This window comes from Chenopodium album, chromosome 19 (genome assembly GCF_948465745.1).
Source record: "Chenopodium album chromosome 19, dcCheAlbu1.1, whole genome shotgun sequence".
NCBI classification, from domain to species: domain Eukaryota; kingdom Viridiplantae; phylum Streptophyta; class Magnoliopsida; order Caryophyllales; family Amaranthaceae; genus Chenopodium; species Chenopodium album.
Genome location: NC_137852.1, coordinates 37,172,489 through 37,316,667, shown reverse-complemented (window position 1 = coordinate 37,316,667; position 144,179 = coordinate 37,172,489). Strand labels below are relative to the sequence as shown.

Genomic DNA, 144,179 nt, shown 5'->3' with positions numbered 1-144,179 from the left:
TCGAGTCAGCTCACGAACAATTCGAATTCGATTGGACTCGAGATGTTAACAAGCACAAGTTGAACAAGCTCTAATTCGACTCGATAAGCCTGTGAGCAACTCCATAATGTATTTTAATATAAAGCAAAAGCTAGCGAGTGCCCCAGGGGCATTGGATAAGCTAGCTAAAAGTAAAATGATTAAACTAAAATTAACATTAATTACACCAATCAACGCGTAATTTTGTCATGCTTTTCCAAATTAATATCATTTTAGCAAGATCCTTTTATTAATATAGAAGTTACAAACAAAGTTACCATGTTTAAACATATTTGACAAATATTAAAGTGTTAATTTATATTATAAAAAAGAAAGAGTAAATCTTTAATAATATATAAGTATATACTTCCACCATTCTATTAATATTGCAACAAGGAGGAAATTACGCATCCGAAAGCATATTTTATATGCTAAATATCTATAATTGTGTAAGAGTAAAAAATATAAAAAGTTGATAATGTGAAAGTATTTTATGAGACGAATCCAACAAGATTTCACATGACTATTTTTTGCTTAACGTATAAATCATATTATATAGTCAAACAAGAGTGGTGAATAGTGCAAAAAGTCCATTGTTGCAAAATTAATAGAACGGAGGAAGTGTAAAAAAGAAAACAATATAAGTGAACAAAAAAAATAATGATATAATTGTAGAAGGGCTAAAACATTAACGAGGATTGTGGGTTACTCGACTCGATTCGAAACTTTAACGAGCACGAATCAAGCAGATTTTATATGCTCGAAACTTTAGCGAGCACGAGTTGAGCACATGCAAAAAGTTTGTTAGTCGACTCGAGCACTCCTAACTCGTGATCGACTCGCTTGATAAGCACCCTAGTTACTCATGCATATCTGCATGATAGTATTTATTTATTTATTTAATTTTTATGACACATCCGCATGATAGTAAAAATTTAGAGACTTCAACTATTCGTTGATGTCACGTATAATTATATATTTATATGTCTACAAACTAAGTGACTGGATAATTTGGTCACAAAGTAGGTGATTTATCTTAAACATCGACCTCCAAATAAGAGCATACATATTACCTTTTTTTTTTAAATGCAATTAGGTGTAAGAATTTTTTAATTTATTATTATTTCTATTATAATAACTATTAGCTTTAAAAGTTCAATCAATTATACTTTGTATATAACACACTACATTAGCCATAATTTCAAGCTACGCCACTACAAGGAATCTCTATGCTCAACTACCCAAATTTACATAACAAACCAAATCAAAACGAAACTAAGCTAATTGCAATTATAGCATTTAATCTAGCAACTAGGACCATGCTACATGTACCGTACCATAGCAATCAATACGTCGTAGGCATCTCTATCTCAAGGATAAATGATTATACACATAAACTTGTTACGAAATACTCCGTACTACATAAGCACTTTAATACGATAAATAAATCATCATAAAGATGAGAATAAAGGTGCATAATTATAATAAAGATGAGTACAATAGTGATGTATCATGGAAATTATGGGCATTTTGGACCTCCTCTTTTGGTCTTCCAATTGTTGTAACAAGGGCATACACTTTTATTCCCATAATACCCCGGAGGCACACACAAGCATTTCCTGCAACACTTCTGACAAAAGAACATGCATGGCTTGTGATATTGAGTCTTGCTACACCTCCTTGTGCAATGTGAAGGGCATTCTGGTCATTTCACATCATTCAAATTAAATGATAAGTCAGTTTGTAGGTTTCTGTTTTTCTCCGTCACACGGAATAGTATTTAACAGTCAACGAAGCTAGTTTGACTCAAAACAGACAACTAATAACTGAAATAAGGTGTACAAACAAATTAAAGAGTACGTACTCTATGAAATTTCAACATTCTCACACTTAATTTTCAACACTTTCTTCACGAGATTTATGGTTTAATTCTCATGCCCCCATCACAATAAATGACTAGAAAATGAAATTTATATTCACCTACATAAAAGTATGAATTTGCTTACTTAATAATGTAGTTCACATAAATCACATTTCCTATGTTATGTAGTCTCTAAACTCAAAATTGGTTAGCATTCGAGAAAAAATCAACAAGGTTGAAGGTCTAATATTTTAACTCGAGTACACATCTATTGTATCTATCCTATAGAAAAACTTTATGAGACGAAAGAAGTATAATAAAAAAGTGTCCTCTTTACTAATTAAAAATTATATGGTACGTATATTTAAACACCATATGTGTATTTGATTGAGGTCAAGTATATTTTTCACGGTTAAGTCTTAAGGGCAATAGCAATGGTGGGGTTTGTGTGAGGTTTGTTGGAATTTTTTAGAGGTTTGTCAACAAACCTCTTGTTGTGGGTAAAGGTTTGTATTTTAGAGGTTTGTAAATACAAACCGGTTTGATCATGTGAGTTGGCAAAATTTTGAGGCTTTTTCCTTTTTTTTTTTAAGAAAAGAAATGTTGTGGGGCCCACTTTTTTGTTTATTAACATTGAAGATAGTATTGATATGGGTCCCTACATAAACCTGTAAATAGGTTCATCTATTGTTGGTGAGAGGTTTATTAGGGGAGAGGTTTATGTAATGATGATGTGGCAGGTGAACAAACCTCTAAGAGGTTTGTTCTATTGCTATTGCCCTAAGACCTTCAACATTTTGGTCGTATTTTTCACAAAATAAAAAAAATAAAAGCAGTAAATTTCCTAAAATAATTGCTCAATTTAAGATACTTTGGGAATTTGAAACTGACATTTTACTCCTTTCAAGAATACATATAAGAAAAAAACTTAGATGAAATAAATGTTTAAGAAAGAAAAAGAATGTTTTAATTAAAAAAAAAACACAAAAAAAAAAGAAGAAGAAAATGAACACATGATTTTCATGCGAAGTACAAACAAGTTTTCAAAAATGGCCAAATTCATACTTTAAGTTTGTAATTTATCATAAGCTTTCAAAAAACTTATCTCAAGTTTGTAATTTAGAATAATAAAAACACATGTTGTCACTAATAAAGTAATGAGCGAGCATTCATACTCCTAATTAGGTTACGAGATTTAATGAGATAAGTAATGAACTTACGAGTGCTTTTCACACTCCCCGGGCCATATGAACCCTGAAATCAAACAAATTGTACAATGTACATGTTATAGCAATATAGCACAATCTAATTTCTTGCTTAACGTCTCAAATTAAGAAACTCGAAAAGTATTGTGTGAGTCGGACTTACCTTATTGTTGACGTGGTTCTTCCCATTAGTAGCCAAGACCTGTTATGCAAATTTAGATCAAGAGTAAGTTAGTGATAAGGAATGATATTGCAAGAAATAGTGCTACATTGTGATTTATGACCAAATAAAATCTAAAAGATTCGAACTAAAACGAAATTAAGGTGGGATTTACCGAATTTTGCAACAAGGCAAAGGAGATGAGAGCCAAAAGAAAAACAGCAAGAATTGATTTGGTCATTGTTGAGAGAAAAACAAAAGTGTAGATATTGGTGGAATGTGTAAAGCACTAAAGCGTGAGGTTAGTGTAGCCCATAAATAGAAGCAATTACAAAAGAGAACAAAACCCATTTACTTTGGCATGTGCTTTTCAATCATTACGTGCCACTTAGACATTAGTCCATTGCTAGTAAGGGTGTTTTTTTAAATCAAATACTCCCTCCGTGTTTTAATGCTCGCGTAAAATTGTAAAAATTTTATACTTTGACCAAATAATGAGACATAACCTTGACCACAAATTTATATAATTAGAAAAATTGATATTATGAAAATATTTATTATAATGAATTCAACGTATCATACAATAAAATTTTTTTTATATAAAATAATAAATCAAAACCATTATTATGTGAATAGTGAAAAAAGTCAAAGTGTAACGCTTATTACAACACGGACTGAGTATTTTCTTAAAACAGTAGTGATTTTAAAAGGAAGAACTGAAAAAATTAATCTTATTTTTGTTACTTCAGCTCAAAACTATCTCACCTCTGTGTAATCCGTAAACATTTATACCTTTGAGTAATCTGTAAACAATTCCACCTTTGCCCTCCATATGCTAAAAGCAGTCCCTTGAACGATTTATTATGGATATCTATAAACACCTGTGTGTCTCCCCAAAAACAAAACCTAGTGATGAGTACCTTTTATGTCTTTAATTATTGAGTTAGGCGAAGAGTTGAAGAGTTTCGTGAATTTCCCTTTAGCCTTGACCGTTCCTTAACCTTTCCTTAAATGTTTTAAGCCAAAATCATTCATTCTGTGCCTTTAAACCCAAAATGATTCATTTCGTATCTTTTAATTAAAATCATTCATTTCGTGTCCAATTCATAAATATTTCCAAACCTGATTATTTTGGCCCATAATCTCGGTCCAACTATTGTTTAGGACTTATTCTCTTCACCTTAAACAAGAAGATCTGGTCTGAATTTTTGAAGATCTGATCTGAATTTTTTTGATCTGGTCTGGTCTGATTTAACAATTTAACTAAACTTTGACCGCATTTTAATACTAATCTACAAAGAAAAATATTATCAAAATGGATCTTGTTAGATTCGTCTCATTATGAACTTTTTAAATATGTCATTTTTATAAAAAAAAATGTAATACACAATTAACGATATTTAGGAATAAGTAAATGATAATCAAAAGTTCTGATCTAGTCTGATTTGAATCTTTCTGATTTGAATTTATTAAGGAATAAGTAATAAGTATATGAAATAAGTTGAAGAGAACAAGTCCATAATTAGATGGGGCTTGAAAATATCTTTCCAACGATATATTATAAGCGCAAATCCGACTTATAACAAAGAAGTTATGGCCAGAATGCTAACTCGAGCCCGGACCAAGCCTTACCTATGACCCAATGACTATGTGGAGGGTCCATTAACCTTAACCTCAATCCTAAACCAATTAGGACTTGTCACAAGCTTTTATAAACCTCTAAAAGGTTGTTTTCATTCTTAAATCCATCAGGATTTGTTGTGGGCTTCTAGAATTCTCTAGAAAGTTCTAATTTATCCTATTTTCCTAAAGATAGAGTTTTAAGAGTTTTACTTTGGATAAAACATCTTTTTTTTTTTACTGACCCTAATCTCAGTCAAATTAGAATACGTACGGAAATTTGATTAACCCAAATTTATTGTAAATCGGACTCTGTACGCATTCTATCTTTCCCAAATCATCGCTGAGCGACAGCATCATCGCACCGCGGGAAGCCAGTCGCACCACGATAAGCCTGTCGCGCTCGCTGCGATTAAGCTGTCGTGCCGCGATGGAACCTGTTTTACTCCAAGTCGGATTGTGACTCTTTTCTGATCATTCGACCCTCTTTTTTCCTTATAAATAGAGGTCATATCACCCCATTTTCATTCACCTACAATCATCATATAATCCTCTCTCTAAGCTAAAAATTTATTCTCTTTTTCTTACCCTTAGCCTTAGCCTAGCCTAAACACTACTTCCCATACACACATCCTTGATATTTTTCCCAATCAAACATTGTACGTCATTTGTGAGATTCCAATACTCCAAGCCCTTCTCGAAGTTGCCTTCAAATGCTGTTAGCAGCGCCCTATTAGCAACTGGCATTAAATACGTTAGTTAATAAAACACTAATTGCAACTGACTAAAATAATGTCAGTTACAAATACTATGTCATTAGCAACTGGCGTAGTAATGAGCAATGCTAATAGCCGAGGATTCCATGTTAAAATTTATATTAGCAACTGACTTATTTAATGCCAGTTGCAAATATTATGGGATTTGCAGCTGGCATAAATATGTTCGTTGCTAATATTATTGTATGGGAGGACCTCAGTCAGACGACCTATTGAGTAATTACCGATAAAGTTACAACCTCAAAAGAGCTGGCATGAGTAACCTCATACCACCACTTGGGGGGCTAGTTGTACGGGATAGCTCCTGTTGAGCTATTCCTTCGCTTCCGGCCTCACTCAAGGGGCGAAGGAAGACCAAGAGAGTTGGCATGAGTCACCGCATACCATCTCTAGGGTGCTAGTTGTATAGGGTAGTTCGTGCTGAACTATCTCCCGCTCTCAGCCCCTCTAGGCATGGCGCACCTCAAGTACCATTTTGAGCCCGTTGAGTCGGCTCTAGGCTCCCGGCTACCAGCTTGACCAAGGTAAGTCAGCTCCAAGCTCCCGGTTGCCAGCCCGACCAGGGTGAGTCGGCTCCAGGCTCCCGGCTGCCATCCCGACCAGAGTAAGGCCCTGTTATTTTGAGCTTCTGGGCAGAGCAGAGTAGAGCAGGGGTCAGCAGAGCAGAGCAGATTAAATTTCAGCAGAGTAGAGTAGAGCAGATTTCAGAATAGCAGAGCAGAGCAGAGCCGAGCAGAGCAGATTTCAACATATTAATACTATTATTAATGTTATTATTATTAATGATGTTGTTGTTATTATTATTACTATTATTATTATTATTATCATCATTATTATCATTATTGTTATTATTGTTATTATTATTATTATTATTATTAAGAAGTGCATATAGATTTAGGTGAGTGAAAACATAATATATGTGTACCATATTCAATATATGTTAATAGTAGAAAGATAAAAGACAACGGTTTACTTATATTTATTTCCCAAAAATTTTAAAATAAAATGATCTAATGAGTAATAATGATTTTACTTATAAATTTGTTTTAATCATATATTTTTAAACCTAAAATAATAATAATATACAAAGTACTACTTGAAAACAACCTCTTTTTTTTTTTTTTTTCTAATTCTTAATTTGTGTGGAAAGATTTGAAAATTAAATTTAACTCTATGAATTAACAATCAATACCCACATACAATGTTTCTACATATTGTGATTCTAAAATTAAATTTTTATAAAAGAAATTGTTATTAATTGTTATTATTATTATTATTACTATTTATCTTTTTGAAAGAATTGTTATAATTATTAGAGATTATTAATTAATAATATTATTAAATATTAATTCTTAATAGTATGAATTATTAAATATTATTATTGATAATTATTGTTAATTATTATTATGATTAATAAATATTAATTATTATTAATATTAATAATTATTAAAATTAATTTTAAATTTTATAATTAATATAATTATTCAAAATAATAAATTATTATCATCAATACAATATTAATTATTATTATTGAATATTAATTATTATTGTTGTTATTATTAATTATTATTTGAAAATAGAGCAGAGCAGAGCAGAGCAGAGCTGAGCAGATTTCTTTAGAACAGAGCAGAGCAGAGCAGCTCTAAAAAACGGGACCTAAGTCGGTCATAGGCTCCCGGCTGCCAGCCCGACAGAGTAAGTCGGCCAATCTCTCTCTCTCTCTCTCTCTCTCTCTCTCTCTCTCTCTCTCTCTCTAAGCATATTAAGCTCTATACTCTCCCAAAAGGCAGACACTTACTTAGCCATTGGAGGGGGGTTCCTCGAAACCACCCCCGAGGGCAGTTTACGTTCTCTCTCTTGTAGGTCCTCCAGTAGTGCTGACGGAGCTTCCCGAGGTTCATCCCGAGGTCCCAGCAGGCAGCCCGAGGACTCCAACAGTGCAGTCAGTGGTTCGGATATTCCCATCAAAGTACACCCAAAACAATTATATAATTTAAATTTAAACTTCCTACTAGTAACGGGCCTATTAAACACCAGATACAAATACATGATCAAATAAAAGTTGACCAAAATAACTGTATCTACTACATCAAGTGCCCGCTACTAAACCATTATCCCTTTTTTTTTTATAATTAGGTTTCTTTATACTTTTAATTTCGCTGGATCCTTCATAGCTTGTAGAAAAAATCAAAAGTTTGTTGATGATATACGCTTGAACGTGTGCTAAGTTAATGATAAATGAGCCATTGAAGAAAATTGCGTTACGATTTATGGTTATAGGCTAGGAAATTCGGCCTATTGGGGCTATAAGGGTTTGGAAAAGGCCTTTGAAATGGATTTGAACTATTAAGGCTCGATATGAAAGGTTCATTAACATTTCTTTGATTCATCTTCACATTTGAATCAAATCAGGCGAGTCGTAAGTATTAATCATTGAGTAGGTACGGAAAGATACAATTTGATGTCTACACCTTCAATCTTATTGTTTGCACCATTTACTTTTTCATAACATTTAAAAATATTTTAACCATGAATTCCTTAATTTTGAATTAATAAAAATTATTAAAACTTAATAATTTCAATCATCTATTTAAATTAAAAAGAGAAGATATCATTTTTTTTCTTTTCCTAATTTATCATCGAAAATTTGCGGTATAAATTGATTAACTTTGACTTCTAAAGATCTAGATTAATTTGTCACAATCTATGTTTCCTAATCAATATTTCTTTTTTGTGATTTATTCTTATTGCCAATAAAAGATATTATTGGTTAATATTTTGCTTTGAAATATGTGTCAATAAATCTGGGACACTTAAAGAAATCATATGAAATAGTTTCTCCATCTGTTTTTCGGATTTTTCATGAGGTACCCTTGAGGTTTAACAAAATTTATAATAAGGTAAACTTTCATTTTCAAAATTCACTAGGAACCCTTGTAGTTTGTGTATAGTGTATCAAACATTCCTAATAAATAACCGACATCGGATATCTTAATTAAAATGACTCAAAATCAACTGACCTACTCCCTCTGTCCCCAAAAGTTCGACTTTTTTGGCCTAATTTTAGTCCCAAAATGATCGACCCATTTGCATTAAAATGCCCACCAATTTGCAACCGTATTTGTGCATAATTAGTTTCCCCATATAAAATTTTGTTTTTCCATACACTTTATTACTTTCTCTCTCTACTTTTTTTTTTTACAAACCCCATGTAAATTTATCTTTCCAATATACTTTTACTTCTGTTTATTCAACTTTCTTAAGACCTGTGAAATAAGCCCAAAAGGGTCGTTTTTTCAAGGTCGAAGGGAGTACAATATAAGTCCTCCAGCATTATTACATACTAAAGTCATAAGAAGCCTTATAAAAGCAAACAAAATTGTTCAAAAGACACATTGAGCACTATTAAATTTTCTTTGACCATTGATTCAAGGCATCTCCTATTGCTGTAAGAGGACATTTTTAACAAATTATAGGTTAATTAGTGAATTAAGCTAACTGTTAACTAATTTTAGATTATTTAAATTAGAGAAATTAAGACATGTGAATTATTAAGGATATTTGATACATTATACGATTATACCTAAAGCTCAAGGATAGCCCGTGAACTTTGAATAAAAAGGAGTATTTCGTAAATTTTGTTAAACCTCAAGGGCACTGTAGACACCTGATTATGTCTCCCTAAAAACCAAACTCAGTGATGAGTACCTTTCACGTCTTTGGTTATCAAGTAAAGTGAAATGTTGAAGAGTCTCGTGAATTTCCCCTTTTCTCACAATTTCAAATATGTTATAAGCCAAAATCATCCATTTCGTGTCTTTAAACCCAAAATATTCTTTTCGTGTCCTTAAAATAATTCATTTCGTGTCCATTTTATAAAATCGTCCAAACCAGATTATTTTGGTTCTAATTTGGGTCCAATAATTATGTAGTTGGATGAGGCTTGAAAAGAGCCTTTCAACAATATATTATAAGCCCAAATCCGACTTATAATGATTTAGTTATGGCCAAAATACTAAACTGAATCCAAACCAAGCCTTACCTACGACCCAATGATCATGTGGAGGTAAGGGTGTTCAGATCCGGGTACCTAAGTTTTCGAGTATCCGAAAAAGCGAATACCCGGATTTTCGGGTAGTTCAAAACTCGGCCCATGATTTCCCGGGTCGGGTCATAGGGTACTCGGATTTCTTAACTTGCCTTTTTTTTTTAATAAAAAAAATCAATTAAAACAAAATAATTAACAAAAAAAAAAAAAAAACAAGCAGAATTTACAATTTACAATCTTTCATTTTAAAACGCAATTGTCAAGTATCACATTACGTTATAATCCAAAATTGAAGGATGTTTGCAATATTTTCTCAAACTTTTATATCGGCAAAACACCATTAATAATTATAAATGAACATTTTCTTTCAAATTCAATTCTAAACTCGAACCCATCAGTGACTAGAGGTGTCAAACCCGAACCGAGCCGAAAAAAATTATCCGTTTCGAACTGTAACCGATCCGATTTGATCCGAGAAATTCAAGACCCAAACCCGAACTGTAACCGAACTGAACTCAACCTGAATCCGAACTTGACCCGATCTGAACCTAACCCGCCACCGATTTGATCCGACCTGAACTCAACCCGAACCGATTTGACCCGACCTGAGCTCATCCCGATCCGAAATTGACCCGACAAATAACCGATCAGATCCGATCTGTTTTGACCCGAACTGATATTAACCCAACCCGATTTTAACTCGATTTGATTTTTACCCGATCCGAATTTAACCCGACCATAATTGATTATTGACCTTTTTATTCAAGTTCTTATGCTATATATTTACTAATTATTAATAAGTTAACCTTTTTACTACAAAGAAATAGTCTGGAGTCTTAAGTTTACTACAAACCCATCACGTGAGACAATCTGACCAAAAAGTAGGTGGGGTCCATATAAAGAGCTCTCTCTTCCTATCTCTCTCCTTTTTTCTCTCTCTACCATGTGTTTTTAGAACATTTTAATCATTGTTATGTATTTACAAATACATAACATTCCTTCATTACTACTTCCTCTACAATTGTGCATTATCCTAGAATTATAGGCATTATACATCGTACGGTTATATACACACTACATACATATGCAATAATTTATGCTCAAATAAAAAGAATGTACATTGTAACAATTAACTATCAATATGTATAATGTCAAGTTTTTAATATAAAAATTGAATTAGTAATAAAGTAATTCTAACAACTCTAACAAATATCTTATACAAATTGAATTAGTAATAAACTAAACTAATAGTACAGAACTCATAACCTCGTAAGATTGTACAATTGATGAAGAGTTGTCACCCTGTAATAACCTTAAAAAATTGATATTCTTTTTTTGTATATATCACCATATGTAACTATTACTCGTCAATATATCACTAGCTCGGTCTCACTTATATAGGTATGATAAGTTATCGATAATTTTTCAATCTCAATTTCCTTTAAGATAAAAATTATACATAACTTGATCAAATGAGAAAACTAAAACTTCGTGCTTCGTAATTAATAATCATATTGAACCAATAATAAGGTAAAAACTCAATAATATCTCTAGATTAAAAATAACCTTATTTGGATATGAATTTGGTCAGCTCGACCAAAATCCAGCCAAACACAAAAAGGCATTGAATTGAAACTGACCATATAATGAATCAACGGATCAACCTTATCTTAATCAAACCGAACTTGACCGAACTGAAATCATCGAAACCGTAATCAACCCGACCCAAATTCATCCGACCCGAAGTTATCCGGTTAAACCCGTTTTAAACCCGATCCAAATTTATCCGAACCGGAAGTGAACCGATCTGGAGTTGACCCGACCCATATCCGACCCGGATTCGATAGACCATGACCTGAATTTGACCCGACCCAAATTTGACCCGATCCGGGTTAAAAGGATAATTTTGATCCGAACATATCCGACCCGAACAGACCCGACCCAAACTCCATCCGGTTATCCAAATTGACATCTACCCATCACTGACAACATGCAAAATGGTGGGAGTTGCTCAAGTTGGATATTCTCTTGATATTGGGTGTGAATTGCTATCTTATTTGGTTGGTATCACTTATGACCATGTGAGAAAAGAGGAGAGAGAAAGGGGGAGGGGGAAGAGGAGGAGGAGGAAGAGAGAGAGAGAGAGAGAGAGAGAGAGAATGGTGGCTGCCAAGTTGTGGAACATAAAACCCTAGTACCACTACTAAAATTCAGTCAAATTGCAACTGTTTTTTATGACCGTCACAAAAACGGTCGTAAAATATTAAATTTGCGATCGATTATTATACAACCGCAATTTTGTGACCGTTTCCAAAGCGGTCGCAGATTTGCAATCGTTTTTGGGCTATAAAACGATCGCAAAAGTGTTTAAACATTTATTCAAATAAAATACAAATGAAAAATAATTCAAAATTTAATTAATTGCGAAAGTTTTTTTAACAGTCGCAATTTGCGAAAGTGTAATTATTTTTATTAAAAAATTAAAGGTATATAAGATGTGCACCCTAATCCTAATCCGGTGAAGAGCCGCCCTTTCTCACTCTTTTCTCTCTCTCTTCTTTTCTTTCTCTCTCCTCTCTTTCCTTTCTCTCTATTCTTTTCTATAAACTAAAAGCTTGATCAATCATCAACAAGCTTGATCACCAACATTCACCAATAATCGTCTAATCTTTTCTATAAACTAAAAGCTTCTTTTCCCTCTTTTCTAAACCTTTTCCTAAACACACATCATACGTCATTTGTGAGACACTAACACACCTAGTCAAGCTCGAAATTGCCTTAGATCTCAGCGTGAAACGTTGATAGTTCTGAGGGTTTGGTCCCAAATCTAAATTTCAATTAATATTATTTAAATAGTTAGATTTAATATTTTTATTAAAGTTTACTAACGTGTGTATTATTTTGATAGAAAGAGGTACGAGGCTTCAAAGTGAGTAATTCAATTTCTCTACTTCCTTAGGAATCGTGTTTAAAGTATTTTGTTAATTCCTCCTATCATGTTAGGATGTCTTTATGATTTCTAGTATCAAGTTTAGGGTATTAACTAATATTTCTAATATTGTGTATGTTCCTAGTATCATGTTTAGGGTGGTTTCCATATTTAATATCATGTCAATATCATGTTAGGGCTAAAGTTTTAATCTTTTATTATTTAGTGACATGCTAGATATTGTTATTTATCATGTTAGTATCATGTCTAGGATCTTGCTGATATTATTATTATGCTTTGATGATGATTGTTGTGTCAATATAATAATTATGTTGCTTGCTTATTCATGATATTTCTGTTATTGCTTGATACCACCTTTTCTGCAGGTTTAATGGGAATTTGTACTTGAAATCACGCCTAATAAGATAATTAATAATTTGATTTAGCTTAATACGATTTTAATTTAAGTGATCGTCAATAATAAATTTGTTTGTGCATTAATAATCAAGCAACATAGATTAAACAGGTTTGTATGTTGATTGGAAAATGCACATGAATATTATAAGAATAAAGTAGAGGCCTATTTAGGGCAGGTTTAATCTCTTTTAGATTGGATTCGCACTATCATCCCTGAATATCCAGTCATGGTTCTGAACCACTATGGAGTTAGCGATCTTAGCGATCGTGAATGGGGTGTAACCTTCACACCCGTGAACAGTTTACAAGTTCCTAAATCTTGTTGGCAACTCTTTTTCTCTAGCCTCATTCCTTCCCTTTGGACGTCACCATGCCTGAGTACATGATCACAGTGGGGCTCAAAGTTAGGTGTTTGAAATATTCCCTACAGGTACGTGGTGTAAAATCCGGTTTTTTTTTTTTTTTTTTTTTTTTTTTTTTTTTTTTTTTAATTTTGCACTACTTGTATTCACATCTACTTGTATTTTGTTTAATGGTACGAAGGGGGCTCATTTGAGGGGGGGGGGGTATTAAGGAAATCCCTCAATAAGTCCCATGAGGCTTGATTCATAGGCCTGGCCTTAGGGATACGAGGTAGGAGCGATGTGTAATCCCCCGTACTTTTAAATATATTATTAATGAAATTATATTTTATTCATAATATTTATTTGTATTTTTTCGGATTTAATTTCAAAAGTTTCAAATTTTTTTTGGGTTCGATGAACGATTTTATTACAAAGAACTTTTTATGAACCTTTCTTCAATAATTTATGTCCAACAAACAACCAAACCCACTTTACTTTCTTAATTGACCCATTAATTTTATGAGGCCCAATCTTAAAACTAACCCTATACCACTCTCTCTCCTATAAATACCCCATACATCCCCAAAATTTCCCACACAAAAGGTTAGTCTTATTTTCTTTCTCTTTTGTTTTATTAATTTGTGTAATTATAATTATTGATTATGGGTTTTGATTTTATTGTTTGAAATTAATTTAATTAGTATCAAATTGTATTTTGATGATTAAACTTTATAATTTCAGATTTTATAAATATTATAATTTTCAGGTTTTGTAAATTTAATAACCTAGGGTTTTTAATTATTGAAAATCATGATTTTAGGGTTTTTATGAACAATTGATTTAGGGCTTTTATAGTAATGATGTTTTGAAATTTTGGTGATTATAACTACTAATTATTTTGAACACGTAAATTTGTGTTTAATATTTAGATTTCGGTTCGTTAATATTAATCCCGTTTTAATCCCGATCAGGTTCTGAACTCATCCGATTTTGACAAAAAAAGTAGTGTTTTCCATGTGGAAACAATGTTTTAAGAAAGACTCACTACTTTTGGTAGTGAGCACCAGCCTTTCGTGGCCAAATTCTGCCTCTAAATATGATTTTCGGGCAGTTTTTCATTTTTAACGAAGTTTTTTATGCTTAAAATTTTATCCTTGAGTTTGATTAATAAAATTAATTATGTTTAAAGTTAATTAAACATATAAATACGTTTTTTTTTTTTTTTTTAATAAGTTTTTCATCATATTATATTGTTGGAAATTACTTGGGTTAGTAAAATTAATTGTTGGTTGTTTTCTAGGAAGTGATTATTCCCTAGGAGAATTTTAAGTGATTAAAAGTGGCTCAAAGGATTGTTTGTACGAGGTACGTACATGTCTACTTCGTTATACGTAGTATCATGTTTAGGTACCAAAAGGAAAGAACTTAGTTTCATGATTAAGGAACACTTGGATGGAAATTATTTGGTTACACATTGATTTAATTCACGTGCTTATGTTTATGAGATATGTTTTGGTGAATTGATTATGTTTGTATGGAATTATGGATGCAAACATGTTGAATTATATTGGATTAATTGTTTGTATGGAATGTCGATACAAGCATATTTTTATTAGATTGGTTTATTAACCATGTTTGGATTATTAAAGGATTGGAATTGAATGGTTTACGTGGAATGAATTTATTAATTACTCCACAAGGTTATTATTTATTTATTACTCAATCATGACTTGTTAGTATGTTGAGTAAAGGTGGATTAAACCGAAATGGCTAGGTGAGTTGACTATGTTCAACAATTTTGGATAATTTAGAAGTTTAATGGAATTAAAGGTCAATTTGTGATGTGATCACCATTGTCCTAAATAAGATTAAAAATGAATTGATGTATGATTGTTATGTATGGTCTTCTTGATTGAGTCGGCTATTAATTAAAATTGTAATCGCGTAAAGTGAAACAGGATGAGCAATAAAACTCTGGAAAGCGTGCACTTCTAGAGTATTGACAATTATGGGTTGGGGTACGCGGTGGTAGCCCGTGGCTTTTCGAGGCTTGTTTGATCAACATGTCCTCTTCTCTTTTGGTATTTACATTTTATTTTATTATGAAAGTTAGATGGGATCCTAGACTAACTTTGTGAGAATGGAGTCGCGCCCATTCTTGCATCGCGCTAAACTTTATTTTAAATGGTCATTTGGGACCAAAATGATTTGGTGGATTGGACAACCTCGTCTATTGCTTACTCCAAATTTAATTAATTGGATTAAATATATAGAGTCAAGTGTTTGGATTTGTTTAGTGAGTATGTTGAGTCAATTGAATTGTCTAAGTGTGGAGTCTTGATTAATGAATTCGTGTTGTATGTTTATTTATGTTAATTAATTGAGCATGCTAGGTTTGGTACGTTGTAGCTTGTATGTACTCAGCTTTGCTGATGCGTGCTTTTGTGTGTGTTTTCTTTTGGTCATGGCCTTCGCCTTTCAATGACCCTGTGATGATCCAATTATTACACTTGTATTATTGGGGAGCAGTATGCACAGGTTAGCTTGATGATGTGAAGTTCAGGGATTTGACAAACACATTGTCAAGGGATTGGTGTGATTGAGAGTATTCGATTCTTGTGTTGAACTTATTTATGCTTTGCTATTTCATTTATGTTTTGGACTTTGATTATTGGTATGGTTTTAAATAAGGGCCTTATATGGTTCCAATTTGTAAGCTTTGACTTATTCGTTTTCTAAACTATGTTATTTTAAAGACTTAAGTTTGTTTTCCCGCTGCGATACTTTGATAAAGCCTTAACGTTTTAACACGTGGCGGTAGCACGTCAATGGTTCTCTACTATTTTATTTAAAGCAAGTGGTTTGGAAAAGGGAGAATTATTGGGGTGTTACACGATGTCGCTGCTCTATCACCTCATGGTCAACGCTTGAGAGTAGAGGGAGAAGGTAAGCTAGAGAATCCCCTACTCCCAAACATATGTAGTTGATGGGGTTTGAACTTGTAATCTCCATATCATAAGATGAATTCCCCAGCAACTCCACCAAGCATGCTACTTTGCCAACTTGTATAGTTGTAAGAATACCATTTTTTGCCTACTTTATTGGTTTAAACATAATAATTTGTACTTCGTATTAGATCTTGTATATGTATCTCAATGTATCTTTTAACAAAGTGTTAGCTCAATTAGTAAGACTCTTACCTTAGTTTCTAGAGATATAGGGTTCGTATCCTACATAGTGAAGGTATTTGGGGGTAGGGATCCTTAGGACATGCTCTCTTCAACTTATTTCAGGAACTTATTACTTATTTCTTAATAAATTCAGATTTAGATTAGACCAGACCACCAGAGACATTCTGATCAAACCAGATTAGAATTTTTAATTATCATTTACTTATTGCTAAATATCGTGAATTGTATATTTGAAAAATTTATGAAAATTACATATTTGAAAAGTTCATAATGAGACGAATCTTACAAGATCCATTCCGATGATGTTTTTCATTATAGATTAGTATTAAATGTGGTCAAAATGTAGTCAAATTATTAAATCAGATCAAATCAGACTTGATAATAAAAATTCATATCAGACTTTATGAAAATCAGACCAGATCTCCTTGTATCAAGTGAAGACAACAATTCCTACCCTCCCTCTATTCCCTAGTACTTGGCTCGCAGATGGTAGACCTAAAAAACTGTGAGAGTTAAAGTCTGATCTGGGTCTTTTTTATCAATAAAAAAATAATGTAAAAATCTTAACGGAACATTTTAATAAAAAGGAGTATTAGAAAAAGTATTTGTTAATTAAAATGGAACATTTAAAAAAAAACCAAAAGGAGTAATTTGAGTAGTAGTATGAACTATCTTGCTAAAATGCTAATTCACTTGACTTTAAACACAACACATTATTAAAGAATAAAGACTATTTTTACTCCGTATATTAATAAATGACGTTGAATTTCAATTAAATTTTAAAAAAAACTGTTAAAATTTGTTTCAAGTATGGTCCCACTGCAACATTGACAAATTAAGATGCGAAACAGTAAATAACTCAGACTGCCAATACCACCTGCCATACTCTGTTTTTACCTCTTCTTTAAGCAATTTAACTGACAAAAGCAATTACATAACTCCCCCGAGTTAACTCACGAGTCAAATCCCTTTTTTGCCCTTAACTCAACCGAGTCAAAAAATAATGCATTTTCTTTTTTTAGGTCTATTACATTTATTGGAGGAGACAACCAAAAGTATGCGTAATAAATCTTAACCCAAGTTAAAGCTTCTTTCATCATAATTTTATTAATTTTACATAACAATCTAAACTATGGTTAAATTTTAATCATATTATGTGGTTAGTAAGGACAACCACATAGTCGACATAAAACCAATAAGATTTTTTGTAAAAAATTATTATTATCAATTTATCATTATACTCATTTTCATACTCAAAATACTCACTTCTTTTATCACTCTTTTCTTTTTCTACTTACCTCTTCATCCACCCATCATCATTATCTTCTTTCATCATTACATCAAAGAAATAGGCATTTATTAACTATTTTATAACCAAAATTTTTGTAGTTTTCTACCTTAAGCACTAATTTTTTAGCTTAAACATATCTTTCATGGATTAAAATACTAATAAAGTTAGCACCAACCTTGTGTTTTTGTGGGCTAATCATTTTCCATATTTTTGAAGGAGTTGAAATTCTTGGGATTAAAGCAAAGGTGTTTAGAGTAAAGTGAGTGTAGCAAAAAAACAAAAAAAAAAAAATGTTTGGGTTTTTTTGAAGAAGAATTGATAATTTGAGGGAAAATAATGGATATGACTACTGCAAGAGCTACAATTGCGGCGGCGACGACGGCGGCGGCAGCGGTGATGGGTGGTGGTGGTGGTATTGGCGGTTTGAGTATAGTTCCGCCATCGAAAAGCCCGGAAGCCGAAAGCGAAACACCGCCTCGGATCCAATCTTCTAAGCCTTTATCATTCAGTAACGGAGTGTTGAAGCGTCACGCGCCGGCTATTGTTATGTACAAAGAGTGTTTGAAGAATCATGCGGCGAGTTTGGGTGGTCACGCGCTGGATGGGTGCGGGGAGTTTATGCCAGCTCCGAGTGCGACTGCTTCGGACCCGACATCGTTGAAGTGCGCGGCGTGTGGGTGTCACCGTAATTTCCACAGGCGGGAGCCAGAGGAGACGGTGAATGCAACCACGCCGCTGACTCATGTGATTGAGTATCACCCACACCACCGGCACCATCCGTTGCCACCGCCGGCCTCAATTCCCCAGACAGCACCGGCGGTGGCAACCCGTGGTGTGCGGAGCCCGGGGTCTCAGTCTCCTCCTCCGATCTCGTCATCTTACTACCCGGGCTCCGCACCCCACATGCTGCTGGCTCTCAGCAGTGGTGGTGTGGGTGCTACTACTAATGTAATTCCAGATAACAACACTCAATCAAACAACAACGGTCCGCATCACCCACACCACCACCACCCTCACCAGCAGCACCACAACCACAACCACAACCAAAATCAGCATCTGATGAACTCATCCTCATCGCAACCGGCAAGCCGAAAGCGGTTCCGAACCAAGTTCAGCCAAGATCAAAAAGACAGAATGCACGAATTCGCCGAAAAAGTTGGGTGGAAAATGCAGAAAACAAACGAAGATTTAGTAAATGGGTTTTGCAACGAAATTGGAGTTGAAAGAGGGGTTTTCAAAGTTTGGATGCACAATAACAAAAACACTTTTGCTAAGCGTTCTACTACTGCTACTACCACTTCTGCAATTGCTGCTACTAATCCAACTGACGATCTGATTAACAATCGGGATGACGATGACGAGATAAACGGTAATTTGAATGGTAACGGAAACAGTAATAGCAGCATTAGTATCAACGATCAGTCTCACCATCATCACAAACATCAATATAATGGTGGGAAGAGCAATGAGAGTAATGCTCCTACTAATGGTTCTTCATCTTCTTCTTAATTATAATTATATCTTTCTTTTATCTTAATAAACATGTTTTTGTTTAGTTAGTCCTTAATTAGTTTTTGATTAGATTCTTCAAGAAGAAGAGTAAGAGAGAAGAGAAGATTTCCCCTATCTCACCCTTACCCACTTTTTTTTTTTTTTTTTTTTCTTTTCTATTTTTAGTATTTTTTTTTTTAATTTTTTATTTTACTAGATTTTTTTGTTGATTAAAAGTGGTAAGTGGGTGACTTTGTTGTTAATGAGTTGAATTAAGAGGGAATTTAATTCTAATTAGTTTACTAATTAATTAAGCATTTTCAATTGTTTTATTACTTTAATCATTGGTTTGGTAGATGTTTTACATGATTATTGACAACATGATTGGATAATCCCTTGTTCTTAGATATTTGTTCTCAAGAGAGTGATTAATTAATAATTCTAATTAAATTAATTAATAATACTAATCTCATTTGATTAGGTGTTAATTGTTAATTGTGGGAAGAGAGAGAAAATGGTGAGAATTTGATGTTTAAAGTTTCAACTTTCAAGTGTGTCTGGTCGGAGGAAACAGAAAGCGGATATTAAACAAAGATTAAGGTGGATTCGGATTGCTTATTTTATAATGTATCTATATATAATTATATTTTATTACTCACTTTATAAACAAATTTTCAATTTGCTCATTCAAATCAACCACCGCCTAATAATAGGTATCAACTTTTTGAGGTGATGGATAGAATTTGATACAGAATTTTTTTGTTACTCCCAATCAACCTTAAAGTCAATTTTTTCTTTGTTGATTGCTAATCTAGTAATCTTAAATTAAGAATAGTTAAAGAGAGACGTTGTTAATTTTAATTAAATTGAGTCAAATCACTCAAATAGTCAAATGTGAAGTTGTACTTCTGTCCCATGATATTGAAACTATTTTTTGGGAAGGAATGTAATTTTAACCATGATATCATAATTAAATATTAAATAAAAAGAAAAACTACCGGGATAATACAATCTTTGGACGGTCTTGTAAGAAAACCATAATAATCTTCTGATTGTAAAAATTAAAACAAAAAAAATAAAAAATAATCAATCACATTATAACACGTGTAAATGTAATTTAATTAACTTGTTACAACAAGTTATCAACCGATAATGTCTATTTAAAGTGTGGGATAATCAAAAGATCGTTTTATTTTTAGAAGACCAGCCAAAGGTATTTTTAATTTTAACCATTTAGCAAAATCCAAATTACTCCAAAATAAAAATGTGCTCTATATATTATGGGACGATATTTTGATCAATAACTAGAGTAGAATTTTATTTGAATGTTTTCCATCATGGTTTAAGTGATTGTGTGCAACTTAGACTCTGTTTGTTTTGATTAGAAAACATTTTCCATAAAATGAGTTTTTTAATCTTCCATTGTTTGATTAGTAAGGGTTGAAAAAAAATTCAAATTTTTTCAGAGGGAAATAGTTCTCTCGAGAGTACAAAATGTTTTCCTTTTAAAAGGAAGGTAGTCATATTTTCCTCTCATCCACCTTTTTCCTTCTGCTTTGTTTATATTGCTTCTTATATATTATTTCTTGTAAGACAAACTTTTTTTTTACAATATTTCATATAAAATCATTTTCCAAAAAAGTTATTTTCCATTAAACAAACGAAATCTTAGTTACTTTTTTAATCAAATATTGTCAATTATTTGAAATTTTCGATTCCACCTTAAAGAAGCCGCTTAAAATTCTAAATTATGTCATGGTAGAGTGGTAGAATCGAAAATTTCAAGTAGTTCGACGACATATGATTTTTTTTCCTAAGAGGCTACAATGGTTGTGTCAAGGACTCACAAGATATGAACGGCGTTGTTCGTCGTTCGTGTGTTGATTTTTTTTTTTTTTTTTTTTTTTTTTTTTTTTATTTTTAAATAAACAAGTCTTCGGTGGGAAAGAAGTAAATTTAGGGTGGTGGTGGTAGTTCAATGATTCCCTTATCGGCTAAGTTCGCTTGGTGTAAATGTCTTAATGGTGAGGTGGTGATGATAGCCTTGGTGACTGGTGAGAGATTGTGAGAAGGTCGAAATTGGGGTTTAAGTAAGGTTACTAGGGTATGAAGATCATTTTCCTCTATGTTTATCATTTGCTTTTTTCTATTAGTAACTTACTTTTTACTTTTTTCTAACATTAAATCTTTTAATAACGCGATCTCTACTTTCACATTAAAGGCTAATGTTTTTGTATGGTGCACAATTGTACATTGACACATTGTACTACATATTATTTCTATTCTTACAAGCTTTGCTTCTTTCAAAAATTGACAAAATCTACTCGGAATATCTTTCTTGTAAATTCGAACAAAGGGAACAGCAATTGATAATTTGATAGGATTTGTATGGATAAGTTCGGATTAAAAAGGTGATAATTACATTAAGAATAAAAGAAAGCTATAAATAAATGTTTATGTGACCATAATACAAGAGGCGGTGCACATTGTACTTGGGTTAATGTGAAGTGGGACCATGAATAATCCAACATTATCTTCGATTAGAAGTGTAGCCTGGCCTGCTAAGTTCCAATGTAAAGGAACAAATCCTAATCTTAAAACAATATAATATTATTTTAATAATTTTCAATATCTATCTAATTTTCTTTTATGTTTACCAAGAGATAATCTATCTAATTTTCTTTTATGTTTACCAAGAGATAATCTATCTAATTATATTGTATTTTATTTAGCTTTCCTTTTAAGGGAAGTTGCTGATGTTATTTACATTAATCCGTTTGATAAAAAATGGAGTGGAAGCACAAATAAAGTAAGGAGCTGACTCAAGGCTGACGATAATAGTAACTGGATCGTTTGACTTTATTGTCAACTTTTTTCTTCACACTTCCTCTTTGTATTTATTTGTTTATTTATATTTTGTTATTTATTTATTTATTTATTTTGTGTGTGCGTGTGTCCTATTTACTTATCATATTTTTTACCATTACATTGCTTTGATTTAATTATATATTAAATTTTTTTTCTACATTCAGTAACCAGATTATGGGCCTTCCTAACAAATTCCCAAATTCCCTACTAGCTTTCACACACACCACAAAGTCTCTCTTTTCTACTTCTTTCTTAATGTCTCGAATGATGTTCTTCAATTCGTCCAAACTTTGATTAGGATCCTTCAGTCCTTGGAGGAGCTGTAGTGAGTCTGACTTGATGATCAGGTTTCCAATGTTCAGGTCCACATCTTGTAAGGCCTTCAGGACTGCTAATCCTTCCGCTTGAGCAGGCGTTGAAGCAAAGACTCTGGTTGCATTCTATGCTTCTGGGATGCCAAACCCTTCAGATATCCATGCTATTGTTGCTTGCCTTGTCATGTCTTTTACCTTTCTTCCAGGCTGCGTCCTCACAGACTGACATAGATATAATTGGTGATGATTTTCCAGGTACCTTATCGCTGGTAGTGGCATCCTTTGCTTTAAGTGTTGGTGTGGCTGGTTATGTGATTCCACGAGCAAGATAGCACTCCTCTGTCCTGTAACGTGTAACTATGCTACCTCTAGTATACTACTAGGATTAGCACTCACGCCTCTGAAAATAATAATAATTTCGATGACACCAAATGGCTCTATAGAACTGCTACAAACTCAAATAACAACTCTTGATTTGTGTTAGTCAGAAAGTAGTTTAAAAAGTTCAAAATCCATTTCCTGTAAGAAAGAAATTGGGGATTAGTTGAAATGATACCAAGTTTAGAGCACTTCAATTCCATACTCTTTCTGAAATGTCACACATTTTGAATAGGTGATTCATATTTTCTCTCTCACGGTTGCATAAAGGGCAAACTTCGTCCACATGGATTCCCCTCTTCACAATGTTGTCCTTAGTTGGAAGGATGTTCTGAGAGATTTTCCATATGATCGAATAGCTTCCACTTGGGCATAAGGTTTGTCTTCCAAAACTTTTTCCAGAAGTTATGTGCAGTGTCAGAAGTGAGATCTGTCTTGGCGTTGTTAAGGAGAAACGAATACCCACTCTTGAAAGAGAGTGATCTTTTCTTGTCTGGGATCCATCTGTTTAGCCTATGAACAACTCAACCCACCTGGCATACAATCCGATTGACCACAACATAATAACCTTATACAACATTCTACTACCCTGGCCTATTCGCACTCGCACTTGTCTTGTTTATGCCTTTTCAAGTTGAATCCAAGATGAATCTGATTGATGGTCATTTGTACTTGCAACACACTCTCTTTTGACTTGTAACTTAATCAAGGAAAATAGAGAAGATATATAAACTAGTTTATTTTTTTTTTTTTTAAAAAAAAGAGACTAGTTTATTAAATTTTGTACTCGTATAATTTAGACACTGGCGACATAGAAAAACTCAGCTAATAATGTTTTTTTAGTTAAATTGATCGTTTACTCTTTATTTTCTTCTAATAAATTATGCGCAAAGGGAATATATTATAAGTAAAAATACATGAATTGGAAGAGTACTTCGGATTAATATTATTGGAAAAAAACTAAAAATACTTCATATATATTTTGGAGATTATTTCGAGTATCTTAATTTTGAGTTACTCATAATTAAGTTTCTAAAATTACTTTAGAGTACCATAAATCCTTAAAATCATCTGGAAGTATAAATATAATAAAAAATAACTTTTTTTTAATTTTTTTTATATTTAATGAAATTCCAAACTAAATTAGGGGGAATAGAGCATATACTTATTTGTTTTTTTGGTGTTCAGAGAGCCACAAGGGTGGGGGCGAGAATCGATCTTTAGATCTTTTGAAATCGGGATGGAAGCTCTAACCACTTGAGCTATCTCTCACTCTCAACAAATTTACAAAGTAATATCGTGAAAAAAAATACTTCTAATTTGCATACATTTCTAGCCATAGTCCTTATTAACATAATTTAAATTTTGTGACAAATATAGGATTTTATTTAAGGAAATTTTGCATTTGAATTGATTTTAGAAACACTCAAGCTTTGCGGTTGCCATGTAGATTTCCTTATTACGGAGTAATGTTATACATAGTTATTTACCTCGGTTGATCATCAAGTGGTAAAATGTGTGTTTACTACTAGTACCGTATTATATACTTTCTCCGTTTTCTTTTACTTGCAACACACCTTTTAGGCACGCAGTTTTAAGAGATGGTTAATGAGGGTAAATGAGCGATTTTATCAATATAATTTTTACACGAAGATTAGAATAGGGTTAAGTATCATTTGTAAAAAACTATAATGAATAATTTATCCGTTTACATTACATAAAATCGACCTCAAAACACGTGCCATAAAGCTGTGTTGCAAGTAAAAAGAAACGGAGGAAGTATATATTATGTAGCTTGGAATTATCAGTCATAAATTTAATTTCTTACAAATGATTTAGAATGATGAATACTCCGTATTTAAGTACCCTACCCTGTAGTACTCTCAAGAGTCCAGAAGATCCTTATGTAAAATTTTCCATTCAACGACTTAATTGTGAGGGGTTCAGATTGTAGGGTCATCAATCTAACCATCCTTAAAAATATAAATGAACGAAAAAGAAGGATTTGTTATAAATTAAATGTACCAAAATTCTCAAAATCTATGAGGGTGGGTGGTATCTTATGATCTTTTGGGATCTGTAATAAGTACATCATCTTTATTAATTTATTACTTTTTGTTTCTTATTTTCATGTAGTCAATTTTCATTTTGATGTGTTACTAAATTAGTAATCAACGTATAATGTATTCACATTTACATTATTTTATGTGCAAAATTAGTTTTGAACGAGTTTATGAGTTACTTCCTCCATTCTGGAATATAACTGAGGCGTTGGACTTTTATATGTTGTTAAAGCACATACATAACTGAGACTTTGGACTTTTATATAACCTATCTATGTATAATTTTTATTATACGTTGAATTTTTATATTAACTTCAACTATAATTTTTTACTAAGATAATCAAAACATATTTTGTCAAAAAATATGTTGTTAGATAGGTATTAGTATAAAGTTTCATAATATAACTTCTATTATAGTTTCTATTAATATCTAATTATATAAAAATAAAGCAAAAGCTATTCCCGTAATAACGGCGAGTGAAATGGGAGCAGCTATACCTATTGTCAAAGCTCAAAGCAGAGAATTATGTGTTGTGTTGCATTCAAGGGAAGTTCAAGTTGCATTATTTGAACTGTTTGTGCATCATGTCTAGACAAATAGAAGCAGGGCGGTGAGCCAAACTAATGCATCGACATATGTGCAAAGGTTGACTGTGTCACTTATTCAGGAACAGATGGAGTAGTGCCTTATTGGATTTGTTTTGTCAATGCTTTGAATTTAACAAAATATCAAAATAACACCTTAACTCTTTTTTTATAGCAAAAAAGCCACAATATTTTCACAACAGCGCGTCTTGTGTGTCGCCACTTATAAATTAACAAAGTAAAATAACATTAGTCAAGTAACCCCTATAATACTGACTAAGCAACCCCTATAACACTGAATGAGCAACCCTATAACATTAATGAAGTAACCCCTTTAACACTCACCAAGTAACCCTTATTACATTAACGAAGTAACCCCTATTATGGTTGGCCACACGGTGTGGCCAACCACATATAAAAATTTGTGTTTTTCCAATTCATCATCTCCGTGTGGCCAACCACATATAAGAATTTGTGTTTTCCTGATTCATCATCTCTGTACAATACACCAATGCCAAACTTTATCCGTACAATACACCAATGGGAAACTTTAAAAACTGATATATTGTATCATAATAACTGTAGATCAACCAAGCAAAGTTTGGTATAGTGGGAAAATTTGTATCTCACAATTCAACCAAGACAATGTGGGATCAAATTCCACTAAAGGCACTTTGGGGTGGGATTTTCTTACCCTTCCTCCTTACTCCTAAAGTGCCTAGCTTGCTAACCCGAGCCGAGAGGGCCTGTGAGAGGTTCCGATCCAATAGGGTCGTTCTCCTTACCAATTAAAAAAATAATAAAATTTATGATATATTATAAAAAGTTGATATTTGAGAATTATACATCAAGGCGATTATAATAAATACTCTCATTATTACATTTTTGTTTCTTCTAATATATACGTAAGTCACTAAAATTGTTTAAGTGATTTATGTAAATAGTGCAAAAAGCCTAAAAGCCAAAGTTGGTGATTTATTTTAAAACGGAGAAAGTAACACATGTATTGCAATTTTGCATATACATACATGCATGCATGTACAAATACCGATCCATAGTAATTAAGGGCTTGTTCACATTTACTGAATCGAGCTGAACTGAACTGAACTGATTGGAGCTAAACTGAAATGAACTGAACTGGTTGGAGCTGAACTGAACTGAATTGAGCTGAAATGAATATTTTATGAGAGAAGGAAATTAGGAGCTGAACTAAACTGAACTGAACTGATAGGAGCTGAACCGAACTGAACTGAACTGATTGAAGCTATTGAATTGAAATTATGTAAATATGAACAGGCCTTAAGTACTAGAGTGAATAGAGTAGCAACTTGTAAAGTGAAAACATATTGGTTGTTGCTTGTTACCCAATTTTTTTATAAGGGGAAAAAAAAAAAAAAAAAACCTTAAGGTTGTTGATGTTGACCTATAATAAAATGGAGTGGAAGATCAATTTGTTGGTTGGCATATGTCATAGGTGAAATCATTAATTAGATTTTCAAATAATATTACTCGTAAATTACAAGATACAATAATTTCAATTTAGCAATTAAAAAAAAAAAGAGATATTTGTAGGGTAGCGTAGGATATGTCCTAACAGAGAAAGGGAGGACCCAATCAAGAGAGATTAGGCATGGGAGGGTAGAAGGCTAAGTGTGTCAGTCCATGCCTCAATATCAGAAAGTGGGTGTAACCGTGCATGTGCTATTTACACACTTGTTCTTCTCTTGCTAATCTTCCTAAAACAAACACCCTTTTATTATTACTATTATTATTATTATTCATTATTGCAGGGACTAATCAGTCATTTCGTCAGATTTTTGGGGCACAAACCCTTTAATTTAAGGATATTTTATTTATTTGGGTCATCAATGAGGTCATTGAATTTTTAAGGGAATTGTTACTTCTTCCCCCCCCCCCCCCCCCTCTATTCTTTATCCCTTTTTTTTTTCTTTCTCTGTGGTCTTAATTCTAAAAAAAATTAAACAATTTCACTCGGCTTCCATTTTGAATAGTTTTAAAAATTCAAAATTCTTTTTACTCTTATTTTATGCTTTATTTTCAAAAAATCCCTTTTATCTTATACTTACTCCGTTTTTTAATAGTTGCAACACACACTTTTTCACGGTAATTTAAGAAATGTGGGGTTCATATGATTTAATACACTTTAAAATGAAATGAATAGTTGTTAAGAATGTATTTTAGTGGGCGATGTGTTTTAAATGAGGGGAATAATACATCTCTTCCCTAAAATAACTTTCAATTTATAGTGTTGTGCAAATATTATGACATTCTATTTTAAGGAAGTGTTGCAAGTATTAAAAAATGGAGGAAGTTATGTAGTGTTATTCACATTTTTTAACACATTTTTCTTATTTCATCCAATTCTTTCTTACACTCACCCATTTTTTTTTAACTTCACCTTTCTTACTCTATTCACTTTTTTTGTGTTGCATAACCTTTTCTTTTTTTGTGCATTTATAAAAACAATTGTCTACATCAATACATCATGTAAGTCGAATTTTCATAAACTTAGTGACCGAGTATCTAAAGTTACTTATTTGTTCTTTGTATGGATGTTTTTTCTGCCATGATTCGAAGAGTAGATAGAAACAGTCTTTTCAGAGGAATTAGTATTTCTCGTCATGCTCTTCCTATCTCCCATCTGTTTTTTGCTGATGATTCTCTCTTGTTCTTCCAACCTTCTCCCCAGTCCTGCTCCCATGTTCTTCAGGTAGTGCAGCAATTTTGCGATCTTTTAGGTCAGATGATTAATTTACAAAAGTCCTTTGTTCGTTTTAGCCCTAATGTACCTGATGATTATTACTGGGATTATTTAGCCTCCTCTTTACATCTAAAGGCCCTTCCATATTTGGGCTCGTATTTGGGTCTACCTGTTGACGTTGGGAGAAGTAATTGTAAGGTTTTCCAACCTCTTGTTGACAAGATTTCCAGTACATTAACAGCTTTTGCCCCTTTGCATTATTTGTCTGCATCAGCAAAGTTAGTGGTCATTAATTCTGTGTTGGTAGCCTCTCTTAAACATGTCCTATCGGTGTATAAGATCCCTTCCTCCATTACAGACAAGATAAATAATCTGTTAGTTCGTTTCTGGTGGAAGACAAACTTACACCCTAAAGGATTAGCTCTGGCTCTGTCTTCCCTCCTTTTCACACCTAAAGGAATGGGTGGCTTGGGCATTCGACATTTGGGTATTTTTAATGCAGAATTCGCAACTTCTGGTTACTCGGGGTTCTTCGTGCTAAGTATCCCTCGCTCTTACATCTTCACTCCAACACCCATATCGCTAGACCATCTTGGGGATGTAGAAGTGTTTCGGAGGGTCTCCAGACCTTAAAACTTGGTCTCAGTTGGAAGATTGGAAATGGTTCTCATGTTCATATTCTTCAGTATTCTTGGGTGGCAGGTACTCCTATGCTGTTTAAGGGTTCTCTTGCTGGATCGGTTCTGCCGACTCTAGTATCTTCTCTCCTTGATCCCAGCACTAACACTTGGGATTCTACCTTGGCTCATGTTTTATTTCCTCCTTCCACAACTACTAAAATTCTTAGTCTTCAGCGCCCTCCCCGGCTTATGGATGACTATGTCTATTGGAAATTTACTCGGGATGGTATCTTCTCGTCCAAAACTGCTTATGCGCACTTGGTTCGAGTTTCAGAGTGGTTCCCTCAGATGGTGCCTTCTCCTGATCCCCTAAATTGGAACAAGTTGTGGGCTTTACCTATCCTCCCTAAATGGAAGCTTTTTGTTTGGAAGATTATACATGATGCTCTTCTAGTGGCGCTAAAGTTATGTAATTTAGGTCTTCCTATCGATCCTACCTGTTCTTTCTACCACTTGGTTCTTGAAACAACGAAGCATCTTTTTCTTTCCTGTTCGTTTACTCATCGACTTTGGGTTTGCGGTCCTTTGGGTATTTGTCCTCCCGCCCCTAATCAATCGATTCTGCAGTGGTTCATTTCTTTGATTTCTTCTATTATTAAGATTAAGGACTGGTCCGCTCTAGACTCCATCTTATCTTTTGCCTGGGCTATCTGGGTTCTTAGGAACAATATTCGTCTTCATCAGGCGATTTGTTCCCCTTCTGCTGTCTTTCAGATTGCTCAAGATTGGATTCTTCGTAGTTCTGCTGCAAGAAATTAAACTTCTCTCCTGTTGTGGTCGCTTCGCCTCCAGGTTTTAGTTATTATCCGCTTTCTTTCTACCTTCGGGCTAATGGGAATGATTCTCCAACAGTGTTTGTCATTGTTGATGGTGCTTGGGATTCCAAGGATTATAGGGCAGGTATCGGTTGGTGCTTCTATTCTTTGGATACGGGCTTTAGTTTGGGTGGTGCTGCTCGGGCTTGTTTTGCTTTGTCAGCTTCTCAAGTGGAGTTGCTTGCTTGCCTCTTTGCTCTTCGGATGGCTATTCAACGCGGTTTCTCCCAGGTTCTTATCTAGACTGATTGCATGACTTCTCTTTCATTCTACTCTGCGGAACGAAGTCTCCAAGGATATATCCACTGTTTAGATTCATCGGCAACTTCAGGGTATCCTTTCTTCCTTTCAAGTGTGTCACATACAGAAGGTTTCTCGAGACGTGGTTTTTCCAGCTCACTGCCTAGCTACTTCATCTAGGGCTCGTCAGCTTCTTCATTACTTTTTCTATTTTAGTTAGTTTTTTTTTTTTTTCCTTTCCATGTTGTCCTTTGTAAAAAAAAAAAAACTTTTCTCTTCATGAAATATCAACAACTTGCATAAGGGAGTGGGACCAAAGTTTAGCCTTGTAGTTATGGATATATAGAGTTATTAAAGTTCACCACATTTAACATAATTAATATTAATTTTCTAATCCATAAATTACTAACATCGATCAAAATGGATTGTGTATGTAAATCATGTAAAGTCAAATTGAGGCACATAAAAAATAATAAAAAAAGAAAAAACAGAGAGTACTTGTTAAACTTCTCTCTTCCTAAAGTATTTACTTTATTTATGTTTATTTGGCTCACTATTTTAAAGTATATTTGGTTTCTAGGGTTATTGCGGATTTATTAAATTTGGATACTGATGGTTCTAAGTTGTAATAAAGTTATAGCTAAGTTTTGGAATTTAACTTAGTTTTAAATAGTAGTTTTACCGTTATGAAGAAAACATATAAGGAGTTTACTAGAATTGTGAAAATCAAAGGGAAGGTAAGAGAAGGAGAAGGCACTTTTGCATATTGAACACTATTAAGGGAGTCAAGGGAAAAGGGAAGGGACAAGGTAAGGTTGTTGGAAGAAGTCGGAAGAGGAAGCTTAATAATTTAAGTTAGTTATTTTTGTGTTAACTGATTTGAGTGATTTGGAGATATAGATTGGGTAGTTGGAGAAAAGGAGGAGTTGAATAATGATGAAGCTTTGCTTAACGGGAACAAGTAGATTTCTTTGAAAGTGTGAACAATTCTATAGAGGATACTGTAGGCGTCATTCAAAGCGCACCTACGTTAATGCATGTTGTGAATATGCTTGACACTCATAGGAAGTGAGAATTGGCATTATACGATTAGAGACAAGGAAATTAGGGAGCTGCCAACAAGTTTTTAAGGAACTTGTAAACCGTTCACGGATCATTTAGGCAACCACGAATAAGGGACAACGAAAGGCAACAACGATTGACCCATGAAGGGTACACCCTATTCATAATCCATGAGATCACTAACTCCATATGGTTCGGAACCACAAAAGGAGGATCAGGGATGATGGTACAAAGTGAATCACGGAGTCACATTCGTCCGTATTGACCTCTACTCGATTCTTATAGTGAAAAGTACTTCATGTGATCTCAAAGGCATGCAAACAAAGATTCAATTTGCTCCAAACTAACATTTAGCTAAATTGGATGAATATTAATGCAACATATTATTCTAATTATCAGCAATCACTTCAATTTACAACAAGATTAAAAGGAACCTAAACCGGCCATCCAAATTATCTTATTAGGTGTGATATTCAAATATATATTCCCTTTAAACATGCAATATGGTGATCAACAATAAACAATAGAATAAACATTAATATTGGAAGCAATTTAACTATAATATCATTAGTCAAATCAAATAATAATAACCCTAATCATGATACTAGAAACAAGAATAAAATAAGAGTAATTAAGTGATTAATTACTCACTTTTCGCGTTCCTTGAATTGCTACATCATGAATAAATTACTAGTAACTTTGATAAAAATATAAATCAAATTGAAATTAAATTAAATAAAAGGTAGATATTGTCCAAATCCTTAGTCAATTCTATCTTTTATGCCTTGGTTTAAGGACGGAACCTCGAGTTAAGTATGGACTCCTTGGAGTGCTTAGGGGATGTATGATGAGAGAATAGAGAGGCTAGTATTAGGATAAAGAGGGAGAAGAGAATGATTTTGCTGTGCAAGAGAAAGATAATGATTTTTGGTGCATAAGAGAGGATGAGAGAATGAATTCTGGTGCCCCGAAGGCCGAAACTGAGGAAATAAGCCTCGTAATAATAGAGAAACTACGTAGGGTAAAGCACGAAACCCTAGAAATACCGTGTCATGGCATATGTGTTGTGCCACGCTGGGATTTGCCGTGACACGACACAATATGCCGCGTCACGGTATTCATGTCATGCTGCGGTATTTTCCTATTTTCACGCGTTTTAAAACTATGATAACTTTTGATCCGTAACTCAAAATAAAATATATAATATATCGTTGGATATCTTATCAAGTCTACTTCCAACCCAATTAAAATTAGGTCAAAATATTTTGTAGATTTAAAGATATGGCTGTTTTAATGAAAGGGTGTCGGTTTTGGGCCGAGTTTTAGTGTTTTGCTCATATTGTATCTTCTTCGTTTTAAATCGGAATTGGGCTTATGATATACTATTGGAAATCTTATTTCAAGGCCTATCCAAACAAATAATTTTTGGATCAAAATTATAGGGCCACAAAATCAGATTAGCTCGGTTATATGATGTGGACAAGAAAAGAGGAAAATAAGTTATGGTTTAGCAAAATGGGCTAAGACTTGGGTTGGTTTATGAAAGTATTGAATGAAACATGGATCTAAGCACTCCAAATATTATATACTTGACCCGAGAAATAGTGGCGGTGAAAGATTGTTTATTATCGGGTTTGGTTTTGGGGAGACATTTATAGGTGTCTATAGATACAAACCAAAATGAGATTTCTAAAAAGAGTTTGGCTAAGTGGTCACAACTTACTGAATAACTTGTAGATACTGAAATTAGGCTAAACGAAGAGGATGATGATGATGATGATGATGATGATGATGATTTTGATGATATGAGGAGCTTACATGGTTCAGATGAAGATGCAAACAGTTATCCTTGGTTTATTGCTCTCATTGTCTTCAAGAAGCCTGTATATTCTACTTGTAAATGGGCAAAAATTCATCAACAACACTGTGCTTAGTAAGGCTTTAAGGGTTCATGTAGTTGAGAATATGTATGCATTTTATTTTTTGCACAATGATAGTAAGAAGGTATGAGTAGATTGCATATGTGTAAGTGTGTTAGTGGTATAAAATAATGTATGTTTAAGGTTAATGCTAGGAGGTTCTCTAATGAAGAAGGTTGGCAAATTAAGAGCCTAGTTTTAAAGCATTGAAGTAAAGGGTGAGGAAAAATGCTATGTTGACTATCGAATACTTGCCTGAGAAGTATTTAGAAGAATTAAGGATTTATCCTTCATGGAGATTTAGAGTTTTAAAGCATAGATGTATAAGAGTGTTGGCAGATTTTGGGATAATTGTTAGTTATTTTAAGGCTTGGATGGCTAGAGATAGGGCAAAGATTGAGATTTATGGTTTTGCAGTTGAGTAGTATGAAGAGTGGGAATATGGGAATGCCATTATAGAGTACAACTTTGGATCAGGCTACTATGTGGTTGTAGATGGAATCGAGCAACCTAAACCCCCTAGGTTCACAAGGATGTACATACATGCATGTGCCTTGATGTTTTGAGGGGTTTTGTTTTTGGGTGCAGACTAATTATTGGTGTAGATATGTGCCATTTGAAAAGGGCATATCTAGGGAAGATCCTTGCAGTTGGTAAAGATGGTAACAATTGCATTTATCCAATTTCATAGGAAATAGTAGAGATTGAGAATAAGGATTCTTGGGTGTTTTTTCTGAAGATATTGATGAGGGATCTTGGCCGGTGATACAGACCAGAGATATGGCTGGACATTATGTATAACAGGTAGAAGGTCAGTGTGTTATTTGATAAATTTTATGTAATTTCCTTCATATATCTAATAGTTTATGTCATTCAATGCTTATTGTTGTCTTATGCATAGTAGGGTTTGGTAGAGGCTTTCAACCTTGTAGTACCAAAAGCTAAAATAAGGTTTTGTATGAGACACATATGGGCAAATTTTAATTAAGTGGAATTAATTTCATGGAGCTATTTGTCATGGTTATTACAGTGTTCAAGTAAGGCAAGTGATATGTGTTCTCTATAAGTAGCCATGTTCATTGTTTTGTACAAGTTAGGATCATGATAGGCATATGTTGTTTTAGTGTTCAGAATACACTAGTGTTATGTGTTTTGATCTTGATATGGTGTCACTTTTCTTGTAATAGTATGAGTTTGAGGTAGCAATGGATTCTATCAAGTTTTTTTCCAGAATAATTTTATGAGTACCTAGAGACATCCCTCCTCATCATTTGTCAAGTCATTCCATTACAACAAATTGCAAGTCTAATATGTTGCTTAAATTAAGAACATGTGTGAGACATTCAATGCAATTATTAAAGAGACCAGAGACAAACCAATTTTAATTCAGATGGAGTGGATCAGGAGACACATGATGAAAAGAAATGCTGAGAAGTAGGAAGCAATTCAAAAATGTAGGGGAAAATGAAGCCTTATGTCAACAAGGTATTTGAGGGGTTTGAAAGGGTGGCTAGGCATTGCATTGTTCAAGTGTCAAGGGATGATACTAACAAAGTGCAACTGGGGATTAAGTTTATGTTGATTGGCTAGCAAAGACATACACTTGCTATCAATGGGAGTTGACTGGAATCCCATGTGTGCATGCCTTTGCTTACTTGCTTGACAAAAGTGTTGATCATACTGACTATGTGGATGATGCATATTTGATATCCATTTACTTTCTTGCCTACATACTGTTCCTGGTCTACCACCTGAAATCAAGATCTAACCTGGTAGGCTAAAGTTTAAGAAGAAGGAGAAGGTGAGAGGAAAGGGAACTTCAAAAGAGAGAGGAAGCTTCCAAAGCCCCCAAAAACCAGCAACTTGCAAGCCCTAAAAGGAAGAAGCATCGCAAGAAATGTGGCCATCCATGGCACTATGAAAAGACATGTATGTGGTAATCCTCCTATGACTGCTATAAAGAATAATGTAGGCGGAAGACCACCTATGTAGAATCTTTGGGTAAATGACCAAAGAAAAAAAAAGGGTAAGTAAGAGCTCTTAGAAAGTTATGCATGTTTGTGTGTTGAATGATCATTTTATCTAGGGAAATTCTCTTTGGTAGACCTTTATTTATTAAAATTCTCAGTGATAAAATGCAAAAAAAGTTAATATCCTTGGTAAACTATGTTTTAAAAAGTTAAGTCAATGGTAACCTTAATAAATGTAATTAGTCATTTTAAGCTTAAATGTGGTTAACTAAGCATCTAATGACTAACTTAACCCTAATGGCAGACCTGATTTCCCTCCAAATCGATTTCCCCCTTTTTATATAAATCAAAATCGATTTCCCCCCTTTTTGTAAGAACCCTAAAAATCGATTTCCCCAAATTCTCTCTAAGAGGCAATGAAGAACAGTCGTTCATCTTCCTCGTTGAAGCCAATCACCATGGACGATAGGATTTCTTGGGTTAAGCATATGCGCTGCGACTGTTCTCCCCCCAAGTGGCTGCTGTGAGGATTTCAGAAACCACGAAGAACCCTAGAAGACTCTTTTTCAAGTGCAGAGGATGCGATTATTTTGCGTGGTTGAAGGAGGAGGATATAATAAGGGTTAGTGATGAATTGGAAGTTGAACAAGGTGGTGTTGCCGGTGTTACTTCAAGGCTGGATGATTTGATGAATTTCATCAAACTAATCGTGAAGATGGCTTTGATAATGTATTTTATTATGTTATTTGTTGCTTATAAGTGATGACTTTGGTGTATTAGTATGAAGTAGAATGTTGATGTTGGATGTTATGTATAAGGTATGGAACTGATGTAATTTGGTTTGCTAAATGAATGATGAATGAATGAAATATGCACATTTCTGACCAACTACTCCTAAGACAAACATCATGCAGGCTGTGAAGCTGAGATCCCTGCTTTAGCTCTCTTTGACCTTGGTGAGACTCTTAATGGATGTGATGCTGAGATAGGTCCCTTTGCTCTCTATTTCCTTGTTGAAACTCTTAATGGTTGTGATGCCACTGTTGCTGGTTTAGGTTGGCTCATAGATGCCCCTTTTCCCTTCTTGGCTGTTTGTTTTTTGTTGGTCTGACCTGCAGAGCTTTCACCTAGGGCCACCTTTTGTTTACCAGTCAAGCCACCTTGGCAGGTTTGTGCCTTATGCCCAAACTGTTGGCATTTGATGCACTTGACAGTTCTGGACCTCTTCCCTTTGGCTTGCTCACCCTCTTCCCTCATTATATTTCTTGCAGGTCTCCCTATTCCTCTTTTCATAGTTGGTGTGGCAATCTCTGGATAAGGACTGTCAGGCCATTGCTTCACATCTGGTATGGCCTTGATAGAGTTGCCATAAGTCAATTTATACCTTGTGACAGAATACCACTCACTGATGTAGAACCTAGGGTCTTCATTTGAGTGCAAAATGGCTCTCATGGCATGTTTGCAAGGCAATCCAATAAGTTGCCAAGCATTACATACACATGTTTTCTCTCTTAGGTTCATTGGAAGCACAAATCTTCCATCAAATATTTCAAATTCACCATCTCCAGACTTCAAACTCTTGCATGTCCTTGATTCATGGCTAATAACTTGCATCCTTTTCATGATATTAGGACACACATCATCTCTTCAATTCTCACATGCCTTCCTTCTGGTGGCTATTCTCACCATTGTCACTCTTCTAATACCTGAAACATCAACAAGGGTGAATAGATAAGCAATTACTGCTATTGAATTCACTATACATCAAATAAATAAGGTAAGGTGAGAATACCTTCTAGCAGAGTCAAGACTGGTCTGCATCTATCAATGCCTAGGGTAGAATTAAAGCTTTCTACAAAGTTTGACTTGTTTGTATGACACTTGACTTCTGGATTGAAAGCATGCTTTGACCGTCTTGATTGTGGTCCAAGCTCTGCCAGCCAAACAAGAGCTAATGGATTGGCCTTCTACAATGCTTCCATTGCCTTCCAAACTCACCAATGTTTTGCAAAGGAGGTATTAGGGACCGTGTAGATGGTTGGGCTTGGGTATTTTGTGTGATGATATCATGAGGCACTTGGTATTGATCTTCATTTGGTTCATCAGTTTGGTCATTTTGTTAGGGTTCAATTTCTTGCTCAGTTGGCCATGGTGTAGGGGAAATGTTGAACCAATTCTCCAAGGCATTCCCTCTCCCTCTCCCTCTGCCTCTCCCTCTACTCCTACCTCTGCCTCTCCCTCTCTCAGATGCTCTTCCTCTCCCTCTGTCATTCCCTCTCCCCATCCCTCTACCCTTAGGTATAGGGTTTGCTTCCAATTCAGCTTCTAACTCAGCGCCCATGTTTGATCTGGGTCATAATTTAAAATCACTGGTTCACTCACCTTCTTTGACTGTTAGACTCTTCACATGTCTATCAAAGTCAGCTTTGCTTACTACTAAAGCTTCCACATTCCCAGGTTTCTTATTCTTCCTAGGTGTGAGTTTTTTTCTAGGATCAGCTACTACTTTAGCTAGTAGATCAACTACTAGGTTAGCTTTAGGCTCAACTACTGGATTAGCAACAGGTTCACTCACTTTTTGCTTTCCACTCATTAAAGCTCTTGCAGCTGCAACAACTTTACTGTCTTTAGCACCACACCTAACCCATATGTATATCTCAGTTTTTTCGGGCAAATTCCTAAACGTCTTCATCAAATCAGCATCACTAAGAAGAGATACATGCTTCATTTTGAACACATATTGAAAGGTGGGGTGTTCTGGTGTTTCTATATTTTTCTCCTTAGCAATTTCCCAGTACTCTACAATGAGGTATATCAAATTAACCTTATTAACATCATCAACCACAACAGACACATCAATACCATTGTACTGAAATTGTAGTACAATTTTATCAACCATTCTGCATCATCAAACCAAACAACATCCAAAAAACAATTGTATAAGAATCTGACCTAAATCACATACCAATACAACATATTACCACATAATCTAACCCTAAACAAACAAAAAAGTTCACTTTAACCCTAAGCAAACAAATTAAACCAATAACATCAACCACATTTCATATATAACCCCATTAACAAAAAAAAACAGAGCATACATAAACCTTATATGCAAAAAAAAACACATACCTTGTTTCAATTAAGGACAAACGGTGAGATTCTCTGAAAAAATTCGAACTTTTATGCAGATCGTCTTGCACAAACCAAATTCCACTCCACGCAATTCACGAACAAAACCCCTCAAACCTTCCTTAATTTTCCCTCAAAATGTGTTTAATCCCCACTACTAATTACAAATATATAACCAGAACAATTGTTTTATGAAGCCTAAAATTTTAAAGCTTGAAAAAATTGAGACTGAACCTTCGATTTTCTTTAGGTCATCAATGTCGCGCAAGTAATGAAGAAGGAAGGTTGAGCGTTTGAAGTCAAGGAAACCAAATGATTTGACATTTGTGGTTGGGGGTAATTAAATGGGGGTATTTTAGGAACTTCCAGCTTTTTTATTATAATGATTAACCATGGTTAACCAAAGCCTAATTACATTGATTAAGGTCACCATTGACTTAACTTTTTAAAACATAGTTTACCAAAGATATTAACTTTTTTCCATTTTACCACTGAGAATTTAATTAATAGAGGTCTACCAAAGAAAATTTCCCTTTTATCTATTATAGGGAACTAACTTAGCTTATTGGTTTTCATAGTCTGCAGATAGTAGTGTTGGACCCTCAAGTATTGCAAACATGACTTTCCCTCAGGAGCAGCATTAGTCCTAGCCACAAAAAATCACCCAAGCTTCAACAACTACTGTTTAAGGGCCAACAGTTGGGTCATCCTATCAGTCATGGAAGAAGTTGAAGCCACTTAGCTAGGGACATTATTTAAGATGTACGTCATTAGTATGTCATTAGGTTTCTGATTAGGGCATAATTCATTTGTGAAGACAAGAATTGTTAAGTTGTAGTGTTGTAATGCCTTAGTTAATTTGTTTTTGGAAACAACAACATCTCTTTGATGTATATTTTGTGCATTATGTGCACTTGGACTAGCATTTTCAATGCAATATGAAACAACATTTTAATTTGCAAATACATGTTTAAATTTCCATTCAATTTGCAAATTACATATGGTACGATAAATCTCAAACCCTTACACATTACAAACTATTACTACAAGAACACAACAAAAATGTAGTAAGAATGACAACCACCGCTATCACTAAAAAAAGACAACACTGGACAAAGCATACGTACAAAGTTGTAGTTCCTCTCTGAATTACTCCTTATGTTCTGACAATTGATGCTCATTTTTTTCCTATCATCTTTGAGGACCTTGCATTGCATTTCACCTTTAAAGTTTCAATTTCATTCAATAAACATCTTTTTTGCCTAGTCATATCATCCACTTCTCTTTGCAATGAATTTAATTCAGATTTCATGCGTGAGCTTCTTGTTCAACAGCGGTTGGTTGATCACATCCCTCTATCACCATGTTCCATCTTTGTTCCATTTTTTTTTCATCAACCCACTCAAAGTATTTACACCCTATGGTTTCAATTGTTGGGTCATAAAACTTGTATGCTCTAAACTTGTGTAGGGAATATTTCAAGCATCCCAAAATTAAACCCCACTGTGATCATACACTTAAGCATGGTGGCGTCCAAAGGGCAAGAAGCTAGAGCAAAAGAGTCGCGAACAAGTTTTAGGAACTTATAAACCGTTCACAGGGTGAAGTTTACACCCCTTCACGATCCATGAGATCGCTAACTCCAAAGTGGTTTTGAACCATGACTGGATATCCGGGGATGAAGGTACGAATCCAACCTAAAAGAGATTGAACCCGCCCTAATATAGGCCTCTACTTTATTCATTCTTCTCATATTCATGTGCGCTTTCTGACTAACATGCAATCATTAGGTTAACTCTAAACCTGTTTAATCTATGTTGGTTTAATATTAATGCACAAACAAAACTATTATTGGCGATCACTTGAATTAAAAACACATTAGCCTAAACCAAATCATTAATTATCTAATTAGGCGTGATTTCAAGTACAAATTCCCTTTAAACCTGCATAAAAGGCGTGATCAAGCAATAACAATAATATAATATATATCAAGCAACATGATAACATTTATAACAAATCATCATCATAACAATCCCAATAAAGCATAATAATATTAGCAAGATCCTAGGCATGATACTAACGAGATTAATAGAAAATCCTAGCGTGTCTAAACAATAAAGATCAAAGCTTACTTTATCCCTAACGTGACACTAACATGATATTAGAAATAGGAGGCATCCTAAATATAATATTAGGAACATAAATGATATTAGAAATATTAGTTAATTAATACCCTAAACATGAATCTTGGGATTAATATAAAATTATACACATGATTTCTATATTAAAGGAATAGTAAATAATCGAATTACTTACTTTGATGCCTCGTAACTCTTTCTATCAAAACAATACACACGTTAGTAACTTCAAGGAAAATATTAAACAGTAAATCTAATCAAAGAATTGAAATAAGATTTGGGATTGTAGGGAATATTTCAAGCATCCCAAACTTAAATCCCACTGTGATCATACACTTAAGCATGGTGGCATACAAAGGGAAGGAAGCTAGAGCAAAAAAGTCGCCAACAAGTTTTAGGAACTTGTAAACCGTTCATAGGGTGAAGGTTACACCCCTTCACGTCACGATCCATGAGATCACTAACTCCATAGTGGTTTGGAACCTTGATTGGATATTAAGGGATAAAGGTACAAATCCAATCTAAAAGAGAAAGAACCCGCCCTAAAATAGGCTTCTACTTTATTCTTCTCATATTCATGTGCACTTTCTAACTAACATGCAATCATTAGTTCAATCCTAAACCTGTTTAATCTATGCTGGTTGATAATTAATGCACAAGTAAATCTATTATAGGCGCTCACTTGAATTAAAATCATATTAGCCTAAACCAAATTATTAAGTATCTTATTAGGCGTTATTTCAAGTACAAATTCCCTTTAAACCTGCATAAAAGGTGTGATCAAGAAATAACAATAATATATTATCAAGCAACATAATTGATATTATGGATACAACAACTCATCATCATAATAATCTCAATCATAAAGCTTAATAATAGCAAGATCCTAGGCATGATACTAACAAGATCAATAACAAATCCTAGCATGTCACTAAACAATAAAGATCAAAGCTTTATCCCGAACATGATACTAATATGATATTAGAAAAAATAAGAAGCAACCTAAACATGATACTAGAAAGCAATAAAAACATCTTAACATGACACCAGGAATTAATAAAAACTAAGCATGCTTTCTAAAGAATATAGTAATAAAATTACTCACTTTGGTGCCTCGTACCTCTTTCTACTAACAAAATACACGGGTTAATAAACTTAATAAAAATATAAAACAAACAATTAAATTAAATAATTGAAATAGGGATTTGGGACCAAACCCTTAGATAGTATCAACCTTTCACGTCGAGGGCGAAGGCAACTTCGAACTTGGCTAGGTGTGTCTAGAACTTGTGTATGCGGTATGGTGTTTGTAAAAAACTAATTTAGAAAGCAAAAGAGAGAAAGAATAAGCTAATGCTTAAGAGAGAGAATATAGAGAATTGTGATGATTGTGGATGGTTGTCGGTGATTTGAAAACAGGGATTGAGGACCATATTTATAAGAAAAATAGTCCGGAAATGATTGAAAAGAGATCGAATTCGAGTCGGAATAAAATTAGTTACTGTCGCGAACTACAGCAACCAGCGCTAAACGACAGGATTCACGCATAGCAACAGGCTCTGTCGCATTGCGACAAACTTGTCGTTTGGCGCTGATTAAAAGATAAAATGCGCTTTTCTATGTTTCCCTAATATAACTAAGTAATTAAACTCTGCGTTTATCAGTTTTAAATTAAATTTATCATAAAACACTTTTTTTTTTTAATTCCAAATCAAATTCCTTATTTTATATAATTATTAATCCTAATTCATTTAGAATTTAAAAGAACCTTCTACATTATTCTAAAAGATTAAAGTCAATCTTAATAATTCTAGGAATAATAATTAATAGGCCCTCCACTAGATCATTGGGCCGCATATAAAATTCATTTCGGGCCCAACTTAGAATCTTGACCATAACTTTCTCATTATTCATCGGAATTGGGCTTATAATATATCGTTGGAAAACTCTTTTCGAGCCTAATCCAACTACACTATTATTGGACCCTTATCATGGACCAAACTAAATTGCACAGGCTACTTTCATAAATAGATTAGATTTTCAAAAACAGAAAGAAGGATGCTTTATTAAAACAGACCGCATCACAAGACTTTTCACACTTTCACTTCATTCGATTACTATTGATGTGAAAGGTATTCATCACTGGGTTTGGTTTTTGGGGAGACACATTTAGGTGTCTACAGGGACCAAATGGTCAGAAATTATCATCCTTTCACATTGAGGGTGAAGGCAACTTCGAACTTGGCTAGGTGTGTCTAAGTCATGTGAATGCGGTATGATGTATTTTGAAAAGGGCTAGACTTAGAAAAAGAATAGAGATAGAATAAGCTTTAGATTAGAGAGAGAAGATAGATGATTATGATCAAATTTGTTGATGATCTTGAAAGCGAGGAATATCGACCCTATTTATAGAGAAAATAGTCTGGAAACGATAGCAAAGATTTAGAATTCGAATCGCAATAAAAATAGTTATGTCATAGTGATGTCGCGTGCGAACGGGTCTGTCGCGGAACGACAGAGATCACTTGGCGCGACATAGCTGTCGCGGCGCGATGAGACAATTTTTGAAAATTTTGTTTTTATCATATCTTTTGATCCAGAAGTACAAATATTCATATAATTAATATGTTGTTGGAAAGCTCTTGAAGTCTACTTTCCAACCTAATTAGAATCAGATTAAAATATTTTGTAGATAAAAAGATATGGCCGAAATAGTGGAAGGGTGTCAGTGTTAGATAGAGTTTCGTATTTCTTTCATATCTTTTCCGTTATAACTCGAAACTAATATTATAATATATCATTGGAAAGAAAATTTCAAGATATATCCAAACATATAAGATTTGGATAAAGATTATGAGGCACAAAAATAATATTTGACTGTTTTTGAACATACACCTTTAAATTCGAATAGAATTGGGACTTAAAAAAGGAAAGTTTTTATTCAATTTCAAATTCTTTAATCTTATCTTTTCAAGAAAGGACGATTAAGATCTTTTAGAAACATATAGAAGCTTCTAATTAATCCTAATTGGTTTAGGAATGGGATTAAACCTTTGGACCCTTCACATGACTATTGGGTCGTAGGTAAAATCCGGTTTGGGCCTAGGTTAGTATTTTGGCTATAACTTCCTCATTACTCATCAGAATTGGGCTTATAATTATCATTGGAAAGGTCTTTTCAAATATCATCTATCTACATAATTATTGGACCCATATCATGGACTAAACTAAACTGGATTGGACATTTTTCATAAACAGGGTACGAAAAGGAATATTTTCGAAAATAGATAGAATTTTTTTTTTATTAAAACGACCGCATCACAAGACTTTTTCATAGTTTACTTCATTTGATAATCAATTACGTGAAAGATATTCATCACTGGGTTTGGTTTTTAGGGAGACACTATCAGGTTTCTACAACTTGCATCAAGGATTCTCAGTCAGCCTAGCAAGTGGTGCTCCACAATTACATCTCTTATGTTTGGAGGGTGATGAGATTATGAAAGACATTATTTCCCCAACAATTAAAGTCAAAATCGTCAATTTAACCAACATAAAAAATATAATAAAGCAACTGATATGATTAATTCCCAAAAATATGACAAATTCAAGAAACCCCCAAATTAATTTGTAAGAACCCTAATTTCCAATTCCAAGTCAATTTGATTGATTCACAAACAATTAAAGCATAATAATAGCAATTCAACACATATTCAATAACAATTAACCAAATAATTGAATTGCCTTACATTAAATAGGATATTTGATTTTCACAATGCATAAGTTGTTCTTTAGTTACCTTTTTTTCACTTTAACTTTTACAACTCTTCAATTTATATTGATTAACAAGATTTCTCTAGCAATTTACTTTAATTGGAGTTAAAAATTGGTTGTAAATTTTAATTTTAGGTGAATTTGGGTAAATTTAAGGAGTTCAAATGAAGGGAGGAAATAAATTGGGGTAACGAGTTTTAAAGAAGCATAAACTAGGCGTTATGTGCCCCCCCAAGCCGGAAAAATGATTGGAGTCAGACTTTGGGTGTTGATTTCTAACTTTAATTAATTTACGGGGTGGCATTTTATAATATCGTAATAAAGGGGTGGTTAGTTCGAAATAGTGTGTTTTGAATGGTGGTTATTTACAAAATTTAATTTCCTTAAATTAATTATATTAAAACTTTGATTAATTAACTTAAAACCAACCAAAACACGTGTCTAATTAACTATTTTAACCGGTTACATGCTTCTCAACAGACCATTGACCAAAATGAGTAGATCTTGTCAAAGTTGGGATTTTTTTTGGAATATCAATATTTAGGATTATTAGTTTGAGAAGAGTGATCAAAGTTGGGATTCCCATCAATTTTTTCTTTTCCATCTTATCTCTCTTTTATTTGTGATTCACTTCAAGAATTTCCAATATAATTTATATGGCTTGGTCTACCGGGCTCTCTAAATATAAGATCAATCTCACTCATGGGCAAAAATAATGTCATTCTCTCTCGACCCCCTTTCGCACTCCTCATACACCCACTCATGGGTTAAGTATTGGAGCATATCGCCTATATGCTTTAGAACAAATAGGATGACAAAATGTACCACTACAACATAATAAGTGACTGGTGGTAGGTACTTTAGGAGAAAATAATCAACGACATTGCATAGGATGTGAAAAAGTACCACTACATGCGTAATAGTACACAAAAAATACTATTAAAACAATTTATACTTTAGTGGTACATTATACATGCATAATAGTACTAAAAAATGTACCACTGTAGAAAAGTATCAAATGAAAAATAAAATAAAAACCCCATAATGCCTTCCTATATGCATGCCTAACAAATAGGTACTATGCGCCTATATGCACTCCACATTCATGTGCTAAAAAAATGATTTCATTTCAAAATTAAGCTATCTAATAAAACTCAAGTATTGTGAGAAACTACCTAACAAAGAAATATTTAAGAAATTACCTATTGAAATGAAAGATATTGCAAAGACTACCATTGTTAGAATCCCAGCATTGACTTTTTTTTTTCGGCGCTGACCACCCTTAAGTGACCCTCACCTGACTTTTTTTTAACCCCTTTCCCAACCATATTTCCCCTAGTTTTTCAGATTTTTCCACCCTGACGTGACTTACAATCTTGAAAACCAATCTTCATGATGGTTTTGGGGGGGTGTTTTGATGTGGATCAACGCTGGAAAATAAGGTCAACAATTAAATCCTAGCCAATGGTATTATTTTATAACATTTTATCTTTTTTTTAAGGTTTGTTTATAACATATTTTTACTAGGTAGTTTAAAACAATATTTGGATTTTGTTAAATAGTCTTTGATAAAAAAAATCTTTTAAAAAAACTCACATTATTATCTCTTCTACATTTTCTCTCTCATACTATGATTATTTGGTGATTTAAAGAGCTAGGGCCCACGAGTACTGTAGCAATTGGGCTGCATTTGACAATCTCCTCACGGGCTATTTTTTTTTTTTTCCATTGGTTTGATGCCATTTTTACCATGTCACCATGATATTCTACTCATGGACATTTTTATTTCCCACCAGTGAGAGTGCTAAGTTCTGAGCACAATCTTGTTATTGTTATGTCAAATTTTTTCATCAAAGGCAATCGACAAAAAGTGATGAAAGTTGCTCCAGTCTTCTCCAATGCCAGAAACTTGAGTAGTATTAGGGGATAGATTGTCGAAGCTAAATCATTTTGATCAATTGTTAATTATTTATCTATATATAAAGATTTCACATTATAATTAGTTGAATACAACACTTCAAATTTAGCAAATGAACTTATAATAACAGTTAGAAGTGCATTTCAATTATTTAGATGTGCATAATGATCAGTTATGGAGTGCAATAATCATCTTATAACCTAAAAAAAATATTTGGGATAAATATGTCTGATCTTAGTATAAAACTTTGTACAGATTTGCAGTCATAAGAGCTTTTAAATGAAGCGGGATTTATTTTGTTACATTCAAATTATTACCAAAAGCATTTGAAGTTTCTGGTATTTCATACAAGTACATCTGTAGCATAACAGTTTTATGCATTTGCGGTAAGTCTCCTTACTCTTAACTCTCTTTGGCTCTTTGCTATAATTTCCGTTTAATTTTCTTATACTGAGTATTCATGTATTGCTTCTTGCAGCTCTTAGTTACAACTTACTAGCATTTGTCAGAAATATAGACAGTCCGAACAAGATTAGCATTATATTCACCATATAATCGATAGTAATATGCCCCTGCATGCGAAACAAACTTAATAAAACTTACTCAACATACACTATGGAAAATTAGAGAATATTTGTGGGTTTACTTGGGTTTTGAAGTGATGACAATCAAACAACTTAACGGTTCCATTGCTGGTTCTTTTGGTATTATCAATTGCTTCCGTAATAGCTAATCTAGGTATTTGAAAAATGTTAGAACAATGTCTGGAGGAACGAATAAGAGGGACCGGATATTTCTTCTAGGCACGTATCATAGCCGATTTCCTAATAGTTTATTATCGACCCTCTACGAAACAACAGGGTTAACACGATATAACTATTGGGATACAAAGAAGAGACAATTGATTTTGGTTGTTTATCAAAATCAATCTACAAGAAGTTTGTGAACAAGTGTTTGTAAAACCAATTAAGAGAAATTACTATAGATAAATCAAAAGAAACAAGTTAAATGATAATCTCTTTTCTCATCCTTTTTCCCTACTTATATGTCATACAAACCCCTATTTATAGAGTTTATATGAAGAGTAGTTAACATCCAACGGATATATCCGTTCACAAAGCAATACGCTCAAAACTGGCAAAAACCGTCAGTTTTGAACTCCGCCCGGTCAGACCGGGCAATTGAGCCCTACTGGGCACGAGCAACACTTTTGTAAAACATGTAAAAACTGACAAACCCCCTTCGCCCTGACAGACCGGGCAAAGGAGCCCTACCGGGCGCGAGCAACATCTCAATGAAATTGAGATAATTGACAATTTTCACTCGTGCTCGCCCTACAGGGCAAGATTGCCCTGACAGCCAGGGCGAAGCACAAATATGTCAATTTTGCCTTGTTTTGTCACTTTTATACATCTTGCTTTGTTATACCTCTAAGTATAATCATTATACTAATCATCCTCAACACCTAGCATAATATAAACTTCATATATGAACTCATAAGCACATTTATCTATAAATGTTCCAACAAAAAATGTTAACCTTATTTAAATCAAAATGAGTTGATCAAATTATGAAACTACAAGACCTCAAGATCACAACATATTTTCTCAGTAGAGAAAATTGTAAAAAAGGACCTTTTAAGTGGTCGACTTTTTGAAAAATGACCTTTTAAGTGAAAACATGTGAAAAAGGACCTTTTAAGTTGTATTTTGTTTGTATGGGGTACTAGAGTGAACTTGCATGGTGGTCAACGCCGGATCTTCGGGGTCGACTATCACGTATTAGTCACGTGTCTTTTTTAAAAATAAAAAAATAAAAAATTTCCCCAAATTTCCCTCATTTCTCAACCTAATCCTTTCGTATAGCATTCGGGAAAGGGGGGAAATTTGGGGAATTTTCTTAATTTTTTTTTAATAAAATAAGTCACGTGATAGTTAACACCGGAGCTCCGGCATTGACCACCTCGCAAGCTCACCCAAGTACCCCGTACAAACAAAATACAACTTAAAAGGTCCTTTTTCACAAGTTTTCACTTAAAAGGTCCTTTTTCAAAAAGACGACTATTTAAAAAGTCCTTTTTCACAATTTTCTCAATATATATCATTAGAATTTTTATATAGAACCTTATATTAGTTAGTCTTCTTGTTGTAAATGTCCATGAGTTGTTGTTTAAATAGGCGAAATGTTTTATACTAGCTGTTGTGAGTTGTGAGTACCATGATTAGTTGAACTACTACTTGGGAGATTGACAATTCTAGAAACAGAAAAGTTTGCTTACTATAAAACTTGGTCCATTAGTTGGCGAATGTTCAGTATTTTCAACAGTTGAAGCTTATGTCCTTAACATATTTTTAGTATGGATATTTGTCAACTACGAGAAATGAGTGATTGTGATATTTAGCGAGATAAATAATTCATATATATCCTAGGATATTATTTTGATTCTATTTATGGAAGCAGAATATTATTATAGAAGATGTTTTTCATTATGCGAGTAATGCATTATGGGAGTTATACCTAAGATATGATCTTTTAGATCATAAAAATATTTCACTTTGTATCTCTCAAGAACTATTTACCACAATGACATTTTCAGATTCGAGTTTGAAGCTTTTCACGCATATTTTTGAGTGATTATTCGAAAAGCTCAAACACTATAGGAAAACAACTCGCCAGTTTTTTTTTAACTATTGTGGACACATTTAGGCCCTGTTCTTTTCACCTTGCAAAAATAATATTAAGTAAAAATAATTTCAATTTACTAAAAATAAGTTCAGTTCAGTAAAATTAATTTCAGTTCAGTAAAATAAGTCCAGTTCAGTAAAATTCAGTTTTCTTAAAGAAGAATTATAATAGAAAATCAGTAAAAATAATTTCAGTTCAGTAAAAATAATTTCAGTTCAGTAAAAATAATTTAATTTCAGTAAAAATAATTTCAGTTCAGTAAAATTAAGTTCAGTTCAGTAAAAATAAGTTCAGTTTAGTAAAAATAATTTCAGTTCAGCAAAATTAAGGTGAATCAAACAGGGCCTTAGTTACGATTTTCATTGTCTCCTACCATAGCTTTGTGAGAAACATTATTTAGGGAACCTAAGTGTTCGTAATTGAAATATTAAGTGGCTAGTTATTGGGTCACATTTGTAAAGTCAAGTGCGAGTGCTTGTAAGGTCAAGTGCGATTTGGCACCTTAAATTATGTGCGAGGATTGTTTAGGCCAAGTGGATAAACAATCAATTGTAATTGCTTTTGATTTTCTTAATAGATTAATAAGAATGATTAGGATAGGTTGGACAAAGAATCTTTGTTAGAACCATCTTGTTTTTTAGTTTTTAGATATTTAATTCATATATTTTGTATTACATATATTAAGATCCAAATCACCCACAATTGATCCCTAAATTCGGATTAGCCCAAAGGTGAACCGGGTGAAACACCAAAACCAAAAAAAAAAAAAAAAAAAAGAAGAAGAAGAAGAAGATATGTGATTACATTGTATTGCATTGAATATTGTGCAAAAGCCAAATAAAACAACAAAAGATATCGAGGAATTGAAGTATTAATTCAAGAGTCATTTGTCTAACTTTTCATCATAATACTCCATATATTACATATTTTAACAAAAATTAACAATTTCTCTAATAACTTCCACTAATAGTCTAATACATTTCATCAATAATCAATCAATAACTATATACTAAGGGCCTGTTCACATTTACTTAATTTCAGTTCAGTTCAATTCAGTTCAGCTTTAATCAGTTCAATTCAGTTCAGCTTTAATCAGTTCAATTCAGTTCAGTCCAGCTCCAATTAGTTCAGTTCAGCTCCTAATTTTCCTCTCTCATAAAATATTCATTTCAACTCAGCTCAGTTCAGTTCAGTTCAGTTCCAATCAGGTTCAATTCAGTTCAATTCAGTTCAGTTCAGTTCCAATCAGGTTCAATTCAGTTCAGTTCATCTCATTTAGTAATGTGAACAAGCCCTAAAAGACACACCAGCAATGACACGTGTCATTTTCTGGTGTGTCCTTAATTTTTTTTATATTTTAGAAAGAAATCTTTCTACATATAAGTAATAACTAGGTTAGATCCCGTACCATGCACGGTAATTTCAATATTTATCATTAGTTTAATACAATTATTTTACTATAAAAAATAATATCAAATTGCAAAATAGGATGAAAGTTCTATAATTACAATTTTTTTGAATCTTTAAAGAAAACAGAGGAAGAAATGCATGCACGACTAATAAAAATAACCATGGATTACATTACAAAGTTACAGATAATATTACATTATTGTATTATATGACTTTGTTCCCGTCATAAAATAAATAAATATATAAATCTTTGTTGAATGTGTAAAAAAGAATATACTTGCCAAACAGAAAAGAAATATTATTGTAAAGTAAGTATTAAACTAAATACTTCTCTAAGAAGCTTTGAAAAAAAAAAAAAAAAAACCTTTTGGAGGGAAAATTTTTAACCAGGTTATGACAATTGTCATTTCTGGTTTCGCCTTTAGTATAGGTATATTGATAACATATGAAATATAATAGCATATTTGATTAAGCTTTCCAAAAAAAGCATATTGACAACTATTAAGTTAAGCAAACATCAATAACTATATACTAAAAGACACATCGACACGTGTTATCTCCTGGTGTGCCCCCTTTTTTTTTTTTTGAAAAAAAGAGAAGAAATCTTTCTACATATAAGTAATAATTAATACATATGAAATATAATACTCCCTCTGTCCCCTTTTGATAGTCCCTTATGGGCATTTTTCACCGGAGTTAATAAACACAATTAAGAATAGTTAAATTACATTGAAAAAATAAATTGACATTGGGTATGCAAAAAAGTAGTGAGAAAGTAATAAAAGTACATGGGAAAACAAAATTTACATGGGAAATTAAAATTTGCACAAGTATTGTTACAAATTGGAGGGAATTTCGGTAAAAAATTAAGGGGCCGTTTGGTGGGGGGTAATCGGGAAAGGGAATGGGAATCAACTGGCTCGATTCCCTTTGTTGATGTTTGTTTAACATTTTTAATCATTCCCTTTACCCTCCTCATTACCCCAATCCTTCCAACTCCATTCCCCACCCCCCCTAGACTTTCTCATTCCCTTTCCCTACCTACCTTCACACCACCACATCACCACCTTCACACCTAACAACACCACCGGAAAACTAGCCTAGACCACCGCCTCCCATCCTCTGACCACCGTTGAGCCGCCCTTGACCACCTCTGCACCTCCCCCGACCACTACTGCACCTCCCTCCCCCGCTGAGCCCATCTTTTTTACCCAGAATTTCGTGGTTAACCCCCAAAATTCCCTCAAAAATTCGCCCAAAAATTCACTCAATAATTGCTTCCTCAATAAACAGCAGCAGTAACAATCAATTATGACTTATGACTATCTGGAATTTTGTTTAGGCATGCAATTGTTGAATAATTGGTGGGTTTTGGAGCAATTGGTGGGTCTCTTCATGTCGATGCTCACGCTACTAGCGGCGGCAAAGCGAGGGGAAGGGCGGCGAGGGGAGGGGGATAGCCGACAAGGGGCGGGGGAGGGCCGATGAGGGGGTTTGGTGGCTGAGAAAGATGATAAATTGATGAAATGTGTGGTGGTTGTAGTGGTGGTGGTGTGGTGGGGGAATGATTCCCTTTGTTTTAAAAACAATCAACAAAGCAAAAATAAGGTATTTTCATTCCATTCTTCCCCTTTCCCTTTGTTCATTCCATTCCGATTCGCTCGTGCGAACCAAACGACCCCTAATATTAATGGTTGTTGGAAAAAGCAAATGGGGTGAACATTTTGGGACTAAAATTTGCCATAAGGGACTATCAAAAGGGGACGGAGGGAGTAGAAGATTTGATTATTTAGCTTTACAAAAAAAAAAAAAAAACATTTTGACAACTACTCGTATTAAGTTAAGCAAAAAAAAAATAAAATAAAATTAACATAATTTGTGATGTGGACTATTTTTTAGGAAAGACATACTACTACATATATTAATTTTAAAAAGATTATACATTATTTTCTTCATTTTTTTAATTATGTAATAGAAGCTAAAGGTTTAAATAATGAAATGTGAATATTAAATCAACAATTAATATTTTTGTCATTTCTTGATTTTTTCATGTTTTTAAAATCAATTATTGAAAACTTTTTGAAATTTATTTCCCAAAAAAAAAAAAAAAAATTTATTTACCAAAAAAAAAAAAAAAAAAAAAAAATTAAGAAAATTAAGTTCTAGTAACAAGTTTCAATATCAATAAACATACAATATTCTGTGCATTTACGAGTACACTCTAGTCTAAATTATAAATGCCAGTTTGAACTTTTCACCACTATCCTCCAAAGTCAAATCCAAGCAGTTCTAGACACTCATAAAGTTTAAAATTTTAATATTCACAAAATAATAATATCTCATATTATTTACACTCCCTAAATAAGGTATTGGTATGTATTAGCATTTTCACCAAGGGAAAATAGAATTATCTCGTACATTAGCAGAAGTACGTTTGATATTAATAAATTAAAGTTAGACTTCAAGAATCAAGCGGATTAGTGGCACCACCTCTTGATATATCAATTTTACATTTGCCCCAAAATTACAGTCCCCGCAGATGAGGGCAATTTCGAATTTTAGAATGTATAATCTTTTTTTTTTTTAAGGTATGTAACAAGCATTGTATTGTTTCCATTTTAGGTATTGAATTTGTAGCAATTATGTGAAATATAGAAATCTTACTTCGCATATATATCACTTATTACAATAGTGGCCATTGTCAAATTACCATTCAACATTATATATGAAGAGAATAAAATAAATATAAAGTAAATAATTTTTTGAATAAATGCTACAAAAGAGTTTTATGAAATGAGTTTATGCTTTGCTTATGTTGGAATTGCGTACATATATCTTCCATTTAGAATGGCTAGGAGAAGTGGGCTGGAGTACAATGTCATAGGGCCGACCCAGCCCAACTACAAACTAACAATGAGATGATCACAATTTCAGGTAATAAATTATGGACATTTTAAATAAATATAAGCTTTAGCAAAAGTACATCTTAAAAATAGCTTATACCAAACAAAAGAACTAGTAAGGCATACTTCATGTACTTAACTTCATTCACGAGTTGAAGACGTGTATGAAGACTCGGAAACAACCTCAGAGTAGTCCTCCTTCCGATGGAAATTGCGGTGGCAGCCGCATGCAGCGCAAACGAGGGCACGACTGGTGCTTTCGCCACCACTCGATATGAACTCACGGCATCCATCTACGGCATACCCACCAATGTTAGCCGCATGGTTCTTTTGGCACTCTCTATAATTTGTACTTCTAGTTTGAAATGTGTTATCAGCTGACCTCCTCATCAAAACAACCTTCTTACTTCTCATTTATAAATTTAAAAAGTGAGGAAACCGTACAAATAAATTGTTCTAATGAATTGTCAATACAGTTGTTGGAAATGCATGTATCAAAGTTTTATGTTTTGACAAAAGGTGTAAACCAAACTTCCTTATTTATAGTGTGCATGTAGTCCCATTTTGGAGTATGAATAGTATTTATTAAGAGAATCACATGGCCAATTTTCACCTACCCCTACATTTTATTCTCGTACATCACTTTCGTTTTAAATTGATACTCTTTTCCATCTCATAATTAATTTTACACTTCTGTATTTCTGCATAATATTATTTTGAAGCATCTGTCTAAAATTATTTTTACTCATTTTAGTTATGAAATATGAATGACATTAATAATTATTGTCGATTTGTCCCCCCTAGCCCTACTAAAGGGTTAGGGTACCATCTTTATCTACCTTAATAATAAAAATTAAAAAACTAATTACTCTCAATATGATAAATTTAATAATTTTCATCCAAAAAAAAAAAAATCGATATTTAATGCGCTATGCTCACTTAAACTATAACAAGTGACAATAATTAAAAAGAACCGTATGAGATGGTAAAAGTGTCTCACAAATTATTTTGTTGTTTCTTCTTTTATACAAAGTAAAAATTATTGCAATTAATTTTATTGTGATGCCCTTTGTAATATAATATATCAATTGCATGGCAATAAAACTAATTTAGAAATGATATTTGCATTTTTTGAGTCAAAACAAACTTATATAATCTAATGGTTTAACATTAACCAAAATAGACTGTTTAAAGCAATTGTCGGCCATTAATTTAAAGTACAGGTAATATATTTCTGTTTGATTGTAATTGTGATGGAATGGTACAACAAATTGAACGTTCAACCACCGATTATTATTTAGTGTCTAGTAATGTTAGTATATTAGTAAATAAAGGAAACCATAAAAAGTTAAAAGAACTTATTTTTGCTGGCCTAAAATGGGGATTGCCTTAATTTTTTGGGAATCACCAACTAAGAACAATTGGCCCATGTAAAACTTACATTCTCAAATTGACAAATTGTTATTACGTACTACCTTTGTTCCATCAATTTGCTCATCGCACTTTTTTCATAAGTTTGTTCTTTTTTTTTTTTTTCGGTTATACTTTTTATGCATCTGGTCGTTTGATCAACTATTATAAAAGTTATTTCGTTAATGCTAATAAGAATTATTTCGCTAGTATATTCATCACTGTTAAAGAGATTACTCGGTTAAAATTATAGAGTTACTTAATTAGTTAGTATTACAGAGTTACTTTGTATTTTTGTTTTCTTACAAATAATCACAAGGTGTAGTTAACCACACATAAAATACGTTGATACGAGATATATTATTTAATACTCATTAAACGATACGAACCAGAAAGTGGGAAGAAGTATATACTCATTAAACGATATGAAATGGCACGGGGTTTTTTTAGGGCGTTCATAACACGAAAGTAAGTTTAAAAGGGTTGTAAATGTAAAATGTGATTCAAGTCTTTATTTAGGACTGGTTAAATGGATACACTAAAAAAAGCAAAGCCAAGAATAAAATTGGCGAAAACTGAGTGCTGGAAGAATCTACCTATGACAGACCAACAAACGTAGGATATAGTGGACACTGACTAAATGCAAAAGACTTAATTAGGAAGGGTAGGATCGATCTATAGAATTCATTGGCTGCTTAAATGGCCTACATAAATTCACTTAGCACGTGCTCTTTTGTGGCTTGTAATACTTCTTCAATCTTCATACAAGTTTCTAATGTTGCCACCGTTATTCGCCCTAATTAAGGAAACCCAACTCTTTTCAGTTTGCTCTACTTAAATTGTTTAAATTTAAGTCCAATAATTAATTGGAGATTGAAAATATTAGACTTTAATTTACAACTTGGTTGTTAATGCAATGGTAATTGGGCCAGAGCTGCATTTAATAAGCAGGATCGTTTGTATGTTCAATTACCCGCAACAATAGGAGAGGACCGGAATCTAATTATCTAGAATTGAGTCCCGAATTCGGATTATCCCGTAGGGTTCCAGGTGGGAACACCCAAAAAAAAAAAACAACTAGGGCTTGTTTGGTATCGTTTTTTGTTTTTAGTTTTCAGTTTTTTTTTTAAATCAATAACCCAAAAACAGTAAACAAGAAAAATGTGTTTCCACTTTTTTGTTGTCTGTTTTCAAAATCATCAAGATTTTAATAAGTTTTACTACTTTTTGATTCATTATATGACATATATTATATGATTTTAAAAAACAAAAAACAGAAAATCACAGCGATGCTAAACGAACCCTAACGTATAAGGTAAGCCAAATTAGGACCTTAAACCAGTTAAATTCCAAACATATCCTTATTTATTAATGAATGCAAAGTGTATGTATAAATTGGTAAAACTCTAAAACTTTAAATTTGAGGGGTAACTAAGTAAGTTGACAAGTAGATATATTAAATATGAGATTAAATCACGTTTTAATTGATGTTATTTGTAGCTCCCTATACACAAATACACATAAGATATCACAATATTTGACTTGAACGCTAAACAACCCAAAAAATTTGTAACTTGGAATCTATGGCAATGGAATCATAACAAAAATAAAAATAAAAATTGAAGTTAATGTTTCAATTGGCCGAGCATAAGCCAACACCGAAGTAGAGAATGACCACACATATAAGCTTTAATTTCTCCGGACATTGAACACGAGTTCAATTACTATTTACAGGTATCAAATTATGTTGGATTACTTGCTCAACTCTAATTAAATCTCCAAATCGTTTCCATCTTAATAACATTTTTCAAATCCTTGAATTTTCACTTATTATTGGTGCTACAAATGAGTTTTTACGGTAGCATGATAAATGTCAGTACTTGATGAACCGAACTCAAATCCACGATGTAGAAGATTATGACCACTAAGGGCCTGTTCTGACTTACTGAACTGAGCTGAACTAAACTAAACTGAACAGATTGGAGCTGAACTGAACTGAATAGAGCTGAAATGAATTGTTTATGAGAGAAAAAAATTAAGATCTGAACTGAACTGAACTGATTGGAGCTAAACTGAACTGAAATTAAGCTGAAGAGAATAGGTCCTCCTAATTCTATTTAGGATTCATTATAAAATCAATCGTACTAATGATGAATATATGTTAGTCCCATTTTAGGGTTTTCAATATGGAACAACTAGTACCAACACAGATATAGGTCACTGTAGGAGTTTATAGGTACTACGCAGCGGAAATAACATGAATCATATTCATAAAGCACCTAAACCAAGGATCATTGCATAACACATAAAGAACACATAATTATACCTTTGAAGCGTGATTCCACGTGCGATCGAGCAAGAACAAGGGGAGATAAAGAACCTCAAGTGTGATTCCTCTACTTGGTCCACGGGCATGGATTAAGACCTCCACTAATGATAGTTAGTTGCAATTGAAACCTTCAATTGACCTTCTATGGAGAAGAGCGAGCAACGAACCACCATGAACCACCGCGAACACAACACGCGCCACCTAGGGTGGCCGACCGTACGGACTAGGGGAGGAGAAAGGAAAGCCGTGAGTTAGAGAGAGGAATTAGGGTTTTTGGGATTGGTTGCCTTGATGTCAAAATTCACTGTGTGTGAATTATGACTTCTTGCCTCCAACCCTAGGCATGGATCTTATTTATAGATCTCATCTCTAAATAAGAGCCCATGTCAAAAGCCCAAAACCTAATTCCAATCTAACTATGCTAGCCCAATCCAATTCATGATTAGTTAATTGCTCATGAGGCCCATTAATGGGCCTCTTACTTGCTTAACCCAATACCCTTGTGTGTGACCTCATAGGATCTATTCTAGAGGGCTTTGGACTATTTGACTGGTCCAAAGATCATCTCTCATAGTCTAGCAACAGATGATGACGCCCCAAAAGAACGAACTTATTATCCCATAATAGTGATCCTTGATATATCTAGCACTTATCGAAGACATAACTCAGTCACTCCATGTGATCAACCCATTTGGCTATTTGATTGTAAGCTTATGTTCATTTTAAAATAAAGGAAAAATAGATCAATCGGATTGGGCCAACCTAATTAAAAAAAAAAAGAAGTGTCATTTCATGACAACCAAGAGCCAAGAGCATTTCTTCAAACAATCCAAAAGAAGGCTACGTAAAAAAAAGCTTGTATTTTATGCAATTATGCATTATAGTTTAAATGGCAAACCTTATAACAAAAACTGTGGCATAATTCTGAGTCTGACATCAACCAGAATTTCGCCACCTTATCTAATTAATACCTAATTTAGCTTAGAGATTACATCCATGCATAATGTTTGAGTTTTGAGGATGAAATAATGTGCTAATAATCAGCCGTCCAAATGATAATATATGATGATTTGCCATATATATAAGCGCATGCAATGCCTACTTATGCATGTGCTAATTGTACTTCAATTCTTATTGATCAATAAAATCATTCATGCTCTCTTAGTTTGTTTCTTCTTTACAAAAGAGTAATGTTTTTCTTCATGTGAGTAGGTCAACAATACGTACCTTCACTATGAAATTAGGTTTAAGAAAAACATTAGAGTTTGCCACATCAATTTCTATTTTTAGGAATAAAGTATATTCTAATGTTGTTTCTAAGTGTTCTTTAGCATCTTCTTCTTTAAAATGTAAGTAAATAAGTTATGAAACAACAATCTTGATAATCTGTCGTGCCGTCCAATGAACGATATTGATAGTTGTAATAAGTACCTTACATTGCAACACACAATACTAATTATTTACAATCGATTCGTGATATAGTTAGAACAGCATGCATATGAAATCAAAAGTGTAGGTTTGATATATAATACTTCAAGAATGAGATCCATATATATGGGATCAAATGTATATATATTTTGAATTTTTGATATAATAATAGTCCAAGATGTTATGTACAAGTGTCTTGTCAAAAAAAAAAAAAAAAAAAAGAAGAAAAGATGTTAAGTACAAGTGTGAGTGTATTCTCATACATTGAAAAATAATGTCAAAAACTAACCTTTGGTGCATTATATTATTGTCATTATTAAGTGGATTTACTTTGAGGCAGTCCCCATTGATATCAGATATCAATAAACCATGTTGATATCATGACAATCTTGTAAATAATAGGTTTGCTTTTTGGAAAGTATTCATAAAATATTAGAAAGCTGAGTTGGACTCCGTTTTTTTTCATTTCTTGTACAAAACGTGTTACGGATCTTTAATTGACGATAGGGTAACGACGTCTACTCTTTTACTTTACTCGAATCTGGGTTGGAGGAGAGAGAAAATCAAATCAAAAAACTTAATGAGAGAGAAAACGGAGATGATTATCAGGAATAATATTCAACAATCCGATAAATTGTTTCACTTCAATTTCTATGATTATCAGTAATAATAAAACTTAAAATCCTAAATGCATCCACACTTACATTCCAATATTCTAGTACAAATCGATAATCATCAAATCAAATTATAGAACAATATCCAAGTTCAATAATTTCAATTACCTAATTTTACGAAATCAAACTAACCGAGGTAGCCAAGTCGTCGCCCGCAAAATCCATCATCAATTATTCCGACGATTCGGTTTAGGGCTCCGCTTCAGAATCTGGTTCGGCAGGAGAATGGTCTAGTTCGTTTGTTTGGGCCGGTATCCGGTTCTAGTTTGGGTAATTGGTTCGGATGAAGGTGGTGAAGAGGGAGGAGGAAATTAAACCATCGGAGAAAAACTCATCAGTTGATAAAAAGAGTAGTACGTGCTTTGTGGGTCGAACTCGTATTCGTGAACTCGAATTCCGAGGAGTTTACTTCCTACGGCGACACGGCGGAGAGAATGAGGGGGAGGAGAGAGTGAGAGTTCTTGAAGGTCTGCGTTGGGTATCAAATGAGTGAAAATAACCTAACGATCGTTAACGTCAAATTTGGAGAAAACGGGAACTCATTACGGGAAGAGCCATGTAAACTGCAGAAATACCAATTTGACCATCATTTAAATGGAAATTAGACTGAAATGCCCTTGATATTAACAATACAAGTTGATATCAGATATCAACTTGTATTTGCGCATTAATTTTACATACATGCACTACTACAAAAAACCCCTAATAAGTCGGACTTTTAGAGTCACATGTACATAAGGTGCAACTTATAAACCTATCGAGTCGCCTCATACTTATTAGGCGACTCTTTAAGTTGGGGTTAAAATCAACAAAGCACCTAACGAGTCGCCTAATATATATGAGGTGACTTGATAAGTTAACAAGTCGCCTCATATATGCATGCGACTCTATAGTCCGACTTATTTGGTGGTTTAAATTAGATTTTCAATGTCACCTGTACATAAGGTGCGACTCGAATACCTGTCGAGTCGCCTTCTACATATTAGGCGACTCAATAGGTGAGTTTTGTTATCTATGACTCTCACCTAATGAGTCGCCTAATATGTATAAGGCGACTCAATAGGTTAATGAGTCGCACCTTATATACAAGTGACTTTGAAAATCTAATTTAAGCCACCGAATAAGTCGGGTTATAGAGTCGCATGCATATATGGTGCGACTTGTAAATCTATCAAGTCACCTCATGTATATTAGGTGACTCATTAGGTGCTTTGTTGATTTTAACAAGTCGCCTAATAAGTATGAGGCGACTCAATATGTTTACAAGTCGCACCTTATATACAGGCAACTTTAAATGTCCGACTTGTTAGGTGCTTTATTATATGACCACTACCTAATAAGTCGCCTAATACGTAAGACGCGACTCGATAGGTTAATTCTAAGAGTGTATTTAAAATAGTTACAATATATTATATATATGAAAAGTAACTTTGGCATAATGGCAAGAACTTCAACCTTCCAGGCAAAGAACCAGAGATCAAGCATGCTGAGTGTCATAAACATTGACATTATATGAGCTAATAAAAATAATTGGAAAAAATGTTGATTTTTTACGTGTCGCCTCTTTCAACACAAGCGACACAATAGATAAATCCATGGAGTCGCCTGTTTCAACACAAGCGACACAATAGCTTAACAAATAGAGTCGCCTAATAACTAATAGGCGACTTACATAAAAGCTATCGAGTCGCCTCAGAGGCGACTCCTAAAGTTTGAAGCTATTGTGTCGGTGGCTATAGAGTCGCCTTTAAAGCGACTCGTTAGGTCATTTATAGGCGACTCGATAGGGGTTTTTTGTAGTAGTGATGATATATCATATTTAGTCGTAAGTCAAGTTTTTTGTCTCCTCATAATTATATCAGCTCTTTTTTTTTAAATATATAGTTGATATCAAAGCGCGATTAAGTAAATTTAGATTAAATCTTACAAAAAGATGATAATTTATGTTTAATATTTAGGCCTAAAAAACTAAAAGAGATAAATCGTTTTGTGTAACATATAGGAGTGTAAAGCTTATTAACAACACCCTCTACGTACGTACCCTATCAATTTTGGCTCTGATTGCTGGGAAAATACTTGTTCATCTTTATGATGAACAACATTTGTTCATCTTAAGGGTATAAGTGCCATTTCCACGATTGTCACATGCCATGTGTACACATTAGTATCCCCACGTCCCATGTCCAGGTAGCACGACCGTGTACCGCCGTGTATTATTTTCATATTAACGTCGTTTTCATCAAATTGTAATCGTTAGGGTCTGCTTCATTTGGATCTGTTGTCTTAGATGGGGCGAATTAATCAATGAGGGTTTGGATCTGGTGCCGAATTAATCGATTGTCGGATCTGGTGCCGAATATTCCATCCAAATTACCAAGTTATCGGTGGGAATCGCAATATTGGTGGAATAGTCTCATCGGCTGGTTGCAGAGTGATCGATTGCAGCACCCTTCTGCCCACTTAGTAAGTTTTGTCTTCCACTTCGCAATTCCTAAATGAAATATTCCATTTTTGGAGATCAATGTTTGTAATGTAGTGTCTGGTTCCAATTTACTGATTTTACAATTGCTTGTCTCCTAGAAAACCTATTGTGAATGATATTGATATTTATCAAATAACCGTGTGGTGGTCGTTGTCAACTTGATTTTTAATTATTTAATTTGTGTTCTTGTTGAATTGGTAAAGGCGAAGTGACGAGGGATGGAATTCTTCCTGGATGAGGTATGAATCTGAATAAATTAAGATATGAATGATGAAAAATAATTTGTTGCTGATGATTGGAGTGCATTTGAACCCTTCTTTGCAAACCACAGGTATCATCAGGAATTCATGCTAAAAAATTAGTAGACTTACATCCTGGATTGTTTAAGGTAAATAACACGTTAATGTAGTTGTGGCTTAATGAAATTGCTGTTATATAAGTAATCATCCAGTTGGCTAAGGCTCTGTTGTGTGGTAATGCATAGGATGATAGGTTGAGAGTTGGTGGCTCGGTGAAGGCAAAGGGCCATGTTGTGAAGACACATGGTGTTGCCGTAGGCAGGGTAAGAATTTGGCCTAGTTTATAAGAATTATTAATGTTCTATGATACTTAGTTGTGAAGTGGTTGAATTCCCTAATTGTTTATGTGTTGTGATGATTACAGCCACCAAATATTAGTTGCCGTATTCATTCATTTGGGCAGATATGCAAAAAATTTGACGAAAAATGGATTCGATGGGTGACAGAGATGGGCTTTGGGGGTCTCCTTCATTTTGTATTCACAATGCAGGTTCCTAGACAATTAACATATTGGGTAATGACTAGGATAGATCCTCTAAGTAGAACCATGGTTGCTCCTGATGGACGTGTATTCAGTTTTTCTAAGAACCAAGTAAGGTGGTTATTAGGAATCCCGAACGGGAGTAAGGTAGTGCCTAGTGCAAACTTAATGTCTGGGGAACTTCGTGCAAAGGTACAACAGCTGCTGTTGAAGTTTGGGAGTTCATGGAAAACAAAATCGAGTAGAGGTTGTGGTAGTGTCTACATTTCTATCGGAATATCGTTACTCGTAAAATGACAGCTCGATTGGAGGATGAGTTTTCTGATGAAGAAGAAGAAGAGTTTAAGTCAATTTTCCTTATTGTGGCTTTGCACATGGTCTTATGCCCTACTCAATCCCCACGACTAGGGACCGACTTATTACCAGCGCTTAGTTGTGTGATGAACTGCATTGATTATGATTGGTGTGAGTTGGTGTTAGACAAATTAATGGAAAGTGTAGCAAGCTTTTCTCGGCGATTTTATGCTAATGGATATGCTGCTGGTTGTGGTGGTTGTGCGATGTTTGCTGTTGTAAGATGCTATTTCACTCTGTTTTTTATGATACTATAGGAGTTGTTGATCAGGATTTTGTATGTCTCTGAAAATAATTTTATGCTCTTCACTTATTGTACAGATTTTCTACCTCGATCGTCTTGATAGGAATCCTGTTCAATGGGATGTTTTCCCGAGAATTAAAGTGTGGAGCACGAAGCAAATTGGTTTCGCATCTAAGGATGATCGAAGTAGTTCAGGTGACTTTGGGAAGCTTGGTATATGTATTTGTGCTTATCAATACTGTATTTATTAATGCGTTAGTAGTCGATGCCCATTTGTATGTCATGTCCTGATATATCGAACGTAATTTATATAGATGGTAGATGTTGCATATGGCGAAAGACATTGTAGGACAGCAAGGGATACAGAAGCTCCCAAAGGTAATATCGTTGTAAAGGTATGTGTGTTCTTAATATTTTGAGTGACATTGTTAACACGTGAGTGTGTTGTTAATCACAGCCTTTTATAATGTGTTGTAGGATGTGGCAAAATTGATCATGGCTTCCCGTTTGCGGGACAGAAACCCTTTGGATGGGGAGTCAAGGAAGAGGAGACGATTAGATTTGGAACACTGAGTTGAAATGATAGACCTTTCGATCGGTAACATTCTGTACGAAATATTGGTGTACATGATGAGAACATGGTTTCATGATAAACTTGTAACATGATTGTAATGAATTATTTCTGTCATTATTTCTTTGTGATGTATTGTGACTCATTTGTGTAAATTACATAGTTGAGGCTATTACAAGCCAATCTGGGTACCAATATTTCTGTAAATCTTGACAATATATCATACAACCTAGTCATAAGTAATAAGTCCATATGAACGTTCGGATCTTGGACATTATACTGGGCCCCATTTCCAAATTTTTGTAGGTAATAAGTCCATGTGGGAATTTTGCAGACTCATACACAGCCCAATTGCCCAAAACAGAGCGTGAAATGGTCATAGGCTAAATCTACACTATCGAAGCAGGATGAGTTATCCCAAAAAATGATAATGTTTTGATCTCATATCAATAATACAATGTCCTTATGCTGGTTGTTAACTTTCTGTTTTCACATTATATTGTTATTATTAACAAAAAAACTTTGACATTGGAAAGAGTTCGTCTATTTCTTTCTCTATCTCTATGTCTCTCTAAGCCCTGGTGTAAACATCCTTAAGTACCTATCAAAAGCCTGAATAAGTCTTCTATTGGTTAGTCAATGAGTAATGGTCATGTGCGGGTGACGGGAAGTAACAACGATAATTAAAAAGGGTACTATTTTTTAGTTTTTTGCATTTAAAATTAACCCCCAAACAACAGCAGCTACAACCCAAAAATATTTTGAAGAAGCCCGTTTAGTTGCAGACTAGCCCAAATTTAAAAATTGGGCTGAAATTGATTTGTAGGCCCAAACAAGAGGTGGCCCCTCCCACAATAATCGTGGTATAATTGTATAGCCGTCCTATAATTTTCTATAACATTAAAAATTAATCTTGATTATTGGTTAGAGTGTAGTATTTCCATAAAGTAACTTTCCTTATATAGTGTGTTGCACCTAATCCGACATTTCCTTTATGGAAGCGTTGAAAGTAGAAGACAACGGAGTAAGTACATTTTAGAGGAATCCAATTTCAACATCTACAACTCGTTACATGCATCCTCACACTTTTGCTTTACTTTAACCTAACAAAAGCCGAAGAGAATCTAGTGTTTGGCCAATTAAGTGCATCCACATAACTCAGTTGGTTATACATTTACAACACATTTACAAATATACTGATTGGTTATAAGGGATATAGTATAGTATTTCCATAAAGTAACTTTCCACATATAGTGTGTTGCACCTAATCCGACATTTTGTTGAAGCGTTGAAAGTAAAAGACAACGGAGTCAGTACATTTTAGAGGAATCCAATTTCACCATCTACAACTCGTTACATGCATCCTCACACTTTTGCTTTACTTTAACCTAACAAAAGTTAAAAAGAAAATCTAGTGTTTGGCCAATTAAGGGCATCCACATAACTCAGTTGGTTATACATTTACAACACATTCACAAATATACTGATTGGTTATAAGGGATATAGTATAGTATTTCAATAAAGTAACTTTCCATATATAGTGTGTTGCACCTAATCCGACATTCATAAAGTAACTTTCCATAAATAGTGTGTTGCACCTAATCCGACATTTCCTTTATGGAAGCGTTGAAAGTAAAAGACAACGGAGTCATTACATTTTAGAGGAATCCAATTTCACCATCTACAACTCGTTACATGCATCCTCACACTTTTGCTTTACTTTAACCTAACAAAAGTCGAAGACAACCTAGTGTTTTGCCAATTAAGGGCACCCACATTAGATCAAAACTATCAGAGGTTTGTTCAATTGACAAGTCATGATTACACAAACCTATTGGCGAAGTAACCTTTTAATAAAAATAGATAAACCAATTAGTGCTCAGTGTACACAAACCTCTCCATAAAAAACCTCAACCCAACAACACGAGGTTTGTTCACGAATCCTCTAAATTGTGCCCACAAAACTCTCAACAAACCTGTGATTGCTATTGTCCCTAACTTAGCATTCATTAAATTTGGGTCAATCCGACACGATAAATGAACTCATTTCCATAATATAACCATATACAATTGTAAATGAATTGAGATATACTATCCCTACCAAGCACTATATACAATAAATAAAAGTGCACCAAGTATTTAGGTAAAAGCGCACCAAGTATTTAGGTAAATGAAAGGTGGTTTCACATTTTCATCATTTTAAATGTAAAACTCAAATGTTTTTAGACTATAGATACATCAAACGGTTCCTTAAGCTAATTTGCAACTCCAATGGTAGTAGCTATAGAATTTGCTTGCACTTTATAGAATTCACAATCTATTAGCTTTACAAATCGAGCTACAAAAATAATTTAGCTAATCTAATTTGCCTAAAAACCTACTTGCTCACCGGCGGATGGAACACATATGTTGTACAAAGGAGAGTAGGATATATTCTAATGTGGCCTCTATGTAATGAATAACACTCACAAGTATTGTTAATCGGATGTAAGGTTCAATGACATTGAATTTTAAAAAATCAAGTTGTAATACATTAATTTGCAGAAGGTGGATGTATTTTAATTTTTTCTGTTTTATATTTAATTTAGTAATTAAATAGTATTTTTAAAATAAGCCAAAATATCCTAGATTTACCCTTACTATTAGTATATAAGGAGGATTTCGTGACACATTTTTCCTTTCCCCCATCCCTTCTCGCTTATATCTCAATTCTTCACCTCCACATTCCTTTGCTCCTACCATACTATCTTAAACGACACAGGCCATGCCTAGGCTTGCCATTACCAAGTGCCACACTCCCGCTCTTCTATTCTTTGATCCACCGTCGAGACTCGAGCCCGAGTTAGATTTTTCGCAGTTTGAATACTTGTTTGTTAATGATGAAGGTGAAATCTTGGCTGAGGCCTCTATTGAAACCATTTGTGCACTAATTTTAAATCCAAAGACCAACCATTATGATCTGTTAAATTACTTATCACTTAGCACTTACAGGTCGTACCGACGTAATGTTAGTAAAATAATGTATATTTTTCATTTTTTTGTACAAGGCAGAAACAAGACCCTTTATTAGTTACTTTAGGATGATCTTGATCTTTGTTTTATTTAAGCAAATTTGTTTCAATTTTTCCTTGTCCAACATTATTTACTATCACACGAACTTACCTCATGTTACTGACTTTGTTACATTACAATCATTTTTCTAATTTATTCATTGATTATAATAAAGTATATGTAGTATATTTTCGTGGGTAAAATTATATAATATGTAACACAACGTATTTAGCCACACGATCTACTTTTCCAACAAAAATTGTAATAAGTAGGCGGGAATTCTTAAATGTTTGGAATAACACAATAGTGGTGTTGTTTAAATTAGCACCAAAAAATGAACAAGATATTATTATGGAGCTGATAAGTGAACGACTCAAACGTCTTTATTGATTTATTAAAAATAACTTGCTTTCTTCTCCTAACAAATACAATCGAGCTGTTCTTACACAAAAGATATATGCATATGGTAAATAATAAATTTAAACCAATAAAAAGCTTCCTTGTATCTCCATAAAACTAGTGTTGGATGTACTATTTGTATGTACTAGCCTTAGATGTAGATTAATTGCTCCTCTTGGATTGTGCACTGGGAGGGACTGCAATTCTTCAAGCGGCTAGTTACCCATCTTGTCAATCGTCCTCTTTTTTTAATTGCAAAGTGGTTGGGAGTTATTAATAAAATTGTATTGAGACGGTGTAACTTGTAGAGATCGATGGATTAGCGACGATTGTTTTAACAATTTCTTTATATTTCTTATTTTTATTATGTCACTTTTTAACTTAATGTTAAAGGATTTCGCATGCACTAGGCAGATGAAATATTTAAGTTGAACCTTGTTTTATTTCACGTATGTTTTAATAATACTGATATGCATTAGTAATGTATTATTAACGTATTTATCCGTTAGCAAAATATGGAACTTGGGTTGTTATAAATGTCAAACATAAAATATTTTTGTTATGTAATCATATGACCTAGGCTCAAAAATTGTACATGGTAAGTAATTGTACATGAGTAGTTTTCTTGTAAATGCTCGATCCAAATTGTCACAAAATCACTGAAAATCTGGAGAAAATCTTAGGTGGTATTATTGCTATATGTAGAAGTATGGAAAGGGCATAACAATGCTTTGGTACTTGTTGGATTGTGATTTGTTAAGATAAAAGAAGAACAACAAACAGTAACTTGCCACTTAATACATTTACCTTTCCTCTCTACTCCCCAAAGACTGACATTGATGTGAAGCTTGTGCCAAACTCCATAGCTAAGGCTGAGGATTAATATTTATTACTGGTAGTTGGGCTTAGTTGGCCAGAAAGTCTACAAATGTTATAACTTGTATTTACATCTTTACCCCCATCTTTAGAAATAAAATACTCCATATTTCCATAAGTTATATGACATACTTAACATTGGCCATAAGCACTTTTGTTGTATCCGATTACATATACGAAAGATGTACGATAGATCGCACGAAGATTAATGACGATTACAAATACGTGTTTAACTACATATTAATAATGGTTTTTGAGATCACAACTTTGGAGCATTTCGGTACGTTAGATCCATACAATGTACGTTGTTATTTGTGTTCGGGTCTTTACAACCGTACAAGTATAAAGGGCATGACACGAGCACTCTTAACTAATGTTTTAAAAACAAAATTGTAATGCTACCGGAAATTGTGGAGGACGAAATACATACACAAAATTAACGGCGACACATTAGAATATATCGTTGTAATATATATATATATATATATATATATATATATATATATATATATATATATATATATATATATATATATATATATATATATATATATATATATATATATATATATTGACCATATTATCCCGAACTTAGTGGCGATGAATAGAAAATTATACCTATTAAAAATTATTGATTATTGCCTAAGTATTAGGAATAATTTTTACTTTTTGCATTTGATATAATTAAGTGTGACTACTAGTATAAGTGCAGATGAAAAAAAAAATAAAAAAAGTAATGCACACCTGGCTTAATGTGATGTCAAACAGGGGTAGGGTTTTACTTTTCCATTATAAATTGACACATTAAGCTACTCATTTTTCATCAACTCATCTTCCAAACACACAAAATCACACACTCCTTCTTTAATCCAAAAAAATGAGTCCTACGAAAAAATCTGAAGCTGGTCCTTCCTTCTCCAAGCGGAGGGGCCGCAAGACTAGTGGTCCAACACCCCGTCGAACCATAAGAGCTCTGGCAATGCTTGCGAATGCAGCAGCTGCACAGGCTCAAGGCAATATTCCAGCCCCCGACCCACTCCCTGTTGGCAACCAATTTCCCCCGGGGATTGGTGTGAACAACCTGGGTCAAACAGACCTTAACATTCCCCCGGCTGAACCACTGGAAGCTCCTCAACAAGGGCCACCCATACTTCCTGCCATTGAACCTGCACTCCAGCCAATCGCGCAACATCTTCCTCTGGGTGGCATTGGAATACCCTTTTTCTATGCCATGCAACAAGCTCAAGGTGGTGTCGGATCCCCCACAACTACAACGGAGGTGTTCTGTCCTACAATATAAGGGTGAGGAGCACCAACTTGCACGACCACGGTGTTCCGTACGTGGTGGGAGCTGCTGAAACCATGTATCGCGTTTACAGCGATTATGCAACAAGGGTGGATCTTTTGGCCCAACACATCATCATTAAGCGTTTTGATGTGATAGTTCCATCCATGTCGACTGCTATTGCTGCTGGAATCCAAGATGGAGACGTGTCACGGTGGTTCCTCAAGTATACTTTTATTACTATATTTTTACTCTATAAAATTTGCATTTCATACGTATTATGTCGCTAGTAGTAGCTAATACATGCTAACACGTTTATTAACGGGCATCAGTTAAATTTTAATGTTCATTGTAGATTATTAATGGTTAGCTTATGTATACGTATTTATTAATAAGTTGCTTGACAACACAAGTTCTCTTACTTGTGTAGTAAATTTAACACATTTTTGTACGTAGATCGTGTTATAATGAAACCTTATTATGCTTGTAAGGGTTTTGTGGATGATTAGTTTAAAAAAATGCCGTAGAATTTTTGTTTATTGAGTAATTTTAATCTTGTTAATTCACATTAATTTCAACCAATGTAATAAGTAGAACAAAAACTACTAAAGAGGTGCATATTTATTCATGTACATATTGTTTAACTCTGTCATTATTGTAGAAGTTCATTAAATGAGGAATAAAATATATTTTTATTAATATTATCTTGTTTCGAATAATCATGTATAAAGTTATGGTTTAAGGTAGATATAAGTAACACATTTACAAGTTGCATGACTACACAAGATCTATGTCTTTATTGTTTATGTAACACAGTATCCTAAGTGTGCACTTGATGTTTTAGGTAGTGAGTAATTTTATTCTGTCCATGTAATATTAATTTCAGACATATTAAAAATTACATCAAAATATGCAATAGAAGAACATATTAATCATGGTTGAATTGTTTAATTATGGTTGAATTTTCTCGATCGGATGTATTTAAATTGTTGTAATTCGTGTCACTTGGTGTTATGCGTTAATATGTTGGTAGTTATTAAGTTAATTTAGGTTAGGGTACTCATTAAGGTCCCGTTGGAGTAGTTTAGGCAAGTATGTGATCCTTGGCTAGGTGGGTAGGTTGATGTAGTAGTGGTGTAGCTTTGGCTCTCTAGTGTTAACAACTTATGGTATTTGTAATGTACTGCAAAAACTTGCTTGTTTTATTAACTAATGTGATATATAATTAGTATTATGTTTGCTAGTATGTGCAGTAGGTGAAAGATGATTTGTTAGTGAGTGTTACATATTGGTTGTTTACAATCTATCTCGTTGACCTCTTCATATGCATTTAGTTGAGTAAAATAGTTTATTCACTCGACGTACATGGGATCATATTAGGATAGGATTTAATGTGATTGCAAACTTGTTTTTATTTAAAAAAAAAGAATTATAACGAAAGGGATTGTACTTGTCAAATATATCTTGTTTGGACTTATAGAAGCAAAATTCAATAAATCTGAATTTGAATGTGCACTGTCGAGTTTTTGTAGCGCACTAATATAGAGTTTGTAAATATGGTTGGTTGAATATAGAACCAACAACATAACTAAGAAGGGAAATTAAATAATATGTTATTACCTAATGGATGAACACAACATCACCAATAAAAGTACAATATTGTTGTGGATGAAGTATTTAGTGTTGCTTCTTTACCTACAACAGGCCAGAATGACATCACAAGTATCTTCAAATAAGATTTCCTAAGCATCTTGTCATGTACTCGAGTTTGACAAACTACTTCGAAGTCTACTGCAAGACAGGGTTTGGACTATGGAAGCCCCCTCAAACGGCTCCATTAATGCTACTCAACCACCTCAACTCGTGCTATATAACAGTACAAGACCATAATATAGTGTAGTTGAACCTCTTGGTCAAGTATACTAAATATAACAAATACATCATAAACTTAGAAAGGGTAGTCATGGAAGCCAACGATGTACGGACTATATATGTTAAGTCCACAATTTTTGGTGGGCCTAGGGATCGCCTCATGGTTCCTATTAGTATGGTAGAAAATGATCCGTTCTACACATCTTGTCCGTCTGGTAATCTCATTGGTTCACATACTTCGTCAATTGATTTTGACGAGGTGCTAAGTGCACACCTTGACTCTGAATCTTCTGATGATGAGTTGGATGTGGAAGACAATGAACTGTCCGCAAGGAACATGTTGCTGTTACATCCGTATATGTCTCCTAGGCATTCATTCCTGGAAGACCACGTAGGTAGCAAGCAAAGTATTTCAACGATGGGCGTTGCTGGTGGATCAAACAACTCACTTCCATTGTTAGGTAACAGGAAGTGGACTTGAACATGCAACCTTCGTCACCCGAAACTTCAATGGAAAAAAAAAAGGTTTTTCGGTTTGGGAAAGCTGTTTAGGAAGCGCAAAGAAGTGAAAAAAATGGGTCTGGTCAAAGGACCATGAAGGTCAATCCTTGGATTATGGAGATACTGTGTAGCTGCAAGGGTAGTAGAGTTAAGGAGGGGAAAGACATACAGCTCGACCTTAATGTTTTACCTGCAAAGGATACGTTCAACATGTCAAATGCAACATTATAAGTCCAGGTAAGCGTTTTGTATTCAAGAATGTCAAACAGTTGGGCTTGTTATGTACTTCAGAATTGTAATTCGGATATTAATGTTAATTAATTAGTAGTAACTAGTTATTCGTATTTTGTGTTGAAGGGGTCTCGTCTTAATTAAGAATTGTTATTTGGGAGAATGTGTAATAGTCCCTCAAATGGATCGAACTAGAGTTCTTGAAACTTTTTGTATCGTATTGGATATTAATGGATAGTTGAACTAATTGTTTAATTGTGTCCTGGTTAGCCCATTTCAAAATATACATGTGAGACCAGAAAAATATTGTTTGTTTGGGCCGGCCCAATATTTATAATTGTTACCGCAGAACATTTTTCAATTGGCCATTTTGGCCTAGATACAAAATTAGGTGAATCATGGCCCGTGAACAGTGTTGGATTCAAAGATGTGAATTTTACGGTTTGGCCCAATTTGTCGTATAATTTTTTAGAATTGAGGCCCCAGTGGCACAATTATGTTTATCGTTTAAACTTCCATATAATTTTTGTAACGGGATCGCGTTAAGAGTAGTCATTTCTTGCTAATCAACCCAAAAAACAAGTTGTTTATGTAAAGCGGATTAAACTGTTTTCCAGTTTGTATTACTCAGAAGGAATTAAAGTATGTTATACATTTGTTGTTAGGCAGAGGATTCAGAAATATGAAACACTTAAGGAATGGCTTATCCCATGACCAATAATGTAATTGTACATCATTACTTTAGAAAAGCACAACCTTAATCTAGTGATGAAATTATTTTAAACAACAGGAACGTTTGACGATTTCTTAAAAAGGGTAACACAACTACTTATCCCATACTGTTCCCAAAGTACAAGTAGGGGGATGAAATTTTGTTATAATGTCTCGGACAATCCAATAGAGCAATCAACGAGCAGGCTATCGTCCTCATCCGTCCACACTAGGGTTGCAGACGATGGTGTGCTCCGGGCCTGATACATCATTAACGTAACTCATAATTAGTAATGTTAAGTAGCGTGAACTATTGTTTTCGTCAAAAGGTAACCCTAGAGGTTGAGTATTTCACATTACCTTCTTATTGAGATGTGTAGTGACATGTGGGGGGCTGCCTGGCTCTGTATCCGTATCCGTCTCGCCCAAAGTAATCGAGCGATCCTCGAGGAGACTACCTACGTCGTTCAGCCAATCCAAATTCGTTGAAGAAGGAGTACCTACAGTCTGATCATCAATCAACAGTGTCAGCAGTGACAAAGAAAATATACATGAGGGTGATGTAATTAAGGCTGTGTAGATGTAATGTTTTCACCTTCCTCTTGGGTGTTTTGGAGGCATTGGCAGACAGGCTAATTGAGCAGTCCACGAGTTCAGTATCGTCCTCAATTAGCCAATCCAAGTTGCTTGGTGACAGGGTATTCATAGCCTAGTCCAAAAACAACAGTCTGTAATAATGCACCTAAACTGACACATAAGGTTTTTTGTGTGGCAAATGTACCTTCCTCTTGCGTGTATTCTTGGCCATGGGGGGCTGTTTGCAGATCCAACTAGCGTCTCGGACAAACCTTTAGAGCACCCAGTGAGTAGACTGTCTTCTTCATTCAACCAATCCAAGTTGGTTGATGATGGTGTTCTCAGCACTTGGCAAGTAAAATTATATCAAATATCATGCCGATAAATTAAAAGAGGCGAACATGAGATATGACTATATGAATTTATTACCGGACGATGCACGGGTACTTTAACCTTCACTCCAACCTTCTTTTGCTGTGTACTCGTCCACAAAATATATTTAACATTAGATCACAAAAAAAATTGGATTCTTAAATCCAGCAACATGTTTAACTAACCTTTTTTGGCAAATTCTTTTGACATTTCGAAGTGATGGGGTTACCTACACTGTCCAATCCGCTATGTTGCTGTGAACAAGTGACAGCGTAAGGAACTACTAATATTTATATTAGGTAATAACAATAAGTTTGCTTCAAGGTTGGTGGCAGGAACATATACCTTCTTATGAGTAGGTTTCTTAAATGGCTTCTTCTTAGGGGCTTGGTCCTTACTTCGCTTGTTCTTAGGAGCGGATTGCTTACACGGCTTTTTCAGAGGGGCTTTGTCCTGACTTTGGTTGTGATTAGGAGCTGTTCTTGTACCCTATTTCAGAGAGTCCCTTGTACCGTGTTGCTTTTAGCCTTCCCCGTCCTCTTTTTTTTGTGACTGGGTCTCTCACTATAGTGTTAGGGCAGACAGTTTCATCAAGCGTATCATCTGAATCCACAGCTGGTTGCTGCGCTTCTGCAGTAGAGCAATTGACTTCAGGGCTGTGATGTACAGCATGTGACCCATCATCTGGGTATACAATGGGGACTGTTTGAGCTAGTTTCTTCCTTCTACATTCGGTGACTTGAGATTTAAGTTTCTCCAAATTCTTAATCACCAATTGGACAGTCACATCATCAACCATAGCCGCCTCATCACAAATTGGCTCAAAAGCGTTCAACAAAGCTGTATACCTTTTCACCTCGGCTATCTTTTCGGTATCATGATAAGAGACTGTTACGCGGGTGTGCTTACGTAGTATGTCCTTTCGCCATCGACTAAGAATGTAACGATCGGGAATGTCTTTAACATGATTCAAATCCAGAATTCGATTTGTATGTCTACACATTATCCCATCAGTTTCAAATTTTCTACAATCACAGCAGACCACCTTTGTTTCAGTGTCAAAAGTAGCAGCGTAAAATCTACGTTTTTCAGTTAAAACGTCCTCACTTTTTCCGTCCGGAACAATCCAAACCCGATCTTCAATGACATACTGAATTAGAATATCAGAAACCTTATTCTCTTGCCTTGGAACACAGTACATCATTCGTATGCATTCATTTTGGACCTCCTGAAATTTGGTGTCGGTGTATATTTTTTAGAAAAGCTTCTCAACATTGAACCCTGTAACATTTCTTCTAATGTACTTGGAACATTTTGCATCCGCATCGGTTTCATCACCAACTCGCTTCTTCATTGCACTATCATATTTCACCGGGAATTCAAAAAGTTGGGTGTTCCTGTGAAGAAAACCATCAAAGAAACTATTTATACTCTCAACTCGTTGAGTGGTCTTCATGCCCGCCCAAAAATATTCCTTCATGAACGCGGGAACCCACATATGCCGTTCTGTATACAAAGTGTTCAGCCACTCGTTGCTCTCCAACTCGAAGTTCTCCACTAATTCCGACCATCCATTCTCAAACTCTTGAATTGTAAAGCTTTCATATACAACAGACTTCAACTGTCTCTTGATTTGTTTATACCTGCAAGAAAATATGTATCATCCATGCAAATTAACTTTGTCTCCCAATAACGACATCAAAACATTGCACGTTACTAACCTGGCACATTTACCAAGCTTATCTGGAATCTTTCTCATTATGTGCCAAATACACCAACGATGTCGTGTACCTGGCATGATCTCCTCCAGGGGCTTCCGCATTGCGGCTGCTTGATCAGTTTGTATTGCTAACGGGGGTTTATCATTCATACACTCCAACCACTGCTTAAACAGCCAACGAAATGTGTCACAATCTTTCCGGGACACCAGTGCGCATCCGAGTAAAATGGTTTGTCCATGATGGTTAACACCAACAAAATTCACAAACGGAAGGGCATACTTGTTGGTTAGGTAAGTTGCGTCAAAACAAACCACGTCCCCGAACTCCTCATACGCTGCACGGCTACGGGGATCAACCCACAACACGTCCTTCAACCTTCCTTCGTCGTCAAGCCTCTGTGTGTGATAAAAATTCTGATTCCTTGACTGCATTTGTCGAAAAAAAGTCATCATCGCAACTGAGTCTCCGCCTTCCATTTGCAACCTCCTCTTTTTATAGACCTCATGCTGTAGGTCTTTAACGGTCAAAGCTAGATTTTCGCTCCCTCCCACCTCTGTCGCCATGCAACCATGGATTTGGGACACTGTTACCCCTTGATCGAAAAAGTTAAATAGGTTCTTTCGAGCCCTAGATGTGTATTTCTTCATTCTGTACTCTTTAACAAGCTTTGCCATGGTAGGATTAGGAGTGTGGTTTGTATGCTCCAGGTTCACTTTCTTTATTACCCATTGACCATCCCGATTTACACTTGCATAAACCATAGCTCCGCACTCACATTTCTTAGACCTTCTTTTAGAGCGACTCAAATCATCCTCCACCACGACCCCTCCAACTACACCGCCCGAACCACTAAACCCCATAGCCTTAGCCCTCTTCTTTGCTTCCCGTTGCGTCCTCATGTCCGGTTTGCCATAACACTCACATCTCCACGTCGTAGATATTCGATGTCTCTGCTCCCCTTTTGAATACGCTCCCTGAACCCTACTCACTCCAAAGCCAATTTGCTCAGCATATTCTTTATAATATACTTCAACATCTTGCCATGAACTAAACAGCATTCCAAGCTTGGGTTCTTCCACGTAACTAACCACACTAATGTGATTACTCGCTACAACGGTTTCAATTGTCTCAACCGTTTTGATTGGTGTTGTGTACTCCCTCCCATGCATATTTCGAGGGCTAGATCGACTGACCATCCACAAAAGGAACAATTACACCGTTATTATCAACATTCCTCGAGTCATCGATAAAGTTACCCCTTTCAGAACTCAATTCCCTACCCCTAACACCGCTCCCCTTGTCTCCCGCATAAACACCATTACCAGCAGCACCCGGTGTACCAACAAAATTATCCATTGCCAACCACAGTATATAACCGACACCAAGTCAAATCTAAACACAGGCAACAACAAGCAGATTTATACAGTTCAAGTTTCCATGGAATCACGTGATATACATATCAACTAAACTGAAATTGATCCAAAACACATATGACTCCTTCCATGAATTCTTTGCAATTGCACTAAATTACTACACCTCTTTGAATTGAGTCCTTATATATTGCCAGTACTTGTGAATTGAATCCTAATATACGTCCATCACACACATTCACTCAAATCTTTAAAATATTTCAAAAAAAATTCCTTCTACACATCTGATCTACACATCTCCAATCCTAATTTGATTACATAAGGTACTAATGCCCTGCATTATGAATTTTATTATCCTACTTTGTAATTAAACTAACACTTACCAAATGTTCTATAAGTCGTGCAAATAACTACGTAATAATTATATGAATTTTCTAATTATTAATAAACCATCACAATAATATTAATTTTCAAGCCAATTTTTCACATTATACCACGAAAACACATTACTCAACAAAATTATCACAAAACCTACCACTTTATATGAACTAATCATCAAGCTTTTAAATACTTACCAGATCTAACGACTATTATCGACCGACAACCACCAAGGCTGCCCCATCATCAGCTGAACTCCTTTTAGCATGCTCCCTGGTCCCAATTGCACTGCGGCAAACTATTTGTAATATATCGTAATTGATCTAAAATAGTAACGGCAGTTAGATGAGAATCGTCATTAGCTTATTAACGGAGTTCATTCACTACTCCTTGAAGTTGAAGTTTTCTATTACTCAGCATAAAATGCCAACTCATTTTAATAAGTGCCTAGTCATTGCGCAAGGTGGACTAAACACTGTTACACTTATTTACAAATTGCCCCTGAGATAAACATATTTTGTTCATCTTCAAGATGAATGGGGGCCTGCTCCCTGATTGCTTGGCATGGGTTGGCCTTCATAAGGTTGATTCACTTTACTCTTACATTAATTATATTTGTTTACACCAAAATTCTCTATAATCAATTTCATCCAACCAAAAATTAAATGTGAAGCAACTACATTGATTATTTTTTTTTTTTTTTCTTTTTCTAATTTTCTTTAAATGTAAACTATAAGAATTTCTATAACCTTGATTATTACAACATATACATTAACCCGTTTTCTTTTTTTTTTTTTTAGGCTCATTTCTTCAATTATTAATCACATATATAGGCATAAATGAATTGATCTTGACAACTTTGGTTATCATATGAAATACCACCGACCAATTAAAGTTCTAAATCCAAATGCAAATAAATTTTTGCTTAGATTTACAAACAAAAAAAATATGATGATTTTTCACGGATTCTTCACCGTGAGTAAAGTACAATAATAATTCTTAAAAGTACAATAAAAACTAACTTTTAACGAACAAACCCTATCAGATAATTCAGATTTAGACATCAACCAAAATAATTGCCAAATCTAAAGCCTAACTTCAGATTAATTAGGAATAGGAATTTAATTTTAGTTTTAAACTACATGTGCAAATTAAATAATGTAAAGATCATTGAAATGACCCCCTTCTTGTATATAATTAAAAACTAAAATTGTGGTCGACAAATTGAGTTAGAAACTTTAACGATCAATCAAAGCAACCTAAATAGTATCCACATGCCAATTGCCAATCAATCAATTGTATATATAATAATGTGTGATTGAAAATGATTGAAGAATTCCCACGTAAGAATATTGCATGCAATGTACTTTAATTAATTGTAGCATTTTATTGCATTCTTTTTCTAAAATAATATTGTCTTACTATGGACAATTCACGTTTTATTGCGTTCAAGTAAATCGCAAAACATAATATTTTAATAATGTAAATATATCATTTATTGTATTATCAATTTATAGTATTATTAATTAGTATTTGAAGTATTAATAAATGTTGCCCTAGCTTCACTTGATGATAAGCTATATTATGTATCAATATTGATGCATACTGTAATACATTAAAAAAAAAAAAAAGAAATTTTGACAATTACCACATTCTGTTATGTCCATTTTAGTTATTACCACCTATTTTTTTTTTTTGAAAATTACCATCTTCTATTTTCAAAAACATCAAAAGTTACCACCCTTCTTGCCCCCCAACTACCACGTGACGTCATTTTGGGCCCATTCTTTCCCTTCCCTCCCTATTTCCCTCACATTTCCCATTCCTATTTGGATTCTCATCTCCCCTTTCACTTTTTTCCCCAAACCACCAATAATTGTTCGTTAATTTTGATTTGGAGGAGTGAATTGAAGAGTTTCTGAATTTTTGGGGGAAAATAAGTGAATGAGAAGGTAAGAATCGAGTTATGGAAGAGAAATGGGAGAGAAATAGGGAGGAAAGGGAAAGAATGGGCCTAAAATGACGTCACGTGGTAGTTGAGAGGCAAGAAGGTGGTAACTTTTGATTTTTGAAAATAGAAGGTGGTAATTTTCAAAAAGAAAAATAGAAGGTGGTAATTGCTAAAATGGACATAATAGAAGGTGGTAATTGTCAAATTTTCCAAAAAAAAAAAAAAAAAAAATAAGAAAAAAAAAAGCATGAAAACTATGAGGCAGTCAAGTGAGAATTATATCATTCCAAGAGAATGGCAATATACTAATATCCAATATAGCAATCTACATCCCCTCACTATCCTAATTAGAGTTTTAATTAGATTTATCAATCTACCCCGTATTGTTAGAGTTTTCACTCAATGGCACACGTACTACATTCATATGATAAACATTCACGACGAATAATAGTAATACATTAAAAAGAAGAAGCTTGAAATCTTTAAGGGCTCAAGAAAGAATGATATATTCCAAGAGAATAGTAATATCTCAACAGCATTATGCATTCATCATTACCCTACTCAGATTTATCAATCTACTCCTGATAACAAAAGGTTTTCACTTAACTGTATAATTCTATGATAGGGCACACAACCAATCCTAAGCTTCAACCATCGAATTAAACTTTTGATTACATTAGTTCTTGATATAGTATTAAGAGTTAGCATGATGTACAAGAACATCCTTCGATTAAGATTAAGCTTTTGGTTTAAATCCTGTATTAAAAAAAAAAAAAAAAAAAAAAAAAAAAAAAAAAAAAAAAAACTAAAACTTTGGTTGAATTAACCCTTTGATATTGTATCAAGAGTTAACATGACAGATATTGTTCTAATTATGATGGATATTGTTTAGAAGAGTTAACAGTCATGGATTCAAATTAGTATATGATGGTTCTAATTATGACAGATATTGTTTAAGTTTTATGAAAGAGGGAGTGCATGTCATCATTCATGAGATCATGACTAATTTAAATGATTGGTTGAGAAGGAACATGGCATAGTTCTATTTTCCAAATAGTCCAATAAATTTGTGGCCAAACTCTATTATTTTGTTGATGCGATCAAACTTTTTTAGTGTCACTTCATATGATTATATAATACCCAAAGTGCATGTGAGCAATTATTGGCTTTTGTTGATAAGATATTTCCTATAATAAATAAAAAACGAAGTATAGGCACTAAAACAAGGTGAATGAAATGGAGCAGTTCATGTATTATTGTTTGCTAGTCAACCATAATTTCACAAAAAGACGAGGGAGATTTGGGTCACACAATGATCTTATGATATTTGGATGGTGCTTGAATCTAATTCCGAACATGTTTGAGCCATTATAAAGTTTTATACCTTATCTAATTGTACACTATGTATTATACTATTTATACAAAATCCAATATGCTTTCCTATCCTATTACATGTGAAGTGTCTTTTTGATCATTTTATAATGATATTATTATTTTTTTTTCATAGATTTTTAAGAAAATAATGTGGTTACTATGGATTAAAATTTTCTTTAAACACATGAGATAATGATACGTAATTGGTCTCAAATGAACAAGGTTTTCTTATGAAATGAAAATTATACAAAAATTAGGTCATTCTTTTCTCTATATTAAAAAATCATACTTATCAATATAAATAAATATTAATATTTACTATATAAAAGAATAATATATGTACGACCTGTATTTGCACATAGAGATCGACCTGGCCTAATCAAACTGCTAACAAGTACGATATATGATGATCGGGTGCATTTGCACCAAGTGACTTAAAATCATAACATAATTACTATGACGATAACTAAAAGATACATACAATGACCAAATTTGAAGTAATCCTTTATGAAGACTCATAACTTCCCCAATTAAAGGTGTAGCAAAACCAAGATTGTAGGAACAACTAGCACCATTTATAATTGCCAAGGTGATTCATGTTAACCCCTACCTTATTACTTTTATCCTACGCATAAAATATTGTGCAAGTTTGTTACAAAGTTCACTTAAGCTTTCTTCTCCAAACAAATGAAAATCTTATACAAAATGTCCAAAAGCGCGCTTATATTTCAATGGTTTCTTGAACTGAGATGTTCAAGAACATTAATAATGAATTCAATATCTTGTATATCCTTCTCTTTAATACGTCCAAGAGCAACAAAATATTAAGTAAAAGAGATAATATTAAAGTCAAAATAAGTGTCACTTTAAGAAAAAACTTAAATGAGAAACAAAAATGATAAAGAATGAGTGAAAAGAAATGATTCGTATTAAACGTTGATTCAATAAAATTATAAAAGTCAAATAAACAAGCTAAGAAGTAAAAAAGAGAACATTCAAATGTTAGATATTTTCATTTAAAAAAAAAAAAAAAAAAAGGTAACGTGACGTATCCGCCATTGATCTTCTTCAATTCATGCTCAATCTATATCCGAATATTCTTGCATGCATCATTAATTTCAAAAGATAAACACTATTCTTAAATATAAATTAGTACATAAGATCACTACAATTAGTACTTGCGTCTTTTGCACAAACAAGTACGGTATCATATACTTTATCCTTAAACATTGTTATGAAAAGTCATCGTATAAAATTGACATGCTTAAGGCCCGGTTGATGAATTTGCCGAGGAGGACTCGGAATCAGCCTTGGAATCGACTTCCCGACGATGGAAGTTCCGGTGACAACCACATGCAGCACACACAAGAGCGCGATTAGTACCTTCATTTCCACTAGGCATGAACTCTCTACATCCATCTATTGCATAACCTCCGGCGTAAGCAGCATGATTTCGTTGACACTCCCTATAGTTTACGCCGGTCTTGACTTGAAAGGCGGTCGAGTAATCCATTGAGCCCCTCCTAGGTTCTGACCTTGACACCGCGGTTGCTCGAGTTTTACCCATTTTCTATGTGAATGAAAAGGAGTCCAAGACACACTAACAATGCAAATGAATAGAGGAAATGGAACGAAAGTGTCGGAGAAATATAAAGAATTTTGATGTTAGGTACTTTAAACCTAACCTGGATTTTTGTGGACTAGGAAGCTTTGACATTATTACATTGTAAGAGTTCAAAATTAAAGTTTTTAAGAAAAGAAGTTTTAAAGTGTAAAATTCCAAATTTGATAGGGATATAAAAGAAGGAAAAAAAAATGTTTGAAACGTAATCTTGTAGCTAGCTAGGTTTCATCGGTTGACTGCTTGAGTAATTTTTCACTTACCATGTTTGAATTTGCTAAAGTACAATTGAATAATTATTCTCATTAATCAACATCAGCCTCATACAATATATATAATTAAGTATACTCAGGGCCGTCCTAAACATTTTGGGGGCCCTGTGCTAATTATAGTATAATAAAACAGACTTTGTCCATAATGTTAAATACACCTTTTAACATACACTTTAAAATAAGGTTGAAGAATAAATTACTAACGAAAATCCATTAAAAGGTGGGTGAAAAATAAGTGAGTAGTGAAACCTTTAAGGAAATGAAACAAATGCTACGAACTAAGACAACAAAAAAGGGAAAAAAGGGTCGACACCTACGAAATGAGAAGATGCAAAAATGCAAAATATGGAGGGGGGAAAACGCTTTACTAGGATTCGAACCCCTAACCAAGTGGAAGTTATAACAATAGACTTACCATCTTTACTATGTATTCTTATTGTAATCCTAAGCACTACTATAATATATAACACTTTTAACTGATTGGGGGCCCTTAGAATAATTGGGCCCTGTGCTGTGGGTCTGTTTGCACAGCCCACTAACCGGCCCTGAGTATACTTAGAGGGCCAATAACCTAAGATAAGTCACAATATCACAATATATTCTAAGATATCTTTTCATAATATTCACAATATTGTCATCACCTAAAATATATCACAATAAAATTATTTAGCACATTGAACTTTTGATACTATCCACTAAATTTATTTTGACTAATTTAATTTTATTATTATGTTTATTTTTATTGTGAATTATAGATAAGAGAAAAAATAAATGTTTTTCTTGATGCGTTTTTTTTATATACATAATTAGAGATATTTGTGATTGAAATTTGACACTTTTAAGAAAGGAAACTAGTTTTTAGGCCCGTATAATGCCTCAGGTCATTACATAAGGTTGATCATTAATATACGTTTGGAAAAATTAGAAAAAATAATTCCAACTTTCGTCAATTTTGGTAGAATAATCCCAACTTTCATTTATTCTGGAATAATCCGAACATAGGGGGTATACTTTTTCTTCAATCCCAAATACCGGTTACCGTTTAAATGGGTTTTTTTCTTTTTTTTTTTTTTTTTTTGTTAAAGTGACACGTGCCAAAAATTAATTGGTTAAAAAATATAAAAAAAAATATATAAAAAAAAAATTAAAAAAGAAAAAACCACCCAGCCAAAACCCCAACCACCCTAAAAATCCGGCAACTTGCCATCCCAGCCACCTCACTCGTCGGCTGGCCGTCTCTCCCCCACCACTAGAGTCGCCGCTTTGACCCAAACCACCATCCCCTCCCCAAAACTCCCACGCCACCAGCCAAACCCTAAAAACCACTAACCCTACTCCCGAAAACCCCAAAAACCAGCAGCCCTACTCTCGAAAAATCCCTCTAAACCACCTTCCCCACCACCGAAAACCACCAAAAACCCCTTCCCCACCGTCGAAAACACTAGCCGCTAGGGTTTCGAAGTGGGGGAGGAGTAAACGGGGTTTTTCGGGAGTGGGAAAGGGCTTGCTTTGGTGGTTGTGTGGGGGGGTTGAACGGGATTTCGGGAAAGGGGGAAAACGGCGAGGGAAGAACGCGGTCCACTAGGAAAGAACGACGGCTTTTCGGTGATGGTGAGGCGGCGGGTTTCTGTGGTGGTGGAGGTCTGTTATGGTGGAACGGTGGGGAGGGGAGTTTGTTGGCTAAGTTTTTCTTTTTTTTTTCAATTTTTTTTGTTTTTTTGGACCAACCAGCAGGACTTGACACGTGTCAAGTGACCTGATGTAATAGGTCATTGACTTTGGTTGACCGGTTAGGGATTGAAGAAAAAGAATGACCCATAAAGTTCGGATTATTCCAGAATAATCAAAAGTTGGGATTATTCTAGCAAAATTGATGAAAGTTAGGATTATTATTTCTAATTTTTCCTACACGTTTTAGTTTATATATAACTCATTATTCTTGTAATTAAATTTGTTAATCACATTGTCATTCACTAAATATTCATATTCTGTTTTCAAATAATAACACAAAATATCAAATAGCTTGGTGGTAAGACATTTACTTAAGAATTAGAAGTTGCATGTTCAAATCTGGTGAAGAACTTTTTTTTTTTTTTATTAAGAGTGCATGACCTCACTAGTTTTTTTTAATATATAACTAGTTAGGGTTGGCGTGTCCCGAGTTATTGCATTATTCATGGTTGAAATCCTTATTTGCATTTAATTTTGGTAGAATGACATTTGATATGGTGATAGTTTAGTGGCTAACACTTCAGGCTTCGTTTGGTATCGCTGTAGTTTCCATTTTTTTGGTTTTTTGTTTATCAAAATCTCATGATGTATGCCATATAATAAATAAAAAAATTAGTCAAATCCCTTACTTAACCCACCACCCCATAACCCCCCTCCTTTCCGGTCGTCGTTGTCGCCCAATTTTCCCGCAAGCACTAATGAATAAAATACAGTTACTATTCTCCCTTTAACCTAGACATGGACATTCGGGTCAAGTACATTCGGGTCGCCCGATCGGACCCGTCTTTTTTCTTCACCCCTGATTCCGGGCAGCCGCCCGATCGAACCAAAGGTTGCCTGATCGGGCCTAACTTGCCTTGGCCATGGCTTGATCTTATGTTCTATGTTCCTTGGGCTTCAACCGACGAGGCACAATATCTCTTCTTGCTCCAATGCTCGAACTAATTTCACAAACTGAGCCCTTAGTCACCGATACGATCGGTCTTGGGCTACGATCAACGGTCATGATGTGCTTCAAGCTCCAATATCTCATAGTGGCCGAAAAACCATAGAAAATTTTGGCAAAGCAGTCAAAAATCCTACAAAACAAATGCCAACTTTACAAAACACTAGAAACCACACATTAGTACCAAAAACAGCTCCGAAGAGCTCAAATATGCATGTAAATGACAATGGGATGGGGGATAAAATAACATATAAAACATGAATATCAATTTCGAATCAAGTATCTGTCAAGTTCGCACCGAATCAAATTTGGGTCAGGTATGTTCCGCTTAGGTCAATTTCAAGTCAAGTATGTACGGGTCATGTTCCGGTCGAGTATGTTTAGGTCATTCTATTTTGTGTCATTACAGTGGATCAAACTTAAATCAATAATTGTATATATAATTGTTATTGAATTGTTATAATAAGCACTGCCAATGCAGTTTGTGAGTTCGATTATGGTCAAGGATGCATGAAACAATTTGTGTCATTTTTGGCACCAAGCATTTTTAGTTTGGGTATAAGATAAATTTAGTTCATCAGGACATTTTGGGTCTGTCAGCTAAATTAGATCGAATCAACATCGCGTTAGACCATATATAGTATCGAGTCAACTTCTGATCAAGTCACTTCAAGTATCAGGTCAAGATCCACTTTTGGATAAGGTAGATTTAGTGTTTCAGGTCAATTTGTCGTTATTTTCGGGTCAAATTCGATTCACGGGTCAAGTCATTCGGGTGAAGTCAAGATTGCCAAGTCTATGCAGGGTTTGTTTAGCTAACCTTATTTTTGCTAATCTGAATTGATTTGGTCTGATCTGATTGTCTGATTTGACCAAAGTTTAACCATAAGTGTACAATAATCTATAAGGAAAAAAATATATCAAGAGGGGTCATTTTAGATTCGTAATAATGTGTATTTTATTAATTTCCATAACTTTTTTCATCACGAAATTAAAGATATTTAGCGATAAAAAATTGCACATAAAACGATGATCTGATCAAAACTTTTTATTTATTTAGAACTTATTTTCCGAAATATGTAAAAATAAGTTGAACTTTACAAGGCCTTAAAAACCTCACTATACCTCCTCTTCGAACCCACCAAAGGCCCCAATCATGTCCACTTACTCAGCACCATGACAACAACAATAAACACCTTGCCTCACCTTCCACCTCACCTCACCTAGCAACAATTGCAATAACAACCACACTACATGCACCTTGCTTCACCTCTAGCTACTTGCGTTGACAAGAACATCACCTCGCCACCAGCAAAAAAGTAGACAATGAATCAACGCCCTTATCTATCCGTCTCTTGCCTACCACCAGGGGTTCTAGCTGCTAGTCGGCAAGGGAAACAGTGAAGGGGGAGGTGGATGAAGAGGTGGAGGGAGGCTAACAGGTTGGAGGCGAATTTCTTATAAAAAGGAAATTCCAAATTATATTGATTAAAATTAGAAATTCTAACAAATTAAATTGCGACATGTATCACATTTGACCAGTTATATAGATTACCATTTTAATTTTATTCTATTTTGGGTGGATCGACTCAAAAGTCATGTTAATCGAGGTCGTTTTATTTATTTTTTGAACTGGCCAAAGATCGTATAATTCATAATAATTTTTTCATTTATTAATCAAAATTATGTATTTTTATGAGTGATAATTGTTTAGGCCAAAATTTGATTGCCATATTCGACCAGGCTCAATAGGACAATAGCTAGATTAATTAATATGCAAATGATAATGTAGGTTCAATAAATGAGGATGAATAACCTACGAAAGATGAACAAAGGGGAAAGGGAAGAAGAGACACATGCAAGATGATGACACGAAAACCCCCGGGAATAAGGGTAATAACTGCGAGTGGTGTTGAGTCCACCAATCTACTAGTTTGAGAATTAAGTACAGGTACAATGCAGGTTGTTTTTTAATCAAGAATGAATCAGTAATTTAGTTGCTAATTGCAAATGGTTGTAGAATATAATGCTTAGGGCTCATATCTTGTGTATTAACAATGGTTTTTCATCCTATTTATAATAAGAGAGCCTTTTGAAGTCTTGTAACAACTTCTTTGATGATTCCTTGACAATCGGAGATAGTTGCCAAGTTCAGCTTCGAGATTCATGCCACATTCTTCATGCTCTTATCCATTATCCTTTGATTTGTTTTTTGCCAATAGTTAGTTGGAGATTATGTTCCTATTTTTATGGAACTTCTCTTGACTTATTCAAACTTGGATTCTCTTAGAATTTTCTTTGGAAATATCTTCATTTAACTTCCCATGACTTCCGATAACCTAGTCGTTGACCTCGAAGCAACCTATAACCTGTAATAACTAACAACCTGCAGACATCTGAAAATTTAGGCATAAAATAACCTACTACCTTCGGAACATATTTTATGCAACTTTGGAGCTCTCACGGAACGCAAGACAATGTTTCATAATAGTGATTTAATGTATTAAAGAGTATGTAATTAAGGGTAGGAGAGAGAATGGAGATAATTAACCCCCCCCCCCCCCACCAACCACTGTCACCCCACTAGGCTACCACCATCGCCTAACCGCAGCCTCATCGGCACCACCTCCACTCACCCTGAACCACTGCAAAACCAACCCATCGGCACCACTACTCACCCTAACCACTACAAACCACCCGACTCACTCTAACCCATATCTTAACCAGCCCGAAACCAATAAAAAATCACCCCGATCTACTCAAACTAGCCCTGAACCACCCCGATCTACTTGAACCACCCCTAAACCAGCTTGAACCCACCCCGAAAACCCCCCAAACCAGTCAAAACCTTCCACCACCTCACCCTGATCTACTCGAACCTACCCCAAAAATAAACCTCGTAAACCACCCAATACAAGCCCAGCCACCCCTAAACCATCAGATTTAAAGATTTGATTAAGAAAGAAGAGAGAGAAGATATGATAAAGAGAAAGAGAGAGAGAGAGAGAGAAAGAGATATTGATAGAGAGAGTGAGAGAGAGTAATGCGTGCGACGTTGAAGGTGGTGGTGGCCGGTGACGTTAAAGGTGGCAGTGGCTGGTGACGTAGACGGTGGTGGTCGGAGAAGTTATGGAAGATGAACATGGATGCATGGAATTTTTTAGTTTAGGTTGATTATAGATTGAATTTTGTTTTGGGTGAATTATATTTGGTGAAAAAAAAATTATGTTAATTAAGTTAAAATATTATTCTAATGAATTCTAATTTAGTTGTTTAATTGTGGCTATGATATCTTGAGTAAGGGTATTCGAGTAATTTCATTTACAAAAATTTACTAGAAAGGAAAATATGGGATAGTTGCATCTTATGTGAAATTTCCATTTTTGGTAAAATTTGCATATAATATGTTTTGGAGATAGTATAATTTTGTAGTCGCCTTACAAAACAATCCCCCGTCCAAAACACTCCACTGTTTGTATATATAGTATTCAATTGTTCTATACGTAGTATTTGTTTTTGAAAAGATAATACATTCTTATCTACTCAAGGATAGAGAACTAACTATAGAAAATGCTTCTTTTGTTGAGCTCTTTCTACAAGTTCAGGTAACTCATTTAGTTAGAAGTTTCTCTGATCATAATCCAATCCTTGTCTCTTTAGCTCCTGAAAATTTGATGGGTCCTTTTCCCTTAAGGTGTAAAGTTGTAACATTCACACTTTAAGTCTTACTTTGTGTCTAATTGGAATTCCAGCTCAACTCTCTTACCTTTCTTAGAAGAAAGATATATCTTCCTGGACAATATTCATGATTGGAATTCCAATGTATTTGGAAATTTGAGTAAGAATAATTTTGCTTGCTAGAATTAGTGGCATTCAGCTTGTCCTTGCAAAGCAATTTTCCTACTTCCTGGTCAATCTAGAAAAATCTGTGTTGCATGAGATAAGTGTTGTGTACATAATGGAAAGCGTGATTTGGGCTCAAAAAGCAGGCTAAACTGGAAAGAGTATGGTGATTACAACACCAAATATTTCCATATTCTTGCTAAAGTTAAAAGAAGTAGAGGAAAAAAATTCTTTCTTTAACTGATTCTAATGGACTCCTTATTGAGGATCAATTTGATCTTAAAACTTTAGCTAGAAATCATTTCATCAATCTTTCACTAGTGTTGTTTCATCCAATGATCATTCCTTTCCAATTTTGCTATTCACAAACTTAACTCTGGTGATGAGAGCTCTTTTATGTGAGCTTTTCCTGATTCTGATGAAGTAAGAACCAATTTGCTTAGGATGGACCCCACTAAAAGCCCTTGTCCTGATGGAATCCAATCACTTTTTTATCAAAAGTTCTGGGATGACTTGGACCCCTCTATTAGTACTTTTATTACTAATATCTTCAGGGATGGAGTACTTCCTTCTGATATCAACAATTTTTTCATTTACCTAATCCCTAAAAAGGATCACCCTAGCATAATGTCTGAATTTAGGCACATTGGTTTATGCAATACCATCTACAAGCTTCTCACCAAACTCAACTCTTCTAGGCTTAGATCTGTTCTTGGGCGCATTATTAGTCCTGTTCAATCTAGTTTCATCAAAGGGAGGGGTATGAAAGATAATATAATTCTAATCAAGGAAGTTGCTCACTTGTTTCATAAATGCAAAAAAGGAAAAAATGTTATGGCCTTGAAGCTTGACTTAGCTAAAGCCTATGATTGCTTAGAATGGTCCTTTATTCATGATACACTTGTTAGCTTTGAATTCCCTGACCCTCTTATCAAGCTTGTCATGAACTGTGTCTCCTCTACTTCTATCTCAGTCCTTTGAAATGGTGAAATAACTGATAGTTTTAAACCTTCTAGAGAGATAAGACAAGGGGACCCCCTCTCTTCCTATCTTTTAGTGTTGTGCATGGAGGCCTTTCTTCAATGATTGAGGATAATGTAGCTAAGGGCATTTGGAAACCTTTGAAGATTTTATAACATTATCATCTTTCTCATCTATTCTATGCTGATGATGTTTTTCTATTTGGCTCAGCTACCAATACTAATCTTTACAACATGCTCTCAATTTTGAATGAATTGGGATATTTTCAGGCCTTAGAATTAATGACTTAAAGTCTAGTATTATTTTCCCTTAAAAAATAGGTCTCAACTTAAAATCATTTCAAACTTTAAGTCCTCCTTTTCCATTGGCAAGTAGCTAGGTGTTAATATTAGCTCCAATAAACTGAAAAAAGGGAACTTTTGGAATCTTTTAGCAAAATCTCTTGACAAGATTAAGGATTGGCAGGCTAAACTCCTGAACATGGCTGGTAGATGCACCCTAATCAAATCAGTGTTGAATTCTTATCGTATTCATTCTATGCAGACTAGCATCCTTCGTTCTTCTATTACCACTGACCTTAAGAAACAATGCAAAAAGTTTCTTTAAAACAAATCTGATCATTTCCTTAGATATACTCCGTGAACAAAATGGGGCAATGTTACTCTTCCTATAGATCTAGGGGGGTTAGGGGTTAGATCTCTCAAAAAATGGAATCTTTCTTTTATGGTCAAATTGGGCTAGATCATTCTCACCCGACCTCACAAACTTTGGGTTAAAATATTTAAAGATAAGTACTTTAGAAGGTTGGACTTACTGGATGCTTGCTCTAATAATTCTCAATCTCCCATGTGGAAGGATATTTTAAAAGGTAGGGAGATGCTTGCTAAAGGTTTAATAATCAGAATTGGCAATGGTGAAGATACCTCTCTTTGGTTTCCTCATTGGGTGGGGGAGGCACCCTTGTATAAGTTGGTTTCTAGGGATATTCCCCAATCTAGATGCCACTGGAGAGTTTAGGAATGTTTCATGGTATTTGGATAATGTAAGACGTCTTCTTCCTCCTTATATAATCCCTCTAATTCTAAACACTCCTATATCCACTTCGGACTCTTCTTCTACTCCTAATCAGCTTAGATGGATTCACCATGTTTCAGGGGTATTCACTATTAAATCAGCTTACTTTTTTGACACCAACCCTTTTCCTGTTCATCTGTCTTTCTCTTTCAATTGGAAACTTTATGGAAGATTAGGGTTCCCTTTAAATACAAAATGTTCATGTGGAACTATGTATTGTCTATTCTCCCCACTACTAATGCTCTTGCTTTTAGAATTCCTGGTTTTTATAGTACATGTTGCAGATATCATGAGCAGTCAAAGAATTTTATTTATCTGCTTAGGGACTGTCATTCTTCCATCATCCTTTGGAAAATGATACTTCATAAATTCAAGCCACCTCCAGCTTTCAACTACTCTATATTTATGAATACTAATTGGAACGACTGGCTTAAATTCAATTTTTCACAGACTTCTAAATGGAAATGCATTTTCCTTATGGGAATATGGCAGATTTGGAAACTTCAAAATGGGGTCATTTTTAACAAAGAGGAGAACAATTGTAAATCTGTTTTCAACATATTTATAGTTGATTATCAAATCAACACCTTTGTTTTACAGGGACAATCGGCAGGTTCTTCAAGAGAAAAGTTGTACTGTGCCAAAGGTTCTCTTGTTGACAGATCCATTCCTTGGAGACCACCAAGGTTTGGGTACATCAAATTGAACACAGATGGAGCTTGGAAGTATGCTGAGGATGAAGGTGCTGGTAGAGGAGGTGTCTTCAGGACTATAAGGAAGAGTGGTACTTTAGCTTCTCCGGAAAATACAATGCCAAAACCCCCGTCCAGGCCGAGCTATATGCTTTAAGAGAAGGACTTAACTTTGTTAGAGCCTTTCCAGTCAAATATCTTGAATTCTTGAGGTGGAAACAGATGCTGAGGCTGTCCGTTCAATGATCAATAAGGAGCCTGACAACATGCACCATGAGTTGGCTGCTATTGTGATTGTCATCAGAAGATGCCTGAGGAACCATGACGTGACTATCACTCTAAGCTACATCCCTAGAGAGAGGAATTTAGTTGCACACTACTTGAGCTAGTTGGCTATGCGCATGCACAGAGGTCATGTGCCACATTACACTGTTCCTACTAGTGTCCTTGCTGCTTATGAGTCTGATCTTGCTGCTCTACAGGGTATTATATAGCTCCATGTAGAACCCTAACTTTGTTCTTAGTCATCTTCTACGATGTAAAAACAATCTTTATGTTTCCTGCATTTTTAGTATTTTGTACATAGTCCTTGGTTTGCATTTTAGGTTATTCAAACCAATGGACAGTAGTTTGTAATATATTTAGGGCCTGGCCAAAGTAATCCATGCTTTGTGTTGTGTTTAAAAACAAAGAAAACTAACTATGGAAAATTGAGATGGTGTTAGGTGTAGGGCTGGAAAAAAGTGACCCGACCCGAAAACCCGACCCGAACCCGACCTGAAAATAGCGGGTTTGGGTTGAGGTTTTCGACCCAAAAACTTAAATGGGTTGACACGAACTCGACCTGAAATTTAAACGGGTTAGGTTAAGGTTGAAAATTCCAACCCGAAATTGACCTACATAACCCGAAAAAAAAAATAAAAAAGCCTAAATATATCATAAGCCCAGCCCAAATTGGAAATGAGCCCACCTAATAACATCAAAAACCCTAAACTCCTCTATTCTTTCTCTCATTCACTCAGCCGTTCTCCTCTCCTCTCCTCCACTCTCTCTCTTAAATTTTCTCTCTCTTCATTCCCTAAAATCTTCTCCAACCTTTTTCAAACCTTAATTTCTATTTAATCCTTGATTTTTTTTTCATCAATCTACACTTCCTCTCGTTATCTCAACCTATCCTTCATCAATCCAAGGTATTTTTTTTTATTTTATGTATTAGTTTTCTGAAAATTTGTTCTGAAAATCCGTCGGCGTTTTTCACCACCATCACATCACGCTTTCTTTGCTTCATCGGCCTCACCTCATCGTTGATTCACTACCGCTCGATTGATCTAGCAACAGCAAGCATCAACCTCATCATAATCGAACAATATCTAAATGATATTTCCGCAAATCATTGAAATTTGAGACACGTTTATGTTTTTTTAATTTTAGATCTTATGTAATGTAATTTAATTTGGTATCTTATTATTTAAGACTCTTTCGAGAAGTGCAGTTGTTATATGTTTATTATCTACACTTTTAATTTGTTGATGGTATCAATTTGATTATTTCTCAATGATTTTCTTAATAAAAGTAAGATGTTAATATTTAAAATTGAAATGGGAAATATTAGATTTGAAATTTTAAGTAAATTCTTAATCGAAAAAAAAATGATCCAAAAAAATCAGGTCAGATTCGGGTTGACCCGAACCCGAAAAAATCAGGTTAGGGTTGAGCTTCTCAACCCGAAAAGTTAAATGGGTCAGGTTCAGGTCAGGGGTATTCGACCCGAAATTGAACTGACCCGAACACGAACCCGACCCGACCTGATCCGTTTGCCAGCCCTAGTTAGGTGTATTGAATCAGGCTTGGGTCAGGTCATTTTAGGTCTCGACCACACTTAGATTGCGTTTAGGATTAGATTGATTCGATTCAAGTTTTGGGTGTGAATTGCTTCGGGTCAGGTTATCATCAAGACCTGAAATCTTTCATGCTCTTTTTTTTTTTTTTTTGAAGTAAAATTCCTACTCTAATATTATTAATCTTTATTGACATTATTTTTTAATCTTGGGTTGCATGATTAAACAGAGGTGAGGGGGGCTTTGTACATAATACGCTGTCGAGCTTTGTTCACGGGAGGAAGGTGCGATCACTTTCAAACCAATATAAGTTCCATTAGACCTGACAAACGGGTCAGTAAATATTCAGGTCGGTTTCGGGTCGGGTCAATTCGGGTTTTGGGTCAAATTCGAGTCGGTCAAGTTCGGGTCGTGTCAGTTTGGATCGGGTTAATGTTTAGAACCAATTTTCGATCAATTTCGGGTTCAGTAAATTTGGGACAGGCCAATTTGGGTCGGGTCAGTTTGGGTGGGGCCAAGTTTGTGTCAGATCACCAAAATTAATTCAATTACAAAAAAATAGTTAAAAAACGAAGGTCAAATCGTTAAAAAAATCATTAAAACATGAATATTATTTATTAGAAAAGAAAAAAGCCCTAAACTGAGTAATTAATCATTTCATTCTATTCACTTCAAGAATCGGGTCACTTCGGGTCTAGTCATTTCGGGTCAGGACGATTCGGGTCTATCAATTCGGGTTAAAATCAGGTCGGTTCGCTTCGGATTTCAAGTCACTTTGGGTCGGATCAAGTTTGGGTTTCAGGTCAATTTCGAGTCAAGTCATTCGGGTCGGGTCATTTTGGGCATTGGGTCACATTCGAGTCAACTTCATTTCGGGTCGGGTCCATTCGGGTTCGAGTACGGGTCATTTTTGGATCAATGATTTCGGGTCGCGGGTCGGGTCATTCAAGTCGAGGATCGCTAGGTCTAATTTCCATACATTCGAAAGAATAAAAAAAAAGTCCAGCACTAGCAAGGAATTTCGACAATCAAACACACTTATAGGGCAGTTATCTTTTATTTTGCATTAGAGTTGATTTAATTTCTCAATTAAATCTTAAAAAAAGGGTTTATAACAAAAAAAATAAAATAAAAATGAATTAAAGGCTTTACGAAATTGGGGGATTTTGGGCAATTGAAGTGTATTATCCAATTTAAGGTTAATGTAGAGCAATATTGTCATTTAATAGAAGACAATTTATAAAATATGCCCCCAAAATGGAGATTTTTGCCGAAAACATTAAATGTGGTAATACTACTCAAACTATTTGTGTTTTTGTGGTAGATTTTTCAAAAAAAAAAAAATAAATAAATAAATAAAAGTAGATGTTCTCAAAGATGGTCATTCAAATAGTGATTGTTGGCAAAATTTCCTAGTTTTAACTTCAGAAATTAGAACATTACATTCATCAATCATCACTACTGACATAAACGATGATGCGTGGTGAGACATCTTTATTCATCTTGAACAAAAAGTAAAAGGCCATATGATCAACTCTCGACTTGCATGCTACAAAGAATGTTGGATGAGTGGCCTTCAGAAGCCTTAAGGGTAGTAAATTCGCGTAAACCCTGTAAGACGAATTGGAAGCCTTGAGGACAGTATGTTTGCTCAAAAATCTGTTTAAGACAGAATCAGAAACAACCTTGAAGTTTCTTCCTAGGGAAAATAAGTCGTGGTGGCAACCACATACAATGCAAACAACGGTGAGATCAGCTCCATTTTTATCACTCGGCAAGAACTTTCTGCATCCATTGACTGATTACTCACTTCTTTAGCGTTAGAAGCAAGTTTAGTTTCGGCAGGCCACATCAATCAAACACCACCAAAATAGAAGGCATAATCAGTTGAGTTGCTGACAACCAACATCAACATCATTTGTGTATTATCTTATCGTCCAACCAAGAGGCGTAAACTCAACAATATCAGTTTGACAAATTGGCACAACAGAACTGGAAAAATGCTATTTGGTGCTTTGTGCCTAAACCATTAAACTTACTGTTTCACCTTATATTGCTTCATGGACTAATTAAACTTTCTAAATTTTGAACATTCCAACAAATCCTCCACCTAATGGATTTAAAATATCAAGATTCAATCCTAGAAAGATAATACGGCGTACAAGAGTACAGCATAAAACTCATCTTTGCTGGCCGACTGGCCATAGAGGGTAATTCCTATTGTAAGAAAAAGTATTGGCTTAGCTCAATACCTAGATATCGTGGATCCGCCTTATTGGCTTAGCTAAATACCTAGATATCGTGGATCCGCCTTATTCTAATCCTTAAACAACAGATTTTTTAGTGAAAACTGATGAGTTGGTAGAGTGTAGGCTAACCCACCGGATTTAATGAAGTTTCCAAACATCGCACAAATGATTCTCGAATCTATATATAGATTTATCACAGATGACAGATGATTCCTGAATCTACATCACAATTATCACAGAAAACTATATCATGCACATGGCATTTTATAACACAAACAAGAGAAGGATTTTTTTAAAATATATCTTCTGCTGTTAGCTGGACGCCTGGACCAATGTCTCCGGAAAAATTACTTCCACAAAGATATTACTATCAAGGGTAAGGACTGGCTAGAATTGCATGTTAAAACTCAAATGGACTTATCATTACGGAAACTGGCAGACATTCAAACATTTCATGCAATTAGTCACAGAACCAAAGAAAAATCTTACAGCACAAGTCAAGCCTAGTTTCAAAATGCGCTTTTTGACAAAAAAAGAAAAATTAATTGACAAGAGAGAAGATAAATTATCTCAGTTTCCGCCTGAAGAATCACTCACCATAATAATCCAGAATACTGAGAATCATGAAGTATTTATGTTGTTGCCAAGCAAAGGCTAATTTTATAATAATAAAGCGGTAGTAAACATTAAACAAGGTTAGAAAGATTACCTTTGCATTCAGTAATGCCTGGATTAAGCTAATCTTTCTCCCAGCACCTTGAATGGACATGACCTTATATTCTGCAGTCAATATATGCCACATTCAAGGAAAAAACGAGCAGAAAGGTTCTCATTCAAGTGTAATATTGATGCTATACTTGCAGGAATTTCAACATGGAACTTGGTACGACAGGTCCACTTTACTGGAAAGTACATTTAGTAACCCACCTGGTGGTTTAGAGCTTAGTTCGGTAGTTTTCTGCAATATGCCTGTTCAATCCTTTTCTTTCTATGCACACTTCCCCTGCAAATTAACTTCTCGCTGTATCTGTTTTATTAATCATGAACATGTGACATGTAACTGGAGCTGGAATAACTCATGACTCAACAATATGGACAGTTTCACCATTTATTTGGAAAAAATCCTTGTACCAGTAACCATGTAAACTACCGTAAGTGTACCAGAAGTAGAAAACCATAGTTGTAATAACTTAAAGAAGTGACAGAAACAAGCTAGAAAAGGGAGCGCATAATGTTTGGACAAGTAATATTGCGAAATAAGAATACCGTGTTTGTAGAACTGTTTGACCTTCCATTGCCCAATAAAAGCTACAGAACCAGCAACTTTCGAATTATACAATTCCAACCAAGATTATAAGTCACACAACTTTCCAATCATGACACATTAATAGTCATCATCTTCCATAGCATTCAAGTAAATCACTCACGAAGCAAGCACATGTACAAAAAGGCATATACATTGAGAAAACAGAAAAGGACATGCTTGCAATGGATTGCTGAAGTTACATGCCCTGGAGTAGCACATGTTTATCAAAGGGCATATACTTAAGCAAGCACACGCATTGGAAGCTGTAGTCCATGGTAATGAATGATATCAAGATTGGATGCAGTAGTACATGAGACTGAAATCAAGGTGTCTTCAACTGAAGGACTTTAACAGGACAGGGGCTGATCAAGTGATCAATCTGAAAAATGATTACCTTTAAGTCTTCATAAGTGCAAAATCCTGTATATATTAATACAGACACTAATCTAAAGGTTGCCTGAAACACCACACTTTGATCAAACCAAAAACAAGCTGGTTTCGAAGAATGTGACAGCTAAACAACACTGTAGTAGAACACAACTTTCAAGCATGTCTTATATACAGAGTTGACAAGGGAGCTCAAAGCAATGAAAACTTCAAACTGATATAGCACCAAAAGCATGAGGTTATTTGTTTTCCCCTTATTTCTTCCTCAATCTGAACCACAACAAAACTGAATTATGCCAAACACGAAAAAATTCAACACTAACAAGCCTTTCTGCAAACATTGAGACCGAAAACACATAAAATAAGAAAAAAAAAAAAAAAATCATAATCTCGTAGTCAGAGGAGGGATCAGAACAGATAGCAATAGCATGAAACTCTTGGAATATTGGAAAAATGAGCAGCATATAAACAATAAACACTATGATATAAACAAATATCATGAGCTTATATAAAAAGATAATTAAGAAGGATAGTTCTATTACCACTGTAAGCATGACCAACTGTATGTATGTAGTTCTTACAACTTATTAGCATCAACTTTATTTAAAAACAAACATTTCTGTGCTATTCAACTTTTCTATTGAGTATATTCATGAAATCAAAAGAGTACAAACACATTCTACTTCTTGATCTTTCGAGCCTTCCTAGGACCGGGAACTTCCATCCTACCAACAGAACATCCACACCTAGCGCGAAACACAAGAACAGCCCTTCCATTCGGGGGTGCAATCTTCTTAAGCTCGGTTTCCAATTCGTGATGATGATCACGGGGCAACTCAAACAAACCCCTCTTAACACCATCCTTTGCCATCGAATTCGAGTTCTTTACACATTCCTCAGTCTCAAGCTGTATATCAAATTCAGCAGCCTTCCAAAGACCACGACAACCCGAATTCCCACACTTTCGAGTCGTGCACATCACAATCCCCCAAGCAGCCATTCCTACGCACACCATACTAAGCGCTAATGACCCATAAATAACAGGATTCTCATAAATTTCATCTTTCAGAATTGAACAAACTAAAGCAGCAATCTCAGCAACTTTCATATATGTAAAACTAACATAGGGAAACAGCAAAAACCCTATTGCCCCAATTGCAGAAATCAACGTAATCACATCAAGAACAGCAAAACGAGATTCACAACAACTTGATGAAATCTGATGATTAGATGAATTGGGTATTTTTCGATTCTTCGAAAACTGATTACTTTGCTTTGATTTCATGTATGTATCAGTAAGACTCATTGAAACTGTCATCGTACTAGATTGATCAACAGAATTTTGATATACCATCTGATAAATTCAATCCAATCCAATTCAATTCAACCCCAGATGATCAAATTCTCACAGAAACTAAAATTAACCATAAACCCAGTAGTTCATCCCCAAATTAGATCAAAACCCATCAAATTAAACTCAAAATCAGATCAAAATTGGAAGAACAAGTGATGATTGAATTGGGTCAAGTGCACCTGAATTAATCGAACCCCGGCAAAATTGAACCTTGACTTTACCCACGATTGATAAAATACAGATAAATTGGTAACTCAATCTATAATCAACCGACTAAAAATTCAATCAAGATGATCAATTTATTGGATTGGATACTGTAGCCGGCTTATTTGAGGGGTTTTTCAAAGGAAGAAGAAAGAGAAATGAGACGACAAATAAAGGGGTGAAATGAGAAGTAATGGTGATCACATCAGTTTAATCGATTATTATATTGATTTTTTGGTGTGTGATTGCGAAAGAGTCATACTCATACATACTGATACACGCCAAGTCGCCAAGTGCATATTGGCCTATAATTTGACGATGATGATGTTACCATTTTAGCCCATTAACGCGTATGTGGTCTACTTAATACGAGCTAGTAGTGAAAAAAGTCCACATATATCCCTCCATTTCATATTTTAAGCTCTTATCGGATCACTTATATATATATTTTGTTTTTATTTAAGCGTCTTAATTTGACTAGCAGGTTTATCAATACACAACTTTGACTAACGATATATTTAAGTCAAACTTGGTCGCAACACCTTGAATTATGACTTAGGTGCACTAAGCACCTTGAATTTTGCATAGTAACCAAATACTACCGACTATGGTGTTAGGTACGACGCATGTCTTAAATGAAAATTTTCGGCCACTTATTTCATCGAAGGAGGTGAATCTTCACTCTCTAGTCTCTGGAATAGTTTATAGAATTGGTGAACAGTTCCCATCCACTTGGCACGAGCGGATTCACCTCCTTTGATGAAGCTCAAGTTCATCGAGAAATATTGCTAGACGAAAATTGGTAATCTCTTCACTTTCGCTCTTCTACATCTATCATCTCTTATTGAATATACTTGTTGGTGGGTTTGTGAACCTTTGTAGACTAGAGAAGTATAAGATAGATTCACCAAACTGTCCCGTTATTTTTACTCTTAACATCGAAACAACTTTTCATGTATAATTTATGTGTGTTCTTTGCAATTTAATACTCCTATAATTGTTGTCTTTATAATGCATTTGTTTTTAGTTGGTGATTAGTTACTATGATTTGTTTATTATTTGAATTGATTGGATTGAGTTGATGTGATTATTTGGGTTTGAGTGTGTGACCTTTTGGGTGCAAGCCACGCCGGACTAAGATTTGGGCTAGAAATGATTGCCTTTTTTTTTTTTTTGTAAAATTAGACGGAGTTTAGTTAGTTTTTTAAGCCGAGCAAAAAATTAACTAAAACTTGTCCTATATCTACAAAAAGATTTTAAACAAAATCAAGCAAAGCCCGTCAAAGTAAGTCAGGATAGACTCAATTCGATTCCTCTTATTATAACCCCCTCTAGTTTATAGTTTCATTATCTCTCTAAAGTCTAAAGTCTAAAGTCTAAAGTCTAAACACACACATTTTTCTCAAAAAAAAAAAAAATTAAATAAAAATAAAAGTCTAAAAACACATACACACACTAGAAAAAACAACTAACCTCGAAAGTTAACATTTTATAGTAAAGGTCTCTGAATCATAGAAAAGACCAAAAGCGGCTAAAACACACACCAAAAAAGGGTGGGTCTTAGATTTCCTCGCTTCCGTAAATTAAGCATTTCAGATTCTTGCACTTTTTCCTCCCTTTTCTTCTTTCTTTCTCTTTCTTTCCTAAGTTGCGGATTGTCAAACAATAATACTTCGTAATATATAAATTACAACCAAAAAGCTTCAATTTTTATTTTTGTTAACAATGGCAGAAATAAAAGACCCTGCAATCAAGCTGTTTGGTAAGACTATTCCATTGCAAGAAATTCCCTTCAAATCCCCGATTAATTGGTCACGAAAAACTGAAGTTCATGCTTGTGACGTTGATAATGATGTCAACAAAGACGAAGATGATGTTGAAATTGATGCAGAGGATAAGGATGAAAATAGTATTCCAGGAGATAGAGAAATTAACAAGGTAAATTCATCTAGTATTTATTCCATCTTTTTATTAATTAGTATAATGAATTGTAGGTTATTGATTTTTAATTTATTGAATTTGAGTTGAAATGTTTAATGATAATATAGTTATGGTTCTTTGTTTGATCAGTTCGAGGGTGGGTGGATTGGTTATGAAATTTTTGTTATATTAATTATTAAATAGTTAATTGCATTCTACGCGCATATGTTTGATCAATTATATCTTTAATCAATAATCACGTACTCCCTCCGTCCTTGAATTACATTCCTATTTCTCTATATAAATGCTAGAACTAGGAATGTAATTTAGGGACGGAGTACAAGATAAGATGTGAAAATTAGAGGTTTGGATGTTGCACATTCGGACGATTCTAACAAAATGGCACATGTTAATTTTGTATGTAAGTAACAATAGAAGGTCGAATTCCCATGATAATTAGTGGATAGAGCAAATAAGATGGTAGTTTAATGGGATTAGTCTAATTACATTGATTATTTGATTAATTATATTGATTTGCAAAGTTTCATATCATTGTTATGTTTATCACATTTAATATTTATAGCTTACATTAGTACTTGTCCAATTACTGTATATGTATTGAGATTTCATAATGAAATTGGTTTTGTATCAGAAAGTGGTTACACTAAACTTCATTGTGTCATTATAATAGCGATGCTTCGTGAAGAATTATGTTAGTGAAATGGAGGTGAAATTAAGCTAATTGAATTAAGTTTTATGACTTAGCCTATGTTTGTGAGATTTGAAGTAGCTTTAGTAATCTTGGGATTGAATTGGCGCTTCAATTCCTTATAGTTTATGGTCTTATGGGTAGAGGATTCTGCCACGAGTGATGGATTGGTGGTGAATGAATAACAAACTTGTAATAGGGCTACATATAGAGGGATTTAGGGAGGTAGATTAAGTGTTGTTTATATATGGAGTATTGATGGGAGGTTTTGTTTTGTTGATCGTAATTGTAATCAATGTATTGGTGATATTTGTGGTAGAATACTAGAATGTGATGATCTGTGCTTTTGCGCGGAAAATTTATGACATGTAGAGTTGTAAGACTTGTAACTTTCATATTCGGGAAGGAGTGTATGTTGTATTGTGGTGGGCACACAATAATATATATACAAGAAAGAATATGCAAAGTGGTGATGTGCAATTGTGCATAAACAGGGATAAAGCTAGAATGGAAATGATAAATTTTTCCATTCTGGAATGGAATGATGATCATTGATCATATATCGAGTCAGTAGTTAGTTATTGTAGGTATATTGTTATACGCTTTGGATTTGATTCCTCTTGCATCGATTGTACATCAGATTTTGGGATCAAAATATTCGCATTTACTTCCCAAGATGTCAAGAGTTATCTCTGCTAATTCAACATATTTAGCATTCTGATATACTGGTGAGTCAAGCTAGTTTTCATTGTTGAATGGTTGCAATTTTAATACATTCTTCCTGATTATATCATGGAAAGACAAATAATCAAAGTTATAGTTTCTTTAAAAAATAGATGACCGAGGTTATGTACAATTATGCTATGATAAAGTATATGGTTTAAAGGCGTAGGTTGTCGTAAGGAAGTCCTGGAAAAGGCATGCTGTTATCTTTTGATACTTTTCTAAATTCATTCAAATTTTTAATGAATCAATATCAATGAGTTCATGGGTTAGTCTCAGAAGACACTAACACACTGAGAAAAATTGAACCTCATATTTGTTCCCTTATGCTGGCCATTTTGACTGACAAAGAATTGATATTACTGGAATTCGGTGTTTGAGCATCATGATAATCTTCTATTATTGGGCAGTAAAAGCTGATCTATTGCAATAAAGGATATAACTTGATTATGAATTATGGTTGATTTTCTAATAGTGAAAACTTTTCTGGTTATTTGATATATGAAGGAAGGAGCAAGGGTTTAATTGAGATATAGCATCGAACATTTCATTACATATAAAAAATAGCTGGTTCTAATGTTTTTTGTTATTATTTTCATTACATTATCAGATTGACCAAGACGGAAAGACATTTCAAACAAAACAAGTTAGAGTCTCACCTGAAGTTTCAGATACGAGTACTTGTCATGCTGCGTCATTAAGATGCACTGATAATCTTGACGCTTTATCAGGTGCTAAAGAAAAGGCATCAGGGGAATCATTAAATCTGGTAGAAGAAAAGACAGAGATGAGTTCGTTCCAAGATACAACTCCAAAGAAACCTGATAAGATACTCCCATGCCCTCGGTGCACTAGTATGGACACAAAGTTCTGTTACTACAATAATTACAATGTCAACCAGCCTCGTCACTTCTGTAAGAACTGCCAAAGATATTGGACAGCTGGTGGTACAATGAGGAATGTGCCTGTTGGTGCTGGGCGTCGCAGAAATAAGAACTCAGTCTCTCATTATCGTCAAGTCACCACTCCAGAAGCACTCCATAATACTCAGCCTGATATTCCTAATGAATTCCACCCTGCACTACCAACTAATGGCACAGTCCTCAGTTTCAGCTCAGATGTACCCCTTTGTGAGTCTATGGCATCAATCTTAAACCTTGCAGAAAATACTGAAAATAATTGTTCGCCTAATGGATTTCAGAAGCCAGAGGAGTTGAAAATACCCAATCGTTTCGTAGGCTTGGAACATGGAGGTAACAACTTTGATGGATCAAATTCAAATGATAATGCTAGCAAATCGGCTTTAAATGATTCGGCAGCTCCTAACAGCCTTCCCTTCCCTCAAATCCCATGCTACCCCGGAGCACCTTGGCATTATCCTTGGAACTCAACTCAATGGAGTCCACCTATAGCAGCTCCACCTTTCTGCCCAAACGGCTTTGCTATTCCTTTTTATCATGTACCTCCTTATTGGGGATACAATGTACCAGGAACGTGGAATATTCCTTTGATGGCTCAACCATCTCAGGTAAGTCATACAAACTCGAACTCTGGCCCAAACTCTCCTTTAGGAAAGCACTCAAGAGACGGGACTATGCTAAGTCCTACCAATTCTGAGGAAAAAGAGATTGAAGAGACTGGTTCCAAGAGATCTATTTGGATCCCAAAAACTTTGAGGATTGATGATCCAGGAGAAGTAGCAAAAAGCTCAATATGGACAACCCTTGGGAAGAAAAATAGTGAGAAGCCAGTAACTATAGGTCGAGGTACTGGTCTGTTCAAGGCATTCCAATCAAAGTGCGATGAAGGGAGTGATCCTCACATGGAAACCTCTGCAGTACTGCAAGCAAATCCAGCAGCCTTATCTAGGACACAAAATTTTCAAGAAAACTTAAGATGACCCAATATGCATTTGGTCATTTTTCTCCATTTCAACTGAAATAGAGGGCATTCTGTAACAACATTCAACTTTCGGCCTAAATCTAATGGTTGAAAATTTACTTGACAGCCTTACAACAAGTGCAGTTTCAGATGACTTAAAGAAAAAGTAAGCCTGAACACTGAACCACTCCTTTGATACATTCTCCTCTTGGCTATAAGTAACAGTATATGTTGGTGCTGCTATAGATTTGCTTTCGATTTTTCTCCAGATTTCATTAAATGTACATATATACAGTTGCATAAGTGAGAGTGAAGTAGATTTTTTGGTATGATACCAGGATGTACGTAAATAAGTAGCTGGAATGAATGTTAGAATAGAGTGTGTAGTGTGACAAAAATCATCTTGTACTGAAAAGTGAAAACTGTAGTCAATCATAATTTGTGGTTAGAAGTTCCTGCAAAAACTATTAGCATAAACAAAATTGTTTCTATACATCATGTCCTCTAAAATTATGTTTTACATATGGTTGGTTGTGACCCAAATCCTTTAAGCCCACATTCTAGAGATATTCTGAGTTAAGTGGATGAGGTAAATCATGATCATCAAAGAAAATTAATGGCTCATGTATAATATCCTAATTTCTAGATATTTCTAGAAGGTTGGAGAAATTGCCACAATCTAGTGGAAGAAAAATGCTAGAACATTCATGAAGTGCTTGCTAACTCAAATCCTCCGACATTAAGCAATTATATAAACGGATTGATGAGTTGCCTTGACTTTGATCATTCACTCAAGAAGCCATCAATAATCTCAATTAATCATTACAAAATAAGAGCACCTCCATATATATTACTCTTTGCACTCTTCTCCATATTGTGACCTTTTTATTGCTTATCTTGTATTTTATCTTTCTAATTTTTCGATTTAATAACAAATACATATTATTGAGTTTCAATGAATTTGTGTTTCTCACCCTTATTTGAAAAAATTATGAAATACTATTTTTCTTAATAGTGAGAATTTATTTTTTAGTTTCCAATTTAAAAAAATAAAACATGTGAAATTGTGGAGTTAAATTGTGTAAAATTATCACTAATAGGATGGAAAAAGCGTTGAGCAACCTACATAGTGGTACATTAAAAATAATTTTATTGACGTGAAATTATCTTATTGTCCTCTTAAAATATTGCATATAAATACTCAAATGATTCAAGAAATGGTATGTGAGATTCAATTACTTATTTAATGTGAGATTTCATTAAAACCTCACAGAATTTGTGAACCAAACAAGGGATGGAGGTGTTTTATAAGTTTTTTTTTTTATAAATAAATTAATATCATTTAAAAAAAAAGAAATATGTTAAAATTAAAATATTCTAAACCATGAAATTCCTTAGCCTTTGAAATCCGGCTACCGATTTTTTATCCTATTTATGAAAGATCAGTGTCAAAGGTTGTTGATAATAGTGGTGATGAGGCCAGTAAGCACCAGCTTGAGCACAAGTCTACAACAACTCAGATCAATAGAGCTCAAGTTGACAGCTCTAGCTTGTTCAAACAGAAGTTTGTTATTTCCCCTATCCTCCTATTCATTATAGGTTATTACGAGTTTGTTAAAGCCTCTAACAAACTTAGATTCTCTCTTTGTATTAAGACAGCCTTCCCATATATATGGGATTAGCTTACCCCTTGTAATATTCCTTCAATTTCTCACAAATCAATAAAATTGCTCTAAAAAATTTATTTAGCTTTACTTCTTACTTAAGCTTTCTCTGTGTATTTCAATGGATTCTCTGATTTTATCAAAGTTCGTTTTATTTTTGAAAGATAATGCAAGTTATTTTAATGACAAAATTTGCCTATGAAAAGGCAAGTTCACTATTGTGAACTATACAAGCAAAATTAATTGGAGTACTACACTACTTTCACGTCTTTCATTTAAATCTTTTATTGTCCAATATCATTCAATCGGTAAAATATGTTTAACATCATGTAATTTTATCAGCCTCTAATTTTTTTTAAAAAAAAATTAAATAAAACAGTAAATATTGCAAAGAAGAAAGAATTTTTAGATTTCCTCAATAATGTGCATGGTCTAATGGAATCCAAATTGTTGTACGATTAGTTTTTTTATTTTTTTATTTTTTTATTTTTTTTTGTTTTTTGTGTAAAACATGAGTTCATCCATTAAACTCTTGCTTTGCCTTTTAATATAAATTTCTACAATTTCTTTAATTTCTATATGTTTGATAGGTATGTTTTATCAAATTTTATTTGTTAGATATTATTATTATTATTATTATTATTATTAGACTTACCGTGCATAGCACAGGGCCTAAACTAGCTAGTTAACCATAGTAGGGTTGTGGAATACACTTTTTCATATCTCTATACTCCCTTCGTTTCTTATTTCTTGCAACATTTACTATATTTGGGTGGTTCACATTTCTTGCAACAAATTTTTTTTTTCCTCTTTTAGTAAATTTTTAAAGGTAAAATTACATATTTGCCCTTATTATAATAGGATTACTATGCTGATTTATACTAATCTAGATACACTAAACCTAGTTATATCTAATCAAGAGTTAATGATTCCCACCAAAAAAAAAATTAACCCAACCAAGGAAAAGACAAGTAAAAGGGAGGAGAAATCAAGTAACAACAAGTTCAAAACAACAAACCAAGATAAACCTATCTCAAATTCACAAAGATAGATGAAATAGGGGTCTTAATCAAAGCCAACACCAAGTAAAGCTAAGATTAAGGTGTAACCACAAAGATTACAAGAGATGCAATCACAAAGAAAGCAAGATAATCACAAAGATTATGGTAGAGAGAGAAAGTCTCTTAATTACAAAGCTCAACAAAAATTAATATGCAAAAACGTCTTACAACTTAAATAGTTCGCACAAACTGACAGAAAAACGGGAAAAGGTTCGGCCGAACTCTGGGTAAGTTCGGTCGAACTTTTGGAGTTCGGCCACTCCTGCAAAGATGCAAAAATTAGGTCTGAAACTGCCTGGAAGGTTCGGGCGAACCACAGTGTAGGTTCGGCCGAACTCCCCTGCTCCTGGACAGCTCAACTTCAAACGTTCATAACTTTTTCGTTTCTCGCTCAAATTTGGCATGTGACCAGTCGTTGGAAAGCTCTTGAACTCTACTTTCACCTCCAACTTGAATCACCTAAAAATTCCTTGTAACGAAGGAGATTTGGCTGAATGAAGTAGTGGCATCATATATTGATAAGCTTCTTGTCTTCAAGTTTGATGATGGTTAGCCCCAAAAGGTGACCTCCAAGGAGCTTGGCCCTACTTCGTGTCATGACACGTGGCATGTCTTCCACTTCTTCCACTAAGTTCCATGCACCCGCGTCAAACCCCTCATCTTCAAAAGGAATTGCCCTCAATTCCGGATCATCATCACCAATATCATCTTCAAAGAGAAAAGGAGCAAGATCACCAACATTAAAGGTAGCATGAACACCAAAGTCTCCCGGTAGTTTGAGCTTATAAGCATTAGGTCCAACTCTTTCCACAACTTCAAAGGGCCTTCGGATCTTGGCATGAGCTTGTTCTTTCTCTTAGCCGGGAATCTTTCCTTCCGAAGATGGAGCCACACAAGATCACCTACATTGAATTCCCTTGGCTTTTTGAATTTGTTTGCCCTTGCCTTGTAACTCTCATTTGTCTTCTCAATTCTCTTCTTGACATCTTCATGAATCCTTTTCATCGTTTCAACTCTATCTTTTGCCTCAAAGCTCAACTCCTCTTGAGGGATACTAGGCAACAAGTCAAGTGGTAGGCGGGGATTAAAACCATACACTACTTCAAATGGTGTTTTCCCGGTAGCTATGCAATGAGAGCGGTTGTAAGCAAATTCAACTTGAGGTAGCTTAAGATCCCTATCTTTCATGTGTTTGCTAATGATAGCTCGGAGAACGGTGGACATGGTACGATTAGTCACCTCGGTTTGGCCATCGATTTGAGGGTGACTAGAGGTACTAAACAAGAGCTTGGTTCCCACTAACTTCCACAAAGTCTTCCAAAAGTAGCTCAAGAACTTAGGATCACGGTCCGACACAATACTTTTTGGAATGCCATGAAGCTTCACCACTTCTCTTAAGAACAAGGTAGCCACATGAGAAGCGTCATCGGTCTTATGGCAAGGAATGAAGTGAGCCATCTTGCTAAAACGATCAACCACAACAAACACAGAATCATTTTTCCTTTGAGTGCGAGGGAGAGCAACCACAAAATCCATGCTAAGATCATCCCAAGGGTGACTAGGGACCGGAAGAGGAGAGTAGAGTCCTTCACGGAATTGACTCTTAGCCTTGTGACAAGCCCCACAACGAGCTATCACATCTTGCACATCACCAAACATCTTGGGCCAATAAAAATGCTCTCGAAGAATGTCATATGTTTTCGCAACCACAAAGTGTCCGGCTAGCCCGGCCTCCTTGATGAGCTTCTTTAACAAGCATCCGTCGATGAGAGCATTTCGGAACACAAAGCTTGTTTCCCTTGAAAAGGAAACCCTCTTGCACCATGAAAGAGCCATCGACCCCTTCCTCACACTTCTTCATCAGCCCACCAAAATCCTCATCATCGTGATACAACTCTTTAAGCAACTCAAACCCTAAAAACTTCGCATCAAGAATAATGATCATACAATGCCTCCTAGAAAGAGCATCGGCAACAAAATTGCTCTTCCCTTCCTTGTACTTAGAAGAGAAAGTGAATGATTGGAGGAATTCAACTCATTTGGCATGCCTTGCATTGAGTTTATGAGAACCATTGATGTACTTGAGAGATTCATGATCGGAGTGTAGTACAAATGGTCTAGGCCTCAAGTAATGTGACCAATGATCAAGGGCCCTCACAATAGCATAGAAATCCTTGTCATAGGTACTATATCTCATTCTTGCTCCACCAAGCTTCTCACTAAAATAGGCAACCGGCCTCCCTCCTTGCACAAGAACCGCTTCAACTCCAACCCCACTAACATCACATTCAACTTCAAAGGGTTGATCAAAATTCGGAAGAGCTAAGATTAGAGCCACACATAACTTCTTCTTGAGGTTCTCAAAAGCCCTTTGAGCCGTTGGTGTCCACTCAAAAGTACCCTTCTTCATGCATTCGGTCACCGGGGCCAAAATAGTGCTAAAATTCTTCACAAACCTTCGATAGAAGGAAGCTAGACCATGGAAACTCCTAACTTGAGTGAGAGTAGTAGGAGTAGGCCAAGATTGAATGGCCTCGACTTTACTAGGGTCCATTAGATCCCTACATTTGAAATCACATAACCAAGAAAAACAATACTATCCACCATAAAAGTACATTTTTCCAACTTGACAAAAAGCCGCCTACTTCTCAATGTTTCAAATACTTGCCTCAAATGTTTAACTTGATCAAGTTCACATTTGCTATAAACAAGTATGTCATCAAAATAAACAACAACAAATTTACCAATAAAAGGGCGAAGTACCTCATTCATGAGCCTCATGAAAGTGCTAGGAGCATTAGAGAGCCCAAATGGCATAACTAGCCACTCATACAAGCCTTGCTTTGTCTTCAAAGCGGTCTTCCACTCATCTCCTTCACGCATACGAATTTGATGGTACCCCATCCTCAAGTCAATCTTCGAAAACACCTTGGAACCATGTAACTCATCAAGCATATCATCAAGTCGGGGAATAGGGAAGCGATACTTGATGGTGACGTTATTGACGGCCCTACTATCCACACACATCCTCCATGTACCATCCTTTTTTCGGAACCAAAAGAGCCGGAACCGAACAAGGGCTAAGGGATTCCCTTACAAATCCTCTTTCAATCAACTCACTAACTTGAGTGAGAGTAGTAGGAGTAGGCCAAGATTGAATGGCCTCCACTTTACTAGGGTCCATTAGATCCCTACATTTGAAATCACATAACCAAGAAAAACAATACTATCCACCATAAAAGTACATTTTTCCAACTTGACAAAAAGCCGCCTACTTCTCAATGTTTCAAATACTTGCCTCAAATGTTTAACTTGATCAAGTTCACATTTGCTATAAACAAGTATGTCATCAAAATAAACAACAACAAATTTACCAATAAAAGGGCGAAGTACCTCATTCATGAGCCTCATGAAAGTGCTAGGAGCATTAGAGAGCCCAAATGGCATAACTAGCCACTCATACAAGCCTTGCTTTGTCTTCAAAGCGGTCTTCCACTCATCTCCTTCACGCATACGAATTTGATGGTACCCCATCCTCAAGTCAATCTTCGAAAACACCTTGGAACCATGTAACTCATCAAGCATATCATCAAGTCGGGGAATAGGGAAGCGATACTTGATGGTGATGTTATTGACGGCCCTACTATCCACACACATCCTCCATGTACCATCCTTTTTTCGGAACCAAAAGAGCCGGAACCGAACAAGGGCTAAGGGATTCCCTTACAAATCCTCTTTCAATCAACTCACTAACTTGTCTTTGAAGCTCTCTTGCTTCATCGGGGGTACACCTATAAGCCGGTCTATTAGGGAGTTGTGATCCGGGAATAAGATCTATTTGATGTTCAATTCCCCTAATAGGTGGCAAACCGGGTGGGAGATCATCGGGGAAAACGTCATGGTACTCAACCAATACTTCCTTGACAAGGGGGTGGATTGGGTTCTCTCGCTCACTCTCTTGTGTTTCCCTAAGAAGACAAATAAAGACAATGTGTCCTTGATTTATCTCCTTTCCCATATCATTTTCCCCAATGAGAAGGTTCTCTTTGATTGTGTTTCCCGTACCCAAGGGTTCTTTGTGTTTGATGGTGGGGGACAAGGGGTTAAGTACAATCTTTTTTTTATCCATCATGAATGAATAAGTGTTCTTTCTTCCATCATGCATCACATCTCTATCAAATTGCCAAGGTCTACCAAGCAATACATGACAAGCATCCATAGGCAATACATCACAAAGCACCTCATCCTTATATAACTTGCCAATTGAGAAAGAAAGAAGAGTTTGTTTCGTTACCTTCACCTCATTGTGATTGTTAAGCCATTGAAGCTTGTAGGGAGTAGGATGATCGGTAGTTTCAAGATTGAGCTTGCTCACCAATGTTGTTGAAGCCACATTAGTGCAAGAGCCACTATCGATGATAAGATTGCAAACCCGATCCTTGATGGTGCATCGAGTTTGGAAGATGTTTTCCCTTTGCTCTTCCGCTAAAGGGGTGGAAATGGAGTGAAGTGCTCTCCTCACAACAAGGATTTGACCCTCATCGGCGTCAACTACAATTTCATCCTCCTCATCATATATAGGGTCACCAAAATCCCTCTCGTCATCTTCGTACTCATCATCATCCATTTTACGAATCATCATAGCTCTACTATTTGGACACTCATTAGCAAAATGTCCATAGCCTCTACACTTGTAGCAAGTCTTTGGAAAATGCATGGGAGCCTTGCCTTTGTCATCCTTGACAATGGGCTTGCTTGTCTCACCCTTTGGAGCAAAAGAATTCTTGAAGGTAGGCTTAGGATACCCACTAGCACTACTCACCTTGTCATACTTCTCAAACTTCAAAGCCACTTGCACCACTTGATCAAAACTTCCATGGGCATGAACATCAACCTTTTTCCCAAGCTTTCTTTCAAGACCACCAATATACCTAGCAATCTTATGCTCCGGTGCTTCCTCAACTCCACTCATGATAGAAAGTTTTTCAAACTCCCTAGTATACTTCTCTACCGACATAGTTCCTTGCTTAAGAGAGTTCAATTTAAGATAAGCATCTTGAAAATAATCTCTAGGCACAAAAGCCTTGTTCATATGTTTCTTCAATTTCTCCCAAGAAGTGATTTTTGATTTTCCATCTTTCTTCCTACGATTCTTAAAGTTCTCATACCACAAAGAAGCATGTTTTTTGAGTTTAAAGATGACCAATTTGAAACGTTTTTCATCATTATAACCCTTATATTCAAACACATTCTCCATACTTCTAACCCAATCAAGAAATTCATTGGGATCAAGATTACCTTCAAAGTCCGGAAATTCCAACTTGATGTCTCGGTCACGGTTGTCCTCATGGTGTCGTTGGCGGTGTTCCCTTCTCCGGTGAGGAGAGTGAGAGTCATCTTCTTCACTAGGGCTCCTCCTCCTTCTAGGACTTCTTCTATTCTCCAAGACCTCAAGAAGTCTATCAAACTTCCTTTCTAGAGCATCCAATCTAGAGTTTTCATTGTAACCTTCATCATCTTCATAATAGTATCTATCACCCATGTTTCAAGATAGAAAGTTTGTATCTTTGAGAAAAAAATTTCAAATTTTGTGGGAAAAGATGAGATCTTTTGAGAGGGGAAAGAGAAATCAAAAAGGTAGGATCTTTCTAGGCTAATAACCTAGGCTCTTGATACTAAATGATATGAAATAACCAAGGAAAAGACAAATAAAATAGAGGAGAAATCAAGTAACAACAAGTTCAAAACAACAAACCAAGATAAACCTATCTCAAATTCACAAAGATAGATGAAATAGGGGTCTTAATCAAAGCCAACACCAAGTAAAGCTAAGATTAAGGTGTAACCACAAAGATTACAAGAGATGCAATCACAAAGAAAGCAAGATAATCACAAAGATTATGGTAGAGAGAGAAAGTCTCTTAATTACAAAGCTCAACAAAAATTAATATGCAAAAACGTCTTAAAACAACTTAAATAGTTCGCACAAACTGACAGAAAAACGGGAAAAGGTTCGGCCGAACTCTGGGTAAGTTCGGTCGAACTTGTGGGTAGGTTCGGTCGAACTTTTGGAGTTCGGCCACTCCTGCAAAGATGCAAAAATCAGGTCTGAAACTGCCTGGAAGGTTCGGGCGAACCACAGTGTAGGTTCGGCCGAACTCCCCTGCTCCTGGACAGCTCAACTTCAAACGTTCATAACTTCTTCGTTTCTCGCTCAAATTTGGCATGTGACTAGTCGTTGGAAAGCTCTTGAACTCTACTTTCACCTCCAACTTGAATCACCTAAAAATTCCTTGTAACGAAGGAGATTTGGCTGAATGAAGTAGTGGCATCATATATTGATAAGCTTCTTGTCTTCAAGTTTGATGATGGTTAGCCCCGAAAGGTGACCTCCAAGGAGCTTGGCCCTACTTCGTGTCATGACACGTGGCATGTCTTCCACTTCTTCCACTAAGTTCCATGCACCCGCGTCACCCCCCCCCCCCCCCAAAAAAAAAAATTTCCTCTCTTTATATTCTGAGAATTTGATGAACAAATCAGTTCATCTTCCCAACTACTCCATTGATTGCAGTCTTCAACTACCTGCAATAACTCCATGGCTCTTTGCTCTCCCCTCTCTCTCTCTTCTCTCCCCTCTCTATATAACACTCTCTCTTTCTCTCTCCTGATCTTTCGGAACCCTAACAAAAATTGTTCGTTGGCTTTCTTCTCTTAAGTCTTAACCCTCATAATTGATATTGGTTATTGCTTTCTTCGAGTAGCCTTGAACACTATATTTTCATCAAGTATTCAAGTTTATATACTTAAATTCAAATATTCCACGGACAGCTCTTTTGATCAGTATACCAAAAAAGATCCAATCTAAATTTGTACCAATAAGTTCAAATAAGTTCATACATATCCAATCTAAAGTGAACCACTCACCCCAATGAGGGGGCACCTACACCAATTACTTAGCACTAATATACTCACGTTACATCTTTGTAAAAGCACACCATGCTTCCACGAAGATCAACCAATCAACAATATTGAAACTCTAAATCACTAAACAATTATAGTATCTAAAGAAGTACAATTAGCACTTAATACACACTATAAAGTCAACTTTTAAGGCCACACCCACGCACATTATAGTATTGCAAACCTATCTTAGACATGTTTACATACATAATTTAATTAAATTTATTAAACTCAAAGTTGGGTTACGACTTTCAAGGTAATAACACAACCTGATGCACTTAATTAATTTAATTATACAACTAATAATTCATAGCTCCCAATAAAGATTAAAGAGTTGTGCATTGGATCTGAAACTATAATTGAGAGAGTTTCCAGAAAAGCTAGGTTCTTGGCATTTATATAAACTCAAACTTTACTGAAATTTAAGAGCAACCCATTTCATAATATAGTGAAAGAAATAATGGGTCATTCTCAATTTGTAGCATTTTTTCTTGTTTTGACTCTTTTGGTTCTCTCATTTTCTCAAGGTACTTTGAGTTTTTCCTTTGAATTTTCATGTTATTATATTACAATTTACAATTCTAATGCAACATGAGTTTGTGTTGTTGAAGGGTATGGAAGAATTTTACAGGAAAGTCAAGTTGCTGAAGCAGTGATGCCTTCCTTGAAGCAAGTAAGTGGTACCTTTAATTTATTTCCATGTTTTTTGTGAAAAAGTTGTGCACATATCCTTCTCATATTGACCTATAAATATACATGTTGGTCATTAGGACTTGACACTTTATACTAATTGTATATATGAAAAAGAATTGTGTGATGTGTCGTACCATTATGATTATATATGACGATAACCAATGAATTTTATGTACTGATATGTATAATAATTCTCAAATTCTAACTAATGTCACTTCTATTGGACAATGAGCCGTCAATTTTAATTTTTTCATACGACCAAATACATGGTTATAGGTTCTCCACATTATGTATTTTATACTCGTAGGCAATTTTGTTTTTTACCACCTCACAAAAATACGAAAATCTGTTTTATCACCTCCCAAAAAAAAATTATTACTTTACCACCTCATAAAAAACACGAATATAGGTTTTACCACCACTTAACGGTTTTCATCCAAAAATTCCGTTAAGTGTGGCCCACGGTGACACGTGTCAGCATTTTATTTGTTAAAAAAAAGAGAAATTTAAAAAAAAAAACAAAAAAACCTAAAACTACTCCGGCCACCACCACAGCGCCACCGCCGCCTTCCCCCCAACTCACCACAGCACTCCCCGAAACCACCACCCGTGTCGCACCACCAGCCCCAAGGCCCCCAACCCACCTGAACCCTCCCCCTCCCCTTTCCCGCAACCGTAACACCCCCTAAAACCACCAAACCCAAAACCCTCCTTCCCTAATACGGTCACGATTTCGGCCACAAATGGCCGAAATCGGCCGGTTTTAAGGCTGAGTGGCCTTAACCGGCCGATTTCGGCCATTTGTGGCCGGAATCGTGGCTGTTTTGGGGGATTCGTGGTCATTGAGGGTTGTGGGTTGGTGGTTTTTGGGTCGATTGCGGTTGCGGGAGAGGGAAGGGGGCGTTCAGGTGGGTTGGGAGAGGGAGGGGGTGGAGCCGCGCCGCCGGTGGTAGGTTTGGGGGGGCAGTCGTGGGTTGGGTGGTGGCGCGGTGGTGGCGCTGTGGTGGTGGCTGGGTAGATTTAGGTTTTTTTAATTTTTTTTCTTTTTTTTTTTTAATTTTTTTTCTTTTTTTGGCCAATAATAACACGACACGTGGCTTTATGGGCCCACTTAACGGATTCTTAAACGGAATCAGTTAAGTGGTGGTAAAACCTATTTTCGTGTTTTTTATGAGGTGGTAAAGTAATACTTTTTTTTTGGGAGGTGGTAAAAGAGATTTTCGTGTTTTTGCGAGGTGGTAAAAAACAAAATTTCCTTATTATTTGTTTTTGTTACAATTAAATATTGTTTGAAATTTCACAGGTTAAGTTTGAGAAACTATGTTAGCAAGAGATTCTAGCAAAAACTCCCTTTACTTTTTTTTAGCAAAATTCTCAAATAAAAATCCATCCATTGGGGCTGTAGATTAACTAATCGTTTCCCAACATTGTTTATTCTTGTTATGCTAAAATGTAATTTTTAAGACGTTTCATTGAACAAGTTCCAGAAACTAAGAGGAGGTTTTGCAAGGAAAAAATATTATTTTTAGAGGTATATATTCCAACTTAAAAGAGGGTGTAATTGGATGGTCCTTTGTGCTAATAAACCAAAAGTCAAAAGACACATTGACTTGGCTCTTAATTTTAAAATATTCCCTCCGTCCCCAAAACTTAGACCCTTTGGGCCTAATTTTAGTCTCAAAAAGATCGACCCATTTACATTAAAATGCCCACCAATATACAACAATATTAGCTGCCCCATATAAAAAAATTTTTTCATGTATTTTTAATACTTTATCTCTCTATTTTTCTTACAAACCCCATGTAAATTAATCTTTCTAATATCGTGACAAAATAAAATAAAATAAAATAAAATAATCTTTCCAATATGTTATTTTTTTTATTTTATTTTAAGTTTCTTAATACTTGCGAAATCAACTCAAAAGGGTCGAAGTTTTGGGGATGTAGAGAATACTATTTATCTTGATCTGCTCCATTATACCATTTTTATATACTACGTATAAAATTTATTTCATATTACGTGTGATAATGATCCTAGCAAAGAGCTAAAAAGAAATACTTTTAAGATGATGACATCAACAATGCGTGGTTCCTACAGGCGCCTGTACCATGTATTGTACAAACGTTTCTCGCGGAAAGAACATATTATACAAATGTAAAGAACATATACATCTATAGTGAAAAAGACATACATCTATAGTAAAAAGAACATATTATTAAATTATAATGAACACATACCTAAAGTAAAAGGAACATATTTTTACCAAAAAAGAGCGAAAAGAAAATATTTACATGTTCTATTATTGTCAGTGTAATATACTTTTATTTGAAAAAAAAAAGGTTTGTTGCATATTGCAAAATGTTATTTGAATTTTGTCTTTAAATTATGGTTGATATATATAAATAATGTTTATTACATAATATTATCAAGTTCTTTATTAATATTTTTTTTGACAAGATGTTCTTTATTAATATTACAGATGTTCTTTAGATAAATAAAAAGTACTCGTAATTACATTTAGTTGATCTTTACAAAACAGATATATGTTCTTTACAAAATAGTGTACGTTCTTTACAAATTAGCTACATGTTCTTTCTGTGTTTGTTGTATGTACCAAACATGGTACCACCGCCTGTAGCTTAAAATTTTCATGACAACAATATTATTAACTTATTGTCGCACAATCTCAATTTACTTGTATTATTTGACAAAATTGTACTCCCTCCGTGTTTTTTTAAGTGATACATATTGACCGGCACATAGTTTTAGGCAATTTAATTGACTTAAATAAAATAAGAGGTAAGTGGGGTAGTGGAGTATTAAAAAATTGTTAAAGAAAGATAGTGGGGTTAACAGTTTATTGAAAAGTAATATATGTGAGAGGAAAGATATAATAAAAAAGTAGTAGTGGGTTTGGGTGGGGACCATGAGAGGAGAGAGATATAATATTTTAATGTATTGTTTTGCCAAAAAAGGAAATGTATCACTTAAAAAAATACGGCCGGAAATGAAAAATGTATCACTTAAAAAAACACGGAGGGAGTAAGTTTTTTTAGTCAACTTAGACAAGTAAAGTAAGACGAAGTGAATGTTTAGAAAAGAAGAACATATATTTCTTCATAACTTCATTTTTTTTTTTCCTGACTTGGACTTTATTAGTTTTCACGGACTTTTAATCGTGTATGCTTTAGACAAGCAAGACTTGTAAGTTTCTTCCATTACTAACACGTACAATATGTTATGAATATCATTTTACTCTTTTTTCTTAGGAAACTCCACGAAAATCAAGATTTCTTGCCGTGGAATTGATGGATTATGGTAGTTCAAATGTGGGTCCAAACGTTAACTCTAGGTCTGGATTTCCGTTTAACCTTCCTTCGTCGCCGTTGCCGCCGCCGGCCGAACAACCAACTAGCGATTGATGGAGAGCAAAGCATGCGTCCAAAGCTAGCTATTTACTATATATGAAAGAGGATAGAATTGTTTCCTCCAAATTGTATTGAAAAACCAAATTTTCCTATTGCTAGGGATAATGATCTATGTAAGATTTAAGATCTTAGCTTTAAGCAATCAAGAATTGTATTAAATAACTTTAATAAAGTAAAGTGATCTTCACCCATGTGATGAATGACCGACTATCATGTTTTTGAGACAAGATCTATCTATATTACGTACATGCACACATGAAAATTTAAAAGTTAATTAAGTACGATCAATGAGTATTCAAAAATTAAGAACATACTCTCTTTAACACAAAAAAAAAAAAAAAAGAACATACTCTCTTTGTTTCATTTTGATTGTCTCATTTAAAATGTAACACTGTTTTCAATATAATATTTATGGCCATCAAAAAAAATTTACTCCCTCCGTCCCAAAAAGAACGACCCATTTGGGTTGATTACGCGGGTATTAAGGAAGTTAAGTAAAAAGATGTCAAAGTATATTGGAAAGATAAATTTACATGGGGTTTGTAAAAAAATAGACAGATTAGACTGGTTTTGCTCAGACTATTAGGGATCACATTGATTTGTCGGTCTACAATCCATATCGAGTTAGTTTAAGACTTATCAAAAAAAAAATATTAACAACGCACTTTCTGAGCGGCTAAAAATACAATGTGGTCTCTTGTAGAATAACGGAGGAACCCCCTATAATGCTAACAAAGTAACCTATATGATATTAACAGACCCCCTTATTATACTTATTGAATAACCCTTAAATAACAAATTAACTCCTACAACACTTAGAGTAATCCCTAAGTTACTAACTAAGTAACCCCTACAACACTAACCGAGTAATCCCACGTATGGCCAACCACATATAAAAGTTACTATTATACTGAATATTAAATCAAAATCAAGTGTATTTTCAATGTACTCTATATTTTATCATAGAAATCATAATAACTCAAGGTTAATATTTATTACTACACTTGTTTTTGGCTGAGTAATAATTAGAGGTTTCAAAACCTGACCCGATCCGTAATTAACCTAAAAAATCCTGATTCTTCAAATTTTGAGTTGTATGGGCACAATAATTTAGCATAACTCAAGCTAAGACCCGACCCGAACTAACCAAACCCGAACAAGCCACCAGGATTGACACCTCTAGTGATAATAGTTCAAATTAATTTTGATGACACTACAAGAAAAAAGGTTATTTTCGATGGTAAATACCCAAAAAAAAATCGTCAGAAAAGTGATTTTCGATCGTTTTCTGTCATAAAAGTGTTGTCGAAAACACCTTTGTCAGAAATTTGCACTTTTCCAACATCGGATTTCACTTTTTCGATGGTTTTTAAAGGCCATCAAGAAAAACCGATGGCATAAACCATCGGAAATTTCCGATGGCCGGATAAACCGTCAGATATTTTGTGTTTTCCGATGGCTTGTTTTAGACCATCAGATATTTCATATGGCTTAAAAACCATCGGAAATTTCCTATGGCCTTTTAAACCATCAGAAATTTCCAATGGCTTAAGCCATAGGAAAAGCCCTTGGAAAACGAATTCCAATGCTTTTAAAGGCCGTCGGAAATTTTCAACGACGTGATCCATCGGAAATTTTTAAAAGCCATCAAAAATTTCCGATTGCTTTTAAAACCATCGGAAATTATGTATTTTTCGGCGGTCTTAGGTGGCCATCGGAAGGTATCCGTCGGAAATAGTGTGTTTTGTAGTGTGATTTCATGTTAGTTTTAGGTTTGATCAACAATTAGTCGGATACAATGAGATTATAGGCACCATAGGTTAGGACGACAAAAGCAGGTTGTGTAAGGCTATGATCAATTTTGGATTCTAATCGGGCTAGGTGTTAGTTTGGGTTCAAATTATTGTTCAGTCTAGAGAAATAGATTGCTAGTTATTAATATTTATCAAACCGGTGCTAATTTGTGTTTGGTTCATAGAATATTAGGTTAAATTGGTTGTTGGTCTATATCAGGTTGAGTACAATTCTTGTTAAGGGTCAGACAGTCAGTAGTATCATCCATTTTTATTGTTCGAGTACAAGTTATGTACGGGTCAGAGCTAGTTAAGTCAACTTATCGAGTCGGTCAGTTTCAGACACCAGTATGATGTTAAATGATGTGATTCTTGTGATAAATTATATGTTTAATCGTATGTGCAAAGCAAGAACATGGGTCAAAGTGGTCTCAATAAATACCTAATGTAAAAGTTAAAATATAACATTTATATTGAAATGGATAAAGTAATCAATAAGCAAATTTATTCATTATTACTACATCACACAAGTTCAAAGGATAGTATGTTTAAAAAAAAAAAAAAAAAGTTCAAAGGATAGTATTTTTACTATTTTTTTTTTTTTGAAAACTTTTTACTATTTTATTAATTACGAATGATAATTATTTCTATGCTTATCATTTTCCTTTTATTATTTGATCAAACTTCATATGAAACGTATTGAAATTTGTAATCTAATAGTATTTCATTTTAATATATATTCCTATTGTAAGGAAATTTCATTTTTCGATTTTCCAAAACCATAACCATTTACTAGGTTTAAAAGAAATATACTCAAATAAGCAACAAATAAAGAGAAACCTTCCACAAATCTTCATAAAAATATGCTAATATATATTTCAATTATTAAAAGTCTTTAACATAAACCCTACAAACTCATTAAAATCTATTTTCCCATCATTATTTTGATCAAAACCCTTAATCATTTTCCTACAATCTTGCAACTCTATCCCTTTCCTTATCCCTAAAACACAAAGCACTCTCTGTAATTCCCCTGCATCAATAAACCCATCTTTATTTTGATCAAATACATCGAAAGCTTCTTTTACTTCTTCTAAGCTAGGCTCATCTTCAAATAAATTAGATAATTCATTACAACCCCACTTCTTTTGAAGCTCTTCTCCTTCAAAACTATGTTGAATTCCAAGTCTTTCCATGATCATGTTTATATCGCGTCCAAGCAAGCAATCATCATCATGATCATCAATAGATACATCATTAGAGGTAATCAAAGATTGCTTCCCCACAATAATGTTGTTGTTGCTCTTCGGCTCAAACATGATGGCCTCAGAAGAGTTGAAGAAATGAAATTTTGCATGGAAAAGTGACCAAGAACTCATGAAGAAATTTGACAAGTTATGTTTTAAGTCAAAAATAACATGTAGGAAAATTAAATCAAGGAAATTTGAAGAAAGGGTGTTGTAAGAAGATGATGTTGATGCCTTCTCCATTGTAATAATAAACTTGTCTATCGAATATTACAGCTTTGCTAGCATGGAGGAAATTCGCAATTTGTTTGATGGATGGAAAATAGGTAAGGTTTCATTTATATACTGTATAAAATGATGAACTTTTTAAAGGGTTAGAAACGATCATGTAGGTGTTTTAGGTACAAGGAAAGTTCATGGATTTTGCTTTGAAGTTGGAATAGAAGGTTAGAGAAAAATAGGTTGAAAATTGTGTATGATATATTACTTAATAATTTAGGATTCGTATAAGAATTATGTCTTAGACGAACTTGGAAGTTTCCTTCATATGTTGTGGAAGTATGTGGCGTCAGGCAAGTCAATAATATGAGGCAGACTTTTGTTATGGAACACTTTTTCTCCTAACCCATTAGTTTATCCTTTTGTCTCTTTCCCTTAGAATAAGTAACAAAAATAAATACGAAAAACAAAAGAAAAGAACATAAACATTAAACACAATGGAAGTATGGAATTCCTCCACCAAGGGCCTCAAAAAATTTATGTATACTTGGATGCAAGGTGTACTCAATGGTATTTTATGTTCTTTTTACTTATTTTAAAATCTTAAAATAGGCAAAATAAATATCAAAAGAATAAAAAACTATCTTTGACTACACCTACCTCTATGTATACCCGGGTATATATAAAAGGTGTTGCCAAGGGTCAACCTTTTAGGATTAAGCCGTTGAACATAAACAAAATTAAAATAGTGGTTGAATAAATTAAACTTGATCGTATTTGTACCATATAAAGTACAAATGTATAAGCAAATATATTATCAAGGGATATCTTCTTAAATTAGTGGTTATGTATCTCACTAACTATGTGGCTAGTCATCATGGGGTTACTCGGCTAATTATATAGAGGTTACTTGGTTAGGATTATAGGGTTACTTGGTTAATAATCTATCAATAGGAGAAGGGTGGTTTTTTTAAAAAAAAATAAAAAATAAAAAATTTAATTGTTACAAAATTAACATAGTTAAAGTTTTAATTAGGAATTAATTAAACTATTAAATGATTTATAAAAAATATTCAAAAAATTGTTAACCGATCATTTAGGTTGTAGGTAAAATATAATATTTTAAGCGAACACCTCAAAAGATTGTATTATTCATAAATAATCAAAAGGTTGACTTGTTTTTGACGGACCATTCAAAAGTTATATTATTTTTGACAATTTCTTAGTAAATAAATATCAAGACGAATCGAATAAATTAAAACTCTTGTCAACTATGTTTCTTTTTAAGAGTGAATCACAAAATAAAGTCAAGATAACTTATATAAATAGTGACGTAAGGCAAAACGTAGCAACTAAAATGGAACGAGGGAAATATTTTTAACTCATTTAAACTATGGGCCTGTTCACATTTACTTCAGTTCAGTTCAGTTCAGTTCAGCTCCAATCAGTTCAGTTCAGTTCCAATCAGTTCAGTTCAGTTCAGTTCAGCTCTTAATTTCCCTCTCACATAAAATATTCATTTCAGCTCAATTCAGTTCAGTTCAGTTCAGTTCAGTTCCAATCAGTTTAGTTCAATTCAGTTCAGCTCAGTTCAGTAAATATGAACAGGCCCTATATCTCACCAGGGCACAAGTATTTTCTATTTGTTACTTTTTCTGCTAGGTCATGACTTGTTTACTAACCAAAGATTGACCACTTGACTTTGGTGGAAAATTCATAGAAACTAGTAACAAGCCTTGATTTCGTCTTATTAAAGCATCAATTCCAAGTTACATAGTGGCTGTGAAAAAATAAAATATAAAAAATTACATAGTCTACCGAAGTACATGATTTTCAACCATTTAAAATAAATTTAAGAATTAAAAATAAAATATACAAGAGTCAAAGGTGGAAGGTAAGCTATTTCAACTCTCTAAATTATCGTTTTATGGCATGAACTCTAAAAAATAATTACTCTCCTGCATTCTTTAGTCTCAATAAATACTTATACATATAAATTTTCTTAATGAATTTTATTTAAATAAAATTACGTAATATTGTTAAAGGGAAAATACAAGTTAATCTGCCAGATAAACGAATTTTTGTTAATCTGATGGCATTTTTGTAAATATATTGAAAAAGCAGGGTCATTGTTAAAAGTGTATATTAACATATGTGTCCGTCAAACTACTACTTCCTTCGTTCTATTAATATTACAACAATGGACTTTTTGCACTATTTATCACTCTTGTTTGACCATGTAATATAGATTTATACGTTAAGCAAAATATAGTCATGTGGGATCTTATTGGATTCGTTTCATAAAATACTTTCACAATATCAACTTTTTATAATTTTTACTCTTACACAATTATAGATATTTAGCATATAAAATGTGCTTTGGGATGCGTAATTTCCTCCTTGTTGCAATATTAATAGAACGAAGGAAGTATAATATTTGAAACCAGAGCGAGTAGCAAATACATTTTGCTTCAACTATTAAAGAATAAACCAAGTTTTTTTAACTTTTCATGGAGTTGGAGGATCTTGATGGTTTGGGAATCGACAGAAAGTATTGGAAGTTCATGAAAATTTGATGTGAAGTCGTATATGAGACAATGACGACCAGGTAAAATGACTTGTTCGCAGAAGTCACCAAATTTGAAGCAACGGGCTTCAAATAAAATGGTCTCGTGTCAAAATAAATAAATAAATGGTCAATTAATTCCTAAAACGTAGAGACTAGAGTTGTAGTGCTGACAATAATTAATGGAAAACTTTTGTATACACCCGATTTTCAGTAATTTATTGTATATCGGATATACTTTTGTCAGATTTAGGGCGTGTTCATATTTACTTAATTTCAGTTCAGTTCAGTTCAGCTCCTAATTTCCTTCTCTCATAAAATATTCATTTCAGCTCAATTCAGTTCAGTTCAGTTCAGCTCCAATCAGTTCAGTTCAGTTCAGTTCAGCTCCAATCAGTTCAGTTCAGCTCCAATCAGTTCAGTAAATGTGAACAGGCCCTTAGTGTCGCTTTTGTCAAATTTAGTGTCACATTTGTCAAATTTATCAATGAAGCATAAATAACTCTTATATATGTCAGGGTAACTTTTGTGCGTTTTAGTGTAACTTTTGCACATTTTATTGTCACTTTATAATGGATGTTCTGAACATCCGTTTTATTTAAAAGTTTGTGATAATTAATTTAGTGAGTCATACCAATATTTCTTAATTTAGATCAGTTCAGTTCTTATCTTAATTTTCATTTCTCATAAAATATCCTGTTTAGTTTAGTTCAGCTCCAATAAGTTCAATTTAGTTAAGCTCACTCCTGTTCTGATGCCCATAGTATGTATTCTTAAATCCACTTTTTTTAAAAAGTATGAGAAAACATTTATAAATAGTGTAAGAACAATTTTGTTACCAAAATGTTTATTTACCTATATGCCCTTATTCATATGAAATTAATTGTCTCAATTTCCTCCTTAATATTGCCAAAATCCGAAAGAGCTCTCCAGACATAATTAGCTATGCGACTCCACACACTATAGCCACCCTAATAAGAGAATAATTTCAGATATTTATAACTTTAGTTTAATTTGTTACAGTATTTCACCATTTTTTCGTCCTTTATTTTGCTAATTTTAGAATTGTAACTTTAGCTTACTACATCCGATATCTAAGTTATAACGATTTCGAGACAACATTCTCCAGAAAATGGCTACAATACATTGTATAATTCCACGTAGTAGTATAAATATTGGAAGAGCATTCTCCGCATATAACGCAGTTCCCTTTAGAATTATAGGATAATCTTTTATGAATAACATTTAGTAGAATGCTGTAGACAGTAGATCTAAATGTCTTGCTTTTTTTTGGCTTTAAATCGAACAAAGGAACAAAATACGAGTATTAGCGGTAAGCTCCACGGGCGGAGCTTTCTTCAAAAAAGCTCCACAGGCGGATAACATTTAATTTTACAGACTAGACAAAACATCAGTTATTCGATGCCTTACTCCCCTTCTTCGGGGAAGTTTAAGGCGTGTCAAGGATACCTATGAACAGTAGAAAAGCTGCCTTCATTATAAGAGAATCTAAGGATATAATGCAAACTTCACTCCAAAAATTCATATAATAAAAGATACCAAGCAGTTAGATAACAATTTTAAAACAAAAACATGTTTACGAGTGATAAGATGGGCTAGCCCGTGAAGCACCAGGCGCAGGCATTGGCATAGAAGTGCCTGGGGCTGGTGAAATCGGAGCAGAGGCATACGCAGGCATAGGAGATGATGTATATGTCTGACCAGGAAAGGTGCTAGGTACTGAAACAAATGTTTGCCTTCCATGCTGCATCGATGGGTCCCATGAGGGTGCAGGTGATGCGTGATTCTGAGGTGGCATGTTAGCACCATTACTGTAGCCATTTGAAGGATATCCTGCACTTGTTTGAGGGTTCATCCATGGTGCTGCAGGAGCTCCGGGATAACTTGGAGCCTGTTGGACTGCTAGCATACTGGGTTCTGGGATTGTGTAATCTCTACTTTTGTCACTATGAGCCTATGACAGAGGGCAGAAAAATCCACCACATAAATTAAGGATTTTTCATTAGCAATAAATTCAAGAAGCATGCACAAATGAACATAATTCTACAAAGTATATTCTGACCATTTTATTGCAACTCTCTTTAAAACAAAGCACATAATATACCTTTACATTGAGATCAGTATGACGAGAATATGTTAGATGAAGCTTACAATAGCCACCATCATAAATGCAATGTCCTTCCAAAGATTCTTTCGCAACAGAAGCCGTACTAACATCTGAAAAAGAAACAGCACAAATATTAGAAACCTCAATGACTTCCATAACTCGGCAGAGAAGATGCATGACACTAAAGACCATCACTCTTTTCATAGTGTATATAAATGAAGAATTATTAGTAGCAAAGATCACAGATTACTCTTTTCATAGGTTTTTTTTTTGTTTGTTTATATATATATATATATATATATATATATATATATATATATATATATATATATATATATATATATATATATATATATATATATTAAAAAATAAAAAATAAATAAAAAAAAAAAAAAAAAAAAAAAAAAAAAAACTGTAACAGTAGTCATTTCAGATCAAGAAACAACCAGCTAGTGAGAATTCCAACCAAAGCAGATAGTTTAAATCAAGAAACAATGATATCAAGACAGACAAATTACATGAATATTGTCTTTCTATCAAACTGATGATGAAATAAGAAACAAGAATTTCAAGACCAACAAAGAAGACGTTGATGTCAATAATAAATAAATATAAATAATTAAAACCCTATAAGATCTAAGCATCAAAAGAAAAACATAGGCACATAACTGAAGGACAAAGAAGATTGTCTAACAAAGTCACAGAATTGAAATGCAATGACCAAATGATACTAAAGACTTGGCTTTTACGACAGTTAACATGCCTGCAGCTCATTCAAGAGACCACAATTATCAAGCATTTGCCTTTGGAAACATACATTCATGAAAATGATTATACTAATATGTTACCATATAACAAAGGATGAATCATGAACATCTTCCCGAAAAAAAACAAAAAGAAGAAGCTTTAAGTAACAATCACCATTACTTTCATTTTTCAATAATTGATTTTGTCCATTACAAACCACAAATCCCCCCACACCACAGACACACAAATAAAACAAATAAAAAAAAAACATAAAAAAAAACTAAAAAAAAAAAAGATGACTTTAGAATGTCACATCAGTAGCATAACATTAAAACCAAGTATCCGTGCAAGAAATCATATTAATAACATGTTACAGGTTACCGCATTGAAAATCTAATATATTATGGAGATGCATAGAAGTTATATCCTCAAGACTCTGCGCAGCCTGGGAATGGGGTCCTACTCCAAATCCAATCAAGGATAAAAAAGGTAAGAACATAACTAACGAGGGAGGTGTCTTTCAAAGTGTTTCCTATTTAAAAGAGAAATGTGACATTTTCTAACAGCCATACATCTTTCAGAAGAGGCAATTTAGTTACTACATACAGAATGTAAGGTCCAAAAAGACTTGCAAATTGGAAGAACAGCCAAGTAGATCACAAATATCCAATTATCCAGAAGTAAGAAACTTAACACAACACAAAGATGATAAATTACTTATGAGGTGGTGGAAGTGGGCAATCTCTTACCAGGATACTGAATTAGAGCCTGTGTCTGGCCATTTTTTTCAAATATAGCTATTTTTTGAACAGTGCCAAACGCAGAAAATACCTGTAAAAAATCATTTGATAAGCATAACATGTATAGAACTCGCTAGTAATAACCAAAATGTGACGCTGATGATGCAATTTATTACCGTATGAAGAACATCAACAGTAACAGCATATTGCATATTCTCGATTGCAGCAAGAAGTACATTGCTCTCCTGATCTTTTTTAACTCCGTCAGCACCAACAACAGGCTAGACAAAGATACTTAGAGTCAGCATATCTGTAACACTGTAAGTTAATTCACTTGCATGATATAGAAACGCACCTGAACAAGACCTTCAAAAGCAGTAGGGTTCACAGGAAGGTAAGGATTGGTATAGTCCCTGCAGATAGATAAGAAATTTTAAAAATGAATCACACCATTCCAACAGTAGTAAAATAAGATGATTCATAATTTGAGATAAGTGTGAAGGAAAAATAAAATTAAACTGTTTAAACATACAAAAAGTAGTATTATCTGGCAGAGCTGCTTCTACACATCTAGTAGCTATCAAAGATACTGAGGTGATGCACATTCATTAAGGGAACAGTAAATAGGATTTATAAATCATAATCCACATTACACCTCATAATTAACATAGCTAGAGCAACATCCTGCTAAGAGTGATTAAATGACCCCACAGCCACATATTTGAAAATTAGGGCCTACATTGGAAAACTTGACAGAAGCAAATTTGCTACCAAAATCTTAGAATTACTACAAATTTTGATGCTATAATGAAATTTAATAAAGTAAAGGTCATAGACTGATGATGAGGAGTTTCTAAAAATAATTAAGTCATGATGTTGATAATACGTTTATATGTTTTCTGATTATAGCTATATTGCAAGGTTATTGATGGCTTGCTTTCTTATACTCTCCCTTGTTTTACAACATTTCTGAAAATTATTTGTATTCATCAGTATTTCACAAAATATTTCTGCATATATTGATGTTGGAATGGTTATCTAGCGTTTAACAGGTGGTATATCATGTCCTAGCTCCTAAAAGTATCCATAAAAATAAGGAATATCATATTTAGCGTGTACTCTAGGTGTCCAAAAATGTCAAATACAACACATACTATTTCACGTGAATAATTAAATCAACTTAGCACTCCCACTGTATTATAAGAGCTGCATATACTGCCACATCACACAAGGCATGGGCCTCATAAAATTGTGAAGTAGCTACCTATGGAGTTTGCTAGACAGTTGCAATATTCAAGATGGTTGCGCCTTACGAGTATAACATTAAAGTACTTAAACTGAGAAATGTAAATAGTAGGGTAAGCATGCTATAACTTTCTACATCATGCTAATTCACCACTTAAGTAGTTAACTTAAATTAATTTGGGCACACCGTATGTGCCAGGTACATAATGGCAATGATGTCTTCTCCCCAAGAGACCCCAAGAACTAGGTCTGTACAAAACTATATGAGAATCCGAAAATCCGATCCGCAACCGATCCGAATTTTAGGATATCCGATCCGAATTTTCATTTCGGATCGGATATCCGATCCGAAAAATCGGATATCGGATACAATTTCGGATATTGATTTCTAAATTTTCGGATATCCGATATCCGAAAAATATCGGATATCGGATATCCGAACTGATATCCGATAATTTTCAGGGTAAATATTGAAATTAAATATATTTTTATTTTAAAAAAATAAATATTATTAAAAAAAATTAATAATCAATACTCAGTAAGTAAGTCAGTAGACATTAGACAACCTATTCACTTGTTCACTTTCTCTCACTAAAAACCCTAAATTCTTCCCTTTCCCTCTCTACGCTCAGCCGCTCTAGGCTTCAAGCTGCCACGAGTCACGACCACCCCACCCCACTGCCACGGCGCCACCCCACCCCACCACCACGCTCCAGATCTCCTTCAGTTCACTCGCCCAGATCTCCTTCTACTCGTATTTGCTCGGCCTCAAACAAGGTATGTAGTTCGAATTCATTGTTTTGATGTTTTTGGTGGTTTGCCTGTCAATTTTATTTTAATATGTGTTGTAAATTTCGTTTTGTTATCTAAATTTCGTTCTATTTGTTGGGAAAATCGGTTGTTTGTTAGATTTTCGATCTACTAGTATTTGTTTGGAATATCGATTTTTATCTGACTTTTTTCTATCTAGTTGTGTTAATTTTTTGTCAAATTATTGTTTGTAGTTTTCTGCTAGTTTATTTGTCATCTTACTCATCTAGTTTTCTATCCATTTGTGTTAATTTGTTGAATTTTTATTGCTTATTTTCTGAATTTCGTGCTTATTTTTTGTTGCTTATTTTCTGAATTTCTTGCTTCTTTGTTAATTTTTGTTCAAATTCTTATTTTCTGTTACTGCTTCAGTGCTTTATACTCAACATAATTATGTGAGTTTAAGTTTTTGTTGGAGAATTCAGATTCTTATATTGTAATTGTATATGAATAATTGTAGGTAAATGGATGAAACCGTTGATATGACGAGTGAGAGTGCCACTCCTTTGAATGAGGAAGGTACACAAATTCCAGAAAATCCAACTCCATAATCTGAACCAGAGTTCAAGATGTTCCTAATTCAAATAAAAGACCAAACGAAGAAGCTGCTCCAAGTAAAGGTAAAAAAAAACGATCTTGGCTTTGGGAACATTTTGAGAAAATCAATAAAAATGGGGCTGAAAGATCAAAATGCTTGTATTGTAAAATTGATGTTTCTGGTAGCTCTAGACTTGGCACAACTCCTATGAAAAATCACCTTCAAATTTGTAAAGAATACCCCCCTAACATTAATAAGTCACAAAGACGTCTTTCTTTACAAAGTGAACAAACTACCAGAGATGATAGTGTTGGTGAAAATGTGGTGGGGGAAAAGAAAGGAAAGTTAGAGTTGTGGAAGTTTAAGCAAGATGATGGTCGTAAAGCTTTTGCAAGAATGATAATAATGGATGAATTGCCATTTAGGTTTTCCGAGCGTGAGGGTTTTCGTTACTTTATGTCGGTTGTCCAACCAGACTTTCTCATTCCCTCTCGTATTACTGTGGCTAGGGATTGTTAACGTGTCTATGTAGATGAAAAAAAAAATCTAAAATTTTTTTTTAGTAAGTGTTCTTCACGTATTTGTCTCACCACTGACACATGGACATCTTGTCAAAATTTGAGTTATATGTGTTTAACAGCCCACTTCATTGATCAGAATTGGAAATTACATAAAAAAAATTTGAACTTTTGTCCAATTAGTGGTCACTGTGGAGAAGTTATTGGTAAAGAAGTTGAGAAAAGATTGCTTGAGTGGGGCATTACTAGAGTCTTAACCATAACAGTAGACAATGCAAGCTCAAATGATATAGGACTTCAATATTTAAAAAGGAGGTTTCAAAGGTGGAAAGATGGTACTGTTTTGAATGGTAGGTTTGTGCATATGCGTTGTGCAGCTCATATTCTCAATCTTACTGTGAAGGAAGGTTTGAAAGAAACAGATAACTCAATAAAAAGAATTCGTAATGGTGTGAGATTTGTAAGATCTTCTCCGGCAAGAATGCAAAAATTTTAAAATTGTGTAAATCAAGAGCAAATCGAGTCAAAACGTCAACTTTGTCTAGATGTTGATACTAGATGGAACACCACTTACTTGATGTTAGATTATGCCTTGATTTATCGTAAAGCATTTGATTTGCTTGAAACTTGTGATGGTGGTAAATTTAGAACCGAGTTGTCTAAGACTTGTGGTGTTCCCGAAGATGAAGATTGGGACCGTGTTGCTTCTTTGATACCTTTTCTTAAAAATTTTTATGATGCCACTCTTAGACTTTCTGGTTCTTTATTTGTTACCTCTAATATGTACTTGCAAGAGCTTGTGACAATCAATAGAATGATTAAGAGAAGGTGTGATTCTCACGATCATAATGAGAAAATGATGGCTTATGGGATGAAGGCAAAGCATGATAAGTATTGGGAAAATATAGATAATATCAATTTGATGTTGTTAGCCGACCCCACTTTTGGGATTAAGGCTTTGATTGATTGATTGATTGATCGATCAATTTGATGTTGTATATTGCTGTTGTGCTTGATGCTAGGTGTAAGTTGGATTATGTTAAGTGGGCAATTGATGATCAATATGATTCGGATAAAGCTAGGGAGTTGTATGGTAGGATTAAGGAGACTTTGACTTCTTTATATGAGCATTATGCCACACAACAATCTAAAAATCAGTCCACCACTTCTGAGTTAGATGATTTGTCTTCACAAGATTTGGAAAACTATGATGAGCATGATATGGCAGTTTATGAATTTGAGAGAGATGTTGGTGCACAAAGTGTTGTTCAAAAGAAGAGTGATTTAGACAAGTACTTAGAAGATGAAAGAGAACCACATGTCATTGGAAAGAATTTTAATGCATTAGAGTGGTGGAAAAAACGTGAGGAAAGCTATCCCATAGTCTCTCTTATGGCTAGAGATGTATTAGCCATTCCCGTGTCCACCATAGCTTCGGAGTCCGCATTTAGCATCGGTGGTCGCGTGCTTGATCCATTTCGTAGTTCTCTCTCACCAACAATGGTAGAAGCTTTAATTTGTGCACAAGATTGGTTGCGAATGACAAATGAACCACTTGTGGTGGAAGAGCGTATTGAAGATCTTGAGAAGATTGAAGAAGGTAATATATTTTTTCTTTGTATGATTTCAAGTATAATTTATTTTCTTTATTTTAGCCTTGAGTTAAATGATAACTATTAACTTTTTTTTTTTTTTTTGGTATAGAACTGTCCACTTTGGTTGAGCAGGTTTCGGTTGTTGATGACTACATTTGAGGCATGCATTTGAGGAGTATTATTGCTACTGTTTTTTTTTTTTTAATTTTTGCTACTATTTTTATTATTTAGTAAAATGTAATATTGAGACTTTGGTAAACTTTGTAATATTGAGACTTTATTAAGCTTTGTATTTTTTATTTGAGGAGTTGGATTTGTAATGCACTAAGATTGCTAGTATGCTACTGCAGTTCTGCTTGTGTTTGTGGAGTTTATTTAATGGTTTTTTTTAATTAATTTAATTTGCAAAAAAGACTACTACAATTATTGTACAGGTTTTTCAAAAAAAAAAAAAAAGTACAGGATTAACAGGTACAGCCGTACAGGATTACAAGAATACAACCATAAAATTTTGAGTTTTCATTAAACATTGGATAATGGATATCCGAAATATCCGATCCGAATGATTTCGGATATCGGATATTGGATATCCGAAATTTTCGGATCGGATTCGGATTTCAATTTCTGACATCCGATGAATCGGATATCCGATCCGAAATCACATTTCGGATCGGATATCCGATCCGTGAACAGCCTACCAAGAACAGTGACCTCACTGGGTAAAGAGGAGAAGAATTATGAGGCTAGACTTCCTTGTTCAAGATAAAGAGGATAATAATATAGTAGAAACTTGCAGTACAGTTCATGATTCCTTCAAATTAAATCTTGATCTGACATTATGACCCACAGCTGAGCAAGAGCCCTAATTCTAAAATCACAAATCATAATCATAAGTTGCCCATTATACTATAAACCAACTATCTGCCTTTTTACCTTGGGACACAGCTGTGCTAAAATCACTCCATTAAGCCAAGATCTGACAAGCCAATCCTAATTAAGTTTATGAACCTCTGGCAACACTAATTAACATTTAAGTACTACAAGCCTGAACCATACACAACTGCACTAACAATTCTTTCCTTGATGGCTTAATCCAAAACAAATCAACCCAAAAATTAAATTGCCTGATATAAACTGCATTTTTTACACCATAACAGCAGGACTCCCTTCTTCCTTTGCACTGAAAGGCCAATCTCTAAGAAGAAACCTTTGCATGCCATTTCAATCTTCTACAGTCTATTATCCACACCACATAAAACTTCCTAAGTCTCTTGGACACAGTTTAAGGAGAGTATTGGTAGTGGGATTTAGTTGAGTACAGCGGTACAGGTGATTAGAAGACAAGGTAGTCATTATTTATTGTTTTTCAATTCAGGTGAGAGAAAGTAGAGACCACAATGATTTAAACAAGTCAATACTAGAAGAGCCAAAAAAAATGAGGGATTCTAAAAGATTATTATATTAGGTGGACAAAAGGGGAAATGGAAAGTTTATTGTGGGAAGGATGGAGTAACTGACAATAGGCCTCAAATCACAAAACTACTCAGATTCTGAAACCTATGTGATTCTAGAAGTGATGATCAGAATATTTTTTTTTGAAGGAATGATGATCAGAATATTAACAATGAATTAAAAGAGGAACCTCCACAGCATGAAGACACGAGCAAATTGCTAGGATAAGTGCAGAGAAACATAAACCTTAAATCAAACATACATGAACCAGATTCCCAATGTTAATCTAAAAAGCAAATAAACACATCATCATCAAAATTTTCCACAAAATATAATAGAAGTGCCAGCAGTTTTGTCAAGGGGTCATTCTAATATCTAAATGATCCTTAAGCTTCCCTAACAAGGAATAGGGTTAATCACCCAAAATAAACTCTAATCTTAAACATGATAGAATACATCATGTGGACTTCCTTAGTGATGTCTGATAAGTGTAATTTGCTCCAGAAAAAAGTTCTTCTGTATCTTTAGCTGTAGCAATTGTAACTAGTCTTCTGTGGGTTGAAATCAACATCCCTAGGTCTATCTCCAATAACAAAAAAACCTCTGTGTCCCAAGAAATGGAGTGACTCTACTCACTACAGCTTATGACAAGTAAGAATCTCAGTATACACTGTCACTTTTTAACAGTCATGAGAGAGAGAGAGAGTGATTCAAAGTTTCCAGGGTTTCTTTAATATAATTATAATAAAGTACACAAGTAAAGCTGTTCTACCATGGTAATGGATTGCTTAGAGGCAAGAATCATTTTTCACAGTTTATGTCATAAAAGAAAATAAAGACTGGAAATGATTGTGGAGATACCCAGTCCCTTTCCTAAATAATGCTTTTGCCACTTCTCCCATACATGCATTGACATAATAATTTAGCAATACATAATTCTTATATAACAAAATTTTAATTATAAAATAGCATTTCAATCAGCAAAAATAGTTAATGAACTTTCTCAGTGATGGATCAGCAAAGTAAAGTACCTGCTCCTGTGTGATTGAAACTTAATATTCAGGTCTGTGTGTGCAGAGTATGAAATTCGCAGATTACATGAACTCACATGCTCCGGAAGCAAATACCTATATCAAAATGTTTAGTCAGTATCACAATAAAAGAGAATAATTTGACAGGCAGAGCAAGTGTATAGATTTTTTTTTCCCGAAACAACATCACAATTACACAGCAACCTCTGAATACAAGTTATATACTTCGAAAACTGATGCATCATTTACGAATTGAAATGAGGATAAGGCGGGGGAAATTAAAAGGCAGACATGACCTCATACCTGGGTATACTTCTCCCATCCAATGCATCCTTTGCTGCACTTGCTGTGTCAACATCGCTGAATTGGATTAATGCCTGCCATTCCAAATTAATAAAGTGAGACAATAGCAAAGGGCGAACACAACAGTACAAAATGGAAGATCAAACTATTTACCTGAAATCCAGCTGCCTTTTCAAAGGTGGCAATTTTGTGGACAAATCCAAAGGCAGAAAATACCTTTCAAACACAGAAAATCCAAAGGAACAATAACTAAATAAGTATAGGATGAAATAAGCAAAAGAACAACATGTGGCTCATCTCGATGCTCATCAGCAACTATGAAATTAGCAATAGACTAGAATCAGGTGCAGAATAAGACCTGTATATTTAAGCGTGACGATAGACCATAGAAAGCAGTATGACGCACATGATTTTAATTCCAAACTCTCTCCAACAAAAGAATTTAAATAAGAACCATCATCATCTGTGATTCAATGATGTCAATCAAAATTCACAATTACAAAGAAGACAACCTATAAAAATTTAAGGACAGTCAATTACATTTGCTGTAGCATAAAGCAACTCATACAGAAAGAACATGCACTAGTAATGGCAGGAAAAAAAAACACTGATAAGAAAAAGAAAAAGGAGCACCAAACAACAGGAGGGCAGAAAAAGATAAGAACGAGAGGGAAAGATATGAGGAAAAAAGACACTGATAAACAGAAGAGAGAGAGAGAGAGAGAGAGAGAGAGAGAGTTGATGAAAGATAATGGGACTTTTCCACAAAAGTGAAGAAAAGAAGAAATTAACCTATAGGAACAACTTAAAGTGAAACCATTCTGAATACATTGACCTTCAAGCTACCAGCCTAGCTATTACGATAATTCAGCAAATGCTGCAAAATAGATCCAGCCTTGGTGTAAGCAAAGCCGTTTGGTGGGCAAAAAAAAAGCTGAAATGTTGTCATGGTGCAAGTAATTATGATTTTGTGTCTTTTGAATGTATGAGTTTTGAACCTGATGTGCCAAGTATTATACATAAACATGTTCATTTTATATTGATAAATCTCACTTCTTCAGAAAAGTTCATTTAGAGAAGCAATGTGTCGAAGGCATAGGGTACTCAGTAGAGTACAGTCACTTTGAACCATAGTGAAATAGAATTTAGATCAATGTCCATAAAACAGAGAGAATAAAGATAACAAGGAAAGAAACACAGTCTTAACACTTAAAAGCTAAGAAAAAGAATTCAAAGCATTCAAACCTTAGGTCACAGCCAAAATAACTTAAGCTTGTTTAATTCAACTCAATTTAATTGATCTTACCTATTTCATACAAATTCAAACAATATAAGTTTTTTAGGACAACTTCAGACAAATTAAATCAAACAAAAGCATATAATTTGCAATACTTAAAAAACCCAACTCACAAATAATTCTCAAACATGGGTAAAGATATCATACCAAACAACTCACTTTCCACAACACCCATCCATAGAGGCATCACCAAGCAATATGGTTTATCTCTTCTTACAGACAGTCTTTCCTGCTTCCATGGCATTTAGTAACTTTCCTAAAACAAACAATTCTATGAGGCATGACCCGGGGTCATAAACTCTGTGGTCTATAGTAAAGCGACAGGCGCTTAACAACTTTGGTTGGAGATTGGGCAAGGAGAAGGAGAACGGAGGCAAATGGAAGAAATTAGATAAACAATGTCAGGAGGAAAAAGGAGCAGCTTTTGTTGACAGTCTAATTGTGGAAGACAGGTATCTTTCTTAATCTTCTACTGTTTTCTGTAACAAGAGACTTTATCTTGTTTTCTCATCTTCATTTAACACATCAACATTCAACACATTGTTAAGGCCAGTACTTACAGCAAATGCTCCAGCTCTCCAATTTGCATCAAATTATTTCTTATATGTATAGATGCCACTTCTAACTTTCCCCATCCACACTCTGAGGGCACAGACATTGATAGTATTAGCTTGTGTTTGTCAAAGAACAAAAAGGGTGAATTACATGATTGTTCATAAGGAAATAAATGTCCCAATCATCTCACAGCTACAGAACTCATGGTACAAAAAATTTAGGGTTCTGCCATGCAAAGCAAAGTGTTTTGAGTCTTTTGACAAAAGTGTCTTTTTTGCAATTTCTTTTGTGTGTGCTCCACATGATGGCAATGGTAAAAAGTACACAAGAGCCAAGATTCTCTTTAAGTCTGCTTAGCCTTCACATACTCACCATCACGATCAGGCAGCAGGAAAAAGAAAGACCACGTGATTGCTCCACCAGAATATCATAACATAGAATATTGTTCTAACTCTCTTCAAAAAGGCTTGTAACTTTTTTATCCCGTACATTTTCCTTGGCGTCCCATACTAATGCCTTATCAATACTTTAGTTCTCTTTCCTTAAACAGTTGAACCTAATATTAGTTGTCAAACTATCAACTTTGAAGGACCCCTAAGTCTAGGGCACAATATGCCCCTAAGTCCCAAAGAACACTATGTTCAATAGGAAAACTACTTCAACACTCAGGCTCATAACATCAAATATAGGCCTTATCAATTTCAAACAGTTTCCTTACCATTGATATAACAGTAGATATTAAGATCATGATCTAGACCTTAGAAACATTGTACGATCCTGTAATCTAGCAACTGCGAAAATGACTTAATTTTAATTCAACTATTACATCTCATATGATCATTCGGGCTGGGAATAGACCACAGAGTTTATCGCTATACAAATTAAAGAAATTTCACCGATTTAGATGTATTCCACAAATTCCTATTTTCAAAACTTAGGCATAACTATGTTCACAAGTTTAGTGACCCTAAAAACATAATGCACAACATATAAAAAGGCGTTTCATTTATAAGCAAGCATATGACTCAGAAGCTTCAACATATCATCATTAGTTTAACCACCATGTAAAACAAAATGAAGAAATCATTGCATTGAAATTTAAGCCTTCAAGCAAGCACTCACCAAGTGAATAACTTCAATAGTTACATCACCAGGTTGCACTCCTTCCATAGTAACTAGCAAGACATTCCCAGGAATATCACCAGGGCTCTTATTGTTCACGATTTCATGTCTATTCGAATACTGAATGTACACAGTTTTACCCCGAACTTGCGCCGGTTCTGAAGCCGACGCAAAATACGAAACCATTGAGATAGCCTGATTAAGGTCTGCCTGCAATCATACATCAAATTCCAAAAATAATCATTACTCACCAGTATTATCATAAATCATCACATTAATCCTACCCACAATTCAAACAATTTCTATCATACCCACAAAAATTAAAAGCCCTAATTTCACAAATTAACCAATTTAAAACTATAAATTCAATTATTAAACACATACATATTCGACGAAAGCTTGATTACGATTGGCGCCGACATTGCACTTGGTATTGACGATCTTACCAAAGGGTTTACAGAGCTCAACAAGCTCCTCTTCGGAACACTCCCATGGAAGATTGCGCAAGTGAAGAACCTTCGATGGAGTCTGGGTGTACCTAAACTGATGTTGCCCAGAAGATGACATCGTAGAACTTCGAAAAAAAACTAGGGTTTTCGATGAATTTGGAGGTTTCAATTTCACAAAATTGATCGATGATAGAAAGTCGAGAAGAAAAAATTAGGGATTTAGTTGGAGTTTTTTTGGGGGAAAAAGGGTTTTTTTGATGAACGATAAAGATGAATGAAGTTTGGGTTTGTGGGATGATGAGATAGTTTAACCCACTATCTGAGATTGGGATATTTTCGTCTACACTCTTAACAAGCTAGTTGTTATTTTTTTTTTTTTTTTTTTTTTTAATATATATTTTTTTGGGTTCGTTATGATTGAGAGATTCTTACATGCTAAGTTAAGTTCCTCTTTTAGTAGTTTTCGTGTTTGGCTAGAAGAGTATCCTCCGGGAATCCACGGGGAAGTTTGTAACGACATTGATCTTTTGATGGTTTAATATATGCTAAGCTTGGAGTTGTGTCAAAAAAAAAAAGAGATTTTTACATGCACCTAAAGGTAAAGGTAATTTCTATTGACTTAATACTTTTTGAAGCTAAAGATTTTGAAATGAGCCAAATAAAAATTTCCCTAAGTTGCAGCTATATCATCGGGTCTGTAGAAGAATTTATATCAAGTACTTATGATATGTACAAAATCACTAATAAAACTCATTCTACAAAATCACTTATAAATAAACTCATTCTCTTGTCTTATTACTTCCCCTATTCCACAAAGCACTTTACAAAATGGGCATATAGTTTAAGTTTATGATAAGATTTTGAATTTTATCGACAACTAGGATTGGTTATTAGTGGATAATTTGACGTGAGTAGAATTGAATCAGGCAAATAACTTCAAATATCATTGAAGAGCAAGGGCATATCTTAATTAGGACGGACAAGGGCCCGACCCCCTAAGTATTTTTGAGTTGTTGATTATAAGTAATATGATGTCATAAAAAGTTATGGCATAGTGATTAAATATTGTAATTTTTTAGCAAAAGGTTAAGGGATCAAACCTTGGCCCCCCCTAACTTTTGACCCAAGATCCGCCACTGTTGAAGAGAAATAGTATGTACCAATGCATTGAAAGAAACTTTGAAGAACATTGATGACAACAAGGTCATTGTCTATCATGACTAAGGTTGAAAAACTATATTCTCTTTAAAATGAAGGAAAATTCCATTTTAGATTTTTAGATAGTATTGCTTTATAGGATGAGTCAAACCCATTTATCAAATTGATCACAAATTTGGTTCCCTTTAATTACTATAATATAATCCCAAGTTCTTCTTTATTGATTCTTAATTCCACTCACAAATGGTAACACACCCGTTGAAATTGAGTTTCAAACTATAATGTTACTACTTTTCTACTACTACCACACTACCACTACTATGGATTTTTTGAGGAATTCAATGTGTGTGATTATTACTTCGTATTATTATTTAGTTAGCATAAAAATTTTAAGGAATTTGAGGTATGTAATTTGAATTTATTGATCTTGCTTGATTATTGTACGAGTGTTTTATGTCACTGCAAAGCCACTTGAATTTGATGACTATCGAGAATATTTGGACCAAAAGAGAGACTATTTATATATTGAAATTTGGATTAACTTGAAAATTCAAGTTTTTCCCATGATTTGGGTTGTTTGGATCCATAATGAAGGATACAATAAAGTAACTAAATATCTTTATATTAAGATTAGAGAAAGATTAATATAAGCTAATTTGAAAAGAGTGAAAAAAATAACAATATACATTGGCATTCGAGACACTAACTAGTTCACTTCAAAAGCTTGTTGATAGAGTATAAAACATATTCCTGGGCCTCAACCATCAGCTTAAGCTTTTGGTTGAGTTGGTCCTCTAACATGGTATCAGAGCCAACGTGACTCAAAGGTAAAAGGTTCGAATCTCATCCACCCCTCCTTTAAAGAGGAATTAATTCGCACCGGGTATGGGTGGGCCTGTGTTGCATCCACATTTCAAGCCCAAAGGGCCTTTCATGTGAGGGGGCGTGATAGAATATAAAACATATTCCTGAGCCTCAACCATCAGCTTAAGCTTTTGGTTGAGTTGGTCCTCTAACACTTGTATATCCACTTCATCACTCCTTGTGTCCCACAATGACTTTTTTCAAATGGCCACATAGTTTTTGTTGATTGTACTTTATGACAATTTGGTCTTCTTAACAATTCATATTAAATAGATGTATTACTCCAAAAATAAACTTATAGAATATAAATTTGAGAAGAATTTATGGTAATTACTATTACAAAGTTTACTTTTTACTTGTTTATCAATTGTAAAGATTTTACGGGGTATTTTAGCTAAATGACAATAATATCGACTAAAATTTGCTAAACCTAGTCTTACATTGTCGAAATCATGGTGTTTTGAGATAGGATTGTGCAGTACAATTTTAATTTTTGGCGGCAAAGCACAAGCATGGCCTTGTGTGATATAGGGCTTGTGAGCACAAAGCAATGCAAATGGGTGTTTAAATCTCAAATAACACTCCTATCTTTTGGCGACGAAGTGAGTTAAATGGGGCTTATGACAACCTAATCTAGTCAAGAAAGGCACATGCGAAATAGAATCATATGTTTCGTATAGAACCTAATGAGTTAGGGTGCTAAAATGCATGTGACGACATAACATTTATTAAGGTCTAAAAATACATAACCATAAAAAGTGAGGCTACGCTTTGTTCAGCGCCTTGAAAAAAAATGGCTCACTTTCCGCCACGTATTACACACAATATTAGCAGGGTAAATTGCCTAACAACATAAAAGATTATTTTTTTTAGGCATTCAGCATTATACCCCTATAGGATTCGGTATCATAAGTTGTACTCAAAGATTTTGAAAAATACATATTGTGCCTCATAGGTGTAATAAATGAAGACACCATATCTTTTTGCAATGATTAATATTAACAAATTAAATGTTAAAAATAATCAAACCACACCACCCCCACTCTACTACAACTACAACAACCACCACCCTAATTGCCTCCCTGATTTATCCCTCTCCCCAATCCCACCACCCTCTCCTCTCCCACAATCTTACCACCACTCTCCTCTTCCTCTCTGACTCTTCAAAACCCCTTTATCTCTCTCCTCAACTCACTCAACTATTCATATTTAACTCATCTTTCTTGCACCAAATAAAAGACGACACACCTTAAAAGCCCAAGGATTTTATATCCTTGCTCTATAGACACGTCATCGTTTGAGTGTATTAAAGGAGATCACTTATGTCACCTCTCAATTCAACATATACAGTATTGTTGCTACCATAATTAGAGCGGCTAATTGTAGGTAAGCTTTTAATAGTAAGACCTTTCGATTCAACCTATTATTAACATGAATTAATTAAACAATTGATATGGTTTCAAGATTAACAATAAAGACGTTATCAATTAGAGATCAAAGAATAATCAAACCATGAATAATATCAAGGAAATTTTGTTTTTTACCACCTCACAAAACATGAAGATCTCTTCTACCACCTTCAAAAAAAAAAAGTATTACTTTACCACCTCATAAAAAACACGAAAATAGGTTTTATCACCACTTAACGGTTTCCATCCAAAAATTCCGTTAAGTGTGGCCCACAATAACACGTGTCAACATTTTATTTGTTCAAAAAAAAGAGAAATTAAAAACAAAAAAACCTAAAACTACTCCAGCCACCACCACAGCGCCACCGCCGCCTTCCCCCCAACTCACCACAACCCTCCCCGAAACCACCATGCGCGTGGCACCACCAGCCCCAACGCACCTAAACCCTCCCCCTCCCTTTCCCACAACCGTATCGCCCCCAAAAACCACCAAACCCAAAACCCTCCTTCCCTAATACGGTCATGATTTCGGCCACAAATGGCCGAAATCGGCCGATTTAGGGCAGAGTGGCCTTAATCGGCCAATTTCGGCCATTTATGGCCGGAATCGTGGCTGTTGTGGGGTAATTCGTGGTCATTGAAGGTTGTGGGTTGGTGGTTTTTGGGTCGATTGCGGTTGCGGGAGAGGGTAGGGGGCGTTCAGGTGGGTTGGGAGAGGGAGGGGGTGGAGCCGCGCCGCCGTTGTAGGTTCGAGGGGGCAGTCGTGGGTTGCGGGGAGGGTGGTGGTGGCAAGGTGGTGGCGCTGTGGTGGCTGAGTAGTTTTAGGTTTTTTTTTTGTTTTTTTTTTGTTTCTTTTTTTTTAATTTTTTTTCTTTTTTTGGCCAATAATAACACGACACGTGGCTTTACGGGCCCACTTAATGGATTCCTAAACGAAATCAGTTAAGCGGTTGTGATACCAAATTTTTGGAAATTTATCTGGTGGTAAAATAATACTTTTTTTTGGGAGGTTATAAAAGCGATTTTCGTGTTTTTGTGAGGTAGTGAAAAATAAAGTTTCCTAATATCAATCAAGAATTATTGTACAAAAATGGATTCCCAATCCGATCCCTAGAAATCCCTATGAATAAAGGGTGAAATTAAGGGCATAGTCAATCCCTAATGGTAGGGGTGATCATATCCTCCATTAAAGCTGTTGAACTTGATTTTCGGAGATGGTGTCGAACATGATGGAGATAGGGGAAGGAATAATAAAAAGGAGGAACCTTCAATGGAGGAGGAAACTTCAATGAAGGATGGAGAAGGAGGAAGCAATAACGAAGGAAGGAGTAACGATGTCGTTATTACTTCAATTTACATGTCAGTTTATCGAATTTGCAACAATACCCCAAAAAATTCATGATAATATCGATTTTACCCTCTTGTTAACGTGATCAACTTATATTTTCTCGTTTTTGATATACCTTTTGGTGGTCTAGTCTTACAAAACAAGCAACGATTTTGGGTATGGTGAGTTGAATTTCACCATTGTTAGCCTAATATGTAAGATCAAGGGTAAGATTTAAAGATGGTAATGGATTAGTGTAGCTACATAGTAGTCTAGTGTGTTTACCTAATACTCAATTGTCAAATTGCTAGTCTCAATTATAGTTATTTTTTTTAAAAGAAAATTTTAATTTAAATAATCCAACCTTTACTCTATTTAAATCTAATAATATAACCTTCAAATAATTCCTAATAATCCAAGCTTTCGGAGGTTTTCTAATTTTTTAGGCCAACTCTAACAGTTATCATTCCTTCAAGTATTTGTTAATTTTTTCAATTTAACAAAAAACAATTAAAGAAATAAAAACACCTTGTCTCTTTCATCCTTCCCCCAACTACCCCATCCTTTTTGCCACCAGCCTGTCATCCCGACGCTCCCTCCTTCCTTTCCCCTAGCTTCCACCCAACTCCTCGAACTAGCCCCCTCAACCCCAACCAAATTTGCAATAATAAATTTGTCATTTCGTATTGCTCATTTAACTAATTGTGCCAGAAACCCTTGACACCAACCCGTTTTTTCGTGTCTGATTTGTGTCGTGTTGTCGTGTCATAAATCAAAATGTTAATCCCACTCAAGATAATTATCCTAAAATCCATAAATTTTATTGATTACTTTTCTTAAGTAGGTTGATTCATATTAGTTTCGTGATGCAATTCTAAGCATTAACCAACCTGTTTAATTAAACAAGTTGTGTCACGTTGATCCGTTTAATAAAACATGTCATAAACCCTTCACATTTACCCCGGTTCGTGAGTACTATGGTAGACTGGTAATTGTTGTGGATATCTTTAGTTTTAGTGGGCTTTGAGCCAAAAATAATCAAAAGTCTATCAAATTATCAATATATGCAACTTATTCTTTTGATAAATAATCCAATAAAATAAGCTATACTAACCAAAAAATTTAAATACTACGCACTTGAAATTATGACATTACTTCAAGGCCTCAACTTTTGTGAAAAAAACATGAACCAACAAATCTTTGCTAAATTTGTACTTACATGGAAACATATATTGTAAGCTCCTCTCTCTTATTTTGCTAGTGTTCTCTCTTAATATTTCATAAATTGATTAAATGTGCAAACATAATTCATCTAAAAATGTAATACTCCGTACATTTTACCATCATACTTCCTCTATTCTTTTTCCATAAAGTTTTAACTTTCAAAGTATTTACCATCTTTAACAATCTAAGGTGATTATTTACCACGAAAACAACAAAAAGTCCCATATTTTGTCATTGAAGTTATGCATTGAAAAATAGAGGAAGTATAAGATATAATAATTGGATATCCATTTAATATTAAAGCCAACTTCATTCTAAATAAAGTGCAACCAAGTGATGTTTGGAAAAAAAATTGTCTACACATACATCAGTTATCAGCCCTTAATCTGACCTAGTTTAATTGTGAATAAAACTTAATCTTAGAATTTTAGTCAACA

The 144,179-nt window shown here is 34.5% G+C and overlaps 8 protein-coding genes and 1 pseudogene across 9 annotated transcripts; 3 read left to right on the top strand and 6 right to left on the bottom strand.

Annotated features, from left to right (window-relative positions):
- Positions 1-1,357: 1,357 nt before the first annotated feature.
- On the bottom strand, positions 1,358-3,538 carry LOC145595381 (gibberellin-regulated protein 4-like). The gene is made up of 4 exons (XM_081651780.1): positions 3,420-3,538; positions 3,248-3,286; positions 3,100-3,133; positions 1,358-1,719 (listed from the first exon to the last, which is right to left on the bottom strand). Exons 1-4 carry the CDS (start codon positions 3,483-3,485, stop codon positions 1,538-1,540), a joined length of 321 nt encoding a protein of 106 aa, XP_081507906.1. The 5' UTR covers positions 3,486-3,538; the 3' UTR covers positions 1,358-1,537.
- A 14,271-nt stretch (positions 3,539-17,809) lies between these two features.
- Positions 17,810-19,486, top strand: LOC145595380 (zinc-finger homeodomain protein 8-like). Its single transcript, XM_081651779.1, has one exon. The coding sequence runs from the start codon at positions 18,197-18,199 to the stop codon at positions 19,367-19,369; it is 1,173 nt and encodes a 390-aa protein (XP_081507905.1). The 5' UTR covers positions 17,810-18,196; the 3' UTR covers positions 19,370-19,486.
- Positions 19,487-61,508: 42,022 nt separating this feature from the next.
- Positions 61,509-63,136, top strand: LOC145595810 (uncharacterized). Its single transcript, XM_081652234.1, has 5 exons — positions 61,509-61,638; positions 61,735-61,812; positions 61,914-62,602; positions 62,706-62,842; positions 62,942-63,136. Exons 3-5 carry the CDS (start codon positions 62,324-62,326, stop codon positions 63,045-63,047), a joined length of 522 nt encoding a protein of 173 aa, XP_081508360.1. The 5' UTR covers positions 61,509-61,638; positions 61,735-61,812; positions 61,914-62,323; the 3' UTR covers positions 63,048-63,136.
- Positions 63,137-74,328: 11,192 nt separating this feature from the next.
- LOC145594313 (protein FAR-RED IMPAIRED RESPONSE 1-like) lies at positions 74,329-76,150 on the bottom strand. Its single transcript, XM_081650647.1, has 3 exons — positions 75,988-76,150; positions 74,795-75,902; positions 74,329-74,716 (listed from the first exon to the last, which is right to left on the bottom strand). The coding sequence occupies exons 1-3, from the start codon at positions 76,148-76,150 to the stop codon at positions 74,329-74,331; spliced, it is 1,659 nt and encodes a 552-aa protein (XP_081506773.1).
- A 21,143-nt stretch (positions 76,151-97,293) lies between these two features.
- On the bottom strand, positions 97,294-98,565 carry LOC145595376 (uncharacterized). Its single transcript, XM_081651775.1, has one exon. The coding sequence runs from the start codon at positions 98,159-98,161 to the stop codon at positions 97,487-97,489; it is 675 nt and encodes a 224-aa protein (XP_081507901.1). The 5' UTR covers positions 98,162-98,565; the 3' UTR covers positions 97,294-97,486.
- A 1,352-nt stretch (positions 98,566-99,917) lies between these two features.
- Positions 99,918-103,980, top strand: LOC145595375 (cyclic dof factor 1-like). The gene is made up of 2 exons (XM_081651774.1): positions 99,918-100,303; positions 102,328-103,980. The coding sequence occupies exons 1-2, from the start codon at positions 100,091-100,093 to the stop codon at positions 103,615-103,617; spliced, it is 1,503 nt and encodes a 500-aa protein (XP_081507900.1). The 5' UTR covers positions 99,918-100,090; the 3' UTR covers positions 103,618-103,980.
- A 1,066-nt stretch (positions 103,981-105,046) lies between these two features.
- LOC145594312 (uncharacterized) lies at positions 105,047-111,340 on the bottom strand. Its single transcript, XM_081650646.1, has 6 exons — positions 111,218-111,340; positions 110,618-111,163; positions 109,362-109,549; positions 108,605-108,884; positions 107,800-108,069; positions 105,047-105,184 (listed from the first exon to the last, which is right to left on the bottom strand). Exons 1-6 carry the CDS (start codon positions 111,338-111,340, stop codon positions 105,047-105,049), a joined length of 1,545 nt encoding a protein of 514 aa, XP_081506772.1.
- Positions 111,341-120,076: 8,736 nt separating this feature from the next.
- On the bottom strand, positions 120,077-120,688 carry LOC145594311 (putative calcium-binding protein CML46 pseudogene; annotated as a pseudogene).
- Positions 120,689-124,748: 4,060 nt separating this feature from the next.
- LOC145595374 (polypyrimidine tract-binding protein homolog 1-like) lies at positions 124,749-138,091 on the bottom strand. Of its 2 annotated transcripts, none has more exons than XM_081651772.1 (10): positions 137,696-138,089; positions 137,312-137,521; positions 134,491-134,553; positions 134,338-134,411; positions 134,035-134,130; positions 127,201-127,258; positions 127,022-127,126; positions 126,855-126,936; positions 125,356-125,468; positions 124,749-125,205 (listed from the first exon to the last, which is right to left on the bottom strand). In XM_081651772.1, exons 1-10 carry the CDS (start codon positions 137,876-137,878, stop codon positions 124,828-124,830), a joined length of 1,362 nt encoding a protein of 453 aa, XP_081507898.1. In that variant the 5' UTR covers positions 137,879-138,089; the 3' UTR covers positions 124,749-124,827. The 2 variants fall into 2 exon arrangements, with proteins under 2 accessions (XP_081507898.1, XP_081507899.1); XM_081651773.1 differs by having other exon boundaries at positions 125,073-125,205; positions 125,403-125,468; positions 137,696-138,091.
- Positions 138,092-144,179: the final 6,088 nt, after the last annotated feature.

What these genes read in the sequence shown, in the direction of transcription:
- LOC145595381 (XM_081651780.1), bottom strand. Translation starts at nt 3,485, where the DNA reads ATGACCAAATCAATTCTTGCTGTTTTTCTTTTGGCTCTCATCTCCTTT. An exon ending in AGAACCACGTCAACAATAAG is followed by an intron (nt 3,134 to 3,247) that starts GTAAGTCCGACT and finishes GTTTGATTTCAG; the next exon opens with GGTTCATATGGCCCGGGGAG. An exon ending in GGGGAGTGTGAAAAGCACTC is followed by an intron (nt 1,720 to 3,099) that starts GTAAGTTCATTA and finishes TGAAATGACCAG; the next exon opens with AATGCCCTTCACATTGCACA.
- LOC145595380 (XM_081651779.1), top strand. Translation starts at nt 18,197, where the DNA reads ATGGATATGACTACTGCAAGAGCTACAATTGCGGCGGCGACGACGGCG.
- LOC145595810 (XM_081652234.1), top strand. Translation starts at nt 62,324, where the DNA reads ATGACAGCTCGATTGGAGGATGAGTTTTCTGATGAAGAAGAAGAAGAG. An exon ending in GTTGTGCGATGTTTGCTGTT is followed by an intron (nt 62,603 to 62,705) that starts GTAAGATGCTAT and finishes CTTATTGTACAG; the next exon opens with ATTTTCTACCTCGATCGTCT. An exon ending in GGTGACTTTGGGAAGCTTGG is followed by an intron (nt 62,843 to 62,941) that starts TATATGTATTTG and finishes GTAATTTATATA; the next exon opens with GATGGTAGATGTTGCATATG.
- LOC145594313 (XM_081650647.1), bottom strand. Translation starts at nt 76,150, where the DNA reads ATGGATAATTTTGTTGGTACACCGGGTGCTGCTGGTAATGGTGTTTAT. An exon ending in AATTGTTCCTTTTGTGGATG is followed by an intron (nt 75,903 to 75,987) that starts GTCAGTCGATCT and finishes AAACCGTTGTAG; the next exon opens with CGAGTAATCACATTAGTGTG. An exon ending in AAGCTTGGTAAATGTGCCAG is followed by an intron (nt 74,717 to 74,794) that starts GTTAGTAACGTG and finishes ATTTTCTTGCAG; the next exon opens with GTATAAACAAATCAAGAGAC.
- LOC145595376 (XM_081651775.1), bottom strand. Translation starts at nt 98,161, where the DNA reads ATGGTATATCAAAATTCTGTTGATCAATCTAGTACGATGACAGTTTCA.
- LOC145595375 (XM_081651774.1), top strand. Translation starts at nt 100,091, where the DNA reads ATGGCAGAAATAAAAGACCCTGCAATCAAGCTGTTTGGTAAGACTATT. An exon ending in GAGATAGAGAAATTAACAAG is followed by an intron (nt 100,304 to 102,327) that starts GTAAATTCATCT and finishes TTACATTATCAG; the next exon opens with ATTGACCAAGACGGAAAGAC.
- LOC145594312 (XM_081650646.1), bottom strand. Translation starts at nt 111,340, where the DNA reads ATGTCGGTAGAGAAGTATACTAGGGAGTTTGAAAAACTTTCTATCATG. An exon ending in AAAGAAAGCTTGGGAAAAAG is followed by an intron (nt 111,164 to 111,217) that starts GTTGATGTTCAT and finishes GTGGCTTTGAAG; the next exon opens with TTTGAGAAGTATGACAAGGT. An exon ending in ACAATCACAATGAGGTGAAG is followed by an intron (nt 109,550 to 110,617) that starts GTAACGAAACAA and finishes TATGGTGGATAG; the next exon opens with TATTGTTTTTCTTGGTTATG.
- LOC145595374 (XM_081651772.1), bottom strand. Translation starts at nt 137,878, where the DNA reads ATGTCATCTTCTGGGCAACATCAGTTTAGGTACACCCAGACTCCATCG. An exon ending in CTTTTGAAGGTCTTGTTCAG is followed by an intron (nt 127,127 to 127,200) that starts GTGCGTTTCTAT and finishes ATCTTTGTCTAG; the next exon opens with CCTGTTGTTGGTGCTGACGG. An exon ending in ATACTGATCTCAATGTAAAG is followed by an intron (nt 125,206 to 125,355) that starts GTATATTATGTG and finishes CCTCTGTCATAG; the next exon opens with GCTCATAGTGACAAAAGTAG.